Genomic DNA, 133077 nt, shown 5'->3' on the forward strand with positions numbered 1-133077 from the left:
ATGTATGCACACACTGAAATCTGGAATACACAAACCTGTAGAAGGTGTTGCTGGGCTATTGGACTCCTTGGTCTTTTCCTCTGCACTTCCCCTGCTGTAGTTTTTAAGAAAAAGACAGTACATGAGCTCTGCAATATGTTTTACAGACAATACATTACTCTGGCATTATGTTATACATATGTCAGTATTTGATTGTCAGCTTTAAATATTCAGTTTTGATAGTTTTCATTCCAAAATACAGGTTTTTCCGGTTTATTTTCTTTGATGAGGTGCAAATAAGAATGAATGTGTCTTTGAATTTACCTACTTTAGTGCAGCCTGATTGGATATAAGGGGACTGTTGGGCCTTGGTGTAGGTAAGTACTCCGCTATTCTAGTTTCTTTGACTGGTCCATTTCCTCTTCAGAGACAGTACATCTCACCTCTATGACTCAAGTTTAGTGACATGGCTGAATAAGGAGCAGGTAGCTGCTTTCTCTGTAAAATGTGCCAATACTTTTTTATTGCTGTTGCTATTCTTCATCTCTCCTGGACCGTAGATTGACTATTTCTCTTGTCTCAGTGCAGTCAGCTTTTATATTTTTTCAGTCAAGCGGATGAGAGCAGAACACACATAAATACACAGAACTGTTTTTTCCTAAGGCCCAAAAAAAAACAGAAGAGGGGGATTATGTCGACAAAGAGGATGAAATATGCACATCTGTCTCTGCTTGCCACACTGAGACGTCACGGAAAAGCCGGACAGACACCTGACCTTAAATGGGCAATATGTGTTCTACAGCTCAAAGACCCATCACCCAAAAGCTACACAACTGCTTACAGTAAACACACACAGGCCCATAGCCAGCAAGCAACATTAACTTGTTCTTTAAAGGTCCAGTGTGTGAGATTTAGGTTAAAGGGATTTATTGGCAGAAATTGAGTATAAAATAATCCTAGTGATATTTTCACTCGTGTGTTTTATCTAAATTGTATGAATTGATGTTTTCTTTACCCTGAAATGGGCCCTTTATATATAAATACTTAATATTTATCTGGAGCAGGTGCTCTCTACGGAGGCCGCCATGTGTTTGACAGTAGCACAAACTGGACAAACTAAACACCTTTTGAGTTTTTATGACAACTGAAGCTGCCACAGGTTCTCCCTCATGTTTGGAAGAGGAGCGTGAGGTGAAGGTTATTCAGCTGCAATATGCAACATCACCACTAGATGTCACTAAATTTTACACACTCAACCTTTAAGGAGATGACTTTTTTTTGTCATTTGAGTCTCAACCATTTTATTTGAGTACTGATTATGATAAAAATGCTATCTATTGTACGTCCTCCAGCAGTGGCAGGTTTTCCAGCAGCAGATTCTCTCACCTTTTTGCTTTGAGGCAGCTCCTCTTGCTCTTGCTCTCCTCGAGCACCTGAGGCCCGAGCTCCTTCGCTTGTCCTCTCTGGTGGCAGAACAGCACGTAGTTAATCTCCTTGTTGTTGGCCCAGAAGGTGCCCGCCGTCGTTTCATAGCGCAGGCAGAAATCCACCCTGGTGCCCTCCCTGTCGAAGGGAGGAATCAGACTGTACTTGAAAGCAAATCGATCTGTTTCCCTGTCACTGGATCCGGGCACGTACTCCGCAAGCAGGTCAAAGTAGCTGCTCCAGCAATCCAGGCTGATTCGGGCATACACCGACTTGCTGTAGCCGAGGTTGACCACCCTGATCATCCCACGGAGCATGGTGGTTCCTGGTAGAAGCTCGATGCTCTCCAGCTCCACCATCTGCGCCTGGAGCCTCTGGTCCAGCTCCTCCGGGGATGATGGGACTGTAAACAGACAGGACATGTAGAACTCCTCCAGAAGAAACGTAGCGTCCCTCTCAGGAGGCCGGCTGACCTCTGACCCCGTCGCCTCAACATTGTCAAACTCCTTCACTGACACCAGGTTGAGGCCGAATGCATCAGCGAAAGACACCTTCCTGCAGACGACCAGCGGGGGCTCTGCTTCCGAGTCCTCATCTGTGTCCTCGTCTGTGGTGGAGCCCGTGGGAGAGGAGGCCTCCATTCCTCCCTCTTCCTGTCCCCCACTTCTCTCCAGCTCCTCTTCCTCCGTCAGGACACCATCCTCTTTCAAGGGTCGGAAGCACAGAGCCTCCATAATGCTCGGTGGTCTGAGAGGCAGCTGTCGGCCCGTCCTGCCGTCTGTGTGGCTGGGAGGGTGGCACAGCCCAGAGTGCCCCGAGCCCGGCTGCAGTGATCCTGTGGAGGGGAGAGCACAGAGGGGACGTGACTTGACAGATGGAGTTCGGTTACAGCTGAACATTGTGAGCCTGAGCCAGACCTATAAATAGGACACGTATAACTGGAGCATGGCGAGCCAGTCATCCTCTTGGTGATCCGCTCACTATTTGTTTGCTAGTTACGGAGTAAATGCATGAAAGTAAAGGTCCTGCAAAGCACTTCAAAGAAAAACGGATGCATGAAAAGGTCCACATTTGAAGTATCCTGACCAAATCAATATGTTCCCACTGGAAAAGTGAAAATGTTCCAAAAATGCAAACTTACAATCTGCATCCTTACTTAACTACATTTGTGGCAAAGATGTGAACTTAAAATGGTACAGTACAGTGTCTTCTTGTCTGCATGGTGGCGCAGCAATCGCATCGACCAACATCCACACATGCTATTAATATATACAGAATATCCTCCTTATATAAACAGATTTATCTGCATCACTGTGATTAAGGGCTTTTCCCTGATTTTAAATGATTTGATTAAATTGTGATCTACCCTTTGTCTAAACTGACAAAGGTTGTTAGTAATCTGCTCTTGTTTAGGAAGCTCTTTAGTTGTTAAATAAGAAAAAGATCGATGGATGGATAGATAGATCGATGCTTTTTGTGGATATTGAATAAATGCACAATGTAGCATTTCACTTTATTAAGTGTCCAAAGATAAACTGAATGTTCATGTATATTTCTCTGATATAAAAAAATATTTTCATATTTTTGCTTCTTTTGTCAAGTCCTGCAGTAAGAAAAAGTGTATTATTATTATTGTCTTTTACTACTATTATCATTGTATGATATTTTGCTTATGAAGCTCTTCAATTTTTATGTAAGAAAACATTACATTCTACTTTGCTGATCCATCAGAGGCATTTCCATCAAGCTGTGCAGAGTGGATCTGTTACTGGAGGAGCTCAGTTCAGGCCCTTGTGTTGGAAACTCAACACGTCTGCTGCAGGAGCTGGTGCTGACCACTGACCCTCCGTGTGGAGAGAGCAAGAACAGACAGAATTCCCTCCATTGAAATCAATAATGTGTCAAATTATGGCGTGTTGGCATTTGGTATCTGCAGATCCTCTCGCCTTCGTTTTTAGGGTTCACTGCATCTTAGAACAGAAGACTGAACATGACTGGGTTTTTCTTGGCTGACTGGACTCTCTCTCTGTCTGTGTGTGTGTGTGTGTGTGTGTGTGTGTGTGTGTGTGTGTGTGGGCACCAGCGTCTCAGATAGGAAGTTTAATTTAACTAATCCTTGACTTGCAGCCTTACCATACCCCCAACATCCACTGGATCTTGTAAACAGACCTTAGTGCTGGTTATCAGATCCCTCAGATGTAGGTGAGCAACTTTTTTCATCCTCAAAAGACTCAGTGTTTTATATTTGTAACTCAAATCGTTTCTCCTTTAACTTTGAATTGCGGCTTTGGTCTTTAAATAGCATCAGAAGTTCTCATCTGCAGCTTTTATGAAGGATCCAAATGTATTCATAATGAAATAGAAACTCCCAGTCACTCAAAATTATGAATTCACATTTTTGTTCTTGCTTTTTTTAAGAGTTACTTTATTCACATTTATAAAGGATGAGAAGAACAATATAAATGAATGTATGCTTGAAAATAAAATAATAAAAGAGGTTCATCATTATCTTTTTTACAGTTTAAACATTTGTTTGTGTTCATCTCGAAATCAGGACAACTTGTAGGTTTAATGTGTATCAGTAGATGGCGCTATATGATCAAGAGTAAAAAAAACAACTAAAAGAATTGCAATCCAATAATTTATCATTTTAAGATCGTAGATTTTGTGTGATAATGACTTCCAGGTATTCAGACGGAGAGATACACAGAATAATTATATGCTGGGGAAAAAGAGTTTGTAGGAAAATGTGCTAAGTTGTTGTTTAAAGTATTTTGTCTGTAACTGTTGGGCATGCTCAGCCTTGGACAAACCTCGTTACAAACCTTGACCGCTAGGTGGCAGCAAACGACCACAATTCCCTTACACCTGTTTTTCCTCTCCCATCATAATCACGTCCCAGATGAATGTTGGGATGCTGGCATTTTTTTTATTGATGGCAATAACGAAGTATTACACAACACACACAAACAAGATTTATTAGAAAACACACTGGATACAATAAAATCCGATAGATCTGTTTTTCTTATATTTTCAAATAGACCAATGCACTTTTCTGTAATGTAATAGAAAATGGACTTTTCTGGCCAATTTTAATACATTATGAAAATAAGGCAATGCTTCAGGAAATCCAGTCTGTCCACTATTATAAGGAATAGTATGGAGTTTTTTTTAAAGCAGCAGCTGCTATAAGGAAAGCACCAGCCTATTGTATTAACTATAATAACTATTTTAAATGTTATTGGCATATGGAGAAATACACAATGGCTGGAAGATGCGTTTATTTTCAATTCAAAAATCCGTGTAGAAATCATATCTCTCACAGTTTGTCTTCTACATAACAAATAAAAGACATTACATGTAAATGTTGACAGCAGAGGGAATGAGACAGATGCAGTCCTCGCGTTTCCTCCATGAAGAAAAAACTCGCTCCACCCTTTCTTCCCTTCATCTGATGTTAATCTGGTCATTCGCTTCTTGACCGTGAACGTCTCCGCGGTTCGTGGGGGAAAAAGGAGAAGGAAAAATAAAGACGAGACAGAAGAAAGCAACAAACCGAAATTATGAGAATTAATGACTGATAAATAAATGACCTTGTGAGAATGTTAGAATGGGTAAGAAAAATTCCTTCAGTTAAACTGTGTGTTTTATTACGTTCGTCAAATAAAGTCTTGATTTAGCTGCGAATTCTATTTGCTGAAATTTAAATTAAAATATTAAAATACGCAATTGTGCAATTTAATAACATCATGCAAATCTTTGTATTATATAGCACAAGATATGCTTTTTTACAACCATCATTTTGCACATGCACACACAATTGTTCCTTTGCTCGACTATGAAATAATAAGGTGCATATAAATTTGTATTTAAAATCTAAGACTACTTTACATTAATTAATATATATATACCACAAATGTGCTGATGGTGATCGTATATAGGTTTTGGCCTGAAGGATGCTTCAGGTATATAGTCTTGTTTTGTTTTCTGACTTTGTTTTGCATGAAGGCAATTCCTCCTTTAATTTCTACGAGCATGATTACATACAGATCTTATAGGGGGGTAATGCGTCTTGTGCTCAATTTGTAGTATTGAATAGAAAAACACACAATTAAAAAAAACATATATATATTATAACGGGGACTGTAACGTTGTGTAGAAACGAATTGGAAGTTGCCTCGGTGATGTTATTTTGTCTTCATATAGATCCCCTTTGCGGATGTATTTGCATCAAATCGACTCCTTTGATCTGAGCCGGGAAGTGTTCCTGGATGCAGCAAACTTTTTTCGAGGAACAAACTTTGTTGTTTGTTTGTTCATTTGTTTATTTGTTTTTTCCCAACTAACTTTTTTTGGGGTTGTTTACGTAGCAGGTGGGCCTGACGTCACCCGGGGGTCGCAGCACGCCCAAAAATAACAATACACACCTCCGCGCACGAGCAAGTGCCTCCCCCGAGGGCGGCTGGAGGAGGAAGAGAAAGGGGGGGGGGGGTCTAGTCCCAATACACTGGCTTGCTGGGTTTTCTGTGTGTGTGTGTGTGTGTGTGTGTGTGTGTGTGTGTGTGTGTGTGTGTGTGTGTGTGTGTGTCTGTGTGTGTGTGTGTTTGAAGAAAAAAACAAACGTCTTCCTCGCATTGCGCGTCATTCCAACGCGGGTGTAGTGTACTAGCTTTTCCCCCCCAGTGTTGCATTAGTAATAACAGCGGCGTGGACGGGAGACAGCAGGAGAGAGAGAGAGAGAAAGCGAGAGAGAGACATTGAGAGAGAGAGAGAGAGAGAGTGTGTGTGTCTTGGAGAGCGGTGCCCAGCGGAGGAATACCCCAGCCGTGTGTGTGTGTGTGTGTTTTGTTATTTACTCAGCAGCAGCTTGTTGTTCCTCTTCTCTTCGTGTTGTGCTGCACCCGGTCGGTCACGTGTGCACATCTGTCCTCCAGCTGTTGTTGCTCCTCACCTGCAGCCTTCCGGGACAAAACACACAACCTGCCCTCTTTTTCCGCGCGGTAAGTTTGTCTCTTTCTTTCTTTTTGAGCCCGAGAGCTTCTATCTCTCTCTTTCCTTCCCTCGCTCCTTCTCCTTGAATCCGGGAAGTGGTTTCGAAGTTTGTCCGAGTCGCGACATCCGCAAACTCCGCTCGCAGACCTCGTGGACTCGTTGTCCTTATTTGTTTGTATTTACAGAAACCTGTTTTCACCTTTTCGTCCCAGAATTCGGTTTCCTGTTGTCTCCTCCACGTGTCAGGACCTTTATCTCTCCAGTCTGTGGTCAGGACCCTCGGACAGCACCAGCCCACCCAGCTGCCTGCTCTGGACCCCGAACACTGACTTTTATTTTGTTAAAAATGCGGCGTAAAAATTTAAGCTCATAAGAATATTTTCCATTCATAACCCAAGTGCTAAGTTAATAGATTTTTTTTTACGTATTCTGCTCATAATAGTGCCATATTAGGTCATATTATTGATAAATAGCTTTATTTTGTACTTTTCTTCGGTGTCATCGTGCCTTTGATAACACATAATGTCAGATTATATCTGTATTAATGCCACTGAAAGCTATTTTACAACCTATTTACTGTTTGCTGTAATTTATTGGCTGCGTCTACATTACGTTAATGACTAAAACACTGCAAGTAATGCAACTCATAACAGTTATATCTCTATTTATATTTAGGGAGAGCTAGATTGTAAATCTGTTTGTCATCTTTATTTTATAATTTATCAAATAGGCAAGAGTTACTGCAGATTTTTAATCCCCTAAGTGTAGCCAGGGTATTATCACCACTGACACACAGTTTTTTAATATACTTTTTTCTGTGATGTTGTTAAAAAGCATCGCCTCATTTTCTATAAACTGAAGCTGAGGCACCTAAATAAATAAAAATCAAACTAGATTTTAACGCACAGGCTGTAGTTGTGTATGATTATCAGTCATCCACTCTTTATCCGGATCTCCACATCTACATAATCAGTATCTGTGACGATCAGCAGTCGACACCTTACCGTGCATGCTGGCTCAATTTTATTTTCTTTCCATCTTTTTGCGTGGTCCAGAAACAGACTTGCTTGGATTTCATGATGATTAACCCGAAAATAATTAAGCCTGAAAGCTCATAAAAGCTCGTGTTAGGTTCCTCTCTGTCACTGTCTGTGTCTTGTCACTATCACTGTGACCCCCCCCCCCCACCGCTACCACCAAAAAAAATCAATAGGTGAAACTTTTTTTTCTCCTCCTAAAGAAAGGTTAACTAGGCAGTGGGAGCTGCTGAACTCTCCGGGCCTGTGCTCTGATCAGCTTTCACCCCTGGATTAGGTGCATCGACCCTCCTTGTTTCGAGCCGCAGGGTGCACAGGTGTTCCCTCCTCAGTTATGCAGGTGTGGGCCGGTTTCCCCCCCCACCCCCCCTCACTCAGTAGCTCTCACTCATCAAAGGCCAGGCGGCAATAAATGCCCCTGGTGAAATATGTCGGCGACGATGCACAATCGGCCCCTTTGTTGCATTGGCCCAGCAGTAGGGTTTTTTGAGCACATCTGGAGTCTCTTGTTTACTTGTTGTCGGGGTGTTGTGTCGTGTCGTGCGGTAAAGACTTGATTTTGTAAAACAGCAAAGGGATGTAGAGACTCTCCATTTAGTCTCTCTCCCAGACTGACCGTGGTCGGGAGCGCTGCACTTATTACCCCCGACTCTCCCCCACTCTGCATCCATTTTTTGATTGCTGCATTTATCATCGGGCGGTCGTGCTCTACATTATGGTAATAGGAAAATGAATGTCCTCCACAGGATTAATGTGTATACCCTGTCATACATTTCAATCATTTATCAAAATTAAGATTCGGCTTTCAGCTCAGCGAACACTGGTTGATGCATGTTTTTTTTTATTTCATCTCAGGATGTGGACATTGTTGCGTCCAGGAGAGCCGAAGTAGAAAAGACGCCTTGTGCTTGTGATTTTCAGAGTCATGAGGGAACTTGTGCATGCATGGCTGTGGGTGTAGGAACCGGAGAGGACATGTGAGTTCACAAAGTCCAGACAGTGGGTTTAATGCACAGATCACATCCACGCTGTTTTGAGTCATACCACTTCTGAGGCAATGAAACACTTGCTCACTTTTGAATTAGCTTACGAATTGCACCGACCCCCCCATCCCCCAACACCTCTGTAATGAAACCGGCCGCTCACCCAAGCCTTGAAGTGTTGCCGAATTGGGGGGGTAAGAAATGAGTAAGAAAATCAGGGGAGTGGTGCGCCAGCATCTCACTGGAGTAGCCTTAACAATGCGTTTTCACATATATCTAACTCGGCCCTGTTTTTAAGCTTAAGGCAATTAGATGGCAAATGTCCAGGTTTTATCCCCGTCAACTTCACAGAAATGTTTCCATGACAACCTCCATGCAAGTTAAAGCAACCAGAAGTGATCAAGTCCTTTTTTTCCCCCCTACCTCCCTCCCTCCTCCCTTTCTCCCTCCCATTCCAGTTCCCTCCCCCAAGTAAGAATGGAATTTGTGTTGACAGTTTTGGCCTTTAATGGCACTTTTGTGCCGCGCAAAAGTATTTGTTTACCGGGATCAGCTTCGGAAAGATTGACTCCCGGAGATAAAAGAGTGTATTACATGCTTAAGAGGCCACCCTTTTTGCACTGTAATTATCCACATCACAGTAATGATGTTTTGTGTGCCCCAGTTACTCAGAGTCTTGAGACAGCTCAGACTTTTTTAGTTCCGCTCCAGGTCACTTCTTAAGCCCGACTCGACACTGTTGTCAGCGAGGAGCATTGTGACTGTTTGGCCGGAGAGAGCTGTGCAGGGTGGGGTCAGGGGACGGGGATTAGAAGGGAGAGCGCAGGCTGCCCACATAAGGCAGATTTAAGAACCATCAGAGGACGGAGTCACTTACTTATTCACACCGGCCATTTTCCTTTTATCGCAGATCATAGCCACATGTCGATTTTGTTTTTGTTTTAAGTTCATAATTATGAGTTTCATGTTTGCTTGGCCCAGTTATAAACATGATTATGTGGTTATATGTCTAGTCCAGAACAATCTGCAAGGACTGTTGTGCAAATTCATCATGGAACCACCCACTAATGATTCTGAAGCCACACACAAATGACCCCCGACACCGACCAGCCAGAAAATGTAGCTTTTGGCTGCCGATCCTGAAATGGAGAGGGACATTGATGTAATCTCATAAAACAAACTCCTGGTTTGTGTACGCAATATAAGCTATATAAAAATAATTCCTTTTCGTAGGAGTTCACCTCCTGGCACCGCAGTCTTGACTGTGACCTTGTGCTTAATAGTCTCCAATTGAGCTGACACTCCAGACTGCCATAAGCTTGGCCTGGAACACTAGCTGACCTATCAGCGTGTTTATCCACATAAACTACAGCGTGCATGCTCTCCCTGACTCGCAGCACATCAACAGCAGCCACAGACCCTGCATCTTCTTTCTCTCTCTCGCTCTCTCTCTCGTCCTTCTTTGCTGAGTTAACAATTGCATGTTTACTCGCTGGTCAGTGTGGTGTGAAGGCACGTCGGCGTCTATTCAAGTCACGGTCGCATGGACAGTGTCCTGGTGTGAAAACATTTGTTTTTAAGGGGGGGGAGGTCTTGTCCTGAATTAAAAATACAGGGTCAGTCGTGGTAAAAAGGCAAGGTCACCGCTCTCAGCGCATTCAGCCGTCAGCCTGTCACTCGTAAACAGTCCAAACATCATGTGAGACAGCGCCGAAGCTCATGGTGGCAGCCAACTCAAGCAACATTTAAATGGCCTTTTATTAAGGCATCTCTTTGACTGTTAGCGGTTTGGTAGATATGCTGCACATTTGACAATGCAAATGAGGAAAGGGGAAGTGAAAGCTTTGTTTCCAACCTAATTAATTGCTCTCAACTGAGACCCAGAGGCTAACGATCTAGTAAAATGATTAGTTTTTGATATATGTGTGGCTGGAACAGCTGATCCGGGGCCCTGCACTCTTTGTTGATGAGTTTGGAGCCTCACGTCTACAAGGACCTTCCCTCTTTTTACCCAGAGATACAGAGAGAAAATAGCAAAAGCAAATGTTTATTTCTAACATGTTGTGAGAGGAAAGAAAAAAAACATAGAGAGGAGGGGGGGGGGGGGGTGTCATGACAGTAACAGTTTTTGACAGGCACATTAGGCTGCAGAAAGAGCATCCAGCTCGGGGCTGAGGGCATATGGTGCTGCCTTCTGCCGGCGTAGCTCTAGACCAAGTTCCAACACTCACGCAGGGTCACGACTGTCTCAGGTTTGTTCCTTCTGTCTCACTCACCTAAATAAGAACAGGAGGGGGAAAGAATGGAAATGGCGGGGGGGTTGGGGTTGTTGGTGTTTGAGTGGGCTCTGCGGGCCGGGGGTGTTGCTCAGTAGCTTCGTCTTTCAGTAAAGGACAAAAGGAATGTCTCCAGTCAAAGCTCCCTTTGGGTCAGGACATTATTTGGTCAAAAATGTGAAGCGGGAGACATTTGACATTTTCAGAAATGCATCATTTTGTCGTACACACGCTCCCCGGCCACATTATTTGTGTCTCGCCTTGGAAATATAAATTTGCATACATCATAAAAGCAGTTGTCTAGTGACAAGCAGGCAATGTGTAGTGATTTTGATCTGATTCACTTTCTAAAGCTCGCCCTCTTGGATGTCAACCCATAATCCAACTCTAAACAATGGCCATGTTTTTACCACATCGTCCCTCCGAGGTTTTCTCCTCTGTAATGTGGAGAGGATGGACTTGGATAATGTCTGGGATGACGCAGGGCTCTGGTCTGAAGACAGCGGATCGGTGGGGGGGTAATTACAGGCTACTGTGCGGTTCTCCGGCTTTTCCCTGGATCATGGCTACAGGCCTCGGAGCTCACCCTCCAAATGCTCCTCTCTGCGAATGAAATAAAATGGCCACAACATATGGACGCAGCAAAAACAATGGTTTATTTTTATGATATTTGATGAGTGGGTTTTAATTCAGATTGTCACTTCTGGCAGGCAGCCGGGCAGATGGTGCAGTCTTGCAGCTCATCAGAGCCTAAATACCTCCAGGCAGCTGTTGGTCATGAACTTTTTCTTTTCCTGCATGTTTTCTTTTTTTCATTCTCTGCATTTTCTCTCTTTAACACGGCCTGGGTCAAAAGCAGTCAAACCTGTTACAACACCTGTTTCTGTATATGCAAATCTGTTGTTTTGTCATTTCATTAGGCATGGCAAAAAGACAAGGCTCCCTTGTGGTTGCAAATGCGACTGGCACCCGGCCCAGTTGGCACGCCGCAAAGCAGAAAGGCCCTCGAGGCGGAGAGTGTGGGGAGGGACGAGAAGTGTCTGTAGCACGGCGACTCAGCCATTGGATGCCTTCACATTACAGCTCAATCTGGACGGGATCCTGAAATTCCGAGTCAAAGTTGTATTGGGTTTGAGTAGGTTGGGAACGCCTCCAATTATCCCTCTTTTATCTCCTCTGGAAAGAGTATCTGTAAGCGAATCACAGAGGACGTGTGCCCAGTAGCCCCCCGAAAAACAAAAAAACTGGCACACGCGTGTCTGGCACACGCCACGCACCTCCTTCCCTCAGTGTCCTCTCCTCTTTCCTCCCCTCCTCATGCCCCATCCTCATCCCTTCATCATCTGGCGCTCTCCCGCAGCGCACGCCTCTTAACCACATGTGCCATTGCCGGGCGTGCTCTTGCTCCGGGGCTAATTGTTCACTGGTAAACTGCATGCTTGTTGGTGGGGGTCTCCCCCTTCATGCAGACACAGTTGCTACAAAGCGGGATGGTGGCAGCGACGGATGGCGGGCGGTGGGAGGGTGGGGGGGTACGGCGCAGATCACGATCTCTCCATGCAGTTTATTTCTCGCCGCGCAAGTCTAAAGATTGTCAGTTGTAATCCGGCCTGTGCGCCGAATGCAACAAATACACCATGAAATTAAAGGTTATTGCAGGAGCGTAATGCAAAAGCTCTGTTTGAGATTAAGCAAAGCTGTTTCCAGACCTGTGGTAAATTAGAAGGGGGAGACTGCAGAATATGTTTTTCCTTTGCAGTGACAGTCCAAGAATCTCCCTCGACTTCTTATTACTGGATTTATCAGTCATTTTAACAGAGACTGATCCAGAATCTTTGGATTTTCTTGCAGTACAGTTGCACAAAAAGCCTGACAGATCTTCTGTTTTTGAAGGTTTTCTCTTTGGTTGTCTTTGCTACTTTTCCCGTACAACAAACCTATGGTCAAATCCAGTTTAATCCATTGTAACTTGTTCTAATCTAGTGCTTTTGTCGTCTTTTTTTATGAGGGCCTTCCTCAGCCTAGACTTAGGAGATAGATGGATGAATGCAAAGACCGAGGACTAGTCCCTGCGCTGAGCTAATCTCAGCTGATAACCGAGGCCTTCCTCCTCCTCCGGTCTCTCCTTTTCTCCCCCTCTGTGTCCTCCTCCTCCCCTCCTTCTCCGCCGTGGCTTGGTGGGCCTGATTTGTAGTTGTGCTCCTCTCTCTCGCCACACAGACGGCATTAAAGCCAGGCCCCACAAGCCCCCTCTGATATAGGAGAGTTCATTAGAGATGTGCCTTTGATGGGCAGCCTTTTCATGTGACTACCGGTTTTTCAAATACCTTGATGTAGAAGCTTAAGAAGGCATTGTGCAGTAAGCCCTCCTTTTGATGCGACTTATTTAGATCTGCATAGTAAATCAGGGGGGAGTAAATAACCAGCCAGCAGATGGAAGCAAGGAGATAAGGCGCCGGCGAACAATTGCATTTGTATTTTGTTATGATGTTGACAGCAGCTAAAATTCACTAATCTAGAGCCACTGATCTGCATTTCAAAGAAATCTCATTTAGCAGCAGGGAGGATAAAGTTCCCCTCATTGTGTCTATTTTATTGCATTCTTCACTAATTTATCTGCCCACAGATTTAACGTGCGCGGCTTGGCGGTGGGAGATGGCGTCCGCGCGTTGCATAGGGGGGTCTTAAATACTGTGAAAGCGGTTACGTCTAGACTGTGAGCTGAGGGTAATTACACGTCTGACCATGAATAGAATGAGTTTGAAGACTCATCTTTCTTCGGGCGGGCCTGAATTGCTCCACTAACACTGATAAGGAGCATTTGGTCCCTACAGAAATATTGCCAGTGACTTTCCATAATGCCCACCCCTCCCTCTTTTCTCCCCCCCAACACCAAGGATGGTATTTACTTTTAAGATAAAGTTATTGTGTACAGTAATCTGACTTGTTAGCATAATGTCCTCTTTCATCGCGGGACCCTCCTTTTTCTGCAGTGTGGAGGTATTTGTGGTCCGGGTCTTAAATAGTTTATCTAGACTTAGTGAGCGAGCGCTTTATGTAAATATCAGCCTATAGCATTATTAGACCTTCATGAATACTTAAGTGCGTTTGCCATATTTATAAGTTGATAGAATTTACCGATGGTTGTTATATTTGGAATAAAGGTATATGTGGTATTTGTAAATCCCAGCGAATTGGAGGTCATACAGACTAATAGCATTCCTAATGCGTTGCCAGTGAATAAAACATGACATCTGCACAGCCCAGGGGTGTTGTGATACTGAAGTCGACGCAGCCCCAAATAATTTTAGGTAAAGGGTCATTAGCTTGAAATAACGTTTTATATCCAGGTTGTATTTAAAAGTAATTGTGCTCTTTTACTTCAGGATGAATTGTTTTTAATCATCCCGTGCAGCGAGGCTTCTTGCAAAACCTCATTACACTTATTAAAGACTTTTTTTTTTTTTAATCCTTTTTGCCTTATGTTAGAGATGTTCTGTCACCATTTTCCCTTCACCGGGAAATATAGCCATATTGCCGATATTTTAGCCTAACATTATGCTACAGGAAATCAATTGTTCTTCTTTACAACTCTTGAAGTAGTACCACTGGCAGTACAGTGCAACTGCTGTTTTGGTTCCGGACTATTTCGCACAATCTTTGATACCTGACTCGGTATTTGAACATCTCTACTTTATATATCCTAAATTATCTTGGTGATCAGTATGTATATGGACACAAACCAAACAAATGTTGATTCTGAACTTGGCAAACCATTTCATATCTATTTTCCCAGCATACCAACCCAGTTGGTTTGTGCACACCCCTCCTAAAACCCCCTCACCCCTCTCCAGAGGAGCAATCTGTGCAACATTTTCCACAAACTCAAAACAGTGAGAAATTATCGCAGTTGGCATGTTTTGTTTTCAGCTGTGCTCTTTTGAGCTGAGGGCTTTTTGTACAGTTCAGAGAGCACATTCCTCAGGATTCAGCAGTCGCTGGTTGCCTGTAGGGGTCATTGGGATTCTGGGAGAATAAAAAGGGAAGAGGGGAAAAAAAAAAAAAAATCTCAAGAGAGGAACATCCAGGCCATTTCGTGCCCCTCGTGCCCCTTGGTTGCAGAAATTTACCCCCACCACCACAAAGAGGCAGTCTTTTTTTCCTTTTCAACCCTAATGCTCTTAATGTGATGTATGTGCAGTAAAAATGTCTGGGGCAATCTGTAGCCGCAGTTTGTGGTGTTGTGCACTCTCACCGCCGTCCGTGTGATTAACTGAAAGAATCATCAATACTAATGGTCTCTAAATTACATGAATGCCAGAGCACAGCATGTGTACTTTAGATGTCGGCGGCTCAGTGGAAGTACACGAGAAATCAGTTGTGTCGGGTTAACACTGTGATTTACTTGGCGTTGATAGCTTGAGCCTCCCAGGCACTGCACCTTTTTAACTTGAGGAGTACGTGTGGTGGGGGGGGGGACGGGACGGGACCATAGGTTGTACTGTACTGTACATTGCCTGTTTGTGCATGCACTCACACACACACACATGCTGGCACACACTAAAGAGCACACAGCGAAATCCAGGTGCACTTTGTTGTTCTAAACTTTATTGCTTTCACCTTCAAGTCGTACAGAAAGTCGTTATGCAAGACCCAGTCGAGCCCACACATGTCCACGGCGGCGCTGAATGTGCCTGGGAAACATGAAGAGACAAAAAGACGAGTGTGTCATGACATGGATTTGGACTAATGGTATACTCGTTGCTTTTGTCTTATCTCACAGAGCTGACGTCGCTGGACTCCATCCTTTCCCGTGACGGACAACAACAGCAACTTCTCTCCCTTAGGGTGAGTACTGGAACACGGCTCCTCCATGTCCGTCTGTCAAAGAATCCTCAACCTTGAGAAAGATTAGAGTGGCATTAACCGTGTCTCTGCGAGGATCAGTGTTAAAATGAACAGTGACCTGCTGTGTATTCTCATGCTCGTCTCATCTCTCAGAATAAAACTCTTACAAGAAATGTCTTGGAATAAAATGATGAACCAATTTAGTTTTTTTTTATATATCAGGACACCTACTGTATCTTTGGTTGTGTTATTACAGTATCGTTAGCCCCACTGTGTTTGGGTGATTGTAGCAGCCAGCCGGGGTCAAGGGGCCTCCATTCCCCCTCAAATGTAACAAATCTTCATCTTGTCCACCTTGATAGAATTCCCCCTCCACTGGGCAACCTTTCAGTTGTGCCTGTTTGGTGTTCACACCCCAAGGATTTTCAATCTACTCTAGCTTAGAAGTTATGATATGCATTATGGCCGACAAATGTGGGCAAGCTCGGATAACAGTCTCTCTTCTATTTGTTTTGTTGATGTCTTGATTGAGATTTGTAGCGGAATAGAGCAGGACAAAGTGAACAGGATTTATATTCGCTTTAAACTGATAATAGTGGGCCTTTTCTCCTTCTTCTGCTGTTACATTTCATCTTATTTTTCCATTTTTCTCTCCTCCTAGGATGAAATATGCACATGCACGCTCTGCGCCCGTAGAAAAAAGCAGACGACACGCACTGTAAAGTCCAAAGTGGTAAGTGAAGGTTCTTTTCATTGTCCTTGCATATCTGGTGTTGGTGTTTTCTCCCAGATTATTGTGTCGACTGTAATGAGCCACATCACTCGTGCCTGTTGGTGGGGCTCGGCTGCAGAGGGACACAGTGCTGGGTGCTGAAATGATAAAAACAGCAGAGCCAGGTATTTAAAAAATAGGATAAAAATAAAGATGATATGGTCTGGAAGGTATTAATGTGATTTTTAGTCGGAAAAGAAGGCGACATACACAAGATGTTCCACATTATAATTTACTGCTTCATGCAGCGTAATGGATCATAAAGTCATATATTTTATTCAGTAAAACAAAGAAGCATTTTAATTCACCATTAAATGTAAATTAGAGACGGTTGTTATTGCCGAACTTTTTACACCATTTGGAGCCATTATGATTAAAACACCATAATTTGAGAAGTTCTTGGGATGTAAAGCTTATATGTTTCAGTAGTAAATGATTTCAGACACTGAGAAATCTACTTTTATGCCTTTCTAAAGCACAATGTTTTAACCGAATATTAAATAACAATCCCCTCTGAGTGAATTTAATGGCTGATTAGTTTATATCTATTAAATATTTACTATTTGGTCATTCGTGCACCTTATGCAGTTCCTCCAAAACTTGGACACGATCCACCTTTGCAAAACTAATGATACAAGGTGGTGTTTGCTACCAGGTCAGTCCGCAAATGAGTGTGAAGAATGTCGGGTCACGTAATGAGAGTCACCAATTAGATCTCCAACAAGACTAATTTGGCCTTTCCTATCGATTGGGTCTCTCATCACGCATCCATGCTGCACACGCATTTCCAAACACTTTCTGGCAGGCATGGGGATGGAAAGGGTTCAAATTTGCATCTACACGTGGCAGTGAAGAATCAAGAGTTGTCGTTTAACTAACTTTATTTAGATTTTTGGGTTTACTCTGCATCCAAAGGAGAAAATCTATTTTTCTTACTACCCATCATGAAGCCGTGCCTTTGAGGTATCGATATGATGAAAGCGAACGGGCCGGAGTAAAGATGCTGAGTGGCTTTTCTGCAGAACCAGGTCAACGTCCCCTCGAGTCCTATCTTTCCTGGGAGAAGCCCAGTCCAAATTTCCACTTCCACCTAAAAGAGATTGAAATAGTAGTTCTTAATTTGTCTAGTATTCAGTTAAATCTTCAAAGATGAACTCTTACCGCATATCTGCTGGCCTTAAGAAAAAGTCCTCCTAATCATTCCGTAAAAAGTGTAATTGCCCCACCACTGCAAGCTGCACTTCCACTGTAGACGTATATAAAAAATCTACAGCAATTAAGTGTAAGTCTAAAGAAGCGGCTCTGAACAGCCCTCTGCTCACATTTCCAGTTAGGAATTGATTTCTTGTCACAGATCAGAGACCTCTTGTCATTCCCTTCCCAATCCTCAAATGGTTCCTCTGAGCCCCCTTCAGCTGCCGTCCCTGCGCCTGGGCAAACAGGGGGAACCTCAACGGGTCTTTACCCTGGGCACTCGGAGTGGTCGCGGGGGTAGAGGCAGGAATCAAAGGCACTGGGATCACTCCCCATTGGTAGCCTCCATTGTCTGGCTGATTTGGGATTGGCAGAGAAGGTGAAAACGGCGGGGTGGGGATGTGGAGATCAGGGAAAGCAGCCGAAGCAACCCCCCTCTTTTTTTCTAATCTTTATCCACCATTAACCCCAGTGCCCCAGTGAGTGGCTGGGATCAGGGCCATTGGTCAATCCCCCATTCACCGCCACCCAGAATATTTTAAAGTTAAGCCCCCTTCGCTTAACAAAAAAAGTCTTACTCATCAAAGGTTTACTCTCCCTTCCCTGCCCTCCTCTTGCTCTCACTCCCAAGGATCTGCTGCCGTTCTTCACGCACTCTCCTCTCTATGGTCCACTGTTTTGTCTTCCCACTTAGGCAATGGAGGGGGAGAGAGTGGAGTTGGAAGTTTTGGAAGTTCCCCAAGTTTCCATAATTCAGTTTAATGAGGTTGGGTTTGGGGTCTGCTTGTGTCATGCTGTGAGCAAACTGGAGCAATGACGTCCTGCCCTCTCGCTGATCTCTCTCGGTTTAGGGGCTGTCCCGTTTTTAAAATAGACTCGAGAAATTTGCTTACAATATTTCCGCTGAGGAAATGTTTTTCACACCTGATAGCTTCTTTTTTTTTTTTTTTGTCCTCCTATGCTGGTGGGAACACCTCCATATGAAACCAAGTCAGTCCAGTCTCCCCTGAGCCGCTGTCAGGTGTTTACCTCGCACAAGTCTGATGTGAAAGAGAACGACTGAGCGATGGAATAGAAAAACAAGAGGGTGATGTGGAGGGTAGATGGAGAGAGGAGTGTAGAAAAGAGATTGCATGGAGAGTGTTTGTCCAGAGTGCACAGTTGCCATGAGAATGGCGACAGAGGCGATAAGGCTCCGAATGAGTATCACCATCATTCCTTAAGGAGAATATAAAGAGGCTCAATGAGTCTATTGATCCGTCTCTCTCTGGCCACGCCATCCCTCTTTCTTTCTTCTATTCTCTCTCTTTACCCTACTTTATACCGATCCAGTTGTTTCTAAAATTCCACAGCTTCATGCAATTTTGCAGAGGAATGTGATTTCTGGAAGTTTTCATTGGACAAAGGGTGAATTTGCCCTTTGCAGAGGTGGCCTCAGCGTACTTTGGGGCCCCTCAGGTATTCCTCTATGTGTCCGCCTCGTATTAGAGATGACTGATACTCTGGAAATGACTGATTGCAAATACTGCATGCACCGGCTTAATTTCTATAAACGAGCGGGGGTCTCGTGTTTCACGTGTTATTCTTTCCCCTCTGAAATTTAATTGGGGAAATCTTGGGTGCAGAAGCTGGACGCGATGGCATCTTTCCAAGAGCACTGAGATTATTGTGAAACCCAACCCGAGGCAGGCATGACATCAGAGCCGCCTGACACCGGTTTGAACTCCTTATTTCAGGTGGGAAGAATTATGAGTGGCTTCATTTGCAGGTGATCATGTCCAATGAATCAGTCGCACACAGTCGGGCATTCTTTTCCCAAGGTCTGAATTCCGGTCGTCTTGACAGATTGAACTTGCGTGTTATCGCCAAACTGTCACGTAGCCTAATTTTTCAGCCGGCACACGTAGCCCCGTGTTTATGTTAGCCCTTCACAGTGCAGTGGTTTATAGGGATATTGTGATTATGAACTAAATCTACGCATTTTTAACCCACTGGTGAGTTCTGTTTATCTCAGGGACTGCATATTATATTACAGTGCATATATATTTTAAATTGCAGACAAATCAGCGCCAATAATCGCTATTTTAACGTTGTCATTTTTTTAATGGATGTCTCCTTCCCATGAAAAATAGTTTCTTGTAAACACATCTTTGAGTTTTTACTTTATCGACCAGGACAGTCAACCACCATTTTAATGGCTTTTATTTCTATCCGTCGAGAATTGCCTGGGAATATTCCAAGCTTTTGTACGGTCTCGGCATGCAGCTTGCACCAAATAAATATTTTCTGATACTTTGGGGTTAGTTATGATTTGCCAGTTTGACACCTGATTTTTAAAATTAGGAATTTATACCAGGAGCGCAGCCTTTTCCACAAGGTGCTAGCATGGCTCTTAACTTCTAAGCCTGTCATGTGTTGTCACATGTCACTGTCCCAGTGTCAGTGCCTGTAACGAGGCTTCGTCACGTGATGCACGTGCATCAGACGTCCTTGTCTGAGAATAACTGATAATAATTAACCTTGATGCACAATGAATGATCTTGATCATTCAATGTTTTTTTGTTAATGCAAATATAATAATTATAATAATGGTAAAAAGAACACTGCAATGAAATGGGATTCGGACTTTGATTGCCATGGCAACGGGGGTCAGCCATTATTATATCAACCTCAGAGGATTTGTTGTGGTAAAATAAGTAACTTTCACTGTTAAACGAATTTGATTAAAAGGAGATTTGCTTGAATCTTAATGTAATTTAAATCTATGTAATGAGATTTTTTCAAACAGTTTAGTATCTATAAAAACGTATCAGTTGAATATTCATATTTTTGAAAAATTATATTTCTTCCTGCTCTGTCTCTCCTCCACCTTTTCTTTCTCTTTCCAAGTAAAAGTTTTCAATCAAGCCACTCGGTCACAGCCAAAGAGAAAAGCTTTTACTCCAGAGGCAACAAGCCAAGTCCTTTGTTCATAATGATCATTTGATCACAGCTTGAAAAGGGATACAGGCGGCGGAACCCTACAAGAGCTTTGGAATCTGACTTCCCCATCACAGACCACCAGCCCAGACAGTGCAACTGTTACTACCTGGTTGGAGGCGAAATGGGCAGAAAGCATCCGCGTGTGTGTCGAGAAACCACACACTCACTCACATAGCATGCTCGATTTGGGTCATAGAGCTGACAGACAGTGGAATGTGAATGTGTGTATGTTGACAAACTCCACTGCACTCTGAATGGGGTTTGTGATTACACCTCATCATGCGTGCTGCATCGGTCCTGTTCCCGACCACCGATCCTTTCCCCCCCCCCCTTTCTCTCTCTCACCCTCGCTGCCACTCTCTTCCCTCTCTCTCTCCCAATTTCTCCCTCTCTCACCGCGGTGCCTCCTGGGCAATCATGTGGTCACACTACCTGACTCCTTGCTGCTCAAGAGTGCAGTTGACAAAAACAGCCCGAGGCCCGTCATGTGGAAAAGATTCAGTCGGCACACAGCATACATTGAACCCCCCCCACCCCCCTGCCATCCGCCCACCCACCCTACGACTCCTCACTTTCTCCCACTAAGTAACCGAAGCACCGGGGTGTTTCCTTCTTCTGCTCACCTGTGAAGGGAAATGTCTTCCCTCCTGTCTCTCTATGCGTGGGTGTGTGTCTGTTTGAGAGTGGATATTTTTGTGTTTGCAACTTTTGTGGCCACGGAGCATGGATGCCGCTTTAAACAGCCGCGTGCATAGTGTGTATAGGTGTGTGTGTGTGCTTTCGTCAGCTTCTCCCTCTCCTGGCTTCTCTTTGTCAGTTGAGTTGCACTCCTCATGTCATGTAACATAAAGCTGGAGGTCAGTGAGCGCTCTCAGCTGTCAGTCAGCCTGGTGGTCCTGGCCTGTCGAGCTGCTCACCTGTGTTTATTGGACAAGACGGACTCCGCACTACCCAGGGAGAACACCTCGTCTCCCTCCCTTCTCCCTTTTCTTTCTCTTTCTCTCTCCAGTCCTCTCTCTTTCACTTTGTTTTTGTCCATTTCTATCAATCCCTTTGTCCGTCTTCTTCACTCCTTCTCCCCATCACTTTTTATTTAGCTTCTCTCTTTTTAAATCCACCGCTACCTTTCCCTCCCCTCCCCAATTCTTCTCCCTGCCGTCCTATGTGGTTTATTTTCCCCTGCTTCTCCACTATCCCTTTGTTTCCCGTCCTCCCCTCTTCTCCTGCTGTCCGTTTTTATTTTGTATTATTTTGGGACCTCTTTGTCGGCCTGTTCGCTTTAAAGCCGCTCCGTCTCTTTCGGCGGGCGCTGTTCATCTCTCCGCCGCACCTGGCTGGGCACACCGCAGCTCGAAGACTGATTGAAACTTGTGTCTCAAAGTTGCTAATGTTCACTGAAGCATTATATTGTAGATAAAGTAAATAAACCAGGCTGCCATGGGAGAGATCTCTGTGATAGACTGTGGTGATTGACGACGCACACATGGAGGCTTTCACACACACACACACACACATAAACAGACACACACGCGCATCGAGTGACTGGCTGAAAAGGTGTTAGCGATGTTGAGGTGTGAGGGAATCAAAAGTTTAATGTTTTTTTGAGGAGAAAAGTAGCACTGGGATACAAGAGCTCCCTGTCAAGCGGCTGCTACAGTCAGTATATAGTATATAATGTCAAATGTATAATGTAAAGGACATTTATTTTTTGCTTAGCCAGATACAGTAGCTTTCACAGACATTCAAAAAGTTATTAGCACACCCTTCGCCAAAAAGCGAAGCCTTAAACTTCTTTTTATTCCCTTTCACTTCATTCCGTAACCCTGTAATTATACTTTTCTTTTCACGATTTCTCTCAAACCTTTGTCCGTCACTTCAATTCAAGTGATTTCTCGCAGGTACGACTTATTAGCCGGGCTAGTTCGCGCATCGGGTAAAAGCGCTGGTCGACTCTTTGAGTTTTTGAGCCAGTGTCCAGTGAATGATCCCTCAGTTTAAGAGCGCTCGCGAGGCGGCCGAGCCACACATCGAAAAGAACCCCCCCCCCCCCCCCGCATTCATATTTCCACCTGGCGTTCTGTAAAACTCCCTTGTGTTCGCCGGGCTTCCATTCTGTGCCGTAAAGTGGTATAGATGACATGGTAATACATTTGCTTTGTGCCCAGTGATAAATACTCTACCAGGTCTTACTCACTCCGCTGCTTCCGAATGTGTCCGGACAGCGGCTGCATTGTCAAAGGCGCGGGGGGGTCATTCAAAACGCGCTCTCCCTCCCTTCTGCCTTTTGTCGAACATTTCTGTGCGGGTGATAGTTTTCTCATTTATTTAGTGAATAGTCGGCGGGGTGAAGAAGAAGAAGAGAGTTTTTACATTATGGAAATGATGGAATGGTTTATAATCTCCCACATATTCATCACGGCAGACATTGGACCCTTGTGATAGCGTCCTCCATTTGGCCATTGTTCCCGCTCTCATTGCGCGTACTGTTCGCCTTCAATGGGCCAGGCCGGCTTTTTAATCCTGTCTCTCTTTTTGGAATGACAATGTTTACTAGCTATCTTTCAATAAGGAGCCAGGAGCGTGACACACATCCCTCTGTCAGTAAAGGCTGCGCGGTCTGGCTACAAAAGAAAAGTATTGTTAGCCGTCTCGAGGAGAGGATGGGAAAGGAGAGGACGGTTTTCGAGAAAGCGACTGGACGTTGGGCGGATGCGTGACATGACCCCATAAGCGATTTGGAACTTTTCAACCTGACTACCATGTCTGTGTACGTTACTTTACAGATAACAAAATAAGCACCGCACAGGCCTGTCCACAGAACAACACATGGAAATGGCAATGTCGGGTAATTAATGTATGTAAGTAGGGATTAGGGTTGTGGATGTTGACAGTGAAGTGGCTCTCGGAGCCCGTGTTAAACACACCTTTTGTGTGGATCAGACACATTCCTGCAAAGACGGAAGATGCCTGTACACACACCCACTTCCTTCACATTACCCATGTCATCAGCTTATTTTTCTGGCTTATTTCCTACTGTGAAAGCATGCACAATCTATATATACACGAGTTTATGTGAGTGTATATGAGAAAGGACCCTTCTGATACTGTTAATGCAAATCCGTGCTTTGTATTTTCCTCCATTTCCCTCCATTTCCCTCGCCCCCTCCAAATGGTTTACCCGTCAAGTCTTGACAGCATTCGGTATTAGCACCATAGCTGCTAACAGGCATTAGTGTGTTTTCGCTATTGTGTCATGCACTGTTTTCTTACGCCACCCCCCCCCCCTCCCATCCGTTCCTCCTGCGTGCGTCTCCCTCTTTGGTGCCGAGCCGAGAAAATGAAAAACAATCGCTGCGACCCCTCCTGACGCGCAGTCAGTTAAATGGTTTGTAAGACGTTTAATTACCAAATGGTATAATCGTTATTCATCTCATCATTAGATGTATGATATTAAGTGAATTGCCTCCCCTGGGTCCCCCGTGTTTCACAGATCAATAGATTTAGATGGGGCTTGGAGGCGGGGGCTGCGGGTGGGCAGTTAAAACACTTCTGAGACCCCCGATATGAGCACATCGCATTGTTTCTGTGATGCCCAGTGGTGACATTCACTCATTTATTTATGCAATTAGCTTTTATATAGGTTTAATTATGGTAATTTCCATTTTCTGCGACCAGGAATGGCTGCATGTGATTTGAAAAAAAAAAAGGATTTCCGGCTCCTGGGTTGATGGTGAAAGGACATGAAACAATGGACAAGGTTATGGCACCACACACCTCATCGGCTGAGTGCTTGCGTTGGCACTTTGGGACACTTTGTTGGTATCGCGCATTGTTTGAAGGCATTGTGGAGATTGCTAATGCAACGTGTACACCTCCGAGGCCCTGCTAGCCCGCAGCCTGATAGCGCCCCTATTCCCAGTGTGAACACGACTGAGTGGTGATCGGGGACTTGCTGCACCACAAGCTGCTATTCACTGCAGCCAGCACTATACCAGCCCGAGTTAATTGTCCATTATCTACTATTATCTAAGCTTTCCCTCTCTGTCTCTCCCTCTCCCTCTTTTATTCTCCCTCACTCGTGATTCCAGCCGTTACCGTCAGTTTCACTCACTATGCTGTATCCACTCCCTTTTCCCCCCTTCTACCTACTCTAGCTGCCTCATACCACTGTTGTAGCCAGGTCCAGGGAACTGAGTTCAAATAGTAATAATGATTCCCTTTGTTCCTGAGGTGCCTCGAACAGGATTCTGAAGATGGAAGTCAGCAAACGCGCCATGTTCATTTCCAGTCTTATCATCTGACGACTTTAGTGGCTGGTGCTCTTGTGTCTAATATTCCCATTCAGAGTAAAGATTAAAGATTATTTAGTTGCAAAAATGTTCATACATGTGCAGAATAAATTTCAGTTCAACCTTTTAGAAAGTATAAATAGTGAGGGCTGGATGACTTTGTCTTATTTTTTTTATAAATCTTTACTATTAATTGAAGTTCAACTCTTCTTCTTCTGCCATTAGTTTGATAAGGTGATAGATGTATCTGCTGAGGAATCCTCAGAAATTTCACTTGATGGCACTGTTTTCCTTCTTGCTCCAGCTGAAGCAACAGGGCATGTTTTATGTATGCTGGGCACAATGTGAAAAGCCTGGCTCTACCACTCTGTGTGTGTGTGTGTGTGTGTTTCCTTTTCTCTTTCCTGTCCCTGGGCACCGAGAAACGGGCAGGAACACTGGCAAACAATAAAACCAGGCACTGTACGACTTTAAAAAAAAAAAAAAAAAAGCGTAGCTCTTCAGATGAAATTGTTGAAAAGCAAGTGCACATTGGCATGTACTGTACAGCACGTTAATTTTCTCAATTTTTTTTGCTTGATGCTTCTTTGAACAGTGTCGTCAGGTTTCTTAAATCTCGTCTGCTCAGAAGATGTAACGTATACGATGTATAATGTAAATTTGAAAAAAAAATAAAAAATCTAGGTATGTGTGTCACTGTTCAGCCGTTTAAATTCATTAAATTGCATTCCTCCTGTGCTGCCAGGCGTTGCTTCAATAATTGCATCAACAAGACGATACATATAAGGCCTGGAGTGTTTCTGCAGTTGATTTAAATCCACACCTTCCTCTGAACTACTGCGTGACCACACACACACACACACACACACACACACACACACACACACACACACACACACACACACACACACACACACACACACACAGACACAGACACAGACACACACACACACACACCTTTTTACAGGCTTTCATTATTTTATTTTTTTATAATTTAGAAATAAATAAAAAGTATTAAAGCGCAGAATTCATTTGAAAGGTACAAACGACTGCCCTTTGTGCATTACTCTCCTCTAACGGGGGGGGGGGGGGATTAAAGTGAGTTTAAATAGGGGTTGGATGGATGGATTGGGGGTGTGCAGGGCGGTGGGGGTCAAGATCATATTAAGTGCTCACAAAGCGAACGGTTCAGCGCGTTGTTTTCCGCCGGCCCTGCCTCATGAGCCGCCTGTACAGATGCGATACATCACGGTGAGAAATAACCAGGGCTCGTATTTCGGCGTCACGCGCATCATAAATAAAGGTGTGCCTCGTATAATTGAGGCTCGTGCGTGGGGAACGCGGCTGGAGATGAGAAATGGAAATCTGTGTACTGGTAAATAGATAATCACACAAAAGTAATTGAGGTTTTCAAACCCCAATCTAGTCTGCCAGCGTGAGCTCGTTTGCATGTTAATCACGTCGGTGATTTCCCTTCATCACAGGGAAGTCCGCACACACTTCCATAACCAGCTTTTAATTGCATTTAAAATGTCACAGAGGTGGAACACATGTAATTTAGCCAGAACTGTGTCCAAATTAATGGGTACTACTGAGACGCTCCATTGGACAGGGTTGGAAATGAGAGAGGCTGTCCATTGTTTGGATCTTTATTAAGAGATGCCGCGGCGTTCCACTCGCCACGATAACATCTCTGTACCTTTTATTTGAAGTGTGTATCAAGACTTCAAAAATGAAAATCCGACAAGCATTTTGTGAACGACTTAACGCTACAATAGATGCCAACTTACTCGCAAAATAAACCCGACGGATGGACGTTTTTTGAAAAAGGCGTAAAAAAAAGAAGAGGCATCAAAGTCGAAGCGTTGGGGTTTTTAGAAATCAGAAAGAAAGGGAGGCATAGTTTATTTTCTTTCATCACGAGGTGTTCTTTAGCGTATAAATTACCGAGATGATGTTTCCACAACGCAGCTTAGGGCACTCCAGAGAGGGGAAACCTGCAAAACAGACCTATTTAATTTTTCATAGAGGTGGACCATCAGGAGCAATAAGCCAATACTCCTCTTCCCCTTTTCCAGATGCCTTCCACACCACTGTATCTCACCCACACCCAAGCCCCTCTTACTTTTTTCAAAAAAGAAAAACTTCTGCCGAGACCTACATGAAAGGAAGGAACTGTTGAAATGTTAATTTTACCATCTGCTGTCGAGGCCTGCTACCTTTTGTGTGTGGTGTGTGTGTGTGTGTGTGTTTTCTCCCCCCCCCCCACCCACCCCGTGCCTTCTTTAATTCCCAGTAGTTCTGTTCTGTTTCATGAATGTGCTGCTATTTTGGCTGTTTGAAGTCATGGGGTCTCAGCGAGCGTGGCTTTGACTGGCTGGAAAATACAATGCCACATGGCGGATGGTGGAGACTGTCCCGTTAGTTTCCTGTTTAGGACCCGCTCCCTCCTGGGTAACCCTGTTTTTCGTATACCAGTCCCGAGGTTCCAGTTACGCTCCCATGCCCACCTCCTGTACACAGTCAGTCTGTCTGTCTGTGTGTCTCCTGCCCTTGCTCCCTTCTCCTTCCTCTGCTTGTCTTTGGGGACCTATTTAGTCTGTTTATCTTAATGCTGAGGATTTTAATCACTCGTTTACAAGACCCCTAGCACCCTTTATCTAATAAAGTTTTTTTCCACCTCTCGGCACACATTATTGCTAGTTTTTCAGTAAGCTCAATAAACCCCAGCAAATCCAAGGTAGGAATGAAATCCTCGGCAATTGCGTTTCTTCAACCCCCCCCCCCTTCCATTTTTCTTCTCATCACAAAAGTTGACACTTTTTTAAAAAGCAAAAAAGTGCATTGCCAAGTTTGCTGTGAAGATTTTGCCAAATGGATAAATTCCATTGTGAGATTTGATAGTTGGCAATTAGGGTGAAACATCCTGTGTGCACAGAGTTGCTTAGCATTTTCCTTGGCCAGGACCAGATTGTTTAGTCTGCTCTCATTGTGAGCTGTTTCTGAGCTGCAGTTGACGGTTGTTTGCAGAGCGCTGGGGGAAAATGTGAGAGGGGCCAGTGCCTTTCTCTATTTATTTATTTTCCCCCGTCCTTGGAGCTGGAATCTGATTTGTGTTCATGTTTCTCTATTCTCTCTGAGCGGTTTTTAAGTGTGGCTGCTGAAATCTAGACTCTGTATGACCTCACTGTGCAGCCTGTGTTTCATTAATGACCAGCCCTGTGGTTTGGGGAGAGGAATATTTTTCATATGACACCGCCTTGCATTAGCGTGGAGCGGCAGCTGCACAACCACAAAACCATCCAATTTTGTGGCTTTGAAAGGTGTGAAAAGTTCAGCTCCCTATAGCAAGCCTTGCATTTATAATTATATTCAGCGTATGCAAGAGTGCACGTATATGTGTCAAGGAGCGGAACTACTGGAGACTTGTAAAAGACCCCCCCCCCCCCCCCCCAAAAAAAAGTCACCTGCTAATGAAACATTTGTCTTTCATTCTCCTTGGCAACTTGTAAAATAAATAGCTGAGATGTATTTCAGAGTAAGACGTTTACACACTTACAGGCTTGACATGGTACGCCTTGGAGAAGCCACCGACAATAATAAGCAGAAATTCAAAGTGGAGTAGGTAGCATTTTGACAGCTTGATTCACTTTTAATAAATATTTCATTTCAACATGGTTTTATGCTTGTTTGGTCCCTAATACAAGCATGTCTTTTTAAGTCTCCCGTTTTTTTCCTTTTAAGTGCCACATCTGGCATAAGCAGTATTTCTTCGCAGATTGATTGATTTCCCAGGCTTTGTTGGAAGGGACTCACGCAAGCCGCACAGCAATTGACTAAGAAGCATGCAACAATCCACAGACACACGTAGCAGGCCCCAGCCCCTCCCCTCCCTTAAAGGAGAAAAAAGGGCCCAGACACTAGACTACTGTAACTCCGTTTGTTACCTTGCAGGATATTGAATATCCCAAAAGGAAACCTCAGATTTGTCCCGTCGCAAAAACAAAAGAGACCTTGTGCTGCCGCCCTCCTCTTCTCCTCACTTTCCCCTCTCACGTTGAAACCATACTGGTACAATCATCCTCACACAACAAACACGACTTCTCACAGTACAGCATGCATGATGTGTATATTTCCAGATAAGTCGGAGGCCATTCATCACGGTACCCTCCTATCCTGGCAGCGTTAAGTGTTGCGTTGTCAGCTTGAAGGCTGGAGGTGGAACGGGGAATAGATTGAGGTTAGTCACCGAGGCTCAGTGAGAGTGAACAAAGGAGAAGATTACCTAATAGTCCTGCTATGTATTTGAAGTGGAGCCTGCTGTTTGTTTGGGAAGGTTCAGGCCTGGATGTGCGGGAGATGTCTCGCAGGCCGCTGACGGGCACTTTGAAGCTGTCAGAAACATCCCCTTTTTCCATTTGTCTTCCTGAAGAGATGGCAACAGGCTTCGGAGGAGGAAAAAGGCAATACGGGGAGAAAGTAAATTATGTATCCCAAGTTCACCAAAGTGTTGCCTCCAAGTATAACTAAGTGCGTTTGTGTAAATCAAAGAGTCGTTTTTTGGGGTCTCGTGTCGCGAGCTCAATTAGTCTGCTCTCAACTTGTGTATGTTAGTAAACAACTGTCTTGCAGGTTGTCAGCGAGATAAATGTTCTTTATTTTGCCGGCACCAGAAACCAATTCATGGTGGCGGCGCAAACATCATTGGCCGTGGTGTAAACGAATAATTACATGACAAGGCGGCGTAAAACCAAGACAGGGATACTTTGTGTGCATCTTTTGGAAATTTGTTTAATTTGTTGTCCGATTTTCTAAGATAAACCTCATCCAGAGAACGTTTCTTGTGATCCACACAACATGCTGCAAATACGTCACAAAGAGAATACATTTTCTGAACAAAACTCTTTTTATTTTTCGATTGGAATATCTAGAACACAATTTTTCTTCACCTTAAACCACTTTATGGATAGCTTCTTAAAATGGTGTCGCTGAATTTCCTACCTTTCTTAATTCTGTAAATTGCAGTCTTCCTTTTCTCCCGTGATCCCAAACAAACAGTCACAACCCCCCCCGATTCTCTGAAATCCCTTCCAGGCTCGTCTGTTTTGATAAAGTGTACATCTTGTCCTAATTTCAAAGTCATCAGCGATTGCTTTTTTGCCACTCAGAGCACTGAACACGGACAGCTTTTAACGGTAGTGAGTACGTCTGATAAGTGGCTCAATCCTTGTGCTAAACCATTTTTACTGAAGGTTTAATAGCTACTGTATAATGAATTATAATGTATTCTCTCCAATTCCAAATTTCCTCTAATATTGTCCGTCTGCTTTAGCGGCAAAAAAAGCCCATCTGAATATTATTGTGACCAGCTTTTAAGAATACAAATCAATTGCACGATTTTAAGTAGTCGGATTCATGCTTTTGTCGCAACCCCCCCCCCCCCCCCCCAATGCCAAATGGAACGGTGCTTGTATAACTGGAATAGCTAACCAATTTCAAAGTAGTGACATTTTTCATCCCACAGATGATTCACTGTGTTTGTGGTACATCATGGTCACTTCCAAGTCAGCGTGTGTGTTCATATAAAATACGACTGTTCAGCTGCACATTTCAGCCTAGTTTGAACTCATTGAAAAGCAATAGGCTTATGAATCATCTTGCTGTTCCAATTTAATGGAACATACCTTTGTGACAGCGTGTGCCGGCACATCATCAAAGTGAGAACTTCCAAAGTTCCGCTTAACTTGTTGCCGAAATAGTTTCTCGTTTTCAAGAAAATTGCGCCGCGCCAAGTCTGGAGAAGTGTATCAGGGAATCTTCCCCTCGAAGGGAAAAATTGCCACTTGCATACTTGTCTTTGACCAAAGTGAAGCCCTCACCCACTCCAGGGGAACATCTGCTGTTTAGGAAGATATAAAGGAGTAATTTTATTACTCGGTACATCTCCCCCTCAGAAGCCATTTCATTTCTCCTTTCAGCCTCCACAGAAGCCTTTATTTGATCTCATATTCCGGAGTGTGACTGCCTCAGACTGGTCGGACTCCGTTTATTTTCATTTGGAAAACACATTAAGTGTTGGAGGGGTGGCACATGGATGGAAGAGGAGAGCAGGGGCTTGTGGCGTTGGAAGGGACTCAGGCAAGTTTCTCTGTCACATGTTAATGTCCTCCTGTGGCGAATTTCCCCCCCGGCCCTGGTTTGTCGGGAGCCAAACTTTATCAAGACAAATCATTCAGGTCCTCCTCCTTTCCTCCTGGCAAATACTTCCTTGCAAATAACGGTTAACTTTGCATCCATACGGTGAAACTGATACAGCTGGATACCCTTTACTCGGTGCTTTGAAACTGCAGATCATTGAGAAACTGTGCCATTTATTAGGCAGCCCACTTAGGCAGCCCAGATGTAGCTGGTCACTTGAGAGGGAGACGTCCTCATAAACTCTTAAGACTCCGAGTGGGCGCAACACCTAACTAGAGTCAAAATTACCCCCGCACACACACCCACACACTTCCTTAACTTCCACATCTCTGGCTCTTTGGTAAACCCAGAGCCGGTGCAGCTGTCTGGTTGAGCCCGAAACCTTTATAAGAAGATACGTTTCCTGGAAACCTTTCTCCCTCCCTCCCCTCGCTCTTATTTATCAGTGTCTGTGTCTGCCTGCAGCGCCGATATCCTCTCCAGCCCCGAGTCTGGTGACGGCACAATGAAAACATTTTGGGGAAAAGTGTTGTTTCAGTGCTCCGGAAGTCCCGCTCACCTAAGTAGCGCCTTCTCTATGTCTTGTCTGTCTCTGTTATTTTTTTTTTTTTTACTGGGGGGGACGGAGGGGATTCATAGCCTCTACTGGGCTCCGTTCCACACGATGAATTACCTCCAGATGTAATTCCTATCCCCTCCCGCCCTTCGCCCTCAAATTAGTGGCTAGTAAAAATTAGGTTTGAATTAGCCGCGGTGTGGAGAATAGAAGTTTGAAATGTCCCCATAATGAGTTTATTATTCTTCGCTGGAATGCCATTTTCCTGAATTAATTTGATCAGAGTATTTCTTTTTTTTGCTGTAATTTGTGTCCAGCTGAATGGTGTTTCAGTCATGAATGGGTAGCCACTGTGTCAGCAGGAAGTAAGAAGGCCAAGGTGATGGCAGGACGCCCCACGTCTCCGATGATTCCCAAAGTTCTCCTGTTATCCAGCTCCCTTTTCATTGCTACTTGCAAACACATCGACGGGATCCCTCGGACCTTAGATAGTTGTTGTTGCGTAGCGATATACAGGTGTTGTGCTCTTTTGACTGTCAGTAGAGCTTGTCTTGCTGCCACTCAACTGTGTAGCCGCGGTTCTGGGAATGATAATCTCTTTGGCAGAGGTGGAGACGCTACAGATCGCTGTCGTAAAAAAGGGTTTAATTTCATCCCTCACAGGAAGTCCCACTGTTGTTTCTGGCATTTTCAGCCGCTTCTTAATGACATCTCAGTGGCCGGGAACATTAAAACACACAACAACTGAGTCGCATTTCCCTAAATAGGAATCCAATTTAAAGTGCAGCTGCCTTTTCTATATGATAATATCTACTGCTGTGAAAGAAGGGAAGTTGTCTGCCGTGCTCTACTCTTTCATCTTATTCCAATCTGCTTTATAACAGGTAAACTGCTGCGAGCCGCACTTGCTTGTTTAAATTTACCCGGCTCAGCCGAGCCTTTGATTTCAGCAACTTGTTTAATTCGAATGCGCTTTTGAAGAAAAGCTATTTTTTCTTCTTTTTTCCTCTTTCTTTTTTCATTTTAGTAAGGGGGTTGGGCATTGGTGGCAGCTGTGATAGTGGGAAAATAGGAGGCGGCATTGGAGGGCCAATTTAACCCAGAGTGTCTGTCGCATGTCTACAAGCTCCTTTGCTTCAAGAGGCCCGGTCAGCCTGAACTGCCCGACTTCTGTCATTTCAATCTCTTTTTATTTTTCTGCTGTAATGTATACTTTAATTCCCGGCCGCCTGCTGTCTGCAGGAGCAGCAGCAGCAGCAGCAGCTGGAGGGGAGGCGCAGGTATCATTACGCCTGGGAGAGGCACCAGCGGAACAAGCTGAGTGCTTCTACGTGGCTCCTCGCCGCGCCGGTTGATATTTCTGGGCCCCGGCGAAGGCACAGGCTAGTTTATTTTTCAATAGCAACCCGAGGCTTGGGCTTGGCCTGAGAGAGAGAGGGCCCCGTTAGCCCCCTCCGCCGCCACCCACCTCCCTGCCTCCCCCCCACTGCTTACTGGGACTGTTGATATTGAGTCAAGCAAACACTCTCTCAGGGATGTCCTGTTGGGCACTCAGCCAAAGTCGCAAATGGAAGTCACATGTGGAGACTCCCAGAGGAAGGCAGTGAGGCCTCGATTCACACCCGACGCAACTACTCATTTTTCCCTTGTATAAGTTTTATTAAAACCAATACGAACACATAATAACCATTTTTACACTAAATGACCAAACCTTACATTTACGTCTCATTCACTGGGTTAGATATTGAATATTTCCTCTGATAACTACAATTTTATGAAGAACAAACTAAAAACATTTATATTTATTATTGTGATTGCAGTAATCAACCCCCCCACCCCCCTCTCCACTTTCATCCACTCTTCAATTATTTATTTTTTCTCCTCCGGTAGTGGAACACATATGCAAATATATTTGGACACCGTCATTATCAGGCACTTAATAGGCATTTCATTAGGGATTTTCTGAATGCACGGTGCAAGGCAGGTTGCCATGGATACCCCCGGTGCTTAAGTCCAGTTTATTAAAATGGTGCTGCCTTCCAAACCACTTATATAATCACCGGTCCGTAATGGTCTATGCTCTGTGGCCATAAGCAACATATCGTGTGATCAGCGTTGCCCAGGACTTAAAAAAAAAAAAGCCCAACCCCCTTATTATACCTTATTTCTTTTTATATATTTCTTTATTTGCAGGCAGGACTAAGTGGCTCATGAATTGTGCTTGTGGAACATTGTGTGTGACGACTAATGAAGCGTGCTGATGTGCGTGCTTCACTTCCTATACGTGCAGTGTTTTGCTCTCTGGAAACACTGGTTATCACTGTGTGGGAGTTGTTCGGGGCCGTTGAGCATATTTTAGCAGACGATGAAGTCACTTGATTTTTTTTCCTGTTACTTAAAAGTGAGAATGGAGGACGGAGCAGTGGAGTCAGATGGATAACCTCCCATCATTCATGTGCTTGTGCTCCAGTAACTACCAGCCTGACATTGGCAGGGAAGCCTCAGTCTGCTCCTGCAGGCGCCTTCTTTTTTCTCTTTGTCTTTTGTTCTGATTCCATTTGTATATTTAAGAGGTCACACGTGCTTTATTTTTTTAACGTTTCTTTTTCTTTCACGAGCATTCACGTTTCAGCTGATGGTCGGTGAGGGGTTAATCTGTAACGCTGAGGTCTGGTGTGCCGCTCGGTGAGGAACCTCATGGCAGGACTGGTAGCTGGTGGTGGCCTGGCAGCACCGGAGTGATGCTGGCAGACCTGACGAGGGGGAGGAGCCTCTACATGACGGTTGCTTGACTTTGCCTAATGCCCCAGAGGCGCTGCACTTCATGGCGGTTTTAATTGAAAATTAATAGTTAGTGGTGGAGTGTGTGCGCGTGAGATGGGGGGGGGGGGGGGGGGGGGAGCGGTATTCGTCGCCATCGTTGTCACGGCGCCGCGCTGCATCTCGGACCCTTCCCCCCACCACCTCTGCTGCTGCCAGGGTTAGTAACCAGCTGCTGCCACCATCACCCCTCCCCACCGTACCCACCACACATGTCGATCCACCGCCCCTGTCACAGCCCCCCCCCCCTCTTTTCTCTCTCTCTCTCTCTCTTTCTCCTCTCACTGTTCTGCTGCCACCACATCAAGACGCTGTTGGGCCTGTTTGTCTCCGTTGACCTTGGCGGCAGAAAGCTGTGGGAGAAAGAGACGGGGGGGGGGAACAAATACCTGAAGGGAGGAGGAGAAGGCACGGGGTTGTCACAGATGTGTGGAGCTGGGCCGAGCGCTCGCCCGAGTGCAGCGAGCGTTTCTCAGGCCAGAGGCCTCTTGTTGGTCTCTTCCAGTGAGGCACTGTGAGCAGTTTATTAAAGGCGCTGAAGGAGGTTTCCAGCCCGGAGCCCTCGGAGCTGAAAGAGAAATGGGAGGAATTACTGGCATAATGTGGATGCTTAGAGCAATTAACAGCAGTTGTATTATGTTAGCTCTCTTTCTCTCTCTCTCTCTCTCTCTGTCGCTCTGTTTTTTTTCACTCTCCCTCTCTGTCTCCCACTTGCTTCTCTCCCCTTTTCTCTCTCTTGCTGATTGTTTAGTGTTTACCCTCGCCGCCTCCGAGCTCAGACAGTTGACAGTAATACAAATGCTACATCTTTTGCTCTCCTAATAATGATATCATAAGGGCTGAAATATGCTCCAGCTGAGCCGTGGAGATAATGTACTATTCAGAGCCTGTTAAATCATGCCAGTGCACCAGTCAGAGCCGCGAGTTCAAGTGGTCTTTACCCCGCGCTGGGGGCTACATCTTCTCCTAAATAAATCTGTCATTGTTGCCCTGGGTGCCTCTCCTTTAGAAACATAATAGTTCTTGCACTCCCTGTAACCTCACGCTGTGGAGGCCTGCGTCCATGCACACGTGTGAGTGCCTTTTATTTTGGGAGTTGCAATTCGGCCAGACTTAGACGTCTTTTCTTTGCATTTGATTCTGTGTGTATGGCACAAACTTGTATTTGAAAAAAAAAAAAAAGAAGTCCCTTCTTGTGCTGAATCTCTCAGGCCCATGTGGCACACGGAGTCGGTGGCAGATGGACGGGCGTTCTGCATCTGCTGTGTGCAGACTGGGGGCTTTGTACTCGTCTCTCCTGGGGAAGACCGAGCCTTTCTTCTTGCCAGTAGATTCCTGTCTGTCGGAGCGACTAAGAAAAACATCTGTGGCATGCAGAGGAAGAGAGAGAGAGGAGAGAGAGAGAGGGAGGGAAAGAAAATTGACGGATTGGCAAACACCAGTAGCCTTAAATGTTTCATCTCCTAGCCTGTTGTGCATTGTTTACAGTTTGGGGGGGCAGTCGATACAGACTGGTGGTGTGTGTGCGGTTTCCTGTTAAAGATATTGAGGTAATTCATTAGGAGGGACTTGTTCCAACCTCTCCATCTCCATGAGACACATCTGCCTGGACACGTTGTGACTTCAATCAGAGGCAAATAATGATTTCCTTTTCAAACGTGGCAGTGAAATATTTGTTAGTTTGTGTTTTCATTTTTGTTTTTCTATTTTAATATCTTCCCTTCCTGTGGACTCACAATGGAGAGAATGAGTTTTTGTTCTTTGGCCAGTTGTACAAAAAGGTGTTTAAAGTGTAATCGGTGGCGAGAACACAGTCAGAAAAAAAAAAAGCATCATCTTAGCATTTATGTCCGAAAAAGTGAGCGAGCGTTGGACATGTGGAGGTCTCTCCCCGAGCCCTGAACCTCTGTGGTCTCCCTCCCCTCCCGGATTCCTCTACGAGATCCCCCCCCCTCCCCCCCCCCCCTCCCTCCTCGCCTTCACACACACACGCTCCGTTGCCAACTCTCACCACCCCTCCGCCTCCTCCTCCTCCTCCTCCTCCTCACGACCAGCCCCCCTACCCCACCGATCAAGCGACTGGTTTTTGTGTACTATTGGTCCTCGGGCGTCAAAACAATCCAGCGCGCCTGCCTGACTTGTTTTAATTAGGCAGCACTGAAACGCCAACTGTCTCTCAGACGTGACCGGGCAGAGGTGCTCTCTCCACTACTGTAAATACCGCTGTAAATACTTCTCCGGTGATGTCTCTGACAGTAAGCCTCAGCTAGTTCCTCACTTCTGCTTTTTTTTTTCTTCACTTTTTCCCCCCTTTCCCCCACTTTTGATGCTCTTTTCTACCGGTGGCATTTCCATCCCTTGCTCCTCGTCTTTTTTTTGATACACGCGAATGCTTCCAGTCTTCTGAGAATATTTCTTCAAATGCTTCTCACTGGGCAGGGTGGATTTCATTTCTGTCATTGTTTTAAAGGTAGGTCATTTCATCTGGCACTCTCTCTCCTCCGCGGACTATTTGTGACTTTGTTTGGACGTGTGCTCGTGGTGCTTTGTGATCGCTTGTTACTCGGTAATGCATGGATGTGAGGAGTGGTTTTGAGAGTCCTATACACTCCGTGCCAGAGCTCCGCATGGAGGCTTCAAACCGCCGCTTAGCCCTTTACTAATCCCATTCAGGCTTTTTTACATCTACTCACACAGACACACACAGGCATACACACACACACACACACACACACACAGGCATACACACACACACACACACACACACACACACACACAATTGGAGCTGAAAAGGAAAGGCACTGAATTGCACTAAAATAAAGCCAGACCCACGTACCTCGGCAGCGAATGCACCTCTCGTAGCGCCGCTCTCCGGCTCTTCTCCTGCCTGCGTCTCCCTCTCGTGCGGAGAGCCAGTCCGGCAGGTTGTGTGTCTGAGTGTGTGTGTGTGTGTGTGCACTTGCATGAGAGAGAGAGGGAGAGAGAGGAAGAGAAGCAGATGTGCGATAAGAGTGAGAGCAGCGCGGAGCCGCCTGGAAAGCAGGGAGAGGCGGCGAGCATCCTGCGAGGAGTCACGGTGCTCCCCGTGTGAAGACCCCCTCTCACTCCCTCACATGCTGCACACACACACACACACACACACAAACACACACACACACACTTCCATTCACACACAGGACCCACCCACACACACACATGGAGAACTCTACACACACTTCCTCTCACACACACATGTTTTCACATTTTTTTATTTTTACTTACTTTTAAAAAGCAGCTGATATGAATGAGTAGCAGCAGATTTAGGGTCAGTCCCTAAATGAAAAGACAGTAAAAGAGAGATCTAGCTAATCAGTGTCACATCTCCTATTGAAAATAAATCAAGTGGGCGAATGCAATGATAAGTAGTGTTTTCCAGTAATTGTGATATATTTCATCGGTGGCAGGCAAAAGAAATGATGGCGTAATTATTTCCAGTGTGGAGAGAGAACGAAGCTCCCGTGTCTCTGTCATAAATTTCCATTTTGTACAATACCCCCCCCCCTCTCTTCCATTCACACACTCACACACTCACTCTCGCCCTCCACTGTCCCCTCTCTCCCCCAACTCCAGCCTCTCCTCTCGGGGGCCCGCACGTCTGACCCACACAGGGCCCCCCCCCCCCCCGCTCGGTAATTGCCCCGGTGACAACTGGAAATGATAGAATAATTGTCAGGAGAGGCGTCTGGGCTTTCTTTCTTTCTCTCCCTTTCTTTTCTTTTTTTAATGGGGGGGTGAGGGTGATTTAAGTATGCATGAATGGCATGGCAGTGGCGAGGCAGCGAGAGAGGGAGAGAGGAGAGGAGAGAGGGAGCGGAGGGGGGGGGGGGGGGGGAGAGAGCCGGAGAGAGGCGGGGGCTCTGGTGGTGGTGTTGGGTGGCGGGGTGTGTATGTGGGGTGGGTGGGTGGGTGGGTGGGTGGGTGGGTGGGGGGGGAGCTGGCTTGTTTATGATGCCATCCCCCATAAACACGGCTGAAGTGATGACACAGATAGTGTTGCCTCTCCACGCGGTGACACCAGTCGACTCGTGGCCGGCGCTGCGAGACTCCAGCGGCAGGCTCTCTGCTCTCTCTGGGCAAGCTCTCTGGCACTCCTCACTCTCAGGTAAAAAAAAAAAAGAGAAGAAAAAAGTAAGGCAGTCTCTGTCCATCACTCCATCCATCCATCCATCCCTCCCTTCATCCATCCCTCCCTCCATCCATCCATCCATCCATCACTCCTCTTGTCAGTCCCTGGTCCTCCGGGCTCTTGCTGGTGTTTTACTGCCGTCGCTCGTTGGTCTCGTCCCACTGTGGAGCCTCTGTTAATCTGCTGCTTAATTAGTGCTGATGAATGGCTCAGTGTGAGTGCCTGTGTGTGTGTGTGTGTGCGCGCATGCATGCAAGTGAGTGTGTGTGCCGATGTGGCTTTGTGTGTCTGCGTGTGTGTGTGTGCGTGCGTGCACTCTCACTGTGTTATTTCCTGTTCTGGTCGAGTCTTTTTTTAGACTTTGCTACTAGTTTGCTGAGTTAATCATTGATCATTAAATATCAAGAGGACAGATTCACCACTACGGTTAAACAGAATAAAAAGGGCACAGCCACTGTAATAACCTTTCATATGCTGATAACAATTAAATATTAATCAGCTGCAGATATGTGTGTGTGTGTGTGTGTGTGTGTGTGTGTGTTATTTGAGAGGGCAAGGCTTTTACTTGGAAGTTTGACTTATTTGTTTTTCTCCCGTCGCTTGGCGTGGGAGGAATGAAAAAAAAAAGGTCTTTGGAGGAGACGCTCAGTTTGAAGAGGAGAGAGGTCACGAGACTGATAATCGGTGAAGCACTAATTATCTTTATCAAAGACGAGCGGGATGATTTGTTTACTTAAATATTGATGAGGGCGAGCCAGGCATGGTATTGGGCTATTGTGGGCATATTATTAACATTTCATAGGGCTTTGTGCTGGAATGCGAAAGGGACTCCTCTTCATAATTTAATACCCTAATGCATAATGAGCTATGTGATTAGTTCACATGGAGAATTGGCCAAACTCCATTTTGAAGGCAGATAATTTACATTGTTCTCCAGAGTCTGGCTTATAATAGGTTCTTTAGCGCAATAAAATTAAATGCTACACATTTTATATTTCAGCTTACAAATCCCCCTGGCGATATCCCCGTCTTCCTTTTCTCCCCCTTTCTCCACATCTGACGCATTTGGCTTGATAGAGAAAATGATTCTTTTTTTTTTTCTTTTTTGTTTAACTAAAAACACATGTTTACCCACATGTTTTATTTAGAACGCGCGGCAGCCAATTAACACTGTTCATTAGTGGCGCCGCGTTATTTGTTTTGAAAGTTTAACCAATCACTTTGTTATGCTAATTGTGATGTAATTTAATTTGAGTTCCCGTAATGATGATGCCGCTATTATCCACATAAATGATGCAGTTAAGCAGCGCGGCCTCATTTGCATGTGCTTGAAGGGGGGGGGGGGGAGAGGAGAGGTAGCTGGCTCACCCGTATCACTCTGCTTTAATTTTCCACCTCTGTTCACTCCTGCCCTATGGGTCTTCCCGGCCTGTCGCTGGCTATTGATGATCAGCACTTTTATCTGAATTTTTTTTTGTATTCTAATGACAAAAGAGGCCTTTATTTTGTCTGCTGACAAATTTGTAGAAGTGCAGTGTCGGGAAATTAAATAATGGAAAAAAAACGAGACTATTAAAAAATGCAAATGATTTCTCTTCATTTTTTTTTTTATAAGTCGACGTTTCAAACATTAAATGAACAATCGATTCGTGAGCCCCCCCCACCACACACGCACCTGCACTCATATGCACGCCCCCCTCTCATTTTTGCTGGCTCTGTTTTTGATGGTCGGGGGGGAAAGAGTGGCTTCTTGAATTCAACATTTCCATATCAAAGTGGTGCTTTGTTGGCGAGGGCTTAATTTTTAATCTGTTGATTCCATCGTCATCTTTTTTTTTGCTTCGGACATTTTATTCAGATGTGTCTTTTTTAAATAGAAAGTTGCAGACAAGCAGTCGGGCACTGCACTCTGTCACCAGTCTGAACATTTTTTTTTTGTTCAATCAATTTCTTACGAGGAGCAGGGGGGGGGGGTGGGGGGGGGAGCCTTTCTTCAGAGCAGTTTTTAAAAATCCCCAACTGGGCATGGAGAAAGTGTGACTAAGCCGGTGGTACAGATTGCCCCATTATCTATTTTGTCGTTGCTTTGACTTTTGTAATTTTGCCGTGGAAAGATTATGTTTTTTCTCCTGACCAGTCCCCCCCCCCCCCCCCCCCCCCCCACTGTTATGCTCCTAATTGGTTACATAAATCTTGTCTGGTATAAATGAGGAATGTTGCGGTGTTGTCAACTGCAATCTTCACCCTTATTTACCAATTCATTAAGATCTATCGATGCAGGACTGCTGAGGGGGAATGACAACATAAATCAGAGTTGGAGACATAATGGCCCTAATCAACCAGAAATAACTGGAAATGTCACAATGAGCTATGTCTCTGGAGCCGCGCGGCCGCGGCTGGCTCCCGCGCCTGTCCGCTGGATGTGCCGCGCTGTGGCGAGCACCCGGAGAGTCGGGCCAGCGTCTGTCATTACCTCCTCTGAGTTTTGTCTTCTCCCCACGACAGCATAAAAAAAGAATTTGTCCATTTTCTTCTCCTTTTTTTTTGTACAGCTCGTGCTCCGTGTTGAAGCAGCTCAGTCCTGATTGCTGACACAGGATATAACGCCTCTTTTGCGAGTGGGAAAACTTCCCCGCGAGAGGTCTATAAATACAGGCAGGTCGGAAGTGCCCTGCGTTCGCCGGCGCACCTCCTCTGCACTCGGTAAAGATGATTGGATGAGACAATGAGGCCTCCCCTCTTTATAGGTCAATTAGCCCTGATTAGGTGGGCCGAGTTAATTAATGGAATTGGCAAATATGCAAATGAGAGCTGACTGATCAGCTGTCGTCACTGTCTCACTGGCGCGCGCACACGAGCCGGGGCCATCGCCTGCATCAGCAGAGTGAGGAGCCTGATGGGTAAAAATGTAAATGATATGGGACGAGCCTAAATGCTGGAGAAAACTCTCCTCCTCTTTTTGACTCTTTCTGCGAGGTGTGTGTGTGACGGACTCGCACATTTATTCCTGCAGCACTGTTCTTTTTATCGTTAATAAATAACTTCTTTTATATTACATTTAATCTTAAACTATTTCTCCAATTTTTCACGAGTAATTGGAAAGTCCGTGTACAATAACTGTTTAGCCATTGTCGTATTTCCGAGCTGGTTGTATTCGTATAGAAAGTGAATTTGTATTAACGTAGTATCATGTGCACTATTCATGTGTGCCTCGTGCATTTGATTCTGAGGAGACATTGTGCGGACGGCACAATTGAACATGCACTTTACACTCTTTCCTCTGGTTTTCTTTGTCATTTCCCTCCTCTCTCTCTCTCTCCGCGCTCCACAAACACTGACTCCTCACACACGCTCACACACTCCATTCAGGGACGCTCACACACACTCTGGCAAATAGTCTGTCTTTTATCTTATTCTGTCTCATCTCCTTATGGTAAATAGAAGAGAATTAAGTTCTGAACATTTCTCGACTTGAACGCCCTCCTATCACAGAACTACAATTTATTGTCGGCTCAAATGAGGAATTGAAATATGACTGAGGTTTTTGTCAACGTGGGGCTCATTGGACAGGAGATAACCACATTTGATTCTGTTGCTTTGAATAATGTTAATCCTGGAGGAAAAAAAGGCAAAGTCCATTATTCACATTCATCTCTTTTCATTTGGCCCCACTCCTGATTTTGTAAATATGATTTCTTCAGCCCCCTTTTCTCTCCAAAGCAATCTTTATTCACCGCTGAAGCACTTTTGAAATTCCTGTATCTGAGAGCAGAAACCATTATCATACACAGGTTTATAAGAAGTAGTCATTAATGCCCCTTTATGGTGGCTCCTTAGTGCCAAAAAGGAAGCTTTTAATTCTAAGGCACGACAGCCCGGCTTTGCCTTATTTAATCCGGGGGAACTGGGTTTTGTCGAACGCAGTTTTCCAAGTGGTCGTTTTTCCATCTCCAGCACCAAACTCACAGCTGAGGGCTGTAATAAACTGCCTGTGGTGTTCCTGCGCCGTTACAACTCGCTCCTAGGAGAAAAAAATTACACTCCACCCAAGTGCAAACAAACATATGATCGTAATGAAATATTTGTCGAAGGCGTTAATCTATGCACAAAGTTATTTTAAACTCTTATTTTTGCCTTTCATTATTTGGTCTTGGATTAAATTCATCACTTTTAAATTGCGCTGGTTTTAAGCAGTCAGCCCATATGTGGCATTTTGATTTATTAAGCAATCTGAAGTTTTGAATATGGGAGCCCTTGTCCTTGCCCAGTTACTTCTTTATTTTGTATGCACAGTAACTTATGGCAATGATGAATTAATTTCACTCAAGCACAGAATCTGTGATTATTTTAAATGGTAGCCATATCTCCACTTGATCAGGGAGCTGTGAGGAGTCAGCAGACTGTGAAATGTAATTTCTATTATTATTATTTCTCTATTATTTTTTGATCTCGCCATCCACGCGAATTCCAGTCGGGCCACCTGCAATTGGAGCCGGTAATGAACGGGCGTCTGGGATCACCGCTTTACAGGTCACTTCTTTTTTCTTTGTCATCCTACAATGAAAATATTTTGTGCACCTCATGCATATTCGATGGCGTAATGGATCAGTGTTCTAGATAGAGACGCAGCGGAGAACATCCTCATGCTGAAAATGGATCGTCCAGAGACTCCAGTGTCACGCCTGTTGTGTGTTAACAACGTATCGTGCGTGTGTGAAGGTTTGTGTGTGAAGGTGTGTGTGTGTGTGTGTTGAATTCCCCAGTGTTCCAGTGCTGGAGCACGGCAGACAGCTGTTTATTCCCACTAGACGGATGGCCAGTGTCATAGTGTGTGTTTACTGCACATGATAGAGCGGGAGACAGGCCAGGTAATGAGGCTACATTAAGGGCTTTTAGAGCTCGCAAACAAAGATGGAGGACTGCTTCTTTCCCCTTTAATGATAGGTGTGTGTGTGTGTGTGGTTGTGTGTGAGTGTGAGAAACAGCAGTGTTTGTGTGTGAGACAATGAAAAGGCTTGGTTCTCCTCACTCACATCTTCTGTTGTGTCACTTCTCGGAAAGACGGAGGGGTGAGTTTCTCCCGATGTCTGGGCCAAATGCGTCGCCAGGGCCCTCCCCTGGATTCTGATAGAAGAGGCAGATTTGCGTAGTTGTGAGATTCAAGTGTAAATATTTGCCCGAGCTGAAGAGGAACAGCAAGCGAGACCAAGGACTGAGACAAAAGCCGGAGTTGGACTGAAGCTCTGCAAATAAAATGTCCGTCTTTGTCTCGCCTTTGCTCTATCAGGAAATACCTTTCTCTCCCCTCAGCCCTCAGTAGAAACGTTGGGAGCCATCAGAGACGGTTGACGGCAGTGGATTCCGAGTGTTAGCTCCGTCTCTCACTATCTTCCCACCACCCCACAACCTAAACACTTAGTATCACTATCATCTTCCTTCCCAAAGCTACACATCTGCAGAATTACCAGCGTATTACAAGGGCAATGACAGCTTTCCTCTCTGTTTCCGATCGTGATAATAAGCAGTCTAGGTTCTCCCTCATTGGAAGATTATGGCTTGAGGAAATGGCATCAAATGGTGGGTGTGTTGAAATGCAGGACACCAGCAATTTATGGGATGTCAAACACACGTGTGGGCAGGCCAGCAGCCTCGCTCAGGCGGTATTAAGACTGCCTCACGCCGACGCCGCCTCGGTTGATACCGTAGCCCCGGGTGGCGTGGCTCCTTACGACCCAGTTGGTTTAGGGACAGGCTGAGCAGGGGTCAGGGCTGGTACCCCTCGGGGGGGGGGGGGGGGGGGGTGCAGGGTACGGAGAACCTGCGGTGGGCACACACATGCACAAGTGTAGATACAAACTCGCACACAAGTCACACCCTCAGGTGCCGAATATTGTCACTATCTGTCTCTCTTGAGTATTGAGTGTGTGTGTGTGTGTGTGTGGGGGGGGGGGGGGGTTCAGTGTCTCTATCTATCTCTCTCTCTCTCTCTCTCTGTGACAGTTCCATCAGCCCAACAGTCAGATCTGCAGCTTGGTCGCCTGCTCATCATTGCAGCCCGGCTGTGTTTCTAATTGACATTCTAATTGGCAGATTTGAATGCCGCCTTTAGATGGCTAATTAATTTATCTCACCGCTGTCATTAAGGTTAAAGCACCATCTGATCTCTGCGAATATACTTTGCATATATCTGCATTATCATTATGTCGCAGTTAGACATATTGCACAGATTTTATTTTGGAGGAGGCGGATGGGGGAACGATTATAGCGCAGAGATAAAGCTGGACATTGGGCTTTTATAATTTTTTTTGTTAAATTAAAATGACGCTTTTTTGTCATTTTTTTATTTCTTCAAATGTATCTGTTTATCATATCCATGGTTTATTGTTTATATTAAGAACATTAAAAGCAAATTAAATTTGTTAATATCACAGCAGCAATTTATCCCCTGGATGTCCACCGTCATTTTCATTGCGTTCAGATATTATTACAAATTCTTATTTCCTCGTCTCATCTATATATACATATATATATGTATATATAGATATACATATCTTTAAGTTTTCTGAACATCCATCGCCTAAGAAAGAAAGCAAAAAAAAAAGGGAGCGAGAGAGATCCTGTCTCCATTAGAATGTTCATAAAATCATAGTAAAGGCAATCAGACAGTCTTTCTCTGAATATTTTAAACATTGGCCATGTAAAATTTATGCCTAATTTGAATACTTATTAGCCGGCTGATCTCGGCTGCAGCCTTGAGTTTCTTATGCTGAGATTCATCACCGGATTGGATGTCACATTGTGCCAGCTCTCCCACCCTCACCCCTCACAAAAAAACCACCACCTTCCTCCCTTCCTCCCTCCCTCCCTCCCTTCCTCCCACACACTCTCCCTCTCTCATTCTTTTCCCTCCGTCACCCTCCGCCCTCTCCTCCGCGCTCCTGTCCCCCTCTCTGTCCTTTTTCCTGCGTCTCTTTCCATCAGTAGCGAGCGGCGTGGTGTTAAACAGTGGCCTGTTTGTTCACAAGCATGCCTTGTCCCGGCCTCTTCCCTATTTACTTGTGTCCCGGGCAGCTGTCGCCCTGCTCTGTGTAACTGCTCGGCCTGTTTGTTCTCCCCCGGCTGGATCCTGTTTATCCTGGCTGTAGACATCCTTTAAGGCCTGTCCTGTATCTGCCCCTTGTCAAACACACACACACACACACACACACGGAAGGACATGGACACACTTCAATTAAAACTGGCCAAAGAACACACATGTGCACACATGCCCACACACAAAAACACACACAGTCGTAATCATCATCCCTCTTTTGTTGCGAGTGTGTGGATTGTTTTATTGCTCCTGCACATGTCATTTATTATGTAAAATGTTAATGTAAAAGTGGAAAAACTGCTGCTCAAGTAGGAATTGAAAAAATAGCACAAAAGCAAACTTCCTCCATAAATATTTACTATATATTTGTTATCATTTTAATATTAATGTTGTGATTTATTTAATTTTAAATACTAATAATTATTTTTCACATAGAGACAGGGCAAAAATCAATAGTCTCATCTTCAGTTGCTGTTTGTCACTTATTTATTTATCGTGTGTGTCGACTGATGTTGAGTTGGGGTCATCTCTGCCCCAGTAAAGGTACAGAGCATTAAATCCAAGGGAAATGATGAAACATTTATTACTGGAGAGAGAGAGAGGAGGTAATATGCATAATTTATGCTGTTTTTAGCACAATCATTAGTGATATTTGTGATAGATTCCCCCCCCCCCCCTTTCTCTCCTCCTTTTCTCTCCATCTCTCACCAATTTCCATATCTAATAAATACGACAGAATTAATTTAACATCTCATATTTATTTACTGGGGTTTTAAAGAAATAGTCTCAGATTCTGCATTGCCCAGCACTAAGTTTGATTACCGCTCAACATCTGGTTTAATTGTGTCCTGTTGAGAGCAGCAATATTTTTTTATCTGTGAAATATCACAAATATAAACTGAATATATGAGGTTTGATTAAAGGGGAAAAAAGACGACAACCATCACAGCGTTCATCACCAGCCCTGCACCATGTGATGTGGCACCTCCTCCTCCTCCTCTTTCCTCCTCCTCCAGCCCCATCCCCAAATTTTAATTTTGCATGATTAGCTTTGCGTCATTAGGCAACTTCATTCAGTTGCGACACAAAAAATCTGGCAGCTTCAACACGTCAGTTATTTTAAGAGTGCTGCCCGTGCTTCTTTCTGCGGTGTTTGTGTGTGTGTGTGTGTGTGTGTGTGTGTGTGTGTGTGTGTGTGTGTGTGTGTGTGTGTGTGTGTGTGTGTGTGTGTGTGTGTGTGTGTGTGTGTGTGTGTGTGTGTGTGTGTGTGTGTGTGTGTGTGTGTGTGTGTGTGTGTGTGTGTGTGTGTGTGTGTGTGTGTGGTGCCTGGCTGTCTCAAAGTGCAATGGAGATATTGAAAAAGCATTTGTGAATCGCATATTTGTTCAAGCTCTCATTGTTTTTTACTTCTTACAAATGTATTTTTCTATTTAAAAGAACAGTAATTAGAAAAGTTTCAAGAAACATGAAAGCCAAGAGCTTTGATGTGTCCAATTTTTGTGGATTAAAAACATTTGCTATATTTAGGAACCCCTCCCATTTCTAATAGCACCAGGATGTGCATCTCTTTGTATTGCTTCATTTACACAATGAATGCATAATTGCTCCTCCTGCATCCCCCCCCTCTCTTTCTCCCTTTCCCCCCTCCCTCGTCTTTAAATGCTTTAATTTGCAGAGGGGGGCCGAGGGCTTGATAATGGAAGCGTTAAAAAAAAAAAAAAAAAAAATAGGAGGGAAGAAGGGGGGAAAATTGTAAGAAGGAGAGCCCTAACCGGTGCCTCTTAATCACTTCTAGGTTTTAAATCATGATGATGCAGGAGTCGGCCACAGAGACAATAAGCAACAGTTCAATGAGTCAAAATGGAATGAGCACCCTAAGCAGCAGCCAATTAGAGGCTGGCAGTAGAGATGGGAGATCAAGCGCTGGTGACACGAGCAGCGAAGTAAGCACAGTCGAGCGGCTGCATCTGCAACAACAGCAGGTAAGTTGTGTTTCTCCCCCGTCTCCCGTTCATGCCGGTCTCTCGCTCGCTCTCTCTCTCGCTCTCTCTCTCTCCTCTCACTGTTTCCCCCCATTGCTCGCTCTCACACTCTGCTCTGCTCTCTTCTCAGACAGCGCTGGTTTTTTTTTTCTACATAGGCAGGATAATATATTGTGCTGTATCTCTTTTTTTTTCATTTTTCCCTTATTTGTTTGTGTTGTTTAGCAGAGGAGGAAAAAAGAATTGTTGTTTCTTCTGTATTCGGCTGTTTGTGTTGTGGTGGTAAATATTCTCATTAGTGTGTCGGGAGCTGACAGCACGGCTCGCCTGGAGCTGTTGCCTGCAGTGTGTTGAAAATGTTTTGCAGTGACAGTTAGAAGATTTTTGTTGTGTTTTTTTTTTAGTTGCTTTGGTTCATCATTTTGTATTAAATAGCTTTTGTTGATGCCGTGCAAGGCCGTGTGAGAGAGTTTAAGCGTGTGTCTGAGAGAGAGAGTGTGTGTGTGTGTGTGTGAAGAAGTGTGTGTTTTGGAGCATAGTACGGATGAATTTGGATAGTGTGTGTGCGTGTGTGAGTTTGTGTCATGGCAGTGCTGTATCCACCAGAGGGCCTCCTAATTCGGCTCACACACAGATAGTAAAGCTCCGACCACAGACCCAGCAGCTACAGAGAAACCTCTGACCATTTGCATGCAAACTCTCCATTTCACTTTTTGAAATTCATACAGATTTTTATTTCACCTTAATTTAATAATATAGCTCCCTGCCTGTTTTCTATTTCTATTGATTTCAGGGACTTTTCCCCCCAAATCTCTTTAATCTCTTAAATATATTTTTCATGTTTTATTGTACCGACTCTGCAGTGGGTATCTGGTGGTTGTGTGTGTGTTGGGGGGGGGAGGGGTGGTCGCCGGGGGATAGGAGTTGTGAAAGTCAGTCGCCATGCAGAGTAAAGGAGTCAAGTGTCTCTCGTGTCTTTTCACTGTGAATGATGGCTTTGACAGTTCGCCAAAAGAGCAGTGGGAGACGAGGTCAGAGGGCCGTGCTTCGGGGTGGACGGGTGGGGGGGGGGGGGGGGGGCACAACGCTGCAAGTTTTATAACGATGCGTGTCGTCCTCTTCGGATGGATGGGATATTTCCATGCGAGCGCAAATTTGTGTGTGTGTTTGTGTGTGTGTTTGTGGCCGCAGCTGAAGCCTTGCAGGGGTCAGCTCGGTCAGGGCAACACAATAGATGGCGATATGTTGGTCTCTCTGTGTGTGTGAATGTCCTGCAGGATCGCCCCCACCACCATCACCTCCTCCACCCACCCCCCCTTTACCCCGATTGCCTCCCAGCACCCACCCTTAATCCACACCAGTATGTCCTGCTGGTGGCTGCAGAGGCATCACAGCAGTGTGGCCTCAACCCCCCATTTATCACCACTCTACCACTCTACGCACACACTTAGACACACACACACAGGCGATTGGGGTCGATTCCCTCCCTCTCTCTGCCATCACTCTTTTACGTTTGAAGGTGTAAGGTTTCAAGGGCTGCAGTCCTCTGCAGATAGAAAGAGATTAAGAGCGAGACAGAAAGATACCGTTAAGTGTTGTACCATTGAAACCTCAGAGGCAGCACTGAACAACTTGAGAAAAAAGAAAAGATTAAAAAATAAAATAAATACCTTTCACTGACAAATGAAATAAGATCCAAGTAGTAGATTTATTGATCTTATATAAGATGAAATAACTATTAAAACTGTTAGTCATCTCAAAACAATGAAGATTAAAAAAAAAAAAAAAAAAAGACCATGAGGAGAAAAATGAAGCAAGTGCCTTAGTCAATTCTCTAAGATGGACGTATGGCTGAGAGTAGACCCCCTGGTTGTGGTGGGGGGTGAGTGGATTGGGAGGATGGGGGGTGTGCGGCTGGTATGATAGCGTGCACCTCGTAAAAAAAAAAAAAAAGAGATGGCCTGAACCCTGAGACAGACACATTGAAATGAGCAGTCCAGCTAACAGGTCTCCGGAGGCTTTTTAAAACAGGGGCCCTGTGCTGTTAACTTCACACACACTTCCTGTGGCGTGCGCTCTAACGCTGCATCTCTCTGCGTCGTCCAGGAAAGGAAAGGTTTTTTTCTTCTTCTTTTGAATACATTTGTCAGCACAGTGCGAGTGCGAGTTTTTGCAGTCGCTTGCGTGTTTTTTTCCGAGGAAGCTGATTGTTGTGTTGGCAGGTCCGTGTCTGTGAATGACAGCTCGCATGATACCGTGTGTACATATATGCACACGTCCATCCAATGCTTATTTTTTTTGCACCTGTGTGTGTAGGAGGAAAAAAAAATCCAGTCCACGTCCGCTCTTGAGTGCGTTTTGAAGGAAGGCTGTTGGGTTTAATTTTCCACCCGCATTTGGAATGACATTGAGTGGTCCAGTGGGTATAGACGCTCGAGTCTCTCATCACGCTGCTGGGGGGATGATTAATAATAAGCACTGATGAATTCTCCACTGTCCCTGTGGGTTGTGCCATTACCTAGCTGCTCCAAAATACCACCTGCAGCTATAATTAGAAAAAGCAGCGTCTTAAGGTCTCGTCGCCTTAAATTCGGCCAAAGGCTTTACAGGACACATCAAGGTACACAGGACTCATTTTTTCCCATATTCAAAATATTGATATTTTAATTCTTTACCTTCATCTAAACACATAATAGACTTGTTTTGCACTGATTTCATTGTGAAAGTCACTCACTCCCTTATCCTTGCATCTAACTCATAACCATTATGTCACAATTGAATTTCCAGCCCCTAATTCCTGTCAGGGTTTCAACACCCCCGCTCCCAAGGTTGTCTAAATAGACCTAATTTGATTTGAGATCACAGATTAGATATCCACTGTATCTGATTGCAATTTGCCAGCGACAGATATGTATCAGAGCAAATGATGAATGTTACACAACCCTAATTGCTATGCTAAAACGATCACTATAAAAGCCCCCTGTTAAAAAAAGAGCAAAGAAATATGCTGAGCTTATAGTCTCAATCAGTTTATCATTGACCCAGTCAGTTCTATGTTTTAATACCATATGCTGTACATGGGGGCCATGCATTGATCTTTGGATCCATACCATAATGTCCATAATGAGCCTGTTAGTTGATTACAGTGGTCTGTAGACTTAATCCTGCCAGGGTTATCAGTGGGATTGATGAGCCAATACTCTGGACTACTGCCTCCTCTAAATGGGCTGGCTGCTGTAGGAAGTGTATTGATATTCAGAGCAAGATGGAGGCCGTGGCTTATATGTTGTGGTCGGGTTAGGAGATTTAACCAAAGACCCATTGGTGGCCTGTGGGGACAACCGTCTGTTACTGCAACTCATAGACTGTATATAAAGATAAACGAGGCGTCTCCACTTCCTCCAACTTTCCAGAGAGGAAGCCATCTTTGAGAAAACATTTATTTTGACTTTTTAACTTGGTTCCTGTCCTATCTGTTAACATGGAGGAGGCAGGTTTAATGATATGTATACTGCAGCCAGCCACCAGTTGGCGATCAAGATCCTTTTGGTTAATTTCGTCCATGGCTGACATTTCACAAACAACAAAAAGTTTAGTGGTGGCCTGTTATCTTTTTATGTTGCATTCCTTTGTACTTGTTTGCGAGCACAAATATTGATTTACTCTTACGACTTTTGTTAGCGACTTTAGCAGAAGTGCACGTGTTGGTAAACCAGTCGTATGTGTGTTTTTTGTGTTATTCTGAGGCACATGATGCAGCAGAAATGCAAACCATCCCAACCCCATTTAAATGACTGCAGCAGTTTGACAGGAATTACAATAAGTGCGCCCGGGTGCCATCTTTCTTCTCGGCTACCCCTGTCGCTACACGAGAGCTAGGCAGTGGTCCAACTTGAGAGTGACAGCAATTAACCTGGCTCCCTGGCTGTTTAGCTGGAGGAAATGGAAGGGATGAGGAATCTGACAGCAAGTGATGGGTAATATTTAGGGTTTAGGGGCAAATGAAATTTCCCCCAAAAAATGAAAGTCATTAGGGAGGAAGTTACCCCACAGACAAAGGACAAAATGATTTTGTGTGTGTGTGTGTGTGTGTGTGTGTGTGTGTGTGCATGTGTGTGCACGCTCCTTTGACGGATGCGAGCTCACCTCCCTCTTACAACAACTCAAGCTTGTTGTTTGGCGTCGGTAAATACTCACACCCTCTAAAACACTGACACACACCATCACCTCCCACAAACGAGCCTCAAGCATCTTTTTCTCTCTGCCCTTCACCTGCCTCTCCGTCTTCCTCTCAGTGTCGTCTTTGTCAAACACACACACACACACACACACACACACACACACAGACACACACACACCTAAGATGCAAATCTAGGCTTTGCCCTTGAGCATAATTTTAAGGCCTAATCACCCAGACTGTCCCTTTGGATGGAAAAGGGAAGGAGGGAGGGAGAGGAGGGAGGGAGGGAGAACGGTGTCTCTCATTTGCACCCTTACACAAAGAAGCTCATTAGGTTTATCTTCCAGGCCTGAGATTGCCCCACTCAACTGTGTAAATAAGACACCAGCCCCGGCCTGACGCATCAATCACCTCTCAGGACAGGAGAAAGACCTCTGCTGAAATATGAACGATTTCATAAAGGGGCCTTTTGTTCACCTTCCTCATCATCTGTGCCGAGATAAGGTTTTTTTTCTGCTAAAGGCTGGAGACGCATAAGAGAAGCAGCACGTGCTGTATGTCTTTGTAAAATTATTTCATTGTAAAGATCTCTTCCCACCCCCCAATCCTTGTGTCTGACTTATTTACAATAAAAGCCGTCCCCTCCTTTTATTTCAAACCTGACTTTAGGCAGACAGTCCCTGCAGAATGGAACATACAGGCCTGTGACATATAGGCCTGTAGTTTCCCCCTCCTCGATGACACTAAAGATATAGCGTGTGAATGACAGCACGGCTACTGTTTGCTCACTCTTCCCCAGACAAAACACAGTATTATTCTATTATCTATCTAGACGCCAACCTCTTCTTCCTCCTCCTCTCACTCTGTCTCCCCTCGTTGTTTTTTCTTCCTCTCCCTCCGTCTCATTCTTCAGCTCCTTGAAACCTGGGCTGTCCATCTATGTTTAAGACACATTACATGTGGCCTCCTGGAATTTACAGTGGCGCTCTCCCAGTAACTCCATTTCGTGCCAGGAGTCCCCCGAGAGCCGGCGAAATGTCAAGCTGCAAAGGCTTGAAAGAGAGACGAGGAGAAAGGGGACAGTAAGAGAGGAGGGGGTGAGCGATGGAGGAATTGAGAAGAGAGGATGAGAGAGATACTGAGTGAAATCTGCTAGAAATAAATGCTTATGGGTATTTTATGCTCAAGTGGTCGGGAGCTGTGGACACAGGTAGAAAACAGATCCCCATCTGTGTTTCTGTGTGTACTTGTATATGTGTATGCAGGATATCAAATGCGGAGAGGTCACTTGTTGTGACTCTTTTTGCTCAAAAGAAATCAAATTTATTGAATACACAAATCTGATGTGTACATTAACCCATCCAGACCTAAGGTGCTGAACAGAAACTTTAAATCTAAGGGTTGTTCATAAACCTGACTACCACCGAAACCTGAGGGTTTTCAGAAGAGCTGAATCATGATGCATTTCATCAGTCACGTGTCTATATATATCCCATCCAGTGTAAAAGTATATACACGCACATGTCCCATCTGGCCTTATCGGTGTGTACACTCATGCCTCGCATTCCATCTTAAAGGTATAAACTCACATATGTTTCATCCGGTGTAAATGGGTCAACGTTATGATAATGTGTTCAATACAAGTCAGTTGGTATTCTGCCTACATAAGGCCTTTTCTTTGACCCTTCTGCTTTTCCTCTTTGTGTTGCACATTAGCCCAGTGACAAAGGAAGTGGGCCAGGGTTAACCACCTCAGTGTAAATAGGAGGCAGTCATTCAGTATAGTACAGTCACCGATAGTCCTGCAGTCCTCTAGTCAACCCTAGTGCCGGCTGGGATCAATGGCCACTTCACAACTCATTTCCTTTTACGCCTCCCTAACTGCCCCGCTCCAGCTCTGGGAAAATAAATGGGACTGGATCTATAAGTCCACACACACACACACACATACAAACACACAGCGACTTGCGGACTCTAAAGGACCTGAGCCATCGCTCCGGCTCAATACCCGCCGCGATAATTTATTGGCGAACTGCCGCTTTGGTGAATGGCGTATCATCTTCGGTGGCCTCACAAGCGAAAACAGGCATTCTGTCATTGTTTGTTGCCACTCCCCTGTTGTTGGCTTAAACAGAGTACCAGTCATTAATAAAGCTGGGTGGAGTGTTACTGTCACACACGGGCTGAATACATACATGCAAATGGCTCCTGTTTTGCCCTAATGTGAAGTTGAGGAGGATGGAGGAAACGCGAGTGGTTGGGTGTGTTTTTCGCCGATGCATCCAAGGTAACGCTTTGCTGCCTGCCTTTTCTGCAGATGGTCCCCTCCCCCCCACCGCCACCCGAAAAAAAGCCAAGTAGCTTATAGTCATTTGATAGGCCACGACACCGCTATCCATTTAACAGAGCTTAAAAATCCTACATATGCATATGCCAGGGTGACTTAAGCTGACAACCAAAAGACAGGATTTGCTAGAAGGCAGCTTTGGAGTGTTGTGAATTTAACAAGCATGTCTAGTATTACAGTTCCTCTCCGCTTTAGCCATGAATAGTAACAAATCAGACTCTGAAACGCATGCCCAATGGTTTGTTGTGCACCCCCACCGCCCCTCCTGTAACTAATATTAAAATGACTTCAAATCTGGTTAAGAAGACGACTAGCAGCATCCTTAATGTCGCCGGTGCTCTCGTTCTCTAATGCGCGGCCCAGAATCTCTGCTACACAGATTTCAGGTATCATATTTTCTCTGTCGCGTTTGTTAACACTCCCTGCTTGCTCCGATTACCTTCATCCCCTGACCCGTTTCTCTTTTTTTTTTTATGAATGCATAAATGGCTCTATCCTCCTCCCAAGTTGTTTGTAGTTGCAACGCTATCAGGCTGCAAGGGGAGATGCTCTTTGCGGCGTAGCCTCCAAACACCGTATACATATGTAAGAGAGCCAGTCGGGCTCACAGCCCGTCTCCTCTTCACAGCTTTTCATACAAATGCAGTAAATAAGCTGCGGCCGTGGGGAATTGGAGGCTCCAAACAGACGATACTGACTGACATGTCACTTAGCGCCGGCTTTGGCTCTCTTCACTGCGGGCTTTAGAAGTGAAGCCGCAGGATTTTACAGTGTATCAGTCAAGGTCAGGTCCTCCACTTGCTGTCAAGGTGGACTGACATCTTTTATCACTTACAACTTTCATAATATTAGGTGCTATATTTTTTAATGTGTGCAAATTAGTGAAGTTCAGATACCATTTTCCCCTTCCTGATACTTGGACTTTGTGTATCTGCAAATACCGAGTACCGATCCGATAAATAACAACTTATATAATGTATTTCATCAGCTGGATTGTGATCATTATTGTTTGGCCTAACTCAGGATGAATCCTCTGAAAAACAAATACAGCCTCAGTAGCAATACAGCGCAACTAATGTTTTGGAGCTGGGAAAGAGAAGTGATCTACGGTGGAAAAGAAAAATGTATGTGGGTGAAACTACTTTAATGAAGTGGTATTGGATCTATACATAGATTGAAATACTCGCAGATGCCCTACCCGGCATTTGTGGCAGTTCCGATGCTGGTATCAGTGTCTAATGCAAAGAAAACATAGAGTTTGGCTTGTGAGTCGATTTCTTAATCAAAATCTGCTTAAAAGTCAAGTCCTTTGCGAGGCAGGGCTGAATATTAGTTTTGGGCAGATACAGAAAAGCAGACGTTCTCTCATGTGAGGTTAATGATGGGAGTCAGAGATAGAGGCATGCCTCTCTCCAGCCTATATGCCCCCCCACCCCACCGCTCAGACAGCCTGCCATTCCTCATCAGGACCTAACCGCTGCTTATTTACCCCACACCCGGCGACTTAACTCGCTCGAATTGATCAGCGACAGCAGTGGAAATCTGCTTGTTCCACCCCGATAAAAAAAGACGCCCGCGAGCATATGTAGAACATGCTCTGCGGGCCGGGCGCAGCACTTCAAGCTCGACTAGACACTAAGCTGATATTGGTTTCACGCTTGAGCCCGCGGCGCAGTATCTTCCAATGGAAACCCGGAGATTTGATTGTTTCTGCATATGCATTTATCAGAAGTTTACAAGATAAATATACATTAGGCAGGTGGCCTGACCATGCGTGGTATTATTTCAGTCATGCTGTTCTCCTCTGTCACCTGTTTGGACTTCATCATCCATTTCAGCGTGAACCTGATAATCATAATTTGCTCAAAAACTTCAAATGGTTTTGGTTTTTCTTGATTTTTTTTTCCTGCCCAGAAATTCTGTCGCAGTGAGGAAATACATCTTTGTTGGCAGAAGTTTGAAATGTGTGAGGAGAGAATCCCTCTATAAATCACTGGAACTGCTTGTTTTTCCCCTGCTCAGCCACCGATAGCCAACACAAAGCGCATGGAAAGAGCACAATGACGTAACTCACAAGTTGCCGTCTCGACAATGTGTGTAAAATAACCTCCTTAATTTTGTAATGCCTCCATCGCAGCCCTAAATGATGTGTCATTTATCTTTCATCCAAATTTTCAACTGGAGGGTTTTATTTTTTCAATCTGTAATTGTTCTGTCCTTGTATGGAGTGCTGTGAAGGGAGTGATCATGCTTTTGGCACATTTATCAAAGCCCAAGAAAGAAAAAAAAAATGCGAAAAGGAGGGGCCCTTTTCTCACATAGCCGAACTAAGTGTGCAACAGAGTGATACATTTTCTTGTTAGGAGAAATTACATCCACTAACTTGAGCTACTTTAGCATGAAATTGAAAAAGAAGCATTTCTTGTGAATTTCCATTCTTGATTCAATGAAAGATGTAGATTAGCCCCTCGGAGAGGGCGGCGAATGAGAGTGAAACTAAAGAAGGATGACTCGGCTCGCTTGTTCTCAGAAGCGTGATATAGGATGCTGTTGGGAGAGGCTTTGTTTATGGAGGCACGGTTCAGTAAGGCTGGTTCCAGATTAAAGAAAAATGTTAAAACATCTCTCTCCCTGCCTCTACGTGTGTGTAAGGTAATGTACGTTCACGCATTCCCACACAAACCTTATGGATTTTTGCATTCTTATCACACTCTCTCTCCACTGCGATAGATCTCCTCTCTACCTCTATCTCGCAGTTCGTACGCACACACATTAGCCAACACACAAACATGCAAACACACGTTTTAGTGGTGGTGGTGTTGGTGTGGAACAGCTGATTGATAGATGCAGGGTGTCAGAGTGGAAGCCGGATAACTATATCTTCTCCAGCTCACTTAAAGGTCAAATGCACATCGCTGTAATTGGAATATTCACGAGACAACCACCAAGGTGCACCGCAAGGAGGAAGAAAGAAGGAAGGATGAGGAGGAGAGAAGGAGAAGTGTTACATAAGAGTAAGGAGAGAAAGAGGGGCAGGGAGGTGAATGTGATCCATGGCCCCCTCCATAGGCAGATGGTAGTGGCTATTTATTGAGTTGATCTTTGGGGGAAGTGTGCTAGTCATTGGAAGATATATCACTCTAAATGGAGCGCACCCTCACTGAGGAGACCGGGGGCTAACTGCAAGACCGAGGAGTCACATAAACTTTTATAAACGATGTAATGACCACTAAATGTCTGTCCTGACTTGCTCTAGTAGTGGGAAACAAGTATCAATCAAGTTTCCTCCTCTTACCTGATATAGAAAGTAAGTAAAAGTTAGAAAATGTGCTGTTTACAGCAGTAAATGTTCGTCACATGAGCCTGAAAACCAAGAGATGAGGTCCTCAGGGTGCTCTCTCTCTCTTCACCTCCAGTCACATGAGCAACACTCAGCACTTAACTTCTGCAGCTTTGCAGGAAGAGACAGACTGACACTCCTACTATTGAGCTGCAACAGCAGAGCTCCCAGGACGGAGTCTTATACGCGTGCACTAAAGGGACTCACAGGCTTGGGTTGCTGGAGTCAACACACAGGCGCAGAGCAGTGGGGCTTTTAATTGACGTTGGTCATAACGTCACCTAGTGTTTCAAACCGTCTTGGATCTTGCCACTCCGATGTATGTTTGCTGCTGCTGATGTCGTCATACATAGCCAGACAACCTTGATGACTTAGCTTAGCATTCTAAAGGCATTTTTTGAATTCCAAGGAGAGGCCCTTCAGCCAAAAACACAGGGGTTAAGTTTCACTTGGGTGTCAGTCCCACTCTCTCAAGATTTATTTGAATTCTGGACAGTGTGCGGAAAATCAGGTCTGGACATTTTCCAATTGAGACCTGTTCTCACCCACTGGAAATAAGTTTAGTTTAGAGGAGAGGTGGCGACTGGGTGATGTGTGCTGGCATCCGGATAGAAAGCATCGTCCACACGCTCCCTGTGAATTGTCCTGACAGTGACCTGCTCCATTCATTGCACAGCCTTTGTCTTAGGGAGCTAGACGGGAAGTCTGGTGACTGTCATGTCCAACTCATTCGGAGATTTGCATCCACACACACACTTCCTCTTAGTAATGTCTCTTTAAGTCCAGGATTGCATAATACATAATACATGCATCAAAGCACCACCGCTCTCCAGTCTTCTTCCTAATCATTGTTTTGTGTTCTGTATGCATGCTGCGTGTTACCTACCCAGCATGCAGCAGCTGAGATGGGCCAGCCAGGGCTTACCCAACCTTTTTTATTTGTCCATCTTTGTTTGTGCATGTGTCTTTTTATGTACACAGCACATATGCACACGTTTGTGTCAGCACATTGATCGTTTCAGCAGCATCTATTGATATTGGCATTCCGCGCAAAACAAGACGGCTCCGCGGCAGCTGCTTGCTCTCTGGTGCCACAGTCAGTTTACTAGTCGCCCCTGGTCATGTTTTCTGGAGTGGGAGCCTCTTAATAGGCCTTGTCAACAAAGACAGACACGAGTGCTGTGAAAAACAACTTCATTCTCTCTGATCTACTGACAAGAAGGATGAGAAAAACCCCACTTCGCACTAAAATACAGCTGTTCCCCGAATATATGTATAATTTATATGTATAATTTATATACATATAATATCATACAGACAGCTGTAACTACTATAGGCTCTGTAAATTGAGGTCAAAACATCTTCATTGCACCCTTGGTGGCTGGCGTCAGTATAGCTCACAAATCAAGCCTCCTCTATGCTAACAGATGGGATTTTGAAACTAAAAAGTCAAACTACACATCAAATAAGTATTTTGTAAAGATGAAGTAGGTTTGGTTTCAGTTTGTTATTTGAGGCTATCGCGACATCAGGATTGAGAGCTGAGACTGATCCCCGATTGGTCAAGTGCATGTATCGTAGGGACTTCAAATCGCTCTCCTTATAAGCAACTAGGTCAAAGCGATTGATTTCTTTTCCCAATCCCTCAATTCCAGTTTTTCCCCTGGCCTCCTTTTCCAAATGAACCACGTCTGGCTTGAACGCAACATTTCCTATTGGGTATTCATCCAGCTGTTTGACCTCCACTCGTCTGGAACTGTGAAAAGGAGAGGGATCATAATCACCTGAAGAGGAAATCAAGCGCTTCAGGAGAGAGAAAGTGTGTAACGCTGAGAGAATGTGTCTGTTTGTGTTTTTCTTTTTCCTTTTTTCCTCGTGGATGGCTGCAAATCTGCACAGTTCAGCACTCGTGGCTCAGGCCAGCTTTGCTTTTGCTCGGAGACCACTTGACCTCTCTAAGATGCACACACACACACACACACACACACACACACACACACACGCACTGTCTGCCTTGAACACACACGCACCTCTCTCTCCTCCCACCCCCACACACGCCTTGGACGAACTCTTCCCGTTCCGTCTCTATTTTCCCTCCTCTCTGTCTCTTTGTGATAGTATATTGTGGAGCTCTCGCCGTCGCCGGGCTCTAAAGGACTTCCCTAAGAGCAGCAGTAGATAAAAAAAAAGCGTTGCTGAATGGGCCTGCTGTCACCTTATCTAAACGCAGCAATGCAGCACAGGTCATAGTAGACTTGCTAAAGCCACCAGCGGAGACAGAGCAAAGGAAGCAGGTGCATTGTCGGGGTAAATTGGATTCCATAAGTAATGAAGCATGGAAAGAGATGCTCCGAGACAATGGACAGAAGAACGTCTGAAGAACAGAAGCAGTGAAGACATCTGGATTTGAGTTTAGCCAATTTTATGCTCCAACTTTCAGACCTGATAAAAATGTATATATATATATATTTATATATTTATTTTTGTTTCAGGAAGACAGAGCGCTCTTGTTTTAAATTTCATTTCACGTTACTCACGTTTATTCTCCCGTGCTCAAACAGATATATCATTGTGTTTGCACAGAGCAGCAGCAGGAGGTCGGGATGTGAGTGAATGTTTGCGACGGCAGGACACGCTCGCTGTTATTGCTGGCGTGCGGCCTCCCGGCGTCTCTGCAGACACACACATATTAGCTCACACATATATATATATAAATATACATGTATGCCCCCTTCAACTCTCCCTCACAGACATAAACACACTCGCTTTATGTGCGATGGGCAAAACAGACCTGTGTTTCGTTAAAAAAACAAGTGAGAGGTTACACAATACAGCCAGGCGCCCCTCCTATACGCCCCTCCGCTCATCCCTCTCTTTCCTTCCTGGGGTAGCAGCGAGCAAATTCATCTTGTCAATCCTCCCGGGAGGGTGTAGCTATGCAGCTCTGTTTACTGTGGCAGAAAGTTAATATAAATTTTCATCAGTGGGGGAAGTTTACACATATGATTCTATTTGTCCTTCATTATTAGCACCTGAGTCTGGGGCTGGGTCGGCATAATTGTCTACAGACACAGGCCAAATAGATGCAAGGGAAAGGCAAATAAGCACAGCCCAAAAATAATTTGATGCTTGTGTGTTACAATCCTCCACCCTAGGAATTTTTAATCTAGAGAATCAATAAACAAGGAGTGGGAGACGTGTTTGTGTGCGTCCATGTGTGTGTGTGTGTGTGTGTGTGTGTGTGCGTCCATGAGTGTGTGTGTGTGTGTGTGTTAGGAAAGATCAGGGTAAGAAATGAATAATGTGATTTGAGCGTGTGGAGAGAGGGAGGGAGAATGAAGAAAGGTGAGAGAGAAAGAGTTGAGTTGAATTCAAAGGAGTTGAAGAGAGTAAGCGCTCAATATGTAGGGTTTAGGGAAGAATAAAAGAGGGCGAGACAACAAATGAAGACAAGACAAAGTGTATTCTCGTGCTCGGATTCAGACGGAGGAAGCTGAAGTAGCTGAAAACTCCGACGCGGAGATAGCGGAGTGGGACACAGGAGCCCATTGTTCTCCTGGATAGTTTTACCTCCGTTCCTGAGGTCCAAGCAGATTCTCCACGGACCTTCCCCCTCCTCCTCCTCCCTTTTCTTTCTCCCCCCTCCCTTGTTCGCTGCAGACTGTTGATTTATTGAGTCATACATTCAAATGCTCATTACTCCTACATACTTTCCAAATTCTTCTCTTCCTCCCTCTTTTCTTTCTCCTTGGTTTCTCGCCAGTTTTGCATGAAAGCACCATGTGAGAAGGTTTCTGTTGGGACTTTGTCAGATTTTGGTTTCCTGCTCGCCACCATCCCATTGATTATTGGAGCCAGATGATCCTCGGTCAAATAGGGAGGGAGCCCAACGGCAACTACCTTTTTGGATGATTTTAGATTTTCTTAAGCACTTGTCAGTTAACCCATTAAGACCTAAGGTTCTGAATAAAACTCTAAAACCTCAGTATTGTTTGAAAACAACCACCTTAAACCTGAGGGGTTATCTGAGCGGCTGACAGAATCGCCAAAGTTTACATGAACTTTAATTTCTAAGCCTCTGAAGCAGATGGAGACCATGAAATTTAAAAATATTGACGACTTAAACATTTGGCTTTCGTTGTAAATTATTACGGTCACACAAATGGCTTTTAAGGTGTATACACGTTAAAGTTGCATCTGGTCCAAATGGGAAAGCATGGACACAGATATGCTCTGAGTTGCAACCTTTTGTTTTCCTTAGATGTTCTTTCATAGTGCAACTAATGGTTCAAATTAGCTTCAACTTTCAGAAGAATCTGTCACATTTCTTTAAAAACAAGTTATCCAGTTTTGTCACGTTTCAAAAAGGCCTTCTGGTCAGTTTGAGCCATTTCTTTTTTTTGCATTCCTGCATCTCCGCCATCTCCTCCTCTGCGTCTGCAACTGCAGTCAAGGAGTCATTATTTTTTATTCCCCTTTTTCAAGTACTCAACCATGCAAAGGTGACTGGATCCACATGTGCATTATGCTTTGTGGAGGCAATATGGGATCTGAATCTACAGCCGTTATTGAGGCACCAGCTCTGACCTTTATGAAAGGATGGGAGTCTTTCTACTCCCGTGGCTGCGTCACTTCAGTTGAATGGATCAAGCATTGGCCTGATCTCAAAACAGTCATAGTGCCGGCATTCATTTTCCAGCGAGTGTTTGAAGAACCCATCAGGGATCTTCTAGAATTATGGCATACATTTATTTTCCATGCACCACATCTTTGTTGTTTGTTGCTCCCACCTGTACTGCAGGAATCAGTGTTACTCTTCACAGTCGGTGGCACCTGTGTAAGCATGAAGGACTCGCACCTGTCCTCATCACCGACAGTTCCTGAATCTGTTGACATCTTTGGCTTCTCTCTGTCGTCCTCAGATATTTTTGCATTCTTCCAGTTTCTTGTCCGTCGCATGTTGGACACGTCCACAACACTGAACATTTTCCTGCTGTATTTCACATGGGCTCACTCCCATATTTCCCCCGACATTTTACTAGTGGGACTTGCTTGTCTTAAAGCAGCTTTTTTACAACCCGAGCAATGACGTGGGATCACTTTTCTCAGAATTTATAGATCACACACGTTCTCTGTGATCCCTTCAGTTCTTTCTCTTTAGGGTCTGTTACAATATATTCCAGAATAAATTCACTTGTTTTCACAAACTCACAAACACCTCTTTTGCATTCACACATTGTATGGGACATGTTATCCCCACCCTCTATCTTCTCATTTGTCTATCCTCTCCAGTCAACCCTTCCAAATCCGTAGCCATCCATCCATCTGCCCCGAATCCACTTATATAAGAAGATAAGGTGTAAATATTTTGGTGTGGAGTGTCGGCGTATATCTCCCCCCCGCAGCCTCCGTCCAATCAGCCATGTTTGTTGGTTCAGCTTAAACTGTTTGTGCCTTGTTTTCCGTAGCATTCAGGACCCCACCCCCCACCCCCACCCCCAAGCTTGTGAAAGTGTCACACTTTCCCTTTTTCTTGCCTCTTTTGTTTTGTTTTTGTGTTTTCTGGAAGCAAAGATAGATAAGCCTGGTGCAGTGTGTGCCGGGCGGCTTATTTCACACCTGTGTCATCATCGTCCAACATCCGCTATATCCCCCTAATAACGACAAAACTCCCGATGTGACCCGCGCCACCAAGTGATCAGCACTGTCCAAACACGCTGTCACACTCCCCTCAGATGTGTCCAATTCCAATGTCGTGGCTGCACAACGCGCAGTCTCCAGGTGGATTTGAAAGAGCAACATTCTTAGCGGATGGTTTATTTCCTTTCCATCACCCCGCCTCCGCCGAGCACAAAATAAGCAATCTGGAGATTTGTAATGGTTTGGCCCGGTATTGCAGGGCCCCCGCTAATGTATTTCATGCTTGTTTAAGATCTTTGCATGCTCCTTACAAAGGTGCATTGTGATGTGTGTTCCTTATTACCCTGTTTTGTATGGACTCCAAACACTGGGACATGGGAGAGTGGAGAATAGAGGGATGAATGGAAGGCTGGTGTTCCTTTTTTTCACCCTCCTCTCCTCCGTCAGTCTCTTCTCGCCCTCTCTCCCCCTCTCTCTCCGGTGATGTCTGCATGCCTATTAATGTAGCAGAGGAATGCCTGTGTAAACATTCTTGTTTCTTAGTCCGTTTCGCATAATAGTCGCCCGTATCGCCTTTCTCCTGACCTCACTATCTGAAACCAATTACACCAGATCCATTTGGGCTGAATCTTATTTTCATAAGGATCCCCGTGTCGCGGTCTCGGTCGCTCTGTGTGTTATTTTCCCCGTCTTATTTTCTTCTTCCTTTCCAACCTCGGTGATGGATATCAACATCAAATATGCCTCTGAGTGCCTTGTTATTTATATAGCGGGCCTGGCTCTTTTTTCCTCTTCTCCTCTCTCTCTCCCCCTCGCTCTCTTTCTCTCTGTCTGGCCGGCTCCCTCATTCCAAAGAATGTGTCACATCGGGCTGTTTATACAATGTGTGCATTAATAGACCAGGGGATGTCATTTTTCCGTGCATAGCAACCCAGGTTAAACAGACGGCGCTTCTGCACTCGCTCTGTGTTTTTGTCCGCCGCCGCAGCAGCAGCAGCTCTCCAGCAAAACTTTTGATGACTTTTCTTGGCATTCGGCGCTTTTCCGCGCTTTGAGGTGGGCTCCGGCTCGCCATCGACGTGGAGTGGGAAGTGGGCGGCACAAATTGGCGCTTTTCACTGTAATGGCTGAATACTCAGAGCAGGGGAAAGTGAGGGGGGGGACGGGACTTTGTGTCTGTTTTCTCTCAGAAAAATGGCTAACCCCACTTTCGCAGGAGAGGTGACAGACAGTGTGAGGCTTGACAAACCGCTCGGGGAAAGTTTGGCCGCTGTTAATAAGGTCTGTTATGTTTGGAGAAGCACTTCTTCTTTTGCAGTCTGGGAAGACTAGTTGCCGTTTTGCATCCCCTCTCATACCTGCACCTCCTGCCATGTTTACCCAGCAGCGAGCGCAGCTACAAACATCCCTCTCTTTACACTCCTGACTGTGCATAATACACCCGGCATCTCTTTTGACTTTGGGTACAACGCGGAGAGTCATTATTGATTCACACACGAATAAACATTTCCTCCAGACGGCTACCTCAGGCTCGCTCTCATCAAGCAGCCTCCCCTCTAACTACAGTGTGCGGGACTCAATAAGCCTTATAATTACTTTGATTCACCAATCACGGCGAGATTAATTAGGCCGCGCTTTAATTACTGACTTGATTGGCTGCATTTCGAGGAATTTGTTTTGTCTTTTGTGTTCGGTTCAAGTAAGCCGTGTTTGATTTCCCGTCTTGGAGAAGAAGGCCAGCGCGTCACGTGCACGCCTGTGTGTGTGTGTGTGTGTGTGTGTGTGTGTGTGTGTGTGTGTGTGTGTGTGTGTGTGTGTGTGTGTGTGTGTGTGTGTGTGTGTGTGTGTGTGTGTGTGTGTGTGTGTGTGTGTGTGTGTGTGTGTGTGTGTGTGTGTGTGTGTGTGTGTGTGTGTGTGTGTGTGTGTGTGTGTGTGTGTGTGTGTGCTTGGCTGCTGCAGGTGCTACAAGCTACTTTTTTTGTATGTGTGTGTGGTTGTGTGTGTGCTGATTAAAGACTCAGATTACAGATGTCACACTACACACACACACACACATATAAAAAGCGGTGGCGACTAGGCTCTTACCAAGGAGACAGATCAATGCAGTTAGGACCCAGTGCCAGTGTAATGTTTGTTTGCTCGAGTTCAGAAAGTCTGGCTCCTCCTGAGCAGCCAGACAGACGGATCCACCACCTCTCCATGCACCCCCCCCCCCCAGCTCTGTCTTTTCATAATTGATCAGGGGGGTGGCTACGTTCCCCGAGGGGTTAAGACGTGGCAACTTTTTTTTATCCCTCTCCCCTCCTCTCGTGCTCTCTCTCATTTTTTTTTTCAGCGCCTCCCCTCTGTCTCTCCCGTCTTCTCCCCCCTGTTTGCTCAGGATCTCAATGTGCTAGTTCAAACATTGTTCCCACCAGCTGGCAAGAGCCGCGCCATATGCACGCCCCGTCAAGGCAGCTGTTGTCATGGATACTGGCAAGCACCAGGGAAAAAAAATAAAAAATGAGCACCCCTGATTCCTGAGGAAGTGTCACTCTCCGTCGCTCATTGCTTATCCTCCTACTCGTCCTCTTCTTTTTTCCTCAAATAAAGGAAACACCTGTGAAGTTGTTGTGTTGTGTTGTGTGCCTGTGTGTGTGTGTGTGTGTGTGTGTGCATACATGTTTCCCCCCCCTCTCTTCTCCCACTTGATGCTCGTGGGCCTAAAGAATACACGATATACGACTGTGCAGCAGCAGTTGTAGCAGCTGTGCACAATGTTCCTTCTCGAGCAGACGTCTTTTATCCGCGCGCTCTTGAAGAACGGGGAGTGAAGCTGCTCGCCCAGCTGCCGCCGTACCTGTGAAGCTGCAGCTCCACGCGTCACACACGCGCTCGCTACACGCAGCTGGGCGGGAGGACATCTGTATCCCATCAAACCCCAGAGATATGAATGACTCCGCATCCTCAGCTGCTCCGATTCTGATCAAGCCGACATATGGCAACACGTCTTTTTTACAAATTTGACTAATTCTTCTATGTGTAAACAGCTATGAACTAATTGCATTATAAAGGGGAAGATCCCTTTCTTCCTCCATCTCTCCACCAACCCATCTCTCTGTATCCAGCACCCATCCCCTGCTCATAAGCACCCTTAATGCACAGTGCAGAAACCTGGGCTGCTAGTTAATTCACTCTAAATGTAATCTGATGTTGATTTTGTCAACTTTAATTACAGCTCCCAGAGACACTTCACATGGCGCTGCCTCTACTTCAAATTGATATTATGAATATGCAAATGTGGCAGTAATTTGCAGAGAGAAGTGGGTATTTCAGTTGAGCACACACTAGACAGGTCAATTCCACTGACGCTGTGGATCTCTCTTCTTTTTTTTTTCTTCTTCTACAGCTCAGCACCTCCTCCACCCTCTTCTTCTGCGGTGCTTTAAACAAACTATTCATTCTCGATCGCAGCTCTGTGAATTGTTGCTAGACCGTGGTGCTGTTAGCAGCATCTGGACGTGTTCTAGACGTGGTTTTCATGGCCTGTCCACACTGATGTGGCGTCTTTGAAAAGGGAACTTCCTCCTTAGCGCTTTAGCCTCGCAAATGGCGAGATTAGCGAAAAGCCTTCAAAAGTGCACATTGGCAAAAGCTCTGGTGTCTGAGTATCTGTGTGAACTTGTAAAAGGGAGTGTGTTTGAGACGATTACGCCACAGTTTTCTTGGAGCATGGCTACTGTTACTTTGTGTCATGGGAATCTGCCAGAAAGATGACAATTAAAATTTTCATTATCTCTTCTGTCAGTTTCAGGAAATCGGATATATGTTTTTTTTCAGTGCCTCTTCTCCTCGTTTTTTCACACTGTCCTTTCTGTTTTGTGTTCTCTCCTTCCCAGGCCCTACAAGCAGCGAGGCAATTACTCTTGCAGCAGCCAGGCAGTGGCCTGAAATCTCCAAAGAGCCAGGACAAGCAGCGTCCACTGCAGGTAAAGCAGCTCCCCGCCTAATCTCTTAAGTCCATCCATAATACATGCTCCCCGCGAAAAGAAGATTTCCTCTGCTCCACAAGTGTGTTTGATTTGCCAACGCAATCCGCGACCTGTCATTGGAATCCTAAAGCCAGACGAGCCGGTCCCCAGGAAGCTAAGTGTCACCGAGACGCGAGAAAAGACACAACAGATCTCTGAGTGCAGAGTTCTCTCCACGAGCCGTCTTCCTATTGTCAAGAATACATGTCATAGTCTGTTTGTATCGTCCACCAGACTATACAATAATTACAACTTCAAGAATATCGAAGCTATTGAGTCGGACGACAAAATGGAGGACCCTTTTGATCCACACGCTTCTCTAACTAGATCCATTGTGGCGTTGACACGAAATATCCAGAGGTTAGAAATTATTTGAAAAGACTTGTCAGCCCGACGACGGCTAATTTTAACTGCCTGTCAATTCCACTCTTCAACACTAATTTGCCTTATTGATTCGTCCAGCTGTCTATTTCTGTTGTCAGTGGTTTGGAAAAGGTCACACTTGTACACATATGCACACACACACACACACACACACACACACACACACATATAGATACGAGTTGCACGCTGACTACACACTCGCACATCAACACGTTTCTTCGCGGTGTCAAGACATTTTTTTCACACCATCGAGTCTCTTGGTTCCGTCAACAAGACAGTTAGTTTTTTTTGACATCTGCTCCGTGTTTTTCTATTATTAGTATTCTTTTATTATTCAATTCATTTTTTTAGCCATTTGAAATTGAAGTGTGGGAGTCTGTGCCCTCCACTCGGCTAATAAGTAATATCAGGGAGCAATGGTTCACCTCATTAGAAGCGCGTTTCAATAATGACGGGGAAATTGGCATTAACCTCACCCGTTGATATTTTCACAGTCTTAACAATGTCGACGCCTTCAATTGGAGTCACACCCCTGTGTACCTAATTACGTACAGGGGAGGAGATAAGGTTAGCAAAGCCTCGCCGTGCTTTTTCCTTTTTCTTGCGTTTAAATAATTCAACCTCATCAAGAGCTTTATTATTATCGTTATATTCACACATGACGGCATTGGGATTATTGAGGCGTTGTTTGTTTATTTGAGTGGAAATTAATTATTGAGCTGCTGGAGGGGGAGAAAAGTTTTCTTATTGTGCTTCCTCTGTTTGAGGCTCTGTCATGCCAAAGTGAAAACACTCAAACAAACGGGATCCTGATCTACAAATGCCTCCATAGTTGCCAAATACAATACATACATGGCAGGAGGAACAATATTGGATGAGAGCGGCGTTGGGCGCATGATAACCGTCAGCCGGCGTCCAGGCCCCATGCCTCTAATAACACTAGCACATGGTAAATATTGAATATTTACACTTGCTTACTCCGTCCTTGGCTCGCGATATGAATCGGTATAAAACCGGGAGGGCCTCGCCGATCGGCTCCCTACTAATCCAGCTGTTGATCCAGCCTTTATTAACACCCATTATAACATCCTCACCTTTCTGTTCCAAAGAAGTTGCCATCGCAGGCCGAGGCGCCACCGAGTCTCCCAGTGAGCACAAGCAGGGCCTGCTGGATCCTTTCTGCACTGGGACTCAATCCACTCATTTCCACTGACATTTTAGCTGTAATATTTCATTGTGCAAATATCAATATAAAGCAGTGGGAACTCTCACTTGATTTAAAACCCCTTATTATTATTGTGCTATTCCACATTTGTGTCAGCACTATATTTTTTTCGACTGTTATTCCCGTCTGTGGGGAGTTTATCCAATAAAGCCGCATTATTTACCTGGATTATGAGGCCACAATGGATGCTGTACCGCAATATTTTATTAACTTTGTGGCTTGATAAGCGTCAATGGCAATCACGCTACCATTTTTCCACTGGAGGAATCACGCGCATTGATCCCCTTGTATGATTAGCGCCGTAGAGAGTGGGGGGAAAAGGATTAATATTACCATGACATCCTGCTTATGGCAGAGATGCTCATAAATCCTCTGCCACTCCGGATTTTTTTCCACTTCTCCTCTTGTTCTCCAGTCTTCGGTGTTTAAGAGCAGGAAATGATCCATAGATCATGGCATGTAAATTATTTACTACACAAGCATCTAAGTGCCCCAGCTCGCAGTTTTAATTACACGTATTAGCGGCTAAAGGCTCTCGCTTGACTAATTCTATCCGCTCGCTCATCGGCGCTTCTCAGGAGCTGATGAAGCGCAGGCAGGCGGTGGCATCCACATGCGTACACACACACACACACAAGTAAAAGGAGAAAAACAGTCCCACAAACACACATACAAACACACGCACAGGCAGCTTCTCCACATTTGCGTAATGTGACAGGTCTATTATTACACAGTAAGCCCACGGGAGCACTCAATAAACACCTATTTCTCCCTGTAAATCCCCCTGCCTCCGCCATGCTGCTTACACGGCTCTCCCAAGGCACACAACACCCTCTCGTCTCCGTTCCATTCTCCCCCAGCTCTCCTCCTCTCTGTGGCAATATCCCCCCTCTGAAAGGCATTTATACACTGACATTTGGAATACAAATAAAGAAACGCGGACAAGGAGAGGCGGAGAGGATTACAGAGGCCTATGAATTTGACAGTTGTTTCGCTCGCTCGCACAGACACACACACACACACTCACACACACACATGCATAATTCGTCTACACACAAACACCAGCACTTAAAGTTCTTGCATGGCCAGAAGTGACTTTGTGGAAGTTGTTTTTCTCAGTGGCACTATTGATCATTATCGGTAAGGAACAGGGCAGAGCTGGACCTCAAGCAGCTTAACAAATCAGAAGCTGAAGTCCTGACATTTTCCTGAAATTATCCAGAAAGGATGTGTGCAAGGACACAAACATCAGAGTCAGTTGCTCTGGATATTTAGCCGAACTTTTCCTGCCTGCGCTATTCCGGGAAATATCCGAGTGAGCCCACGTGAGAATACAGAAAGGAAATCCGCGATGGATGCAAAACTGGAAGAATTCAAATATCTCAGGATGAAAAAGAGGTGCCACATATAGAGAAGATCCCAAAGCAGCAAGATTCAAGAGCTTCCGGCGATAAAAACTAATACAGTCGTCCATGTGCTGTAAACAAATCATATGTCAACTCCAGGAAATGTCCAGACCCAATTTTCTGTTCATTTCCATGAAAACAAACTGCAGAAGACGTTAAGATTTACACGAGGCAAACACACCCGACTACGTTAGGACGTCTCCTCCTCCGAACGTGACCCAGCGACCACCTCTATATGTCAGGTTCCACATATAAAACGTCTGGATTGACCCTGTGACCCAGCCTCGTGAGGGCCTGACAGTCTGAAGCTGCTCCCTGAACCTCCCTCCCTACATTTATGTCCGATTCTCCGCGTACAAAACTCGAGAGCTTACCTCTAGTGAGCGTTTCCATCGCCGCTTTGCCCCTTTCGCACTATCAAGCTTCTTCTTTTTACAAGATTAATAACCTCAATCCCATCTGCGCGACACTCTTCTCTTAAGCATGAATGGAAATATTTAAGGTTTTATGGCTGGGAGGAGACTTAGTCATGTTTCGTGCAAATTCTCCAGCTTCCTCAAGCCCAGGCCAGTCACATCATCGGCCGTGGGCACTGGGCCATCCTAGGAAGTGTTGCACTTTTCTAAAGGTCAGGCCCACGCGTCTCACCACTGAGCCAATATTATCTCGATGGCAGCTCTCATCTGCTTATTGGCTCTCATCCGGAACACAGATGCAGGGAAAAGGGCTGCGTCGCCAGGCTTGAGTCTAGCTTAGCCGGCTCCGGCGTGCGTGGCTAAAGGAAGGTAGCTCACATTTACATTTATGAATATATCTTTCCGCTGCATCCCCTCTGGTTGGATCTGAAAATAGAGTAAAAAAAAAAAAAAATGATCACAGCGAAGGAGGGGTGGGGTGGGGGGGGGTATTATGTTATTCATGAGGAAAACTTCTGTTGACTCTGAGAGAGAAAACGAAAAAAGAAGAGGAAGAAAAAAAAGCGTCAGCACATTTTAAGTCAAACACCCTTGGTTACTGCTTTTGTAACCAGAAAACAAGATTTTTTTTTCTCCTCCCCCCATCTCCCTCCCTCTCTACCTCTCCCTCTCTCTTTTTTTCCCCCCGCTGCATTTACAACACCTACAGGACAAGATTGCTAAATTTCGAGGACAGAGCAGGTTCATCATTGTGATGCAAAAGAAGTTGAAATGCAACCCCAAGGCGATGTAGCTGAGTTTGGGGAGGGGGGATCAAGAGAAAGTGAGCGGGAGGGAGGGAGGGATAAGGAAAGAAGAAGAAGAGGAAGGGGGGGAAAAAAGTAGCTCAGACCTTTGATGTAGCAGCAACAAATTTACCTTGTGACAGAAGATACATGGGAGCAATAAACGAGTTATACCAGCCCTTACACATGCAATCTGATGATTCTGGCCAGGGTGTTAATTGGATCCTAACTGGCAGATCTGATACGCCCGGGCCCCGGTGGTGAGGGAGTGCGAGGGGGGGGGCTTTTCCTAGTGATGAACTATAATTCACTGAGCTGCTTGAAGCACTTGTAATTTACTGTGTGTCACTGATGAAGAGGCTGATCCAGTGGAGGCCATATTACCTGCAACATCTGAGGGAAATCCACCCCCTCCGCCCCTCTCACTCTCTTTTCCATTTCAGCACTCTCCTCTCTCTACTTCTTCTCTGGACTTTCTTTTTTCTTTTTTAATTCTCTCCCTCCTCTCCCCCCCCGACTCTTAACACCTGCGGGGAGGCATCGGGCTGGAGCGAATCGTGGCCGCGAAACGATAAAGTTGTGACAATCCGCGCTGATAATGACACAAACAATGTGTACAAGCCACCACGCCGCTGAACGCCACGTTGGAGGGGCTTAATCAATGACTATCTGCATGTCGAGATAAATCAATATGGAAATCATGCTAAGCCCCCTCTCAATCTCCTCTGGGGTTTTTTATTAGAGGCTTTTTACATGATGGGCCTTTATGTTATGATAAATTGCACTTCCCATGCACTGCTTCCACACGGCTATGGAAATTGATTCGGGAAAAACATTTAGTAATCTACTTAGCGTCAGTCCTGACAATCTGGAGTATTGATCTGGCTAAGCCGAAAACACGACGTGCATGTGAGTGAGTGCGGCTTCGCCTGTGACTCGTCCACTCGGTAAACACTGCTCGCCACACACTTGAACTCCACAGCCAGGCTCTCGCTCGCCCGGCCCTGTCGCCTCGGTGGTCCTCAACCAGAGAGAGAGTCCCGGCCATCAATAATGGCTCGGCCAAGTTTGGCAGTAATTGGCTATATGGCAATAAATGAGCAGTGTCAGCTGAAAGGGAGCCGGGAGGTCAGAAGTCCATGTGTTGCAGGCAGAGGGAGGGGGGGGTCTGAGTTTGGGCCCTGCGCCCCCTGAGATGCTCAGGAGGTTGAGATGAAATGGGAAACAGGAGGGTGGTCCGCAGTGGCACTTTCCATGATTTCTTTATCTCTGTCCAAGAGTCAAATGAAGCCGGTGGCTTAATTAGCCGGTGACTCTCCCTGCCAAGGATCCACAGTAATTACCAACCAGGACCCTCCTATTTTTCATTGCGTTTATCTCAGCTGTGTCTAGTGCAGCTCAGTACCCCCCCCCTGTCCAGCGCTACAGCAACAACCTCTGTCGTCGATAACCGCCCTGTGTTCACACAACGTTTATGGTTTATCGCCACTTCCCCCCCCCCCACCCCCTGCTTATTACTACTAAGTGAATTGTACGGAATGAAATCGAATAAAAGGGAATTCCTCTCCCCTGGACTTTAATTGTTTAAGTTTGAACTCTGATGCCCCACTTATCTCAGGCTTTTGCTAATTTGAGTTCGCTCATAAGAAAACTCGTTGCTGCAAAGATAAAGCACCGCGCTCTGAGAGTGTGTGTAATTGCTGGAAGTGCATTTTTGCCCATTGGTTACGTGCAGACAGTCGTTGGCAGCAACGCAGTAGAAATGTGGTGTTTTGCTAGAGGTGACAAAAGTAAACACTTTTTTCACTCAAGTTGAAGTAAAGATACTCAAAAATCAAATGTACTCAATGTATAAAATCAAAATTGATAGATATATGACAAGGAATCATTTTTCTGTCTTGCCGTCCAATCGATTTAGAATGAAATCTGAAAAACAGATGATTCTTCTCAAATGCATTTAAAATGTAATGAGTAGAAAGCACTAAAATACAGTATTTGTACTTATTAGTTCCTTCCTCTGTGTTTTGCATTTAATCCCAGAACGCCTGAGGTATTCTGGCAGTAAATAAGGCACCAGCTTTACCTGGTAGATCTCTGCAGAGCAGCTTGACCTTTTGTGAGGCGGTGGAGAGGCTGCTGGTTACAGGCTGCGGGTGTGACATGAGTGGTGTAATGATGGTCTTGTTGTGGGTCCGGGGCCTCACCAGTGTTTTCACATCAGGAGCCAATTTAAAGCTCCTTTGTTTTGCTTTCCAGCTCCGAGGGCAAACCACATGGCTGCAAAGTTCATGTCAACACAGCTCATCGTTCACGTTTAAGACACGGGACATAAACAAATAGGAGTTCAAATGGTGAGCACGGTTTAACAAGAGCATTAAAGGAGGTACGAATGTCCAAAGCTCCTCTAATAGCAGCTCTTTTTTGTCCAAATTAGCACTATTACAAAAATTGGATTCACCTTTTTTTGTGATTTAGCTCCCTGGCGTCCACCTCTGCTACAATTCATTTAAAACTATTTCATAAATGCCATTAATAATTACTTTTTGGCGCCAGTACTGGAAACGTATCCTTTCGGATTACAGAGAAACACAGACAGAGCCCAATTGGATATCATGGCTCCTCTTCCTCTGAAAGAGAGCGTCTATTCACGGTGTGTGGATGTTTATGCCACTGCCATCGTCGAGTAAATGCTCATTAATTTTATCCCTTCGTGGCAAAATCATTTCCAGGAGAGGCAATTCAGCCTCCTGTTCCTTTCAATTCACCGCTCACGTCAATCAAGCCCTCATGCAGCTTCCTGCAGAATGGAGGTGTTATATTCCTGCAATTATCATGTCATATACTCGAAAATGTAAATGAACGTGTGTGTAAAATTAAATTTATGGGTTGTCAGTGAAGAATAAGAACCAGGAGAGCAATTACTTATCTGCTTTCATCTCGGAGCCTCTGATACGTCAAGCAGAAAAGCATGCAGTTAAATGCTGGAATTAGCATTATGCTGCACTTCACAATGGACGTGGGCCAGTGCCTTCTCTCCCCTCTCCCTTTCTTCCTCCTGCCTTTTTCTCCCCCTTCCCTCTTTTTGTTTGGAGCATTCGTGAAATGAAGATTATTATCAGCCATTATGTCTCTAAAAAGCCAATCAGAGTGGAAGAGAAACTTCCCAATGTCATTACCTAGTTGTTTGCTGTCTATAAATCGTAATGATTTATCAGCAGATAAAGAAATAAAGGTACATCTTATCTTGTATCTTTTTTTTCTGCCGCCCTTTGTTGGAAGTCTTGTTTGGTTTTATTTGTTACAATCGCAGAGGAGGTTGTGTTTTCAGTCTTTTTCGTTTTGTTTGTTTGAAACATTACGTGAAAACTGTTGGACGGGTTTCTGCGAAATTTATGAAAAGGATGCGTTATGATTCCGGAAAGAAACCATTTAATTTTGGGGTGGTCTTTAACATTTAACATTGAGAGACAGGGCGTTTTTCAACATTGTTCATGGATCTTGATGAAAACATGCAAAAAGAAGCTGCCCATTGATATTTTATATTATATATATTTATATTTGATTCCGCTATATTTATGGTTGCGCATTCATTTGCATTAAACCCCTACACGTCTACTCCTGCATTCCTTTTGTAAACCAAAACATCTTTGAGAGCCGGCATCCAATTAATGGTCTTAATGAGCGCATCTCTCATGTTGTTTCTCAGCTGCACTCGTCCCATTGTCACAGCATCCAACACAAAACCAGGAGTGACTGCAGGGGTAATTACTTACCTAGCGAATGTAGCTTCAAGGGTTAATAACATTGAAGGTGTAAGCACAGCATTTGCATAATTACACACAGACTGTTTAATTTGCAACTTTTGACGGCTTTTGTTCAGCCACCGCGCTTATTGTGAACGCATTCCTCTCTCCCTGCGCTCGAGTCCGGAGAAGAAAAGAGATGTACCACAACATCCTCCTCCACCACCTCCTCCACCTCAGATGGAGTCCCCTCTCTCTCTCTCGCTCTAAGACCCTAATGAACAATGAAGGCAGGATTTGTTTGAATATGAATATGAATGTGCGGCGGGGCCGGCTGGAAGTTGACCTTCAGCTGTGATTTTCAGTTCATCAGGATTAGTCAAGGCGGGCGATCAGGAGCCACTAATGCATAATGACTTCTAAAATGAAAAATGTGTAGTGACCATGCAAATGTCTCGGCTAATCAAAGAGGGGGGGAAACCTGGGGTGGGGGGTGGGCGTTGAGGTGGAGGAGAGCTAAACAAGGACGTGTCAAGGCCTGACAGAGAGAGGGAGAGAAGGAGGGAGAGAACGAGGGAGGGCGGAGAGACAAGCATGGAAAGTAATCAAGGCAGCTTGATTAGCTGGCGATGAGGACAGGGATGTCTTATTGGCCCCTTGACACACCATATAGGCTAGTTACTGTCATGGCAGCTCCATGCCAAACACCGCAGCAATTAGTGTCAGCGGAGGTGTTACTACATGTTGACATTTTAATTGTGTTACAGTTGCATAAAGCTTGTCCGTCAAGACTATTTGTTGACAAGATGGAAGAATCCAAACCCCTGAAAGTCCTGCATTAGTGAGTTGTTGTGCTAGAATTTTGCATCTAAGCCGATTATTTGACATTTTAAAGGTCATCTACGTCCTTAGTGCAGGAATCTATGTCTGTCTGTATCGCATATCCCGTTAAGTGTTCATCATATCAACTTCACATTTCATATGTAAGGTCTCAAAGAAGTGAAGTCAGTGCGAAATGAACAATATTCATATTATCTGAATAAAAAGGCAGCCGGGGGGGGGGGGGGGGCACCGTGTGTCTTCAGCCTGTAGTACTGAGTTGAGCATGTCTTCTTTTACATCCTCTGATAAACAGTCGGGGTCACACCTAGGGCCTAAATTTTTTATTTTGAGTCAAATTACATTGCTTTTATTTTGAAAAGCTGTGAACTTGGGTCTGTGAATTACACCTCTGAGATAGCCGGTAAAAAGAACACCACTTAAACTATGCAGATAAACCAGGTGGGATGATCACAAAGGTTTCTAACTTCACTCTGCACCTTATACTGTTTATAAAAAGCTCAGCATTATTCAGGAGTAGCTCTGGAGCATCAACACAGGCCAAACAAACAGCCCATTAAAAACGGGCACTTCAGTGAGTCTGGAAATATGTGTGTGTATAAGTCTGAGTAAACCACAGTGTTTTTGCGGCGTGTCAGATGCTAAATCATTCACTCAATGTTGATTTTTGTCTTCTGTAACTACAAGTAAACACAAATCAAAAGTATTGTCCTCCCCTCGCAAAATGTTGTTAAATTTTAAAGCAGCCGCAAGGAGCAGCACGTGGGTAATTCGAATAAAGCCCACACTCCCCTGTTAAAGATGTGCGCTCGCAACCAAAGACGGAGGAGAAGCGCATCTTCCTCCATTGATCTGATGCCTCAGAAGCTGCTTTCGCTGCCGCCTTAGAACAATTTGGCGGAAATGTAGGATCCGTGTGTACTGTTTTGTTTTGGTGCAGTTCTTCTACCGCAGCTTGACAGCTCGTATTTTTAATGATTATCTCAGAAGAATGACACATTTTTGTTTCCAGCCCGGAGGACGTGTGCTTTCGGATGCTTTTTGTCAGAACGGGAAACTTGACAAACTTCAGAGGGGCATTGAATACAAAATACTTCACAAGCAGAAGTATTAATCCTTTTTTTTTTTATTCTCCCCGTCCAACAAAGATGTATCTCGGGGCCAGACCCCCAAACTCCGAGCCGTGACCCAGCACATCACGCTGATTGTCCCCTGCAGGGTGTCCACTTCATCCGTGTAGTTTTTAATCAACTTTCGACTTGTGCATTTTCCTTCTGTTTTTATTTTTTACAATAGCAGCACTGATAGGCGCGCTAAAGTGGGGAAGTTCAAGGGTCCTGCTAATTAAGGTCTACGTCTATTTAAATCGCTCACATCTCCCAGCGGGGTGCGGGCAGGAAAATAAGGATTGTGCAACACAAAGGCACAGCACCCATCTGTCCTTCAGCATCTCCTCTAGGCCGCCAGGCGTCACAGCCATGGGAGGCCTGCTCTCCCTACTTCTCAAGTCACCAATTACCACACTCCCAGTAGAACCACGCCACTTGGCCCGACGCACGTCTCAGATGCTCTATTTTCCTGCTCCTTCCAATTTTTTACTCCCTCCATCTATTTCACTCATATGCCCTCATTGTTTACTCGTCCCTCCTGTGCTTTCTGAAATGTTATAATTCGTCCCTGATTCCTAACCTTCGCCCTCTCGTCCGCCCCGTCCAGGTTCCCGTGTCGGTGGCCATGATGAGTCCCCAGGTGATCACGCCGCAACAGATGCAGCAGATCCTCCAGCAGCAGGTGCTTTCTCCGCAGCAGCTCCAGGCCCTGCTCCAGCAGCAGCAGGCAGTCATGCTACAGCAGGTACGCGTGCACGCCCTGTACACACCCGCACCTACACCAAGTCATGCTACATCTACAGGAAAGGACAAATGCATAGGGATGTAGATGAACAAACATGTACAAAAGCAAACACATTGTGAAGTACAAATATCCAGAGCTATGCCTACAACACACACTTCCCTGAGTCACTTCTGTGCTCGTGTATCAGCAGCCACCAGTCGCTCATGCCAACTCACCACAGCCCGGTGTCCTTGACATGCTTACCAAGAGGAATCTGAAATTGACGCACTTGTTCGTGTCACCTCTAATTAACTGTCTCCCGTGTGTCGCTGGTTCAATTCCCTGACAAGCCTCCATCAGGGAGCTGGAGAGGGAGCATGGCACAGTTGGGCTTGCACACTGGAAGCTGAGTGATAGGTGACGGATGATGTAATATTTGGGATCAGCTTTGAGAAAAAGCACACACTCGGCAGAGACTTGTGTCAAGAGTTGAAACACATTTCTCATTCATAGATTTGATTAAGGGGAAGAGAATTGTTTAATTAAGGACGTCACTCATCCTGATTATTCCTCTTCATTAGGAGTGCTCACACTCTGGATTTGGTTTCAGTACAATGGCGTGCCTTTGCTCGACTTTTACAGAAACTTCAAGGCACTTCAGATTTTACTCTTGAAATTTAAAACACGGTCAGTGTCAGCAGAAGAAAATGTTTCCTATTGTGTGAAATTTGCTCACATGGAACAATTAACAGGAATTTGGGAAGCGTCACATTGTGGATATTTGTACGCCACTTTTGCAAAGTACCGGACTGTGCATTCCAGTCGCCTGCATCATGCGTCTCCTCCAGGCCAGACAGCCTTATGAAATTCTACATGAAATAAAACCATCTTTGTTTTTAATAACTGTTACAGCCTGTGTGTTAAAGGAATCAGTTCAACCCAGAGAACCTGTTCCTGAGAGGGTTTTATGCTGTTTGTTTCAACCACTCCAAAGGAAGGGAACAGCACTCTGGCTGCCAAATGTGTAGTTAATATGATGAATTGTTGCCCCCCCTGCAGAACTGTGGGACTATTAAGCGTCCATATGGAAAAGAGTGTGAAAGGCAGCAAGGATGCAAATGCCAAAATCAGTAGAGAAGCTTTTATCTTATACTGTGCAACAGTTTCTGCAGAACCAACATGTGGAGCAACAGCTGGAGCTGAATTAGTGGAGACAATAGGAAGATAACATGTTTACCCAATAATGCTTTGAGTAGTTTTGATGTCATAGCAACTAAATACATTTGATTTGGATGGATATGTATGGTTCTATTAAAGAGAAATCATTTCTATAAATGTGCATTTTCTGAATCTTATTTTCTAACTCTTTCTGTGCATTTTTGTGTCTGCACAGCAACACCTGCAGGAGTTTTATAAGAAGCAACAGGAGCAGCTTCATCTGCAGCTTCTGCAGCAGCAGCATCCTGGCAAACAGGTGAAAGAGGTGGGTGCAGCACGTCCACACATTTGCACCACACAAAAAATTATGCCAACGACTCAAAGGAGATGGAAAAAGTTGGACTACATCGGAAGAGCCACAGGAGGGAGTGTAGATGTGGGTTGAGAAGACAGTGTAGCTGCTTTCATGCACTGAACTCCCGATAATCTGCTATATTTGGTGGGACTGAATGCGAGAACGTAAAATGAGCTGGAGTTTTCTTGTTGTTGTTTAGGAATTTAAAAGTAATTAAACAGTTTTTTTATATTAGTGACATTGGTCAGGTCAGTTCTTAGTAGCCCCCCTTCAAAACACCAGCTATCCTCTTGCAACTGTTCCCTGGGATTGACTCTACAGCTGTTCTAAGTGACAATAACAAACACTCTGCATTCCCAGACGCTCCCAAACACTCACTGATTTATTGAAACCAGACCACAGACAGAGGTTTCCTGGGTCTAACTCATTAATGAACTGTTTCTGTGGCCACGCAAACACATGTGCGCACGCCGCTGATGTCGCAGCACGAGACTCTCATAAATCACAGTGACAGGCAGACGGCTCTGTCCCGTCCTCACCGGCTATCAGAGGAGAGGAGCCCAAGCATGACAACCCACGCCACGTTTGCGTAACCGCGCTGAACCCTGAGAGCAAGTCTGGAGATGCATCCAGACGACGGTCTACATGCGGAAGCGGTTAAATTGATCAGAAAAAAACCGAAGCTATCACACAAACACACGCGCTCCTCTCTTTTCTTCTTTCTTTCCGCGTGTTGCACCTCCTGGAGCAGCCCATTACGCTGGCCCTTACAGGAAGCCCGCCGCTGACCTCCCGGCGGCTTTGTTTCTGTTTGGATTTGCGAATCGAGTTTTTCAGGGCCCCCGCCATCAAATATGGAATAGAAATTGCTCCCTTATTTCTCTCGAGGCGGGATGGAGGCGCAGGGAGGGCAAACCGCCTCCCTCCATCACTCCATTATGCAGCCTGTTTTCCAGTGAGTGCATCACAAGTTTCCCCCCCCCTCTCACCGCCTCCCACCTCCCCCAGGTCCACCATGTTATAAACATACAGAAACATGCGAGCATGACATGCTGTATGCACATAGAGTACACGTGTATACGGGCGGGAGTGGAAAATTGAAAACCATCAAAGTTGCAGTTAAAACGTTGCCGATATGCATCCTTCGTTTTGACGCACAGGAAAAGAATAAAACTGATTATTACCTCGTTTTTTAGTTTGTGTTTTATAGTGTAAAACAGACATGAAACTGTTTAATAGTTGAGATTGAAAGCTTTTGTTTTCTGCCCTGAAATCGACTCCCTCTCTGACGGATTCTGCTGCAGGGATATTCCTTCGTTTTGTTGTTGTTTTTGTTGTTCTGCACCAGGCTTATGCAATTGCCCGTCTGGCCCCGGCAATAAACAACTCCGTGAGGCAGCGAGAGAGGGAGGGAGGGAGAGAGAGAGGGAACAGGGTGAAAGAGGGGAGGGAGGGCGCGATGTGCATGTGTGTATGCGTCTGTGTGTGTCTGTGTGTGTGTTTATATTTGCGTCTGTGCATTCACACGCACGCAACGCCGTAAATCTCTCATTCCGCTCCCCCCCTCTGGCCACATAAGCTGTAACAGACCATCAGTGAAGGCGAGACAATTAACCATCAGCAGCCGAGTGTGTGTGTGTGTGTGTAGGATTGAGGATTATACCAGAGGCTTAGTATCATACACAATCACAAGCCAAATACACTGAGAGGCTTGCAAGGTTTCTTTGAGTCCATCAACGCGAGCTTTGTGTGTCTGTTGTGTGTGCGTGTGCTCTCTTGGACTCACACACGCACACAAAAAGATGAAAAAGGCTTCAGTGCTGTGGTACAGCCCAAAAAAATCAGGCGGGAAGACGGAGCGAGCACAGACTGAGAGAGGGAGAGCATGGGGGGAGACGGAGGAAGAGGCAGAGAGGTGTAGCTAAGGTCACGGCAGAGGCGAGCGAGTGCAGACACACATGCTCGGTTTTCCGGCGCTCCTCTCCCTCTCTCCGTTGTTAATTCGCCTGTAATTTTCTCTCTCCTCTCCTCCTCCTCCTCTTCCTCCTCCTCTCTATAGCAACAGCAACAGCAGCAGCAGCAGCAGCAGCTGGCCGCCCAGCAGCTCGTCTTCCAGCAGCAGCTCCTGCAGATGCAGCAGCTCCAGCAGCAGCAGCACCTGCTGAACATGCAGCGGCAGGGCCTGCTCACGCTGCCGGGGCCGGCGCCCGGCCAGGCCGCCCTGCCCGGCCAGACCCTCCCCCCGGCAGGTAAGAGGGAGAAGAGGGAGGAAGGCATGGGGAGGCGGTGGGAGGGAGAGGGGAAGTGTTGCATGCGCTCGTGTTGATCCTGAGCATGTGACTCGCAGCGGCAGCGGTCACATGCTTCCTGTGTTTCCTCTGTCTGTCCCCCCCCGCTTCCTCTGTCTTCCTGTCCTTCCTGTCTTTGTCGTCCTCATCTGTATGCGCCCGTGTCCCCTCAAAGTACGGTTATCTCTAAGTATGTTTGTCTGTCTGCCTCCCCCCTCATTGGTATGCTCTTCTGCCATCCACTTTTTCCCTAACTCCTCCACATTATCATTTTGTTTAGTCCTCCTCTGTCTCTCACGCAATCTCTCTCTCTCTTCTTGTCTGATTATGGCTTTCTTTGTCTACCTCTGTTTCTCTCTCAGCTCTGCTCTGCTTATGTTTGTTGTTTTTTCCATCTCTGTTTCTATTCCCCCTGCTCCCCATCCCCTTCTTCCTTGTTGTTGTTGTTGTTTACTGCCTTCGCTGAGAGCCAGGGAGAGGAGAATAAAAAGGACACATAGAGAGAGAAATGGGGGGGGAGGTATGCCGGCTCCATTTTCTCCTCCCGGGCCAAGTAAACACCTATGTTTGTTGTTTACCACCAAAATGGCGGAGATGCAAAAAACAACAGCCAGGGAGATGTTGGGAGGAAAATCAAAGCAGGGACTGTTGCCCAATTAGTTTGCAGGCGGGAAACAAGCATCGGACAAATCGTGTTTATCTCCGATGCAACAGAACACGTTCACTCTCATCCAGGTTTTACAGCTCAAAGTGCACAACTGAGAACTACATGAGGAGATATTGGGCACAGAGGAAGAAAAACCAACAAAACTGTGATCAAAGAGTTCTAAGTCAGGTCTACACCTGGCAAAAGATGAAAGCCACTTAGTGAGGACAAGGCGTTGAGTCTTGTCACTTTATAAAACTTTCATAGCTGTTGAATTAAAAGTTTGGAATCAGCTGTTGTCTCACACCGGACGCAAGGAGTAACCTGATTCTGTAAATATTCAGTTTAATGGCACGATCACACACATGCAAAGCGAATATCACCGGTCAGAGTTCACCAAAGTGGAACTCAACGCTGTGGATTTGCTGCCCCACAGGAAGTGACTGGTTTCCTTTTTGCCTCTTCTCTCCGTGAACCAGAGGCATTTTGGGGCCCTAATCGTTCTTTCTTCCGCTCATCCTCCCCTTACTCACCCAACTTTGTCTTCCTCTTTGTCTCTCTATCTCTTCTTCTCTAGCAGGCCTGAGTCCTGCAGAGCTCCAGCAATTGTGGAAAGACGTAACCGGAGGAGGCGGTGGCGGCGGCGGCCACGCCATGGAGGACAACGGCATTAAACACAGCAACAGTGGCAACGGTCATGGTGGTGGCGGAGGCGGCGGAGGTGGTGGTGGCGGCGGCGGCTTGGACCTCTCCACCAACAACTCTTCTTCAACTACCTCCTCCTCCAATCCCGCAAAAGCGTCGCCTCCCATCTCACACCACTCCATCGCCAACGGACAGTCGCCCGCCCTCAACCACAGACGAGAGAGGGAGCGGGAACGGGAAAGGGAGAGGGAGCGAGAGAGGTAATTGAAATGTCATCCACCCAATGTTTTTGATAGCGCCGCCAAAGGGATGAAGAGGCAGAGAAGATGAAAAGTTTACAGAGGCATTGTTTGTTACCCGACAAACAAGCGTGTTGTTTTTGTGCCGTGCAGGAACACATGAGAACGCTCTGCTCCCATCCAGAGTGTTTGTCCTCGTTTAGAATAACAGCTTTGCCACTACAGGGAAAACATGGTGTTTTGTTTATTTGTTCAATAGTTTATTAGTGTCTTAGTAATATATATAAAAAAAAAAAAATAGCCTTGTTCTCCCGGGGGACTGTGCGCATTGAACACACTTAGCTTGTACACAGATATCAAAAGCAGGCAAAGGAAGCCATGCAGGCAGGCGCAGTTCCAACAAGCCTCTCTGGCAGCCAAGACAAGCTAACCTGCTTGTACATTAAGTATTTAGTGCTTTCTTTTCTTTTTTTCCCCCGCTTTTGAAAATTACCTTCCTTGCTTACTTGTCATGTAAACAGAATACGTGATGCCTTGAGTGGCATTTCCAGGATGTTTATCCTTGTGATGGCGTCTTTTATAAATGCACCCCAGCACCAAAACACTGAGTGTTTCACATATCTGCCTATGTGGCCCATGCATTATTCAAAGGCTTTTTCTTGGGCGATATTATAATAAGGACTTAGGGTAGCGGCGTGTGCGAGTATGTGTCTGTGTGGATGCCGGGTAGAGACTCACACTGGAGGTGTAATTGGTTTAAAGTAGATGCTATCTCTCCAGTAGCACTAAAAGGAGGCTTGAAGAAGATATCTTTAGAGGGAAGAGAGGTAGGAAAGAGGATGAGAAGAGGAGGAAGAAAAGAAGGGGGGAAAAATACTTTATCTGCTCATGTCCCGGGGGGGCTGTGGTGTGTCATAATGATCGAACATGGAGTATTGTCAGGAGCGCTGCTTACTAACATGCCACCGATCGATGCTGGGGAAGCCCCTCTGTAAAACGCAGTGTGAGACGTCCCTGTGCTCACACACATATTCATGGGCCACACACACAAACACACACACAGCCATTCACCACACACAAACATGCACAGACGTAACCTATGTGCAGACAAACACACAGCGCCGCACACTTCTTCCGATGCACGTTTCCGCACACAGACAGAGACAGCGCCAAGACTAAAGGTTAAACTGTCATCTTTAATTGGACGTGCTGTCTAGGCAGAGTCGTAACTTATTTGGGTGCCATTTGGAAAACGCCAGCGCGCCCCCTCTGCTCCCCTTGTCCTCCAAGGAACATAAGTTACTCACAGTATTAATCTCCTGATGAAAATGATATGGCTGTCTGGATTTTTAATGTTTACTCCAAAGCCTCCAACCCCCTCCTCCCAGTAATGGCTTTACAAGATGGGACGGTGGAGACATAGCTACTGGTATCTCCGCTATAGAATACCAGTTAGCTGGAATCATGTGTTTTACCAAGTAGATCGGAATTGAAAACACCACTGAACAAAACTAAAATTAAAAAGATAATACAAAAGAAAATATTAAAACAAACAACAAACATGTTGAACCAACAATTGAAGATGAGGTAAAGTGTTGTCAAGTCTAATCTTAATCTCATCTCAGTTTGTTTGTTTGTTTGTTTGTTTGTTTGTTAGTTTCCAGGAACACGCAAAAAACACAGGATGGATTTCGGGTGTTTTTTACTTCGCTGAGAATTAACTTTTCAACAATTCACTTAACCTGACCTCCCTCCCACTCCCCTGACCTCCCTCCTCTTCCTTCCTGTTTTTGTTTTGCTGTTCTTCCCTTTTTCTTATTCCTTTTTCTTTTTTCTCTCTCTCTCTCTCTCTAGTTCACTACATGAAGAAAGTGGCAGCACCCATCCGCTGTACGGTCACGGCGTGTGCAAGTGGCCCGGCTGTGAGAACATCTGCGAGGAATTTGGACAGTTTTTGAAGTAAGAACACACACCATGACCCAGATGTTACACTGCATGATGATGCCTGCTCACTCATCACTGTTGAAACCTTTCGTCAGCAGAATCAGATTTGACCTTTTAAATACGAATATTCAACATATCTCTCTGTCTTTTTCTCATGGACTGTGAAGCAATGGTTTAGTGAACTTTCAGATGTTCTTCTGAGGAGAACACTGTTCACTGACAAATGTAAAAACACCTCCTTGACTTCGAGAATTGAGTGAGGAGTCTCTGAGTGATGCTCTGAACCATTGACTTTGGAACAGCTCTACGATTGTAAAACGTGTGTTTTACCCTAAAAAAGTCACTCTCTACACTACATCACCTTCTTTTTGTATCTACTTCTCCTTCTGGTCAAAAAACCCCACTAACATCTGGCTTTTGTCTGCGATGGGAATGAACACAATGGCTTTTCCTTCCGGGGTCAAATCTGTCTCTGATCTGCAGTTTAGAAACATGACACCCGAGTGAACTCTCTAATTTGGCAAGACAGCGAAGTGAGAGAGCGCTGTGTTGTCAATGCATTCGTGACGTCGAACATGAGGAAAAAACAGGAAGTCAAACTCCTCTGCTGACTATGGGAGGAGTCAATCGCCTTTGTATTTACCTGCAAAAGAGTTGAGCACAGAGGAGCCTAATAAAGAAACACCTCTGCCTTTGAAGGAGCACACTTTGACCTCTCCGACAGCCGGTTGACAGGGTTCAGCCCGAGCAGCGCCAACTCTAAATCCATAACAATCTGCTTCCTGGAGCGGCCTGATAGGTTTGTAAGAAAAAATTGTTAAAAAAAGAAACGTCAGGAAGCTAATGGCAACTCGCACGGCCGCACACTTTACCTCCACAACAAAGGCCCCCTTTCACTGTTGTCATGGTGCGGGCGCCCGAGCGAATGAACTCTTCATGCTCCATCAACAATTTAGTTAATTAGCTCATTTGTAATTGGCCGGCTTTGTTGCCAGGATGTTAGTGGGGGGACATCAAAAGAAGAAGGTGTTTGCAGTGCTGCCGATTACAGGTTATCACATTGCCACTCACTACGAGGCTCCCTCTCTCTCTCCCCCTGCCTCTCCCTGGGTCTCTCGCCCTCTCGTACTATCACTCTCTCCCTGGCTCCCTGCTCTCACACAGAGAAGAAAAGAAAGGGAAAGCTTTTTAATTTGAATATTCTAATTAGATTTGTAATTAACTGTGAAATAACGATCTGCCGAGTGTTTTTCATGGGCTGTAAACGTCCATGTGAATTCGCATAAACTCTAGAAATCAGGACATTGTTCTGGCATATTTTATTTTTTTTCCACAGCAGTGAGTGTGATAAGTTGCAGAAAGCTAGAAAAAAAATAATACAAGAAACTAGTCCACCCATGGGGATGTGCTGCAGGATTTAGGTCAGGCATGTGCCACTTCCTCCGCAGCTTATGAATTAAAGCTGAAAAGGTGTTTCCATGTAATGAAATGACACTAATAAACACGGGTGTTTACCCAAAGACACAGACAGGCTGTGTTTTCACGCCCTGTCAAGGCGCACAATGCACTCAGCGGAATCATAACTGACAGCGATGGATTTAAATGAATCCGAGGTGAATGTATATTACAACGATCGCCTGACAAGTGTGTTTGCTTATCCCCTGTGGAAAATGTGCCACATACATGCTCATGTCAATATCAATTTCCCGGAGCGGAGCATAACGCATCCATAAGCAGCAGCTTGTGCGATTTCACGAGTGATTCCTGTGGAAAGCCGGCTTGTGCACAGTGCATCGTCCGACCTGGCCCCCCCGAGCGCTGGTCCAGGTGGGAGAGTTTGCCTTGCGGCTTGGGGAACGCGTGTGTATGTGTGAGTGAGGCTGCACGCCGCAATCGGATTAGCAGGTTTTATGATATCTTGTCCCATCACCTCGGTACACTTCCTTAAAGAAGACATCAGTCTATCCCTCCGCACTGTACGCTCCGCCCGCACAGACACTGTGTGCTCTTAGGATACTGTGTCTGGGTAGCTTAGCTGGTTGTTTAGGTGAGGGGCCCGGAGATCCGCAGTGTACAGCGGCGTGTCTGTGAATCCGCTAAGCTGCTCGGGTGTAGAGATAAACTGAGAGGGCGAGGGAGACAGACGGAGGAGAAAACAGGTAGATCTCAAACTTGTAAGCGCAGTTTGACACACGGTTTTGTAGGAACACTTGGCAGAACATCGGGTGCAACACAACAGAGCAGTTTCAGTCTCTCAGCCCCCCCCCCCTCCCCAAAGTCAGAGGCTGGCTCTACACTATAACCCAGCCGGCACATGAAAAACAGACGGCAACAAAGACTGCAGACTCGTCATCAGAACAAAGATGGCTGCTCTGTGGCGTGCCTCGGAGCAGTGATTGTCGGTGTCAGAGGGAGTTCTTTCATGTTTCCGGAGATGCCAGTCAACTGCACACACACACACACACACACACACACACACACACACACACACACACACACACACACACACACACACACACACACACACACACACACACACACACACACACACACACACACACACACACACACACACAGGCGCAGTTTAAATGGGGGGTTACATAAAGCGGGTGTCAGATTTAGATGACAGTCTAGATGTCGGCAGTTGGGTGTGGGTTACGTGTGCCGTGAGGGGGGGGGGGACCCAAGCTAAGCTGGCGTCTTGTAGCGCGCTGTAGGAGCTCAGCGCGGCTCAGCGGCGGTGACACGTTTGGTCGCCTATTGTTTTGTTGCGCGGAGGAACTTGTCAAGATCAGCATTTAATAGCTCTTTAGTGTGCTTTTAAGTGTTCTCACCTGGAAGAGGTAGCCGCGAGGTGGCTGGCAACCTGAATTAGCTCTCTGATGTTCAAAATGGAATAATATCTGTGTGGGTGTGTGTTTGTGTGTTTGTGTGTGTGTGTGTGTGTTAGTTACAGGAGAGGAGAGAGAAAAACCTTAACGCTGTGAGTGCATGTGCTGGAGCCCTCACAGTAAACCCAACAAACAGACAATAAAGGCTGGAACATTTTCCTGCTTCACATGTTTCACTTGCAGATATTTGTGAAGTCATATTTGAGTTCTCAGTGGGTCCATAGATTTGAGCCCGAACCCCCGAAAAGACCCGTAAATGGCATGGTTAACTCAATCCAGTTAGGATTTCAGATTAAAAGGCCCTGTGACGGATGACATTAAAAATCAGCTTTGTAATAAGGACTACTCACGTCACAGCCGGAGCCAGGTGTTCATGGGTCTTCGCAGCAGATTATTTCTCCTATAAGTACATTTTAGAATTGATTTTAAAATATTATTGTTGACTTTTAAGGCCTGTTCTGGACTTTTAAGAACTATTTCGATTATTTAGTGCCAGATGAGGATCAAATGTGAACAGTCCTTTACTGTCCGGGCTCCCACTCTTTGGAACAACCTCCATGAGGAAATCCATCTGGCAAACTCTTCATCCTCTTTTAAATCCCTCATAAAAACAAGTTTTTATAGGAGAGCTTTCTCCAGGTTCTGATCCGACCAACTATTTTAATCACCCTATAACATTTTATTTTATCTCGTTATTACTCTTTTCTCATCCGTAACTTAGCTATTATTATTATTCCCGGGTCCAACTGGTTATTACACATGATGTTAAACAGACCCAGGACCCGAGGTAAAAGAACTGGACCCCGACCCGGACCCGACTTACTTTAAAAAAACATGGATCCAAACCCGTCGGGCCTCGAGTCTTACACGTCGGTGGACCTCTGGTCTGTGACAATTGTTAATTAAAGTAATTCCTAATTTCCTGATTCAATCAGCTTAGAACAATTTGAAAACACTTAATTATCCCATCCTGTTTCATTTTTCTTAACCAGCATCGACACTCCCCCCCTCCCCCCCAACACACACACACTTTAGCCTTTTACCTCACATCCCCTCGTTTAAACGAATGTCCTCCCTCCACAGTCAGTCTACACATAAACAGATATTTGCTCCCGCACTTACACACACACACACAGACACACACTTAACTCCTCCACTCTCTGTCACCACTCCACTTTCCTTATTACTGGCAGGAAGGCAGGCTCCATGTTAAAATGGCAAACTCAGCCGCTAACCTGAACGCTGGTGTCTGTAACCCACTGCTAATTAAACCCACAAGGCAGCAGCCAAGTGTCTTTGTCTCTATATAATGTACACACACACACACACACACACACACACAGTGTGGAGACAGGCAGCCAGGCCCTTGGCCCCTGGATAGCTGCGTTTCCCTCCACCCCACCACATGTCTACTGCTCTGTGACAAGACCTTTAAAACGGAGGGCATTACTTATGCACTGCCGCCGTGGGGAGAGTGTCTGTGCATGTGTGCGTTTGTGCATGTGTGTGCGCGCGCTTGTTGATGCACACTAGTAGGCACAGTACTTGTGTAGCTACATATTGTTGTGTTGACGCAGCTTCTGTTTCCTATCTGACCGGTGATGTATGTGTTTGTGTAGACAGCCAGGGGGCCGGTCTCGCTGTTCTCTGCTGGGGCTTCGCGGCCCCTGAAGATACACACAGACAATTAGCACAGGCGCATCATCCATACATGCTGGCTTGAGTAGATTTATTATTGGGCCCTTAGTGGACGTAGATGGCATATACATATTCATATCCGCAGCCATGGGGAAAAAGGGAAAACCATCTTCTCTCTTCTTTTAAAGACAAGAGAGGCTCTGCAGCGTCCAGTCAGAATAAATCTTTATTTGTGTTTGTTGAGAAAGCAACATCTATGTCTCACCTCTCCATCCCTCTCAGTCTCAATTTATCAGTCTCTTTGTCTCTTTATTTGCTTTCATCTCTCCTCCTCTGCCGCATCTCTCAATCCTCCCATCTCCATCTTTATTTCACACGGCCTTTGTCACATGGCTAATTCCCTCTTCGCGGCAGAAATCGATGTGCCTCTAAAACGCAGGGTTGAACGGTAAACAAAAAACAGCAAGGCAGGCGGGTGGGGGCCGTCTGTGAAACAAGCATCCTCCAACCTCCAGGTTTAAACCATTACACCTGGATGCCACACTCTAGTTCCTTCTCTTTATTCACCTGCAAATTGTTTAGATTTGGTTTTGTTAAGAGGCAAGCGAAAGCCGGCAAAGATCGGAATATAGTGAAATGGTAATTTTCACAAAGACAAGGGTAAATAAAGGTAAATAAATAAGACGTTCTTTCATTATCCCCTGCCTGTCTGCGTCTCACCCCCTCCTCCCTTCCCTCTGTCTTTGTGTGGCATTATTAATGCACAGCAGGACATGCTGCCATTTGAATATTTCATAAACGCATGTAGTAATCTGCCTGTAATCACCTCGCTAACTGGCCAGCGGTGGAACGCCATGTGTAGGTGTAGAGCCGGACCCCGGAGAGGCCTTCGCACACACATATTGACCAAATATGAGAAAAACAAGGCGCTTGTTGATGAGGAGGAAAACTTAATAAAGATTTCTCCCTCCTCTTTCTCTCTTATTTTTTTTTTTGTAATGAGGTATCTTCAGGGACGTGGAGCGGCGCCCCGTGCTTTTGAAGCAGCTGTAATTCATGACACACGCCATACATCAAGTGCATAAGATAGCATTATGGGCAGTGAAATGAAAAGGGTATTTGCAACATTAGTTCCTTCATCCTGCGAGGGACGTGATTAAATGATTAATGAAATGCCCCCCTTTTTTTTGCATGCACATTTCTGAAACAGCAATTAGGCACAGGGCTGGAGAAATCCACTGGCTCGTCCCTCCCCTCCTCCGCAGCCATCCCTCATCCATCCCCACCCCTCCTCTCTTTCTTTCTTTTTTTTTTTTTTAATGCTACTTCATTCTTGATTTATAATGAAACATTTCTGAGCATTAAGGACCGAGAAATGGTCGCAACAGTACGAGCATGGATGGGATGGGATGGTTTTTAAAAAGCGTTTGTGCGGTGTAATTGAAAGGTGCAAATGTCCTATTCAGCTCCTGATTGGCAGGTGGAGATAAGGCGGCTCAATGAGTTGTCTTGTTTTGCACGCGGCCGATAAACAAGAGGTGAGGGGGTTCGGAGTAGAACGGTGGAAGTGTGTATCTCTTGCGAGGTGTTGGCGACAATGTTTCCCTCCGTCTGTGTGTGTGTTCTTAGATAAAGTGAAAGCCAGACACAGGCACAGAGATTTTGTCCTCCCTCTAATGCACTGGAGGCAGAGCTGTAAATGATCATTGAAGGGTCTGCAAGCTAACCTATAATTACTGGAGATAAAGTGGCAGCTCTGGCATTTCATAAGCATGCCTCCTCAAAGCTCGCTTTGTGAGTTTGTCACCAATGATCATTTAGATAGAGGCTCATTACCCAGCATCACAACACTTTAGAAACCCCCTTTTTCTCCCCATATTTGTGTACTGTGTTTTTTTTCTTTTCTTCTATGTGTGTGTGTGTCTCTGTGTGTGTGTGTGTGTGTGTGTGTGTGTGTGTGTGTGTGTGTGTGTGTAGCAGGAATAAAGGTCTACCTTAATGGTGAAGCTCTTTTGTGTCCTTATAGACGAAATCCAATCAAGACAAAAAAAACCTCATTGACTGTTATTGCTGTCTGGCTGCCTTTTTCTTCTAATGAGGTGAACACACCAGATACATTTATTATGTCTGCTGCTGCCGCTGGATAATGCACCTTCCGTTTGAAGAGCTCGCTTTTGTGTGTCAAATGTTGCCGGTGTTAAATCGCGTGCATTGTTTTCGGTAAACGAAGGAGACAAAAGCCGTTCTGCTGGGCTGGCATCTTTTATTCTGCGCGGAGAAAGCGGCGCCCGGGTGGCACCGGAGTTAGCCATCTAAACTGGCACTGGGCCCATTGTCATGTTAAACATGGCACCACACACCGTCGTGTTACTTCTAATTACCTCGTTTCACCGAGGAACAATGGCTCCTAACAGGATCCTATGGATGACTCTCACAGTATAGAAATATTATCATTAAAAGCAAAACAGTGGTGAAGGTGATACGGTAATTATCGTCCTCCACAGTTTGGATCAAACCAAAAAATAAGTTGCTGTGTGGCGTTGACATGCCATTTGAATTGGTGTATAATCTCTCTCTCTCTCTCTTTCTCCCTCTAGGCATCTAAACAATGAACACGCCCTCGACGATCGGAGCACAGCTCAGTGTCGAGTCCAGATGCAAGTCGTACAGCAGCTAGAAATACAAGTAAGTTTCCCTTTTTGCAATAAAAAACACCTCCGAGTTGGATCAAAGCTGTGTGCATTGGAAGATGTAGAAAGGGTCGTCCACTAACCAGAAGGCTCTGTGGTTCGATCCTTGGCACCTCCAGTCTGCATTCTGTGTTTGATGAATAAAGTGTTGCATTGAGAAACAAGTGTCTGTGAAGGAGCGAATGCGACTTGAGCTGCTGTCAGAAAAGTCCCAGTCAGTTGCTGCAGACATTCTCTGGAGTTTCTCCTACCAGCTCCAGAGAAAGTCCGGACCCAACTGTGCTTTATCCAGCGTTCATGTCTGACAAGCAAGATATAAATACAGCCCATTTGCCATTTATCATATGGTTAATTTTTCACAGTTACTGTTGAGAACTCACCTCTTGTTTCAGTAGCCAATCATCCCGTCCAAACTTTATTTTTCAAAGTTGTGTGAGCGACAGAGTGTGAGACCACATCGTGGTCCGCTTAATATTTTCCGAGACAAGCAGGACCTGCTGGATTCAACAAAGCCACTAAACAAAGGAATCCTCAGGCCTTACAACCAAAGCCATTATGGCTGTTTTAATTGAATTAAGCGTGTGCTTTATTTTCTCAGCTTTCTTTTTATTTTTTCTTCCTCTTTCTCTTTTTCTTTCCAATTAATAGCGAGCGCATCTCTCCCGGTCTGCTGTGTTAATTAACTGCACTTTGCACCTGAAGAAAGCTCAAAAGGAGGGAACTATTTTCAGTAGGTGGAGCGTGACCTTATTAAGAAGTCATGCTGGCTAGATAATGAGAATGCTGATTGAGCGCTCTCATTATTACTCAGCACTGGCGGCCGCCACTCGCCTTCCTTTTCAGAAACAAATAGGTGTGTGTATGTTTTAAAAGTAGGATCAAACGAGTGATGGAGGGACTATAGAAACTGGGCTTCTACGGAGGGGGGGTTTAAATAAATGTAAATTGTAAATGGTTTGTATTTATAATAGCGCTCGTCACCATAGTGCATGGCAGTCCCATCACTCTAGTGCAAGCACAGTGTCTTGTCCACTTGCGGATCAGACAGCCCGCCCCACCTCTGGAGCCACAGCTGCCCCCTCCCTCCCCGCTCCCCGACTTAGTAAAACAGAAAATAAAATCAGATCCAAGTTATTTATTCAACTTTCTCTCATTGTGTGTTTTTGTTTTTCATTTCCACACAGAGCTACTGAAGCTTGCTCTCCTCACTGTGACCAATTACTGTGTTGTCTGTCCTGCTTCTTCTCCTCTCTCTCACATTCTTTCATTTCTTCATCCCTCTCTTCTTTTCTTTTCTCCTCCTGCACGAGAGCCGTCACTCGTAATGAGGCCCAGCTCTGTGCGTGTGCGTGTGCACGCCTACTTGCTTGTCTGTTTTTCCCTGTGTATGTGTATGTGTGTATGTGTGTGTGTACTAAGGGCTGTGCGGGGGCTGAGTCTTTCTCAGGGTCCAGTCCCTGTCACTCCCCGTGAATTAGATTGATGATAGGCGATGGCCGGGGCCACTAACTGGCCGGGGGAGGCGGGGCGGCCCGGCCCCCTGTTTGGAAGACCCCTCACCTCTCAGCAGCTGCTGGCTGCGCTCCATCCCCCTGGCAGGGTCCACAGGACTGGGAGCAGACACCCAGGACCACCTAATTTATGGCCCAAGTAGCTTGTTACTGTCAGAGCCCCGCTGACCTAAATTCTGCTATTGACAAAAAGATGAAATGCTATTTGTTTTGCCTGACCTGTCTGCACCCGTCTCCCCTCTTCACTCCCCCCCGAAGTCTCTGGTGTTCTCCTCACAGCACCAGTGGAACTGTTTCTCTCACTTGGTTTATATCAAAGCTTTTCTCTCTGTCTTTTCTGTACCACTCAAATGTTATGTCTCATTTGCTATGTTTCTCCTCTTCCTTTCCTCTTCCTTTCCTCTCCAAGATTTCCTCACCTCTACTTCTTCTCTTCCTTTCCTTTTCCTCTCCTATCTTTTTCTCCTACTTCTTCTCCTCTCCTGTTCCTCTTCTCTCGTCTCCTCTCCTCCTCCTTTTCTCGTTTCCTTATCTCTCCTCTTCCTCTCTTCTCCTAGCTTTCCTCTCCTCTCCCTCTTCTCTTCATATCCTCTTCCTCTCTTCTCCTCTTTCTCTTATTTTCCTCTCCTCTTCTTTCCTCTCTTCTTCCTCCTCCTGCTCCTCTCCCTCTCCTCTTTGCCCCCCCCCCCCCATGTAATCCACTCTAATGCACACTCTCCCTCTTTTCTCTCTCTCCAAACAGCTTTCTAAAGAACGTGAGCGTCTTCAGGCGATGATGACCCACTTGCACATGCGGCCCTCGGAACCTAAGTCATCTCCCAAACCAGTGAGTGCATATTGCTCCGGCCGCTGTAAACAGGCCTCCGACTTGAAAAATGGACAGTTTAAGCACCAGGCAGTTGTTTGAGTGAATGACAGACGACGAAAAAGAGGGGAATGGGAGTTGTAATACATAAGTTATTTTCGCTTCTTATCGGGTGAGAGGACAATAGAGTTTGGAAGTGTATTAGATAGCAGAGCGGCGGAGTCCTTGTCTAAAACGCAGGGTCATTTCTTTTGTGATGGATATAATGGCCAAAACAACCTGTTGGCCACTGATGACTGTTTGGCTCGGTGGCCGCGGCGGCACTCACAAACGGAATGGAAGACCAGAATCTATATCATTTGTACAACAAACACCTGAAAATTACAGCCGAGTGGCGTAGATGGCGTTCGCGTAAATACCCACCCTGCCGCCGAAATTGCCTCCTGAGAGAGAGAGAAAAACAAAATTGTGAAAGGGGTCATCGAAGAAAGAAAATGGTGTCACTCCCGACGCTGTTTCTCCTGCCTTTTACTTTTGAGATTGAATGATTACAAATGCATTTTCCCGTTTTTCCAACCCCTGTATTTGGATTTAATATTAAAGACGCTACATATTTTTTGGGCAAATTTTATTTTGTCCCAATTTCCCACGTTTTGAAATATTTGAGAGCAAAACATTGTAATGGTGTTTCTGCTACATAGTAAGTGCCTACTTTCAATGGAATAATTTTCCTCATCACCTCTCATCATAGAATGTAGATAATCACAAGATAGCATAATTATCCCATAATTCCATCAGGAATCAAACTCCCTTTTTATAATTCAATCTCTCTCTCTCCTCTTCTGTCTGTGGCGTCTTTTTCTTTTTTTTTAATCTTCAAAACTCCAGCAGCTTGGTTCCATCTCGTCCAATAAAGCGTTTGCAGCCTATAATCCACGCCTGAATATGAATGAATGATGCTAATGAAGTATTGCATTACATAAAGCACACATGAAAGAGCTGCTAATTGCATTTGATGGTGGGGGCAATTCAGACAGAATTCTTAAATGAACAGTTAAGTCTTCAGTTTTAAGGCTCCCCCTGTTTTTCTAAGGGGAGGTAGGATGAGGATTCGTCGAAGGGAAAACGCTTGTGTATAAAAGTGAGTAGACGTAACAAAACGAGAGATGGTTGGTGGATTTCAAACGGCAGCGCGGCTTTATATCCCAATAGAATCACAGGTATATGAATAGAAACCCTGCAGCATAAATAGTTCATGTTGGCCTATTAGGAAACAAGAGTTGCCCACGTGTTACCACTGCCAGGCAAACACACCTACACCATTTATTCTCTGAGTCACACTTCATTAAATGGCTCCTTTTGGCCATTGCACGGATGGATGAGAGTCAAAGTTAGTCAGGCTGCAAGTCCTGAATAATCACATCCCTCTCTCTCTCTCTCCCAAACCTTGAGAGTGTCTATTGCCAGAATTGGATTACACGGCTGCAAACATGTCACGCTTGTTGTCGGGACAGCATTTATTTGTATTTTATTCAGCATATAATGAGCATTTATTGAGTGAAACCTTCAGATATGTACTTGTGTACAGTAACAAAGTAAATGCACTTGGGTCCATGCCACCACTGCTCATGTTTAATCTCTGTCTGTGCAGCCAGCGCTCGTCCCAGCCAATAACTGTAGCAGCTCGTTACAGCTAAGTGGGCAGATAATTATCATCTGAAAACCTCTGCATCCACCGGAGTCTCTCAAACTTGACATTTCATCCTATTTATCAACACATGCCCCAAATGGCCACTGGTGCCTCCTCCTCACTCCCCCCCCACCTCCGTTCCTCGTTCCCTTCCAGCTTTCAAGTCGCCTCTAATTCAAACTCTGGGCAACGGATGCATTCCACTTGTAGAGTCGCAATTAAGGCAATTTGGTTTGAATATGTAACAAAGTCATTACCATTCCAGCCAAATTAGCGCAGGGAACTAAAAGGTCAGTTAAGAATTTTCCAGTCGGTTTGAGCCTCTCACATGAGATTTGGGGAAGCGAACGCTAAAGTGGTGGAAAGAGCCGGACGCTTGGCGGTTAGCACAGTTGGCCTCCATGCCAGACATAACTAACACTCAGGGCCGTAATGTTGAAGGACCAGTTATATATATTTATATATAAAATGCAGTTACAAGTTTCTTTACAAGTTAAAAACTAAAGAATGCAGGGCTTACAATAGAATACAAGCATTAGACAACATTGGAGCACAAATATAAGAACACAAAAGTCACAGATGAGAAATTGAAAGTGTTGAAGTAGGGTTATATGAAGGGTTAGTATATTCAGTTACCTCTAGTTCTAAAATGGCAGATGATCTGTAGCAGAGTCTAAAACGTAGTGAGGCCTTACAGTACACATTTCTCTCCACCTCTATCTTCCTTTAGCTTCTCTCTTCTTACAATCCACTCACTGACCTGTAAGAGCAAGATTTTTACCTGAGATGACTGAGTTGCTGCTGTGGTCACTATAGTAACCTCTACTGTCACTATAGTAACCTCTACTGTCACTATAGTAACCTCTAATGTCACTATAGTAACCTTGTCATAGCGGAACATAAGGTCACGTGTTGCGGTTCTGGACCTGGCTGGTTCCGATGTTTACCAATTCGCACAACAGCAAACAGAGGTTGCAGAGTATTGTTTCCTCAGTTTGAAAGGATTGCGGGTGGTCGAAGTGGCAGAGATAGAGAAGGAGGGATGCAGCGAGCGACGGGAGGGAGGGAGGGAGTGATAAATAGAGAGATAAAGAGAGATGGGGCCGGGATAACACGGAGGCTGATCGTTGGATAATCTTGAACAGCGTGCTCTAATTAGAAATCTTATGATACAATTTGGTGGTTGTAATTAGTGGAGATAGGCTGGCTTCTCTCCACGAGCCTTGTTAGTGGAAACACAGCTGTGTTAGAGGAGAGGAGAGCAGACACTGTCGGAGGAACCACAAAATAACGCCTTCCTCTCTCTCTCCCGCCCACCCTCCCTCCTCCTTCCCTCCTTCAGCTCAACTTGGTGTCCAGCGTCACCATGTCCAAGAACTTGCCCTCGGTATCGCCGCCGAACTTACCTCAGACGCCCACCACGCCCACGGCACCCATCACGCCCATGGCCGCCATGCCCCAGGTGCCGTCGATACTGGGAGGAGCCAACGTCCCCAGCATGGGCGCCATGCGCAGACGCCACTCGGACAAATACTCCATGCCCCTGTCTTCAGGTGGGACCAACTACAGAGCATTGCACATAACACCGACTCACAAATACATACAGCCAGTGCAGACAATTAAGATTAAAGCAAATGTTAAGCAAGTGAAGGCAAGATACACACACAAGTACACAAACATGTTGTACTTTAACCATCGTGAGGACACTAATTGGCATAATTCATTGGCTAAACCTTTACCCTAACTTAAAGGGGTAAAGGTCATCACAACTAAATGCCTAAACTGAACCTAATTCTAACACAATATAAACCTAGACTGACAAAGATACAAGTATCTATATAGCTAAATATAGATATATAGATAAATATATATACATACACAAACACACAAAAGCTGTTGTCAATGATCACATTTGGTTTCTAAATAGAATTGTTGAATAATATGTATGTATATATGAATGTGATGTTATGAGTTGTAAATTGCATGTGATTTCTCATCCTTCAGAACTTACTCGCACTCGACCTGTAGTAGTGTTGTTGTATATTTTTTTACATGCACACATGTGAAAGTGCACACACAGCGTACTCACACTTGTCCTCTGACATTAAACACACACACACCACCGACTGCTGTTGGTCTCACCAGTGTGGGATGTCTGGTTGGTTTTGTAAAAGCCTGTGTTTAATCACTCTATATGTAAATAGACAAGAACTTCCTTTGTGGATAAATATTACATGAATGTTAATTAAGTTCAAATAATGGTGGAGGGGAAAAAAATACAATATTTATTACATTAAGACATCCCATGTATTAAGCTTTGCATTTTAAATGGTCCGTCTTTGATGTTTATATTTACTCTCTCTGTGTTTAGTGTGAAGACACATAAATTATTCAACCTCAGCCTAACTAACTAACACGGTTCTCATTTTGTGGACGTATTAGTGTTTAAGACCTCTCGCGAGAGAGATTAATTAAAAATGCATTTTGTTAGACATGGAAAATGCCGATTTGATGTGCCCCCCTTTTAACCCCACCCTCTTTCTTACCCTCCCCTCCCTCCCCTGTTTCTCTCTCCCCCCACACCCTCACCCCCACCCCCCCATTAATTTGATGAAACTTGTGCAAATGCAATACCTAAAGGAATAAAAATTTACCAATTATTTCAGGTGGTGACACAGTATTTATTTTTCCAGAGATCGCCCCAAACTACGAGTTTTATAAGAACGCAGATGTCAGGCCGCCATTTACTTATGCAACCCTCATAAGACAGGTGAGTGGGAAATAAATTAACTTTGCCTGATTAGATTAAAATTAATTGCTGCATGAATCATGGCAGCCCCCCCTCTCTCAATGCATCTGTGTGTGTGTGTGTGTGTGTGTGTGTGTGTTACGTTGTCTCGTTAGTAAACCATTATTTGATGTCATCTCATTCCAGGCTATCATGGACTCTGCCGACATGCAGTTAACGCTTAATGAAATCTACAGCTGGTTCACGCGCACGTTCGCCTACTTCAGACGCAACGCCGCAACTTGGAAGGTAACTTTCATGACCCCCCCACCCCCCCACACGACCTCCACCCTTCACTTCCTTTCACAGCGACGACAGCTCCTTCCTCTCGCCCGAGTCAATAACAAAAATCCAGAAGAAAAGCATATATTTGCTCAGCGCCTAGCGATTAGCACTCCTCTCCCATTCTTCCCGACCTCTCTAACGGATAAAGCACTGTTCTCCTCTTATTTATTTTTTCCGCCGCGCTGCCTTCTCTGTTTGGAAATGACAGCTGAGAGAATTATTCTGCCTCAGATATCGTTTTCTAATTCGGTGCAATTAATAGCGCGGCTCGGCGCCGGAGAGGAGAGGCTCTGACGCACTAATTATACAGCAGCCACTCCATCATCAGCACCTTTTGTTAAGGGAGACACCCCTCCTCCTACTCCCGAAGCCACCTTCCCTCGCATATCATTGGTTAATTAGGAAGAAATATGGCTGTATTGCCTGTTAACCAGCTCTCAGCTGTGTGAGCGGAGGCGCGTGCACACGCACATGCACACAAACACATAAACGGGTCTAAGAGAGAGGTTAAGGGTGTGTTCATGTGGAACTAAGGCAGGGAGGAAAGTGAGAATTGGCCTGTCATGGAGGGAGCGCTCTTTGTTTACCCACACAAAAGGCCCCATTTGTATATCTGTCCCGACAACTTTATTGTCCTGTCTGCTATCACAAAGATGGTAAAAAATGTCTCTGCAGCCGCACACGCTTTAACCCGGAGTGTGTCCGCCTGCTGATAGAGAAAAGCCTGGCCGGGGCCGCCAGCGTCTCGTCCCGTGGCCGCTGCGCGTCATTCGTTAGCCGCCTTTTAGCCTTTGTGGCTGCGCGGAGGACTGGAGGGAGAGGGATAGAGAAAAACATGAAGCAGCCGCTCATCAGCATGCAAGACGTGGCGCAAGCACTAGATTTAGCAAAGTGAATTAATTTGGATTTGGGATGCAAATGAGCACATGGGCGTGTGATCAACCGATTCAGGAGGGGATGCAAGTAAAAAAAAAGATGCAGTGGCCTTTTTGCAGTTTGTTGGGTACAGTTAATAAATAAATAATGTTAGGACATGTTCTCAGAGGTTTTGTGGCAGAAAATAACACAACCACGTGCATATCTACCTTATTTATACCTTCCTTTTTTTTCTTCTCCTTTCTCGTTTCCTGATAAAAGTTGCTCCTGTTCCTATGATACAATAGGAATGTTATCACAATGGCATTAGAAATATCTTGTCTCCCAGTCGGCACAATAACCACGGTGACGTATTCACATCCGCGGCTCCGACAGTAAAGCGTTAGCGGGATGATCAGCTCGTCATTTGATTAATGCAGGGAATTTGTTTTAAAGAAAAACAAAGAGGGAGAAGAAAAGAAAGGAAGAAATGAAAGGTAGTTTAATATCTCAGCTCGGTCTCATCAGCTCAAAGAGAGGGATCTGCACCCCCCCTCACCACCAGCACCACACCTCACTCACTCTCTTCTTCTCCCTCTCACCCAGAAGCTTATTAGTTCTAACTATATAGCATGCATAATAAAACTGCTCATTTGCTCATTAATATTAAAATTATCATATTCAGAGCCATGGGCATTAAGATCAATCAAATCCCGGGATTTTCAGGTCAGATGCGAGATCTGCTTATGAGTTTTTTTTGAATCCCTTTTTCTTGGAAGAAAGGAGCCGTACACACCGAGCGGAGGCAGGCGATAAATACGAGAGGCAGAGATATTAAAGCCAAGGTTATTATTTGTAGAGTCTGATGCATGTTTTAATTATCATATGGTCGTATTAATATGAGGAGGTGATTTTTTTTTTTTCTTTCTCTTTCTGTAGGTTTTTTTTCTTATTTTGTTATTAATTACTGGTTTATTGTATGAAAGAAATCTACCTGATTTAATTTATATTTAAAAGATAACATGCCACACGATGAAGACTATGCTGAGAAGATTTGGACGTATAGATGTCAGATACAGTTCAGCGTAATCCTCCTTACTCGTGCGTGCACACACACACACACACAGAGACACACACACACACACCCTCGCGCTGACACCAGGACCTCATGATGACTGTCTCTTTTCTCTGGCAACACTGTCATCTTTTAAAGCGACGTGTCCATTAAGAGCAGCGCTGCTCTGGCGCAGAAAGGGTTACTGACATCACCATTATCAAGGCCGGTATTACCACTTCTGTCACCACCATAAGCCATTCGCTATGCTGATTACCTCCTTTTAGCCTACTTACTCTGATTGATATGTACTGTGTGCAGGACTTGTAAGAGCATTCGCTCTCACTCAATTTTTACTAATTAAATCAATGGTGTGTGAATGTTGAGAATTTTCTTCAAAATGCAAGAGAGAGAGAAAAATCAATTTCCCGGCCTTGAATGAAAATGAATGAACGTGATTCGCTTTTTTTTTTTTTTTTTTTTAACACCTCATCCCTCTGACCTCCGTGTCATCCTCTCTCTCCCCCCCCCGCAGAACGCCGTTCGCCACAACCTCAGCCTGCACAAGTGCTTTGTGCGCGTGGAGAACGTGAAGGGCGCGGTGTGGACGGTGGACGAGGTGGAGTACCAGAAACGCAGGTCGCAGAAGATCACAGGGTACGAGCCTCCACCTCCGTCGCTCAGATCTAGATGTGAAGGTCAACGACTTGTGGGAGATCACAGACCATCAGAAATCTCTTTTTGCCCACTCTTCGTTTAAACAGACCTTTTATTCTCCCTGCTGCATCTGTAGCTCTTTCCTCGCTGATATTTAATATATTTTATTTATCTTTTTCTTCCAGAAGCCCATCACTTGTCAAGAACTTGCCCTCCAGTCTTGGCTATGGAAGTGCACTAAACGCGAGCCTACAGGTGAGAGCAGCTCTCACTCACTGCCCTGTGTGTTTACAACAGTAGCCACTCGACTCGCTGAGCAACCTGCGGCTCCTGCGGACTCCGAAAAAACAACTTTATTGTTTTCCTTTAACTCCATTTCTGCCTCTTCTCCCTGCTCGTGTGTTTCTGCATCTCCTCCTGCCGGACTCAGAAGGCCACCCTGTGGTCGAGTCTGGAAGCGGCTCCTCCCGTCTCTTCTTCCCGTTCTCTTTCCTCCTCTCTCCTCTCAGCTGTGGCAGCCACCTTAGATTGATAGCGGCGTGTGCAAATGCAAGGGCATGTGCATTAATATTTATCTAAGCTGTCATAAATGATTTGGCTTCATAGTGTACGCCGGCGAGGTGCTCATGGCAAAAACTTTAAAATTTTAATCTCTGTATATAACTTTAATGCGCAGCAGGCAAAAGTGTCAGGAGCTTTTATTATTTTGAGGTAAAGTTTTGGGGGGGGACTTTTTTTTTCTTTAATAGCCACAAACACAAGGGCATGTGAATGGCAGCTGGGGGGGGGGGGGTTGTCAGGAAGGTGTCACTGGGTGAAAAATAGCCTGCAACAGAAAAGAAAAGTTGGGACGAAGTTTTAATAATAATGATTTTATTATGTAAAGACGTAGTTTATCATCCCCTCCCTGCTCCTCCATGCTCTTACCTGCTTCCTTTCCCGTCGTATTCCTTTGCCATCTTTCTTTTTCCCTTCCTATCTTTCACCTGCACCCCTCCACTTTAATCTCCAACTCTATGTCTCCTCTGTGTCTCTCCTCCTGCAGGCTGCCCTGGCCGAGACCTCCCTGCCTCTGCTCGGGACCCCCGGCCTTATGACCAGCGGCTCCACGGGCCCGATGGGTGGCAGCTGCCACGGCCTCCTCGGTGGAGACCCGTCCGGGCTGACAGGCGGGAGTCCACACGGGCTGTTAGGGGGCAGCCCACCAGGGATGCTGGGCGGCAGCCCCCCAGGCATGCTGAGCGGCAGCCCCCCAGGCATGCTGCAGTCGGCCCACGAGGAGCTCAACGGCTCGCTTGACCACCTGGACACCAACGGACACGGCAGCCCCGGGTACTCACCACCGGTACACATGTAAGTCCCCCGCCTGCACCTCAAGTGTGTGTGTGTGTGTGGTTTTCAGTATTTATTTTTATTTATTATTATTATTTATACAAAATGTAGCATGTTTACTGTAAAATGAGTTGAACCGTGCCTTCTGTCCCTAAGACACATCTCTTGGATGCAGAATTGTATAAAGCATTGAATCGCCCTCCGGGGACAAACACAGCTGTTTTGAATTGTTCACGCTGCTCCTTTAAGGAAACTACACTTTGAGGAGATATCACAGAAGTTAAAGCCACTGCCTTAATCACCACACACCTGCGTGTTCCTGCTCTCTCACTCCTCAGTGTGTGATGCATCGAGTGCCTCTTTAGAGCCTGGAAAGGTTAAGTGCCACGAGCACATACTGAATCACACATCACACATTGTTATGTGTGATGAGTACTTATTTGAGAATGCGAGCACATGTTGAACCCCCCCCCATCACCGACACCATCACCACCTCCGCTCCTGCACTGACTCCACTCGCTGTCCTCGTGCCCTTTGTTACTTTAATTGCCTGATATTTAACCCGTAGTCGTGGCGTCTCCCTTCACTCCGCCGTGACCTCAGAGCAAGATTCACTTTCCCAGCATGCATTGTATCATAATCTCCTCCTGTCTCCGCCGTGGTTAATTTCCCCGGCACTCTGCGCTCACCTGACGTTTTGGATCTAACAGTTAATTCCGGGTCTATAAATAGGCCCTTCTGCACATTCGTCTTTAATTACACCACTGTCTGCATTATAGGGGTTTAGCTGCTATATTTTATGCAAGGCTGTTCCCATTAATATTTAGGGAGTAATGCATTAATTACTTTTAAGAAAATCTTCACCCCCCCCCCCTTTCCCCATCTCTTGTTGTTTAATGGAGCTTAGATAGAAAGAGAGGGTTTTTAAAACTGGATCTCGGGCGAGTTTCTGGAAAACAAACCTGCCCCTGTGATGTCACTCAGTCGCACGCACTCGCCGCCCTGAGACAAACACACGCTACACTTCAACCGTCCATCAAAGCTTGTGTCGCGAAAGTCGGCCGACGCTCGCCAACCACTCCCGTAATGGATAAAGGATGCACTCCAGCTTCCGAGTGTTTGGTTTCCCCCCCGACCGTGCGTCCATACGTTCATCTCTGTGGGCGTGGTTACCCCCTCGCTCTGGACCGAGGCGTTAAGTGGAGCAAATCTGCCCCGGACCGAGTCCCGGTGTTACCGCTCCCTCAGGTCATTTCACTTTTAAGTAACAGGACGGCGTCGACTCCCCCATCCTCCTCTCTCCGGCCTTGACACTGACATGAGCGGCTGCAGAGGAATGAGATGCATCCCTCCCTCCCTCCCTCCCTCCCTCCCTCCCTCCCTCCCTCCCTCCCTCACCCACGACAACCTCAAAATGGAAGAAATGTGTTTTTCACGACTGGCTCTTTCCAGAACGCGCTTAAATAATGGAGTGGCGCGCAGCAGCGGACTCAAAGTGTGCATCACCTTTCTCAGGAGAGGACGGCGCAAACTAGCGGAGCCAACAATTAGACAAACCTCTCTCCCCCCCCCCCCTTTCGATGGCGAAAGGTTAATGCCATCTGCTTAACCGCAAACCAGATTGCCCCGGGCGTGTGTGTGCGTGCGCGTGTGCACTACACTCATGTACACCCTTAGGGGTATGCTCAAAGGAAGTAGTACAGTGTATATGAGAACATCTGCAAGTGAAGAATTAGCCTTTCCAATTTGCAAATGAGTAACCTCCCTTCAGAAAAGGATAAATTCAAAAATAATGTTTTTAATGTCGCTATATTTTACCAGCGTAGGCTCGTGCTGTCACCTGTAATTGTTTGGTGATCGCCCCTCTTCGTGTTCATTAATGAATCACAGTGGGCTGTTACCCACTCCTCACCCAGGCCTCCAACCCCAACCCAGCATTAGGGCCCCCCCCCCCCCATGGACTAATGACCTTATTTGCATCCCTGACATACCTCTGCATGATTGCCGCTGCTAATCTCCCATCCGATGCAGGAGCACACACATCCAGCGTCAAGTATTTATTACGGAAAGTCCAGCGTTTTCTCCTGAGTGACTCGCTAATGGCAGCTCGCCATTAAGTGCTAAATGGCTCGTCCACGCACTTTTATCCAAAGTGTCGGGAAGCTCGGGCCTGTGAAGACGCTCCTGCGTGTTTTCATCGCAGACACTTAATGAGCTGCGTATTAAAAACCTTTGCTTTGTCACTTTGACAGCTGATGGATGTGAGGGTTCCACTGATTGTCAGAGTTAATTATTGGCGACTAAAAGATGATCAGGATTGCAACTTGACAACGTTACAACATTTTCCTAAATGAGGCATGTTGTTATTATCTACGCGTCTATTTTTTATTCTATTTTCCAATATCTTTTTGAAAGATTTGATTGATCTCTAGATGGCACGTGCCTAAGCACAATGACTAGAACACAACATGTACCTTGTAACCGCTCCTTATATAGTATTTATCTGCATTCACAACATCGTTACAATGATAATGAAGTTGTCGACAACTAAAATGACATCTCCTTTACATCCAATTATTTGTGGAATAGTCAATTAGCAACAATAAACTGATGAAATCATGAAAAATATGTTGTTATGGAAGATGATGTAAATAATAATTACATATATTTGTAAAGCTGCATTCAACAGCATTGATATTTGTTACAATTAATATGTTAATATATATGTGTTTGTATGCTGCTTGTGAAGTCTGAATATTGGGACTGAAAATCCTGATTCTTCAACATTTTGGCAGCAAGGATAAATTCGTTTTTATTTATTCCATAAAATAGAAATAAATATTACAAATTTACAATAACGTATAAAACGTAACCAAGATGTACAAAGCTGCTGCTGTTTGTAGATTTTATCAAATGAGTTAAATCGAATAATCAACAACCAATCTTTTCAGCACTGGTTGGATTGTGTAAAAGAACAATCAGAGCAGATCTCAGAACCTTTAAGATACACAAACTAACAATAAACAATCATTAGCATCAAAACAACAACAACAACAGAAGATAATTTAGTTTTATATGAAGAGTCTTTTCGTTCAGTCGACAGTTCCAGTGAAAACAGAATTTGGTTATTTCTTCTGTTTCTCTAACCTCTGGCGGAGGTGTTTCTCTTCACGCCTCCGCAAATCTGAGCGGCACAAACAGAAATATTCATCTGCTCAGATCCGCCTCCTTTCTTTTATTCCACCACATCAGAATATTAATTTACAGTATTTGGTTCGGAATATTAAAGTCATCTGTACCTTTTCAAATTCTTTTCAAATTCAAAGCCCCCTCCCCGTCTTCCACTGATGAAGGCAGCCCAGGAGAGAGAAAGAGAGAGAGGGATAGAGAGAGAGAGAGAGAGAGAGGCTACGAGACGTGTCCTAACGCACTACCACTTGATAAGTCCCCCCCCTCTCTCTCTTTCTCCTCTTTCAAAGTCCGCAGGGATTTTCTGATGCATCCGATGTGTCAGGAATAATTAGGTTTTGTCAGATTTATCATCGCGGCACAAAACCCTCTCCCCGGCTCGGGCCCCGGATCATGTTATGCCTTGTTTGTGTGTGACAGCATTATTATTCTTGTTAGTCGCACAACACTTTGTGTGTCGGTCTGCCCTGTTGTTCCGAGCGGAGAGGTGTTCCGCTCGCCGCCAGCTCCGGCGCTCTCCCGCCCGACGCTTATTGACAGTGGCTAAAGATATTCATCCATTTAGAGTTAAAAACATGTATCATGGTGTCCGAAAGCCAACTGCCGAGGCTGAAGTTGATTAATGGCAGAACCTAGCTGCCGGTTTTTCCTCTTGAGGAGCGACACGCACGGCCCCTGCATATTAACGAGTGGCTGCGCTTTCTATTAACTAGATAAAAAAGCCTCTCCTCCTGCCTTTGCTCCAGGGGCTCAGGGATGAGAAATTCTCCATTATTTATCATGTGGCCTGTTTCCCCCCCCCCCCATCCTTTCTCCTTTTTCATGTATTTCAACCTGGTGTCATCAGTAAACTTTTAAATGCCAAACATGTCTGGAACATCACAGCTTATCGGCCTTACAGGGGCCGTGTTTTTCATGCAATTTTCATGCGCTTACTTACAGTAGACGTGAGGCATCATGTCAAATTAGCGTCTCGCAAACAACACGGTTGTTATGTCGGCCGGATGCTGCACGGAGCAGTTGATGTCTGCTTGTTTTTTTACGATACAACAAAATATTTATCAGCCAGCTGAGCGCCCACAGTGTGTTTTCCATGTGCAGCGACGGGCGTTCAGTGCCCAACAAAATGTATTTCTGATTTCATTGAGTGATAATAATTTGCCATACCCCATTGTCCTTTGTGTCTTTATACTCTAGGTGTTTCCCAGTTACTTTAAATTTTTCACATGAAAAGCTTAAGTGGTGAGTTTTTGATCTTGCACTTGGAACAGTCATTTGTCACCGAGCGCACAGAAGCTCTAAAGTTTATCGCCAATGTGATTGTGTCGCAGGCCGCCCATCCACGTGAAGGAGGAGCCGCTCAACATGGACGACGACGACTGCCCGATGTCGCTAGTGACGACGGCCAATCACAGTCCGGAGCTGGAGGAGGACCGGGAGCTGGAGGAGGGGAACTTATCGGAGGACCTCGAGTGACTAGGGCGCGGCTTTTGGCCGACGTGTCCCTCCGCCCGGGCCGCACTGTTCCTCCCACGCAGACCTCCCCCCAGACTAGAAACCACTCCACAGCCCAAGCAGACACAGCCGACTCTCTCTCTCTTGTCTCTATCACCACTGGGACTATTTATTGAGCATGCATCCGGATGGAGACCAACCCGAAGGAACTCTTTGCTGCAGACCTTTGGGATCCCCGAACACGACAGGCATGAGTTGCCTGGTTTAAAAAAAACAAAACAAAAAAACTAACTCTCCGAGATTTCTTTAGAGATGGCGTGGCCACGTACAGTACAAGGATGATGGACTCACGGATGTGGGGGGGAAAAAACAAAACGAGCCGAGTCATGTTCCGTTGAAAGCTAGCGGCCTCATATACTGCCAAAAAGGAAGACGTTTTATGTTTGTGAATAACCCGACCCCACAGTAGTTGTTGACGTCTAGAGACAATTGCTGGTTCAATTCAAAGTTGTTGCTCTGTTCTCATTTGCACAGGAGTAGTCTCAGAAATTTGTGTCACTGCCTGTATGTTGCTACGATAATAAAAAAACCAGTATATTGTTTTCAGTTTTTTTTTTTTTTTTTAATCATCGTTTAATTTTCCAAATATGATTCTTTTTTTTTCTTGACACCACCAACTGTAAATGCCATTTCCCTGAATAACACCAGAACTGCGGTACCCAGACTGTTGTGGCAGCTGTCCAAAAAAACAAAAACAAAAAAAAACGATAAAAAAAAAAAATAGTCTGCTTCCAGTCTATTATCTGTTTGTGATTAAAAGTTTGGGGGGAAAAGAATAATAATAATTGTTTGTGAAAAAGCACCATTTACAAAACAAATGCATCTCTGCCTAATTTTCTTCTCGCTGTTCCTCCTTATACCTCCTCGTTCTGAAAGCTTTGTCTACCTGCAAACAGTCACAGGCAACAGCTAGAAACCAAAGCCAACAATGGCCAATAGCTTAGAAGACAGAAAGCCACCAAATCTCCTCTTGGTCGCCTTCTGCCACTTTAAACTCGTACAAAGAGAAGCTTTCGTTCTGCAAAACTACCTTCAAAGTAACCTCTGGGATCGTTTCCTTTTCGCCCCTATACAAAGATGATCGCTGGGAAAGAGATGTGGGGGGGGGGGGATTTTGTAAATTGATAACTCGTCCACTTTGGGGATTTTCTGCCAGAAATACTGTAGGTTAGAAAGAGGCGATGTGGTATTTGACTGGTGGAGAGCAGCTATCTGTAAAAGTGGATCATGACCAAAATGAAAGAAAAAAAACATTTGTGTATTCAATGGAAGTGCAGAAACATTGTGTTGTTGTGACGTTTATTTTGTACGTTTTGTTAAGCTTTACGCATCAAACTTCATTCTTTTTTTTGTTTTTTTGTTTTTTGGGGGTTTCTTTTCTTTTCTCTTTTGTTTTCTAACCTGGTGAATATGTAACGTTCTAAGTGGGACTGTCCAAAATAATGTCACGTCTTATTTCCGTCAGGGCGGTTTTTTGCTCCGAGCCGCGTCGAAAACCCAAACTGAAAACACCACGAACCAAACGTTTGAAACACAAAAAAATCTAGTGAAGCCAAATAATTTTCATGTGGATATGAGATGACGTGGCTTGGTTACCGTGTGAGAGCAAATAATAATAGCCATTGCAGAAGAGGATATCTAAGGTGAAAGAGAGGTAACCTTTTCTAGGTGATATTTGCTTTAACTCCATCCAACATCGAATACTCATCGTGTGGCTCGTAGCTTCTTAACCGTACAGGTGCAACCGTTTTTGGCACGGGCGTACTCCGTATCGGTGGCCAGCTTTTTCTAATAACGCACACTGGTGATTCTTGACACTAAAGAGAAGTAGTTCTCGCGGGCGACTCGCGTCCCGTCGTCTCCTGTCGCAGCCAAATGTCATCTAGAAAAGTGTTGTTGCTTTAATGGTCATTTCTGTTTTCAGTAAACCAAAGTTACACAAAATTCTGCCTCCTCTTGTATGGGATAAAGAAATCACAACCTGTTGAAGACACACAGACACTCACACACACGTATTCACAGCCCCCCCCCCCCCCCCTCCGAGCTTTTGGTCTGCAGATCTTCTTGTTTCGGTTAAATCTCCAGCTGCAGAGTAAATGTACGCTGTCAAAGAACCGACGAGTGTCTTTGTATCGCACTGTAGCGAGCGACGCGTCCGCCTGCTTTGACCAAAATGGAAACACACTGTGCATATGTTGTCTTCAAGCCGAGGAATTGGCTGCGAGAGCTTAAACACACGCAGACACGTGCAGTACTGTACACACACACACACACACACCAGTTCCACGTCAAGAGGGTGCTGGGCCACAGGAACAAAGCTTATCCCTTCAATACTTCGCTGGAGTCAGCAAAAACGACTTGAAGACGACGTTCTTAATAATCTTATCACACCAAATAAAAGGGACGCCGCGTCTTTCAAAAAAAAAAAAGAAAGGAAAGAAAAAGGGTTCTCCCACTTACCCAAAAAGGCTTTCTGAAAGCTTCTACCTCTGCACAACAACAAAAAATTCAGAACAATTATGACAGATTGCACGAGTTATTCGAGCGCCACGAGAGCCGTTAACACTTTCCCGCGCTTGTCTCATAGGACGTGGCTCCAACCAACGTTTACATTCCCTATACGTCGAGAAACGGAAGATTTGCATCGTAATAGGTTGTCCTCAAACATTTGTAGAATGATAATGTATAGATTAACCTGTAAGGGAATATTGTGTTTTTAAAAAATGCATGTCTAAAAAAATCATTTGGTGGACTGGAAACAAGAACTAAACTGAAAAAGAGTATAATAAAAATCATCGGGACGATGGCCTAAATGTACGTACATTACCTCAGATATACTGTTTTGGGAAGGATTAAAAACCTGTCAGCCACAGAATGCATATTACCTGTAGATTTGCATGGGTTTTGTATAAATTAAGTAAAAAAAAAAAGTCTAAAATAGTTGCTTGCACATAATACCAGAAAGACCTCCAGAACTGCGATCTGCTCCTCCACTAGATTTTAGGATTGTCTGGATTTTCTGGGTTGATTTTGTCTGTATTTTGATAACTGTGCATACTTATGTAAAAAAGAAAAAAATTGTTGGTGGACCCATAAATTTACCAGACTTTTTTCTAAGAGGAAAAAAAAAATCTCAGTGTTTCTTTTCTGACTTACCTGAATTTTTACTGTTTCTCTCTCATTGCTCGCTAAGAATAGCAAACCTGCTTTTTCTGCATCTGCTTTGCGTAGCTGTAAGGCTTAACCTAATGTGTGTATTTATTGCTTGTACCTCTGTGCATACTTTATGAAGCATTATGTCTGGCAGTTGAGTCATGTATCCTTTCTACTGCTATCCTTCTCTAATAATTGGGAATATGATCCCCGTATGTATACAGTAAATTGGGACTGTAGCAAACATATGTTTATGTAATTGGTGAAAACTTTTGTTTTGTTTGTTTTCGTTTTAATTTCCTTACGAACGAGATTCAACAACATTTTTTTTTTTTTTTATACTTTCATTACTGTGTACTGTGTCCATACGTTAACAAGGTTCTCTGACATTAGAAGGTCATGGTTGAGAATTGTAACAGACGTTATTATTTTCTGTATTCATGGCATTTCACTGCTGAATAAAATAAAGGACCAAAACTTGGAATTTGAAAAACAACTGTCTACCTCCAGCATCAGAGAGTAACAAAAAACAAAAAGATCCCCTCCGCCGTTACACATATATCTTTTATTCTACAAAGCCACAGCCATGAACATCTAGCTGGCATTACACTTTTAACGTTTCTGGAGCTGCTACTTCAGAGATTTGAAGAGAAGGGGATGGAAGAAGAAAAAAAGCGATTAAAGTTTAATGTATATGTTACAAGGCTTTGTTCCAGCTTCCAGCACCTAGTGTCTTGTTTGGAGGAGCGGGACACGGCAGTGTGTTGTCCACCCCTCTGGACCTGTAATGGGTTTAGCCTTTGTATGATTCCAAGCCCTCTGCTTTCATGTACCACAAGCAAGTCCCAGTCTCCACGGAAGTACTGCTCTGTGCCTTTTTTTGTGAAAGGCTTTTGTGAGGAGTGACTTATGCCCAGCCAGGCTTCATTTCTGGGCTACACACTGCAAAAGTGGTTCTGGCACAGACTGCATTATTAAGTCTGGTGTCATGCTCATGTAAAAAATATATCTGCCTTATTACCATCAGGGTTCTGCATCATGTAGAGAAAACAAAGATGTGAAATTTCATCAGACGTCTTCCATTTTTCCGTGCGTCTCCGAGACGGCAGTTTCCTCTTGACACTTCAAAAGAGAGGGAGGGGGGGGGGGAGAAAGAAAACATGCCTTTTAGCCTCTGGATTGATGGACTCTGGTAAAACGCTATGACAGGCCGTGTGGCTAAATCAACTCCAGCAGGCCTACCACACCTTGTCGGTCATGGAGCACCCTACACACTGACACCCTCATTGAGATTCAAGCTGAATCTACCATGACCAATAGGTTGCCCATTAGCTCGTCTGTATGCCGGGAGCCTTCTACACGTTCCGACGGATGCTCAGGGACGTCGCGGGACCCTTTGAATCATGTCCGCTGGTCATTTAATCGTAACGCTGATGCGTGTTCTTTTTCCTTACCATATGATGTCCCATGAGGGGGTCAGACAACAACAGCATTTTTCATAAAGGCACTACTCTTCTCGCCCCCCCCCCCCCCCCCTCCCCGATGACAGTCCCAGGCATCAGCCATGGCAGGCTCCTGTTATCTCCTCGGCAATGGCGTTCCAGAGCATTAGCTAGCTCGCAAGGCACTCGTCTTCTTTGCTATTTATGCACTTGGAAGTGTTTGTGAATTCAAGTGAGGGATCGCATACGGAGTGCAACAAGGGCCGCTGTGTACTACACAACATCAGAGGGAGCTCCGACATTAAAGTGTTAGAGCGCCTGCTAGAGACCCTTCTTTCAAAGGCCATGAAATAATAATGGGTTGTGGTTAGAGAGGTATCCGTGAGTCACACTGGCTGCTTTTCATAAAGTGGAGTTATTTACAGTGCGATGAATAAAAGAAAGGGTAGCTGCTGGTGCAAGTCTTTTCCACATGAATGGTGGGGGGAGAGAAGTCCCTCTAATATACAGTGGCAGCTACACCAGGGGCCGGGAAATGGAGAATGCACTGAAAGAGGAGTTAATTTCATATTTCTTTTTTAAAAGGGTGATTTTGGAGGTTTGAAGCAACATTTGATATTTTGAAAAATGTGTGCTTATTAGCATTCATTTGGAGAGTTTGATAAAAAGATTGATTCTTCTCTAGTGTCTTTACAGTAAATACGACCCAGAGCTATAGTGAGCTCGTTAGCTTGGTAAACTTGATTAGCTTAAGCCCCTTTTCCGCTGGTCAGAAACCCAACTAACACCGACTTACATCTGTTTTTTTTGTCTGCAGCGTGAGTGGATACGATTGGCCTTCACTCGTGAATCAAATGATTCTGCAGAAGTTGTTATTGGCTCCAGCTCAGGTCAGCAATAGCAAAGCAGTCAATCAGCTTTTTTTTAGCAAGTTTACCTGCATTTAGAAAACCCAAATATATCCACACATTTTGATGTAAAACGTTATTAATTAGCTCAGTTAGCTCAATTAGCTGCGTTATCTTGGTTCACTTAGTTACCAAGGTCAAAGTTTAGTTATTCAGCATATTTAAAAGGAACATCACTGACTAAAGTGGTGAACAGGCTTAAAATATGAGCTCCGTTAGCTCCATTAGCTTAGTGATCTCAATTAGTCAAGTCAAAGTTCATTCACTCAGCATGTTTAAAACAACCACTAAACCCTAGAACATGCTACGACCTTAGTGAGCTCAGTTACAGGGTAAAGGTCAGCAGGGTGAACAGCCAGCTGGGCTCTGTCCAGGTGTAATCACTCCATGCACTTGCTTAAAGCTATTTGTACAAGAAAGTTTGGGTTTTACAGCAGATTTTTGACGTTCCCCCTATTTCTGGTTTTATGCTAAGCTAAGCTAATTGGCTGGTAGCTGTAGTATCATCTTCTTGTCAAACTCTTGGGAAGAAAGTGCAGGACGATGTTCTTGCTCTGACTGCTCATTGAGCCTCTTTGACATAACGAGTCGTGTGAGAGGCCACTTGGCTAACTCCTGCCCCTCCGAATTAGACAGCGTTTCCTGGCATCTTTCCTTTAATCGCCAACACTGACCAATTAGGTCAATTTATGAACCGTCCCCTTGTGGGATCGGGTGGTAAATATCTCCAGTCTCGCGGTTTATTGATTAAGAGTCCAGGCTCTCTCTCTGTTTCTCTGTCTCTATCTCTTTCTTCCTCCCTCCACCCCTCCTGACCTGACCATGCGTGTCGACTCTGGAGAAGACCCTCTCTCCCCCCCAGGCTGCAAAATTGCCTGCTAAATAGTCCGAGGCAATGGCAACGCTAATTGAGATCATCATTATTATAATTGCGGGCCCTGAAAAGCGCGTCTTAAATAATTTGCATTGCTCTCAAGTTGATATTGGACGCAGTGCAAAAATAATTGCATAGCTCGGAGGCATGACACTCCGTTTCGGTGGTGGGAAAGGGGACGCTTGTGACGCCAAGCCCCACCCGGCAAGAGTAACCCCCCCCCCCCCTCCCAGAGCCAGCACTTGGTTGGTTGCCAGAAGGTGTTGGGCTCCATATCGGATGCCTTCAGAGTCCTCAGCGGTGAGGTTATTGGTACATTTTGTGGCCACTTTGATGTAACCACCTTCCTTGTCGAAGCCTCACAGTCAGCACATTTTTAGTCAAATCTGTAAAAAAAAAGACTCCCCTGACATCAGAGTCCTTTAATTTCGTGGCCCAGTCTTGTGTTTTCCACTGGTCAATGTGTTTATAAACTCAACCTGACTCCAAACTCACCTGCCCAACGTCTCGACTTTCCACTCGGTCGAAGGAGCTGCCGAGATCCACAAGAGAAGACTGTCTGACCTCGATGCATAAAATTTCACTCATCATTTCAACATATGGTCCTGACGTTTAAGGTGCTTTTTCACTTTGTGAACACACGATGTGTTGTGCAGGAGCCGGGGTGTAATGTATGCAAGAGAAATGCCTATTTCTCCAACTGAAACAAGGGATTAACCCAACAAAATGGTGAGAAACTGCTGATGTTCATGAATTCTTGCCTGTGGCACTATCTGCCACACACACACCAGGTTCTCTCCTTCTGTCACACGCATACACAAGAACAGAGAGACTTGACAATAGCCTTAATGAAGATGATATGGTAACATGATATCGCTCATTATTGGTTTTCGGTATGCCTTAGCAACAATAACAACAACAACAAACACAACCCCGCTGGTAAATCCGCCTTTGAAAATGAGCCCATCAAAGACGAGTGAAAGGGTAGAATCCGATTAACTAAATCCTCTTAGAAACAACACTCGTCCTTTATCTCCCACATTCCCCCTCTTTCCCTCACACTATCTCTCCCTCTCTCATGTGACTCTCTTCCCTTCCATGTTGTGATAAATCAAGCTGTCTGATGTGTGTGCAGGTGGCTGGAGAGGTTACGCTGAAGAAGTAGAGGAAAAGAAGAAAGAAAAATGCCAACTCTCATCTTTAATCCATGGTAATCACATCTGGCCCTAATCACCGATTCATAATGGAATTTTTTAATGGAATGATTTCAATTACGCACCTAGCACCACCGGCACCACCGAGTTCTGCAATTAATTTGAGACAATGCAATTGTACAACTTTTATTTTTGTCCGAATCTCAATATGTTTGTGTTTAAGAACAGCTTGTTTGTTTGTGGAGATACTGAAGGAGAAGTTTGGTCTTGGTGTTGTGGGGGAAAAATTATTAGAAAATATATAAAAAAGGAAAGGAAAACCTTTGGAGTTGATCACGAGGGGGTTGGGGGTGTTGGAAGAAAAAAAGAAGTATCTAGCATTAGTGAGGAATGGTGGGTTAAATCACTTACTGAAGATTTTTAATGACATTTCAGTGTTCCTTGTATAATTACTCTTCATCCGAGATGGGCCGTAATGCTGTTGGACAGTCGCGGTTCAGGCTCGCTAGCTCGCTTCATTAGCGTGTCATTCCTATTTCACATCAGAGGCTTTAATTGTAATGCTGAATATGCACAGCTCTCCACAGAAGCCTAATCAAAGTGGATCCACTTGTATTATTAATATCAGAAATCAGCCGCTTGCTATTTTTTTATAAATAAAAGAATACAGACGCATAAATCAGCTGTCATTTATTAGCATGGCCCTGGCATATCCGCCAGACATGCAAGGAGAGCAACCCCACCCCATCTCCGTTCCTCCCCTGCATCACTCATCAAGATTTAAAAAGAAGAAAAGACAGAGAGGAGAGAAGAAGGAGAACTGCATTAAATATGCATACTAATTCCGCCTTGAAGTAATCAGATTACAAAGCAGGTGACACTCTGAGCTCAAAGAAAAAAATTGGATGTCTGGCAATAACAAGGGGATGGAGAGGTTCACGGGAGAGAAAAGATGGAAGGGTGGACAGAGAGGGAGAGACGCGATGGGAGGATTAAGGATTTACATTCAAAAGCAAATACCAGGAGAGAAAAGAGTCAAGAAGAAACAGTGTCTTTGAAAAGGGGCCCAGGATGAGGACTGAGTGTGCCCCCCCGCCCCCCTGCAGGTTGTGCTGACCAGCCATAAAAAAGGCAGCTGTGCTTTTTGAATCCCGTGGCAGTGAGAGTCAAAGTGCCAGGAACCCGCTAATCCACCTGGCTGGATGGAGGGTTTAGGTGCTGATGCAGATGGCACGAGGAAAAGTGCAACTGAATACCTGCCCTGACTCGGAGGGGAGACGCCGGAGCTTTGTGGATTTCCTTAGATCGTTTTTGCAGAACTGCAGAATGAAGCGATTGTGCCAAGTACCAGAGGCTGATCTAAAGAAACACAGTTCATCAGCGCAAAGAAAGGATTCAAGTTTCTTTTTTTCCCTTAGATTCCGTTCCCCGATTTTTAGTCACGGATGCATTTGTACTTACGTCTCATTTTATTGTTGTGTACCTGAATGGGTTCGCTGGTTCCCAACTCGAGGATCAAGGATGAAACACGACAAGGGACTGAAAGGGGCCACAAACCAAAACCACTGGAAACCACAGCAAGCTTCCCATATATTTATTCCAAGATGGATGACATGACAACTCGCCAAATGTGACTCCAAAGCATATTGATCGCCACCTATTGGCTGGCTGCAGTAAAGGTCATGAACCCTGCCTCCTCCGTGTTAGCAGATGGGACATGATGGTACACATCAAGTACATTTTTCTCAAAGGTGTTTTCTTTCATTTTGGCAGTTCTTATCTGATACTCTGATGCTAATTCAGTTTTGATTCAAACAGGGTCATCATGATTGAAAGTCTGAATGTGCAGGATGGAAGCGTTCGTATATTTCTGGGATATTTTGGCTTCATTTCTGGATCGTGGGATGAAGTGGAGACGCGTCGTCCATCTTTTTATACAGTCCAAGGGGGATTCAGGTAAATCCTTCAACTGAAATGGACCTGGTAACTATCTATCAGGAAAAAGAACAAAACTAGAAATACTCAAGTGCAACAACCTCGAAATTGTACTTAGATAATCAGAATAATCTGTTGACGTCAACATATAAAACTATTTCAGTTGCCCGTCTCAGTCAGAAGCCGACGACAAAAACTCTCCGCCCTTTGTCACATTTAATGTCAGAATACAAGAGAAAGTCGCCTTCAGGTGGGTGAGACAGACATGGATTATTAATTAGAGATTAATGGAAATACAGACATTAATTAAGCATTGACGTGGAGTCTCCTCACACTGAGTCTGTCCTCATTTTTCCCCCTGTCACGTCCTTCCTCCCTGTTTCTATCTATAGCTCGGTCGTCTGTGGCCTCAGCACTCCACCCGCTGCCTGTTCTCTGGCAACGTACTTACTGCAGTGTACACATTCCAACGCTGGTTGCTTTGTTCTGCTACTGCCTATATTTCCTTCCTGACATTGACCTGTTCTATAAAGTTTGCCGTCTGCTGCTCGGCCGACAAAAATAGTTGGTTTTGCAACACGCAAACAAACATCAGCTGGGGCGTCCACATGCAGGAGGGGAATGGAACCCTGCTTCGAGAGGAGGGCTGTGTAAACCGCACCCTTGCTGACTAGAAACTGAAGGGACCAGTGCAGAGAGAAGAAAGGTAATGTAAGGAGACAGTGAATTACTTCCCCATGTACTGTACATGCTACTATCCTGCGAGGAAGCAGGTGGAGAAATGATAGTGGCAGCGGGGGGTGGCAGTGTTCAAGTGCAGGTCAGCTCCATTACCCGCGTCCAGCATGTCCCCCTCACATCCTGAACATACATATATAACCCCAGTTTGATGATATTCTCTCCCAATCTCGCTCGTTTCCATTCCGCACCTCTTTGATCTGCAATTTGCATTTTAGCACCCACGGGGTGAAAATTATTTGGATGAGATTTTTTTTTTTTTTTCTCTCTCTCTTCTCTCCCCCTCGCTGCCTTCTTTTCTGCATCTTCTCACTCACCCGTTCACCATACCTGGGGCTCGTAAACTCATCCCTCCCTCCTTCCACTGCTCCCTCCATCCCTCCGTCCCCCCACCATCGCCGCTTGCCGCCGCTGTGCCGCTCAGGATCTCCTTTTAATGCCCCCGGAACGAAACAAACAAATTAGCTGACGGGAGAGGGAGCGGGTTCCTCCTCACCTGTGCCTGATCCTCGGAGTGAGCACGAGCCTGGCTGGAGACAAATGGGACCAGGTGGCCTCTGGCAGTGATACAAGTACTGCACTCAAGTACACATTGTGAGGTTCTTTATAGTTTTACTCTAACACAGGTATTGGAGAAGTACTTTTGAATCCAGAACTGTCATATAGTGTAATTTTAAGGTTATTAAGTTATATGAGAAGCCAACCCTCTCATGTCTGTGCAGTAATATGAAGCTACCACCAGCAGTCACTTAACATCATCTCCTCTTCAAGCATCATGATTTTTGCAGATGGTATCGCATCTAATTTTTCCTCTGATTCTCAACAACTAAGTAAATATGTGTATTATCCATCATTTCAAAATATGAATCAAACTAAGTGATTATCTCAACACCCTTCTCACCATTTGCTCGTGACCCTGAGGATGAGCATGTGGTGTGAGCCATCTTCTGCAGGACCAGTACATTCTGCTGAATACCTGGTATACGTGTAATAAAGGATCGTCCCATACTTGTGGCAGAGCAGCATCATCACCACCCCCCCCACACACACACACACACACACACACAAACCAGACACTCGTCTGCCTCCAGCTCGCTGCCCATTTGATGATTTTTAAACAATTTATATTTGTTATCATATCAAAGAGAAGGCGTGCGGCTATCAAACGCGCGAGGTGCACACACTCTCAGCTGAGGGGTTCCTCCTCAGTCGGCCGATGCCGCATTCCTTATTCCATTTTATCTCTGTCTTGGTGTGTTTTTTTTTTTTTTTTTGTGACTAAAGTCAGTAACAGCTACCGGTAATAAAATGCTTGTTAGGGTTTGTGGTGACGCCTCGGAGCGTCGGCTTTGATACGACGCCAGGCCATTTGCCAGTGTTTCCTGATTACCTCCGCCGCAGACTGCATGTTTATTGATTGGGAGTTAATAAAGCGAGTGACTGCGTTCATTTTGCCCCTCGCTTCCCTTTTTTTAAGCAAAAGGTGAGAGTGCCTTTGATGTGGGGAAGTCATACATCGTCAGGCAACACAAACGCACGTGTTGTAATGTCAGCTTTGCTGCTAGCCCCCTTTCTTCTCTCCACACCGTGTGTGCAGGAGGTGCGTCGAGGTTCTCATCGTTGTTGGTGAATAAATTGAACGTGCGGGAAAAAAAACAAATGGAGCCAATTACTGACATTACCTGCAGGCGGTGGAGGTGACTTTATTTTGCTGTGTGTAAATGCTGACATCTAATTCGACGGTATATCTTTGCATCCGGCTGTCTTTACGTGTTAGCGCTTTGATGTCTTCACATGTGGGTCTGTCACTGTGAGCCTGTCATCTCCCGATCTGTTTATCTGCTGGCTCCTTGTGTCTTCGCCCCCCCCCCCCCCACCACGCACCCACCCCTCGCTCTTTCTATACTGTCTGTCCCCATGACAGTCAGTATGGTGAATCCATCCCATCGCCGGCTTTATTGTCTTCCTGCCGCGGTTCATCCCGGCCCCTTCCCCAGACACAGGATGATTTCCTTGTCTCTACCTCTGGCTGTCTCTCCCCCCCTCCCTCCTCTGAACTCCACTGAGCCAGCAGTCGTGTCAAATCAAAATAACATCTTTAAAAATTCAGTCAACATTACCCCTACAAACAGCGAGGGCCTCCTTGTTGGCTATTCATGTATTCAGGTGTACATTGTATCATGGTGGTGATGCATTCGGAGGAGCGCCGCGTTGCAATTCCATCAAAATTTGATGTATTCATTCATAGTCACTAGTAAACTCTGTTTGTTTGCAGATAACCGTGATGTTTACCAGGAGGCCGGGGCCATGGGAGAGCAGGACGGGGCACATGCAGATCGGTTTCTTATCGGACGAGCGGTGGCCCTGCACCTGCCGGCCGTGTAACCCCTGCTCGGCCCCCACGGGAAAGGAACGGTTCTCTTCGTTTTCCCCTCATCTTTCCTGTTGATTTCACACCACTCCACTCATTCTCCATGTATCTTGATGTGTGCTTGCATTTCCTCATCCCCTCTATCTTCCCCTCTCAAATTTACCGTAGTATTTACATCCTACTTTCGTGTCACATTCTCAAACTTAAAATCAAACCCAAAGTGCCGCAGCCTCGGGGTTTTTCTCCCTGGCCTGTGGAGCATTGTGTTGGCCGATCACTACCACTGCTTATTATAGCCCAGTCTTATTTATTTATTTGATTCCTTATAATAAAACACCACGTAGTGCTTGTGCAGGCAGTGTAATGTGGAATATTATGTAAATAGAAAGTATAAAGGCTTGATTTGCTCCTCTCCCCCCTTCTTCCCCCTCTTCCGCTTTCACTTCCTGGAGTTTCTCCCCCCATGACTCTCTCTCTCTCTCTCTCTCTCTCTCTCTCTCTCTCTCTCTCTCTCTCTCTCTCTCTCTCTCTCTCTCTCTCTCTCTCTCTCTCTCTCTCTCTCTCTCTCTCTCTCTCTCTCTCTCTCTCTCTCTCATCCTTGGAACGGTCCCAAATAAAAAATCTTATCGTGTCAAAACGCATTACGAACATCAAAACATTTCTGTTTACAACATCGCAGTCGTGTCAATTAAATCTGATAAATTATTCAAACATTTATCTGCTCTCCCCCCCCTCCAGCCCCGTGCCTGGGGGAATTTTTAATCAAGCTTCTTATTTGCTTTAAATTAGCGGCGTCAAGTGTGCATTTGTGTAAAATCCCTGGTATCATTAAAGATTTATCAATTGGAAAATCTGTTTGGGTTGATTTTCTCTGTTAATTGGCTAGGAGGGCGTGCTGCGGCTCGGCACTCGTCTGCAACAAGTGCCTCCGAGTTGATGCAGCTGCGTCAGCTCAATATGCATCTGCTGCAGATCAATTCCACCAAACTCAACTGGTCAATTTAGCTGGATATTAATCATGTATCTATCTTTAACAAAAACTGATTTCTTGTTTTCTTCTTCTTCTTTTTATGTGTCTTATCTGTAGTGGAGGTATCACTTTTATACATGTTATGAAGACAGGGTTGTGGAAGAGTTCTGCTACAGATGATATTTATGTATTTTGTAAATTATAGTGTTCCTGTCTGGTTAGGTACACTATAGAGGCGATTATGCTCTCGTCCAAACACAGGGGTGCATGAAAGGTATGCATGCTGCTGATTGGGGGAGATTGGGGAGTTGGCCTACTGATTTCAGATGCTGCAGTTCCCCACCTGTCCAGTAGTGGTCCTCAGTGGTGACCTCCCCTGCCCCATCACCCCCCGACCCGTCACCTTTCTCCACACCTGCCCATCAAACACCAGCCTCAGCACATGTTCACTCCCCCGGTGAGTCGTTCCACCTTTCCTACATGTGTTGTCTCGGCTCTCCTGCAGTTTCTCCGTCTCCGTTTTGCTTCCTGCATGACTTCACGTGTATTTCCGAGGCCCCCCGCTTTCCCCTTCAGCCCCTCTGTCTGACTCTCTGATCACAGCTGTATTTGTCTCAACGCCGGCCACCTAAATCCTGCTGTTGCTCCTCTGCCTCTGCCTTGTGAGTCTGCATATGACTCCTCATTCATCAGCTCACACGGTGGATTTTCTTCCATACTCTTAAACAAACAGGGTAACGTAGCTGATACATCAAGTCAGTGGACGATGAGGGATACCTGCACTAAAGAAACATGTTTCTCAGACCTGAATCTTGAATGTTAACTTGCTAATCTGGGGTTTCATCAAGGGGACGGTCCTCATGGTGGGTCTCTGTCATTAGATGACACAGACGTGTACTCTGAGTCGACTGTTCAAGCTTTCATTGGACTGTGAAGCTCACCGTCACTCAGCACGGCTACAAATTGAATCTTCCTCCAGTGAAATTACTATCTTGACCAGCTGTTTCCAACATGTCAGTGCCGTGCCGGCCCGCAGCTCCATCCCCCCTCCCCCCCTCTTTCCTAGTGTCTGCCTCCACTCTGCCAAAAAACCAACCCGCACATCTGTCTCGCTTTGCTGCCTCTGCGGTGGGAGTCTGGCATGTACAAGTACACTTTTACAGCAGGTTATAAAACATGCGATCAATCTTGGTGTTTTCATATATCGCTTGATAACGTTCCCGCAGACGAAATGGAAGACTGGCGGCGGCGGCAGACTCCCACTCGCCGCTCCTGGTTCGCCGTGAGGCCGCGGCTTACATCAACTCTGCAACACAAGCCATGTTTTGTTTGTCTCTTTAAATAAAGCAGGTCTGTGTAAGCTCACAGCTGAGCTCCACCTCAAGTGCCACTTAAACCTGCTCTCAACTGTTAGGCTTCATGTTCTTTTTTTCTTTCTTCCAAACCTTTAATATATGAGCACGGCTGCAAACGGAGGCCATGTTTGTTTCCAAGAAAGACAGGATCATGTATCAGTGTCTTTCTTGAGTGAGATGGTTTCAAATCAGCTCTTCGATTTCATGACCTTATGTATTTTGCGTGTAAAAACTTTGTCTGCAAAGTAATAATATTCATATAAAAATCATAAAAATGTCAATGATTCCTTCTGAAATATAGTCACAGTGTCAAGTACCCGCACCTCTTACACTAATTGTAAAGACGGGTTTTGTTATTGGGAAAATTCACCTGAATGCCATCTCAAGTCTGAAAAAAAATTTGGTGCATGAGTTGATGACATCATCACTTGTTAACCAATCTATATATTTTTCACAATGAGCTTTTAATAGTAGTTTTTAATGGGAACTTGTCAAATATGACACTCAAGTAAATTGCACACCTGTCTCTCAAAAGCTCATAACACCAGTTTTTTTTTTACCAAGACGAACCTTTTTATAATTTACATGCACACACACACACACACACACACTCATCCTGGAGCTCGAGACATGTGTAATGTTTTGCAAAATAACACATTTATAGTTCTTTTGAGTTTCATTTGTCATATTTGAGAACATTTTCTTCAACCTAACTTGACATTTGAGCGCAGAAATATACAGGCAAATTGGGGGAGTTGGAAATATTTACAGAACACTATACCTGTTCAAGAACTTGTTTGACATTTTCAGAGGGAAAATATATTGAATTACCTTCTGGTCAAGAGTTAAATTAAAAATCAACACCAGACTTGTGTATGAAACCTCAAATATAAAGCGATAACCACGCAGGCCTGTCAGGACGTAACTTAATATGAGGAAAACCGCTTTTTTTAAATGTGTCTCCCACAAGCTCCTTCCACCAGGTTCCGTGGTAATCCGTCAAGTAGTTTCTGCGTAATCCTGCTAACAAACAAATAAAGAAAGAGTTAAACTGACTTCAGCCTTGAACTAAGCTAAAGCAGCCATAGCAGCAGAAAACTGGTAACATTTAAAAGTGAATCAGCTGGTATGACGGCGCGGCAAGAGACAGGCCAGATGGCAGCCACATGTCCGTCTCCGGCCTCTCGGAGGTTAGACTGAGGTCAAAGAGCAGATCTGTGGTCCTCTCTCCCTCTCCATCCCTCCCTCCGTCTATCGCTCACTTTTTCCAGTCCTCTTGTCTCTCATGTCACTGGCACACTTCCCCCCCCCCCTCTTTCTCCTGTCCGCACGTAAAAGTTACATATCCCTCAGCAACAGATTAGAGGCGATGGCAGCGCACCAAGTGTTTTACATTCTATTGTCCCACACACATGCGGCGCGGTGCAGTTTCCCAGTGTTTTCTGAGGGATTTCTTGGTTTTTTGAAGCGCTATCAGAGATGACATGTTTTCCGCATATTTTCAAACGGCTCTCTTTTGTAATGCAAATGGCCGCGACTCTTGTCAATAAGTAGAAAGGCAGACGCATGCTGAACGGATAGCCCCCAAACTTTTTGGTGGTGCAGAGTTTTGACTGCTGTGAAGGATTGTAATGCTAACGACTTGTGATGGGGGGTTGTTTTAGGGCTCCACTGACTCGACTCCGCCGCACTCACACATGATTTACAAATACACACACCCGCACACACATCTTGTGGGTTCTCACGTTTGTGCTTCACTGCTCCCCATCAGAAGTCAACCCCCCAACACACACACACACACACACACAGCTCCGGGCCTCCCCACAGCCCAAAGAACCTGCAGTACATCAGTCGACACTGCATCTCCTCCTCCTCCTCCTCTTCCTCCTCCTCCTACTCATGCTCCTCTAACCGTGGCCAGGTGTTTGCCCACAGCCACGCAGCTCTTCATCTCCACGCCGCCAGACCGGCGCTGATGTAATTGCTCTCTCTGCTGATCCATGAAAACAGAGAGAAAGGCAAAAACGGAGGAGGGGGGGCGGGGGAGTATAGAGACGGTCTGCATTGTAAAGTCAGAAGGAGGGTTTTGGGATTGTGCGACTGGGAGGTGCGGGTGGCGAGGACATGTGTGTGTGTTCGACTGTTTTTATAGAGGGAGGAGTGTGAGGCTCGGTGTGTGTGTGTGTGTGTGTGTGTGTGTGTGTGTGTGTGTGTGTGTGTGTGTGTGTGTGTGTGTGTGTGTGTGTGTGTGTGTGTGTGTGTGTGTGTGTGTGTGTGTGTGTGTGTGTGTTTATGAGAGGGTCAGGGAGAAGTTGGGTGAAATGTGCGGCCCAAGTTGAAATGGTTCGTCTTTGTGTGCGTGTTTTCCAGGTGTGTACGGAGGCGTCTCTCCCGAGGGACACAAAACTGGCTCGGCTCTCGGGGCCGTGGCGTGCTTTTAGTGGTCGTGTTGTGAGGGCAATGTCAATTAATGTATTCATGATATTTATATATTTAAATATATTTATAAGGGGTTAAACCCACAAGGGGGGGGTTGCTTTTCCATTTTCCTAATGACATGCAAATGGAGTGTAATGTTTTTGTTCTCTCTCTCAAGCACGCTGCGGAGAGTTCTGAGGTGTAATGGGAATTATACCACAGCCCGTGTATGTGGCTCAAACTAAAAAACTGTCAAGTAAGTTGGTTTGATGAAAGAAGCGTTCATGTTCTCAGCGCATTTCATGCTTTTTTATCTCACTTAAAAATGCACGAAACAGGAGCTTTCATCACCAGTGAGTAATCAAGAGATACAAGGATGTCAGGGCGAGATATTTACAAATTATTCATGTGTCTTTGCAGTGATCATATATCACAGAAGAGCTGCGAGGCTCAATATGATTCCCTTTGTCAAATTGATATAAGTACCAGAATGAAGTGATAACACTGTATTTACATTCCAGTGATACACACAGTTATTTAAATATTGCCGAAGCCGCCTATATGGTCCAATTTCCCGCTTGGGAAAATGAACGCACTAATTCATCAAGCACATCCTATTTGTTCCAGCATGAAACAAACAACAACATTAATTTAATAGTCTCTGAGTTTCGCGACACATAAGCGGAGATCCCCCCCCGGAGTATTGAATGAAAGTGTTAGATTAGATTAATGTTTTCTCCCTATGTGGCTAACCAGCGGCGCGGCGGTGCGACGATACTGTATCAAATTAGAGAATCAGAGGGGAGAGAGCCTCCCGCTGTTGAAGATCTAATTATCGCAAACACAATAAACAGCTTGATTGTTTTTAATGTCTGCTACTGTACCCTGCCACACACCCCCCCACACACACACACACAAACAGACAGTCACACACACACACAAATCCTGCAGCTCGAGACAGAATGTGCTATGTGTTGTTTTGCAGAATGATTCATTTATAATTCTTCTGAGTTTGATTTTTTTCCTATTTCAGAAATTATTTTAGATTTTTTTTTCCTCACCCTAAGTTGACATTTCAGTTGGAAATTAACGGGCAATTGGGCGAAGTCAAAATATGGACAGAACACAATACCTGTTGCAGAACTTGTTTGACATTTTTTGTGAAAAATAAGCTTATTTCCTTTCTGGACAAGAGTTAAATTAAAAGATCAACACCAGTATGGTATGACACCTCGAATATAAAGCGATAACCACACCTCCAAATCAGGGGGCCATAAAGGGGCCTCAATTAACAAAAATTGTCCCACATCCATGTATGAATCCTTATTTAATAAGATATTTCATAGTTAGTGAGATAGTAGCCAAAGAAAGATAGACATCAAGTTTTTCCCCACTCTACTGACATGACAGGGGCACTGCAGGTACCAATCAGATTTCAGCTGGGGTCAGGTGCCCCCTTCTGGATCCGCCCCTGATCTACCAGCAGCTCTAAATCTCTCTGTTTAAAATGTAAATCTCATGTTTTATCCTGAAAAACTAAAATAACAAAACTAACTAAAACGTAAAAACATTCAGATTTTTAGACTTAGATCTCTGTAAGTATTAAATAAGATATATCTGTGACCGTTTGTGCATTTTACTTATTACAATTTAAGTGGTAAGTGGCTGGATATAAAACCCCCCTGCCTCTCACACATGTATCTAATTTGTCCTATCAGTGCTGTGGCTGTCACTCCACACAGATGGCAGATTTCTCACTCCGTAGCAAAAACCCCTTAATTCCCATAAACGCCGGAGAGCGGAAATCTATGCTGATTCAGCGCCGGAAAAATATTTATCTTGCAACAAAACGGATCCTCGATATTAATTCATGTGTTCACTCTTGAAGAAGTGTGCCCGTGATTTAAGCCGGCCTCTTTTGTATGTCCAACTTTAATTAATTAATGTCATTCCTATCATTGTGGTCCAGCTGGTTGGCTGGATCATCATTTACACTGCTCTCCAAATCTCATCCTCTCCAGCAACGCTGACATTTGGAGAATTCTTGATTAACATAATTAGACAACTTTGATGGGAGATTTACCAAATCCCGTCTTTTTTTCCCTGCCCGTCCCGACTTGTTTCCACGCACGTCTCCCAATCTCCACATTAATGCTGCGAGCCTGCGGATTAGATGTGACATTTATAAGGGCATATTTAACCAAAAGATATATAGAAAACATCCTTGTTGCATAAGAAGTAAACGCAGGGGACTTTATGTGATGCACTGTATCACTTTTTACAACTTACTTCACTCTATATGCCTGATTTTGGAGTGTTGGTATGAAAACATAAGCAGAAGAGAAGGAAAGGACAGACCCACACGGACCCACTCTGGTATGCTTTTATTTCCCTGTGAAGGAGACTGCGGAGAGCTCTTGTAGTCTATTGATTTTCAGAACCGCTCCGCTCTCGCTGCTATCCCAGGGTGCCGAGCGCTGTTCATTGGACACATGCAGCACCTCAGGCTGTGATCCCTGTCTGAGAAACCCCAGCTCTCGCAACAGGCCCTTCCCACAGCACACAAGCCAGCGGCCCATTCATACCCATTCATGCCTCCGTCTCAATAGCCTCCGCTGAGGAGGTAGCAGGCAGCCATGTGGGGAATAAGGGCATCGAGGCAAATTCCCACATCTTTGAAGTTCTATTGTGTGTGTGTGTGCAGTGGAAGATGGTGGGGAAATATACTCCCTTTTTCCAGATGAGCGAATTAGACTCAGATTCCACCGTGTCATGTCGAGGCAGTGTGTGTGTGTGTGTGTGTGTGTGTGTGTGTGTGTGTGTGATGTGCTTCGGAGGAGGTGAAAGGTTCACATCAACAAGGCAAACTCATTTTTTTCAGTTTCCCCAGCCTGACGTTGCTTATGTTCACCGCAGCTGTTGAGGAGGTGAAGTTTGGTTTGGATAAGCGGCCCCCTTTGACATTTAGGATGTTTACCCAGCATGCATCGGCACACGCTAACAGGAAAAAACAAACAAATCACACATCCTTCCTCCTGTTTACTTCACGAGTCACCTCACATTTTGTCCTGTCCACTGCAGCCGCCTGATACGGAGTGATGTCATGGCCGCCGCTCACCTTTAGCTCGGGTTTGTCTTTAATTATTGTCAGGGAGGAACACACAGCCCAGCTCATCAACTGGATAAATATTTGACCGCTGTTCCATAAATTGGCATTTGGGTGGGATGGGGGTGGGGGTGAGGGAGTTTTAGTTTAACGAAGCATTCTGTCCGAGCCAGACATCATGCGTTGAGCGACGCACAGTGAATTGCCTCTCTGCAGGTGACCGCAGCTCGTCTCTGCGAGAGGTAAATTAAAACTAGCATTACTGTTCAGGAAATGAGAGATTTTCAAACACTTCCCGAATTTGTCTTATTTAATTATAACCCATGTCAAAGCCTAATCTGGGGAGCTTAAGCGGGGCATCCAATTAATCAAGGAAAAGGTATGTTTGTGGACCACTGAGGGACGTGTGTGCGTGAGAGAGAGACGGAGAGATTTAGTGGAGGAACATATTTGTGCTTTTTTTGGTGTATCATTTTTGCTCTTGCGTGCCTTGTGGGTAATATCTGATCCACCTCAACCCGGGGGTTTGTTTAACAGGACTCGGGGGCATGTGCTGTCCCCATGCGAGTATAAGCTCAGAGCAGGACACACAGGCTACGAGCCGTCACGCCTTTACAAATAAGCATCCCACTGTGATTTGTAGCTAGCGTCGCTTTAGCGTGGCTTATGGTTTATGCTAATCGCAGATCTGTGGAGGATCATAGAAATCCTAAACAGGCTGACGTTTTTGATTATCATTCCACGTTTGACAACAAAGGCAGCAAAGGACAAAAGAAGACACCAAACTTTTCCGCAGAGTAAAAAAAAAATCATTTAAATATATTAAATTCACTTATTAGAACAGAGGGTGAGGAATGCATGCAATAACATCGGAAAAAATTGGAACAGAGACATTTTCATTTGAGCCTTAAGCTGCTGCTCCTGATTCACAGTTGCAGTAATCAGGAGCGTTTCTCACCGAGTGTGCGCCCGAAGGTTCAGATCAAATAAGCAGCGACAAGTCACCTCTGTCACGAACTTGTAACATTGCATCATTGCCACATAATAAGTCAACGCCTCTCTATAAGCCTGAGCGGCACGTACTGTATAGTTGCATGTCGTAACTCGGCCCCACGGTGTAGAATGTCATCGTGGGACATGCGTTTGCTCCTCTGTGTTATGACGCAGGAGAAATGAGGAGGTGGCTGGCATGCGTGTGAGTGCGTCAATGTGTATTCATGTTCCAAGTGGTTGAACCGGGTTTTTAAAAAACTGGGTTTCACCTTCCCTCTGGTTTCCACACATCATCCAAACATCAGCATATGGCAAAGCAATGAGCCCCGAGTGATGGGTCAAACACAGTCGCCGTCTCAGTGACGTTGGACGATTGTCAATAAAGTTAAATGGATCGCAGATGGGTGTTAAACCTTGATCTCGTATTCTTCCAGGAGCGCGGAGGAAGCCATTTTGAACCCCCATCGAAAAGCTGTGGCGCAGGCGTCATCCTCACATGTGGATTTTGCGTCGGCTGGCCCCAGTTATTGTGATAAGCCGCCGAGTGGGCTCTTGTTTTTAACGTCACTATTGATCCTCGATCACCTTCTCTTCCCTTCTCTCTTTTTTAAAAAAAATCTAGGGCATACATATTTATGAAGTCTGGTGTTTTTGTGTGAACATTTGTGACTGATTATGTGCACTTTTTTTTCAATCCAAACTTGGAGTCCAGATGTGCAGTTACACAAGATGAAGGTCAGTCATTATTCATCTCCCCGCGTCCCTGTTCCTTGAGGAATATGGTGTTTGTTTGCATTCAAACACAGCGACAGGCCTCCATTTTTATTTAATGAGTCCGTGAATTCATGTCTATTCCCCGTCCAGACAGAACGACTCAAACTGCCAAACAGTAAGTCTGCCTCCTTTGACAGCCGAGCCAAAAGAAGGTTGAATGTTTTGATCAGACAGCCTCAAACAATCCTTTACTTGGAGAAAAAGAAAAAAAAGAACTTACCATAATGCTATTAATCATGTGAGGGTGCCAGGGTTCAGCTGGTGTCACGGTCATCTTCAAAAAAAGCCTTACTTATTAATTTCTTCTCATTCTGAACAGACGTGTGTGTGTGTAAAAGTCTTTGAAGGTTTGATCAGGTACAGGTGCCGCTTCTCGCCATTCAAAGCAGCAACTCAACTCTTTAGCCCGGCCATTAAAGTCGACGCAAGGCCAGCGTGGGCCAAAGTTTTTGAATTTCTATGAGAATGGCAGTCTGCAAAGAAATAGGCTCATTATGGATAATTACAGATGCTTGTCCTGCAGACATGTTCTGGCAGTTTCTGCAAAAGTTAGTTTTCAGCAAATGAAATACTTGGGCTGTTCAGACTGTTGCTAGCGTGCATTAGCATTGTGTGAACGGACCGCAGTAGAAAAATAAGCATGCATCAGAAATGCCTCAGATATGACACTAATGTTGCCAATTACAACATGAGCAAACTCACTGAGTGAAATAGTGACTGCCTACTTTTAGAAAGGCTCTGGTCCTGAAGGTAAATTTCCCTCTTGACGTTTCTGAAAATCCTTACAAAAAGAGGTTAAAGGCCGACCAGCTACAATATGAATCTTGACCATAAAAACATTTGATTCAGAGCAAAAACTCATTTTGGAAAACAGAAATAAAGGCAAAGGAACTGTGTGTAATAAGGTAATTATTTCAAGAGTTGAGAAACTACGCATTTCATAAACCATTACAAAACCATTTCCAACAACTTCCAGCTCATTTCTTTTTCACCCGATTTTAGTGATTTTCAACCTCTTGACAAACTGCAGCATGGTTGCTCTGTGGTATTCATAATATTATGCTGAACCATGCGATATGTAGCCAAGATGATTTGAGCGCTTGCAGTAAATTTCCATTTCCATGGTAACAGCGAGCTCCACCAATCAGAGACGTCGCTATTTCACCAGATTGTAGGTAGTGTGGTGTTAATATCAGTTAATATCATACATGCTTAAAACATCATTTCACAAACTCATAGCTTGTAAGTCTGCATTGGATGGTTTCAATATTATGTATCCTTGCAGGGTTAATGGCATACAGCCGTTACAATACCTTGATAAGTTGTTATTTTTGTAAAGCACTGGTATCAGATCCGATACACCAAGTCCTAGTATCTGAAAAGTTATAAGAAAGGGGAAATGGTATTGGAACATCACTACTTTGGACAGTCAGGCTGGTCGTCTCCCCCCCCCCCCCACTTACAGCCTTTAAAATAACTGATTGCTGGCTCCAGGACAAATTCACCCAATGTGCAAGAGCGGTATCAATCTTCTCATCCAGCTCTTGTCAAAGAAGTGAATAAGCCTATTTCCTAAACTGTCAAAGCATTGCTTCAACCAGTTTTATTAGAATATGTATTACAGACAAGCGGCAAAGACTTACAGGGCCTAAGGAAGATGCCGGAGCTTACACAGTGTTTTTGAGATTTGTGTGTGTATGTCAGGGAAAAGCTCGACACAGAGACGGCTGTTTGTTTGGGGGCAGGCAACGGAGGATTAGTCTTGTCGGCGGCATGTAACCCCGACTGAGCCGGTACTCCTCTTCGCCACTACACACTCCAGCAATCAGGGAGGCTGCCAAACAAACAGATGAAGTCAACAGAGAGACATTTTCCTTGTGTCTTCTGAGTTGTGACGGCAACAGACGCAACACTGACACCGACGCTTGACACAGTGTGACAGCCCTACTGTGTCTACACAGCCGGCTCCACTTTGACTTATTTTGAGGGAGGGAGGGAGTCGCGGGTTGACACTGTGCACATGATCACACACAAGATAATGTTTGTCAGCAGCAACAGCGCTGTCACCGTGTAAGAGAGACAAAGACACACAACGCGGGTTGATTTCACGGGTGCAGGCGTGTTGCGTGTACACGATTTCCATCTGAGGGGAGCAGTCGGCTTTTCAGGGTGAACACTTTGGACTCAATCTCCGAGGTGAACTGTGGCCATTACACACTGCAAGGTCAAACTCCCATTACTTAAATGCAATTTTATCCCTGATTTTCTTTTCCTCACCGGCCCCCATCCCTCAAATATATCTCCACATCACCACCCAGACAGGCCAACTGAAAGCACTGCATGCTGGTTAACGGAGTTCTTGGCTCGGAGCAGCTCTAGGGGATGGAGTGAGGGAGTATCTGTATCCAAGTAATTACAGTCTGAGGGGGCACAGAGGTCCTCTGTGATTACACATCAGCACTGTAATGGATTCAACACTTATAGACGGAGTGAGGGAGCCGCGTGCCTTACCCTTCCCGTTGCGGAGGCAGGGAGGGGGAGTGAGAGCAGGCGAGGTGGGGCGGGGTAGGTAGGTATATCTGCAAGATGGATTACGCGGGGTTTGCCGAGTTCAACATTGACACAGATTCATCGTAAATCATTATGCCGGGGACCCGGAGTGATTTCTGCATTAGGAGCAGAAAATGGAGTTCAGCCAGTCAATGAGGGAGGGCATATTTCACATCAATCACCTCCACACTCTCATGTTACCGAGGCTTAAATCTCACTTATACTGTTACCAATAGGGTTCAATGCCTGTGATGGCAATCAGCAAGACACTGCACTAACAATACCCCACTGACTACACAGGAGACGCGGCACAGGGCTGCATTGCCATTTATTTAAAGTGAATTATATATGAATTGAAATGGAGGAAAGTTAAAGATGGTGTTGGCACTGAGGAGGTTGTTGAGATTGTAACTCTTTTGTA

The 133077-nt window shown here is 45.1% G+C and overlaps 1 protein-coding gene across 1 annotated transcript; it reads left to right on the forward strand.

Annotated features, from left to right (window-relative positions):
* The first annotated feature begins 47417 nt into the window (after positions 1-47417).
* Positions 47418-107876, forward strand: foxp2 (forkhead box P2). The gene is made up of 17 exons (XM_061074576.1): positions 47418-47591; positions 66977-67066; positions 77624-77761; positions 79134-79214; positions 81313-81502; positions 82768-83059; positions 84926-85030; positions 92142-92229; positions 94488-94571; positions 97583-97793; positions 98934-99010; positions 99176-99277; positions 101758-101879; positions 102065-102134; positions 102925-103000; positions 103088-103232; positions 107732-107876. Exons 1-17 carry the CDS (start codon positions 47418-47420, stop codon positions 107874-107876), a joined length of 2190 nt encoding a protein of 729 aa, XP_060930559.1.
* Positions 107877-133077: the final 25201 nt, after the last annotated feature.

Source organism: Limanda limanda, chromosome 1 (genome assembly GCF_963576545.1).
Source record: "Limanda limanda chromosome 1, fLimLim1.1, whole genome shotgun sequence".
NCBI classification, from domain to species: Eukaryota; Metazoa; Chordata; class Actinopteri; order Pleuronectiformes; family Pleuronectidae; genus Limanda; species Limanda limanda.

Bases quoted from the DNA above. Each gene is read 5' to 3' on its own strand.
- foxp2 (XM_061074576.1), top strand. From the start codon at position 47,418: ATGATGCAGGAGTCGGCCACAGAGACAATAAGCAACAGTTCAATGAGT. The intron at 77,762-79,133 runs GTACGCGTGCAC...GTGTCTGCACAG, and splicing joins AGGCAGTCATGCTACAGCAG to CAACACCTGCAGGAGTTTTA. The intron at 79,215-81,312 runs GTGAAAGAGGTG...TCCTCTCTATAG, and splicing joins AGCAGCATCCTGGCAAACAG to CAACAGCAACAGCAGCAGCA.